The sequence below is a fragment of the Struthio camelus genome, chromosome 4 (assembly GCF_040807025.1).
Source record: "Struthio camelus isolate bStrCam1 chromosome 4, bStrCam1.hap1, whole genome shotgun sequence".
NCBI classification, from domain to species: Eukaryota; Metazoa; Chordata; class Aves; order Struthioniformes; family Struthionidae; genus Struthio; species Struthio camelus.
Window position 1 is genome coordinate 56,991,996 of NC_090945.1, and position 105,378 is coordinate 57,097,373.

Consider the following 105,378-nt stretch of genomic DNA (forward strand, 5'->3'; position numbering starts at 1 on the left):
TTCCGATCCCTTTGGGTTCACTTGCAACAGCTTCAACCCTCTGGAGACGTGGGATGGGGCCGGGGCGCCGGGGCAGGCGCGGGGGGATGGCAGCAGCCGCGGCCGCCGGCCGACCGGCCCCGGCGGGGAAGCGCGCCGGGGGGCGCAGAGGGGCGCAGGGTAGATCCTGCTTGAAAACGGCGCTTTCGAGGCGAGGGGGCTGCGCGCTGCGGCGCGGACACGGGCCCCGAGCTTTCCCGCGTGGCACCTTTCACTTGGGCTGCTTGTTATTCCGCTATCATACAGGCACAGGTGATCCCCCGGCAGCTGCCGAAGTGCGCGGTTTCGGTCCCGCGGGGCGGCGCGGCGGGGGCCCCGCGCCACCCCCGCGCCCGGCCGCCCCCGGCCGCCCCCGGCCCGCCTTTGCCCGCCGGCTCCGCCGCCCGCTGCCCAGCTCGCTACGGCGCTGGAGGCAAACCGCTCTCCCCTTCGGGATCTTGAGAGCTACCCCGATCCTTTCCGCGCAGCCTCGAAGGCTTTGAACAAACAAACGCTAAAGCTGCGCGTTTTGCTAGCTTTCTGCCCCCAAGCGCTGCGCGCCGTTAGCTTCAGGCCCCGGGCTCAGGGAGGGGACGTCTGCACGCCGTGGGGCATGGGGCTCTGCGGGGCTCGGGGGCAGTAGGGACCGGATTTGCCCCTTCGCAGCAATCTTGCCGCTGCGTGGGGCCCCACCAGCAAGCAGCGGGTGGGCAGGACCCCCGGCAGCGGGGGGGAGGGGGGGGGGACAGGCCCCGGCAAGGGAGCGGGGCCCGGCCGCGCTGCGCGGGGAGCGCGGAGCTGCCGCCGGGGCTGCGGGTGCCCCATCGGGGGCCGAGGGACAGGCAGCTGGGGCGGAGGGGGTGGCCAGAGCTCAGGCAGTGGGGAAACCCTGAAAAGCCCCGGGGCGGGGTTGGGGGGGGGGGTCTGGGCAGGAGGGCAGCGGCCGGGAGGGAGCGGTGCCTTCCACCGCGGGCCGGGTTCACCACTGCTATTGAGCAGCGCGGTCTGATCCACGATCACAGCGGGTTCAGACAGCGGATTTACTGCTGGGGAGATCCGCGTTATGGATCTGATGGACATGAGTACTGAGAACAGCAAGACTCTTCAAGGCAAGTTTTCCCCTCGTCCGTTTTTTTTTTGTTTGTTTTTAATTAGAAAGAGTTAAACTGAATTAAAGGAGGCAAATTAAATGTCTAAGGGGGGAAGCTACGTCGAAGGAGTACTAGGTTTGCTCATTTAAGCCCCGAAAGGTTACGAAAGGTCAGTACAGGCGTCGCTCAAGCACACATAACTCACATCCCTCGTGCAAATGCACAGTCTTTAATTGTACAGTCCGATACTTCTCGCCCACTGCCCTGTGGGACATGTGCCACTGCTCAGGGCCGGGGGTGTGCGGTGCTGGGGGGCTGCGGGCGCCGGCCCGGGCTGGCATCGGCGGCTCTCTCGTACCTGCGAGCCCCCAGGGACACACAGCGCCGGCCCCAGGGAAACGCCACCCCCGGGAACTGGCAGCTCCTCTGCTCTTCACTTATTTCAAGAAAATCGTTGGGGCAAATTCTCACAACCAGCCGCCATATGCTCCTCTTTTCCCGACTGCCCCCATTGGGACACATCTGGCAGAAATGCTGAACGCTGTAACTGCAGCTGGAGTAAGTCGGGACCGTGCCTCGATCACATCCCGTGCTAAAAATGGAAACAAAACTGGGAAATTATATTGAGCCCCACAACGTAAAGGGCACTGCCGGAATGGCAGTCTTAATCTTTCTAAGCCTTCATTCTCAGTTTCTAAAGAGAAGCTAATTTATCGCTCCCACGGGAGTGATGAAGATAAATTCAGTCATGTTTTCAGTGCTCTTAAACATCGTCGTGACAAGCACCAAAGCAAAACGAGAGGGTAGCATTTGTTTCTTATTCACTGCACTTGCAGCAAATAAAGCTTGGGATCACTCTGAAGCATAAAAAGAAACAGTTGTTATCTGAGTAGTGGCATATGTCACTCAGGCCCTTCTACCACCGCTATGACTTCTGCACCCTCAAGGTACAGAAGTCAAGGTCTACCTTGTGGTGGATACTGTCTTGTTTCCCCTCTTACAGTAAGCAGGCCATAGGGCAAAACACATCTTGTACTGATGATTATATGCGAGTTATCTGATTTCTGCCAAATCGATGACAGCTGAGGGCTCTCCCGTATCTTTCCCTTGGTGCAGTCTCCTCCAGCCAGCTTCTGCTTGGGGCAAAACGTAGAGGAGCTCATCATTTTTGAGATTTCCGTGGCATTCTCATTTTAGCTGGCTGGTTAACATTGACCACCAGCTTCAAAAGCTATGGTGAAATAAGGGGGGCAGACAGATAAGCAGTATGATCACACAATCCTTATTTCCTTAGAAAACCGAAGCTAAGAAGGAATATTAAATAGGTAGCTGAGCACTGCCTGTCTTGTGTACGGAATGAGGCAAGGATACTGGGTGTGGAGGGGGGGCGGGATAGAAAACTGTACCATAGGAAAAAAAAACTGCATCGAAATATCAGTGCACAAGGTAAATGAGTTAAATTTCCTTAGGAAGATTATTGCTTTTTTTTTTTTCCTTTTGTTTTCTAGCTGTGGAATGCTAGACTTCAAAACCCTCCAATACTTTTTCCGCAAGTAGGGACTCAGACAATTGCTGTCACACTAACCTGGACTCTCCAGAGCTAGGTCCAGGTCCTGAGTTTGTCCTAATCTTCTGCGATGCGTTGGGACAAATTGTGTCATTGTTTCTTTTTTGTGAAAGGGGAATGATGGAACTTCTTGTAACAGGAATACTTGGAAATAAAAAGAAATGTTGATGATGGTAATTATCTGAGTAGTATAGTATAGTTTATATAGTATATTTATATATTAACATGTTACTATCTCCTGTTAGCCATTGAAAGGTGCATGCAAACATTGATTAACACAAATAATAACAACTTATTTCATTTTCTGTCCTTTTTAAAGAAAGAGTGAAGAACTGCAATGAAGACATTGCTTATCATGTATTTCTAGAGAAGACAAATTCCAGAGGCGTGGGGAAGTACCCATATTTCCACCGAGCTGCATCTCTTCACAGTTACACTGAAAATAGCTGCATTCTATGAAGAAATATCTTTACAGTTTTAAGATACCTTTAAGTGGCACGTGTGACTCAATGTAAAGTTGTTTCTCCTTCAGCTGCAATATTACCCAGTCTTGGATTTTTAAGAGTATGGTTATTTTTTCTCCCTCAGCAAAGCTTTGCCTTCCCAGGGCCTTGCAGGCCAGTTGACTCCCTCCTTTTACACGATTTGGGTTACACTGCCCAGAAGGTGAGTAGGACTTTCTGCGGTGCTAACTCCTCCTGCTAGAGCTTCTTGGTAGGGAGAGACTGAGTGGGATTTTAGGAGCAAGCTAGACACAGGGGACCTGAAGAGCGGAACAACAGTTTCCAGAGTCCACCTCATCAGTTTTTAGGGTAATAAGAGCCAGCCCTCCCAGCCGGGCCCTTCGTGAAGTCCCCTGTGATGAAGCCACAAAGCCTTTGGCCCTCTCAGCCTGGTGAGTGAGGGGACAAACATTTGGGTAAGCAACCTCCACATCCCCTCTGCTGGAGTCTGTGTTGCTGGCCTCTATAGAGGCCCTCAGCTGAAGGAGCGGAGTAGCTGTAAAAAGGAAAAGTGATGTTTTGTCTTTGTTTTCCAAGTCTAGGTTAGAAGCTCCTCTTCCTCCTTGCTTTCCCCTTCTGCTGCACACAGAGGACATGGGCTGTCCACCAAACCCACAGTCCGTCGAGGCAGTGGGGCAGAGCCTGCACCAGGCCCTCTCCTTCCTACCCCAGACCTACCCATGCACCTGATCTCTCCTCCATGACATGACAATGTGTGGCTGTCCCGGGATTGCTCTGAATAGCTATTCTCGGCTATCATCCCTCTCCAGCATACTCTGTACTTATTCATGTTGCCTGAGCAAACAGCAGGCAGCCTTATTGCTCAGTTTCTGATTAGAAGCAGAGCAGGCAACTGAAAGCGGAGATATGCCTCTGAGCTGAAACTCCATAGTTAGGTGCGGGATCAAACACAAGAAATGTCGGGATTGTTTGAGGACGCCCTTTCCTAGGGAGTCTTGCAATAGTTTAGAGGCTGAAGTTAAAACTGCGGGTGGAGTTAGTGGGAATCCACCCAAGGAAAAAGCGTGAGTGGTAGATAACGCAGAGCATGTGAGGGGCTACTCCGTTCTGCTCATTTCCTGCCCTCCAGTACCTCAGGAACTAGGAAAAAAGTTATAGAAAGGCTCATTCGGGACGGACGTGTGGCTCCAGCCCCGTCCCGCTCCGCGCCGGCCCTCTGCGAGGAGCGCGGGCGGAGCGCGGGCTGCAGCGCGGGCGCGGGAGGGGCCCAGCCCGGCACTGCCCAGCGCGGGCTGCGGAGCGCTGCACCCCCTTCTCGGCCTGCCCCACAGAGCAGCTCTGCTCTCTGAAACTGGCCAAGACGCCTGAACAAAACCAACGCCGCAAAGACTGGATATGAGAAAAAAAAAAAAAACACCAAAGTTTTCCCTGCTTTCTGATTAACACCACCCCGCTCGGGCCGGGATAAAAGAAGCGCTTTCTTAGCTTAGCTATGAGCCGATGCGAGCGCGCAGCTCCCCTGGGCAGGAAAAGGGCCGGGCTGCGCGGACGCGGAGGGTCGGGGTGTTCCAGCCGCAGGATGGAGCGCAGCCCCGGGGACGGCGGGGGGCGCCGGGCCGGGGCAGCCGCCGGCCCCAGCGCAGCTCCGCAGCGAGCAGACGGGCGAAAGCTGCCAGACGCGCTGCGGCCGTGCGCTGTCTCCGGTTATAAAGTAACACAAAGCTGCTCAGAGAGCCGGGCTTAGAAAAGCTGCTTCATTTGCATTCTGCTGTGCGAGAGCAAGGTCCCTTCCCCCCCCACCCCTTCCCCTCTCCCATCCAGCCGAAGTCGTAGGGTAATAGAAAACATATTCAGGTTAGTAGCTGATGGCATTTATTTGTATTCTTTATAGAGTTCTGACACAAACCAATGTTTTCATCGTACAAAGGATTGCAAACAAACATACCCTTCCCCAGCCAGTCCACCTTCGCTGCTTGAACTAGGCTGGCACTTAGGAAAAAAAGAAGAAAAAAAATCTCGTCTGATCTCATTTATTTAAATAAATATAAATATAAATTTTATATAAAGCTATTCACAAAAATCCGACATCCCAAACCCAAACGACTGATCTTTAGTTATTTATTCTATTTTTTTTAAGAAGCCCTTCCAGGAAGTCCTCAGCCCTACAGGATTTTTTTGTTTGAGTTTCCTAACGTTTCGACTTTCGGTTCAAAATATTTTTTTTTTCCTTTAAACTGCCTTGGGGGAAAGGAGAGGGGAGGAACCCTGGGCCGTGCGAATCCAGTCCCGTGTTACATGTTAGGAAGAGCAGGTGCCTGCTCCTGGAGTTACATAAATAACTTTTTAGTTGAACTCTCACGACTAAAACATTTACATTCCAAAAATATATTTATCTGTATCTATTACTGTGACCGGATTAAAATTAACCTGCCGGCCGGCGAGCTCAGCCCCGTGCGCGGCCGCCCCGCGGGGCTGCGCCAGGTGCGCCGCGCTGCCGCCGCCGCGCCTGGGCCGGGAGCTCGCGGTGCCGCGGCCGGGCGGGCAGCCGGCCCGGGCTCCTATAGCGGCGAGATCTCTTTATCCTCGGTCGCCGATGAGGGCGATAAAGATTCTTCGTCCTCTGACCTGGGGTAATGCCCCTGGCTGGTGCTGCACTTGCAGCCCCCGTGCGAGTTTCGCTGGGTGCCTTTGCCTTCTTTCTTGTGTTTCACCCTTCTGTTTTGGAACCAGATTTTCACTTGCTTCTCGGACAGGTTCAGGTAGGTGGCTATCTCGATCCTCCGCAGTCGGGACAGGTACATGTTGGAGGAGAATTCTCTCTCCAGCTCCAAGAGCTGGGTGCTGGTGAAAGCTGTCCTCATCCTTTTCCCGTTTTGAAGTTGGCTGGAATCGGAGCCTCCTGAACGGGGCAGAAACAAGAATTTACGTGGGACGGGAGAAAAAAAGAAGGGGGGGGGGGAAGACAGCCCTGCGCTTGCCCGAAGTTTTGCATCCGACTGCCCAACCGCAGCCGGGCCACAGAGCCGCTCCCCTGGGGCAGCACGTTGCAAAATCTCCTTTGGGGACACCCTTCTCCCGCTGCCCTCCCCTCCTTGCCCTCCCCGGCCGGCCGCAGGGCTCCTACCCATGCCGAGGCAGTGAAACCTCCGGGGGTCGCTCACGCTGTAGGTCGTGGCGGCGCAGGTAGGTGCGTGGTGCGCCGGGTGCCCCAGGGCGGCGGCGGCGGGCACGGAGGCGGCGGGCGGCGGGTGCTGCGGCGGGTGGTGAGCGTGGCCCGCCCGCGGGCAGCACTGGGCCTCGCCGCCGCCGCCGGGGAACTGGCTCTTGAGCAGGGGGATGGCCCCGCCGCCGCCGCCGCCGCCGCCGCGGGAGGAGTGCAGGTGCGAGGTGACACAGAGCGGGCAGACGCAGAAGGCGCCGCTCTTGCGGGACGGGCAGCCCGGGCCCGATACCGACATGACGAGGGGGGACGGCATGCTGAGAGGGATGAAGAAGTCCTGGCCGTGGTGATGCTCAGGCAGGGACGGAGCTGGCCTCGAGGAGTCTTTGATGATTAAGGAGTCGACATAGAAAGACCGTGACATTTCGGAGGGCTGCTGAAGCCGGCGGCCGGCTCTCCCGAAAGTCTGCTTTTCCTTCTTGGCCAAGTTGCCACTGAAGTCCTGGCGAGGCGAGAAGGTGCTTATGTTTGAGAGCTGAACAAAAGGGTCCCTGGAGAGGGCTGGTCTTAAAGTCCCCCCGCCTGGATCCCCTGCGCCGGGGTTTTATATCAACTATTTAAACACGTGATTGCTGAAAGCCTCGCAGTTCTAAATCTCCTCGGCTTCCCAAGCCCGCAGGAGAGGCTGCCGAGGGAGGGCAAACCGGGGGGGGGGGCACAGAGTGTGCCTGCTCGCTCGCCGCCCGATGACTTCAGTCCTTCACCTCCGCCTCCGTCCCGGATAAATTATAGGAGCCGGGAAGCCGGGGTGGGGGCAGCTGCCCCGAGCTGCGGTGCAGCCCCGTCACATGTCAGGCACATCCCCCTGTCAACAAACCCGCCGGTTTAAAAATCGGCTTGAGGGAGTCTCTGCCCGGGGGGGGGGGGGGGAAGCTTCCCGGAGCACCACGATCCTTCCCCCCGCGGGGAGGGCAGCAGGTGATGTGCGGAAACACGCGGTCCTTGCCGCCTGCTCGGGCCAAGGAGCACCCACGGCGCTCTGACTGCCAGGGAGGCGCGGGACCAACACCCTTCCCCGGGTCTGGTCCGCTCACTGCACGCCGGGGCTCTGCCAGGAGGCCCTTTCCAGACCAGAGGAGCTAAGGTCATAAATGCAGACATAGATAGAAAATAGGGATCGTGTCTGTGTGCGCGCGCATATGTATGTACTACTTTTTTTTTTTTTTTGCCCTTTTCAACCCCCGTGAATCTTGCCAAATTGGCAATTACTTCAGCGGACAAAACCTTCAAATATCTGGACACTTCTCAGCCAAACGCTATCAAAACGGAAAACTTCCAAGTGAACTTCCCAGATCGCTTCAGGACTCCAGCGCGCAGAGCTAATGAAAGGCGAACATGTCAGAGAGGGATTCTTTGATCTCCACCAAGTTTGCTGAAGCAATCATTCAAAGTAAAATTGGATAAACAGCTAAATACGGTCGGTGGCTCCTGAGCATTTCAGATTGCATTAAAAAGCCAAGGTATTTGCAGCATATTACACGATTTTCCAATGACCTGTTTTATGGGAGTTTAAGAAGAGACTTATCGTTAATAGAACAGCGATCGCATTCTTGTTTGGCAAATGTGAAGCGGAGTTTAAAATGACCACGTATCCAATTCCACTTGACTCTGGAAAGGGAAGTGACAATTGTGCTCTAAAGCAGAAAATACAGAATACGCTTGATTACCAGAGACTGAGCAAAGGCTAGGAATCGAATCAACAGCCTTCACGTGTTTAAAAGCGGTCATCGCGCACAAGAGCCGGACCGGGACACGGACATCCTACAAGTCCCCAGGCACATCCGCTGTTTAAATCGCTGCTAAAACCTTGCAAAAAGTTGCTGCTTGCTCGGCCGCCTTCTAACCGAGACGGTACTTCCACTCATCCCCGCATCCCTCAACGGTGCGGCTCAAGCCCTACCGAAGAAAGGCCCCGCCCGGTCCTCGGCCGGGGCCGCCGTGCGGACAGGGCGCCCCAGGCAAGGGCCGGCCGGCCGGACCCCGCTCCCCCCGCGGCCGCGGCCGCGGCCGCCCCCGCTGCCTTTAGCAGACACAGCGAAACCGAGCTTTAAGGACACTCTGCGCTCGGCGAACTGAGGATTTATGGATGGCAATTAAAGTTTTATGAATTGCAGCTGAGGCTGGTTATGGAGCTATTTGAATGTGATTAGAATTCAATTAGAAAGTGTTTACCGGTCGGCGGGGCTCCGCAGAGTAAACAGACAGCTATTCCAGCAATGCGCTAATCCCACGTCTTGTGACAACAATTAGGGACTCGCAGGGTTTAGGCGGGTCAGCTCCGACCTCACCTTCTTTTCCCCAAACCGCTGCCGAGGATGGCGCGCTCCCCGAGGCCCCGAGGAGGTGGGCGCGGGCGGCGGCAGCGCAGGGCCCCGGCCCGCTCCCGCTCTCCGGGCAGCCCGGCGAGGCGCTAGGGACCGCTGCCCCCGCGATGCGAGGCTGCCAGGGAAGGGGCTCTGCCTCCTGAGCCTCTGGAGGGGCCAACGCGATTTTAATTACGGTCACAGCGGCCAGTTATGGGATTTTGCCCAGATCTCCCCATGTAACACCAGTTCTTATCTGGCGGAGATTTGGATTCATCTCTGTTTTTCCTTTTCTTGTCTCTCTCTCTCTTTTTTTTTTCTTTTTTTACGAGAGGCTACTGTGGAAAAGGGTGAACCGCCGCCTTCAGTGGAACGACCTCTGTCTGCAATGATAGAGCAGATCTGGGGAGGGGGCTGTCGTAAGGGAAGTCAGACAGAGTAAGAGTCAGATCAAAATTGCAATTTGTAATTGTTATAATAAACCATGTGCAGTGATAAAAAAGAGAAGAAAAAAATAGGAAAAGAAAAAGCCACCGCTGAAAGCAAGAGCAAGAAGTGATTTGAAAGCAAAGATATCCCAAACCAGGCGGAATGATGTAAGGCGTGCGCCCACATCACATCGGCCTCGTTACAATTTTATTTTTCAATAATTCTGTCCGATAAAATTTCATTGTCCATTAAGTAATCCCCGAAATGAGAGCTCTTATGAGCCTATAATGAGCTCTAATTGCTACGACTGGGAGAGCCACGTGGAAGGATTTAGAAGGTATTAAGCAGTTGGGTACAGAGCACAGGCTGTTACCTAGCCATTACTTTCATAATTCAAGGAGAAAATTAGTCCTTTTAAGGGAAAATCCTTTGATTCCCTTCATTCTGCTCGGGGTGACAGAGTATAGCTTTGTCTGCCTTTAGTTCAAGACAGTGTAACAAATGAGAATGTAACGAAATTGCCCCCTTTTGAAAGTGGAGCAGTTCAAAAAGAACATCAGAGCCGCTCCCCTGGTCTGCAAAGTGTAGGACTGGGTGCTGGTTCCTCTTTTCTTCCAGATGTCTCTAACACCTTTATGTAGAAGAGATTCACGGCTTAAATGACAAAAGCAACTCTTTCCCTTCCCTCCCCCACCCCCTTAGCTGCAAAAGAAAAAGAAACGCCCGCTCGGAGAAAGCGGCTGCTTTCAGACACACATCTCCGCCGATTTCACAGGAGGATCTGCCTCCGCGGAAAACGCCTCGTCTTAGGGGCGCATTTCGACAAGCAAAAATCTCCGCGGAGCGGCCGCGGCGCGCCCCCAGGCCCTACGCGCGCTGGGGACCTGCGGCGGCGCTGCGCGGGGCCGCCCCAGGCTGCGCCCGTCCCCGGGCGGGAGCGCAGTGCGTGTAGAAACGAGGGGCCGCTGGCTGTTGCGTTGTAATCGCATTTATTCACTAATCCAACATTGATTTCATATTAGTTTCCAAAGTAATCAGCGCTCTCGAAGCTGGGTTTTTTAAAGCGAGCGCAAGCAAAAGACAGGACTTGCCCCCAGCTCCCATTAATGAGGTCATTATAAAAGCGTGAACAAGTCTGTTAATGTTTTATTGAAAGCGCATCGTTAACTTGTATCCATCCTTTTCTGAAAGTGGCATTGTGATATTGCTGTCTGTGGCACATCTTACCCAATATAGCCCGAGTTTTCTCCATTATCTGTAACCAAGCAACACTTTCTGAATACCAAAAATTGAAAAGAACCGCTTAGTCTTCAAGAAAGTCCTCAATAATAGTGGAAAAGAACAAAGATCCAGGAGACAACAAAATGCCACAGGGGTGACTTTTCATGAGCAATTATCTCTCATTAATCAGAAGAACAGCTGCAATATTAATTTTCTCTCTTTCTTCCTCTCTTTTCACAGTCCCCAACATTTGAATAATCATAAATTTTGATTTCATGGAGTAGCAACATTGCTAGTGACTTTGAGACACAAGCTACCTACACAAGGCGCGCGCTTTGCAACTAGCTCTTATTTTAAGCCTGCCAAAGAATAAAGTGAGGAACAGAAAAGAGAGAAAAAGGTTGGGTTAGGTTGTTCCCCCCTGCTTCCCTCGAGCATGGATTAAACCAGGGGACTGTCCCCGCGGCAGCCCTTTCCCTCCACCCCTGCCTTTTTCGCTGATGGAAAGTAACAGGCGAATGTACCAAGTGTCTGCACTAGCTTAAAGCGTGGGAGTTTCAACAACCTCGCTGTCCATTTAACTTCCAAACATGAAGCCAAGCGTTGTAGATCTGTCCAAAGAGACAATCTTTGGGCGTAACATGCATTGTAAGACATCAAAAGGCCCTGGCGTTATATGCACTAAGAAGTGCATTCAGCAAGAAGGGTGCAATGCCTCTCTTTTCAGGGTCTCAGGCGCTGATTGTTTAACAAGCGATGTCGCCGCAGCAAGAAAACCGCGCTCCTCCAAAGATTAGGATGTAACACTAAAACTCGCCTTTTGGATTTCAAAGAATCTCATTAGGGGCAGGGGCTGGCGACCGCTACGCTGGAAAAGACGTGCATTAGGCATGGGAGAGGGCGAGCACAGTGCTGGCTACTTAGCTTCTCGCTGCCCAGGGCACAGGGCAAAACCGAGGCTTCTGCAGCGCCCAGGAGCTGGGACACAGCTTTGGGCTCGCAGCTTCTCCCCTGTCCCTTGCTGGGAAGTGAGACTCCACCACCCCTCCACCTCTCAGGGCACCCAAATTTCTCTCGGCGGCCCCGGCAGGGAGACACTTGTGGCTCCGCACAGGCCGGCTCGCAGGCAGACGCTTCTCCCCGGAGACCTGCTCGCAGCCAGGCAGCGACTAACGAGTTCACGCAAAGGATTTGCGGGCTGCCTGCATGCTAAGGGATGGGGGGGAGGTCTCGTAACCACCGCCCCGCAGATGCAGCGCCGGTCCACATTCCCCAATGCGCTTCCCTTTTTGGGGGGTGATTTCCTCCGCCTCCAGCCCGTTTCCCGGGCATGAATTACCTCAGGTCAATTTTGCACGGCATGATTCCTCCCCGGGAAGGAGCATGGCTGAGAGACCTGCAGAGCCACCGCACACTCCTCCCTCTCCTGTCCCTCTCCTGAGGAGAAAGGACGGGCGCCCGGCTCCCCTTCTCCGCAGCTGCCGAGCCCCTCTTGTCCCTTAAGCGCCCTTCCGCACCCTGCCCTGCTTGTGCCCCATCCCAAACGGGTGAGTAGTCGCGCAGTCCCTGCACTGGCGGAGCAGCAGGCGCAGCGCGCCTTCCCCTGCCGCGGGCAGCCCAGAGTGCCGGTAGCGGCGACGCAGGATCCTGCCGGAGCGCGGAGTGCTGCTTTCCTCTCCTCTCTTGCTGGGAGAGAAACCTGCCTCCTCTTTCACCCTCTCGTACCCCCGGGAGAAATCGCATTGCTCTTGCTGCACTTCTTGGGTGCTTGTCACCCAGATCTTTTTGTATCTGAATTGAATTAAACATCCATATGAGTCCTTTGAGATGGCTGCAATCACTCACATTTGAGTGACTGCTTCAAAACTGCCTCAGCAGCAGCCTTCAGTGTACTCTATTTCTTCATGGCCTTATTCTGTCTTAAATCGTCACCGTGCAGGCCTACTATGATAACTTAGATAACTTCTGTTTACTCTAACCTGACAATCAATGAACAACAGGCCTTATTCTGCTATTGCTTCTTACTGGGAGTAGGAATGTTCATTATTTGTTTTGCAAGGTTCTTGAAAGACTCAGATCTGTACTTAGATATGTGGGCCTAAATCCTTCTTCTCTTCCTCCTCAACTGTCTTGAAAAGAGTATTAGCTCATTGATGAATTCTCCTCAGTGTCTGGATGCAAAGGAAGCTTCTTTTTTGGACCTGCTCATGGTAGCGGAAAAGTCTACAATGGAGAGTCTGTACTGTCCTCCCGCAAGAGACACTGGGGAGGAGACAAATGAGGAAAAGTCTAGCGAGATTATTGGTCTCTGCAGTCTTGTCTGGTGCTTCTCTGAGCCTGGCTTTACCTGGAACTCTTTAGACATGGGGCAACACCACGCGAGACACAGCAGTCTGGGCCCTGCTTTCAGTAACGGCCTTTGTTCAGAGTTCCTGCAGCTAAAACCATTGGTCACTTGCAGATGACAAGTCTGAGGGAAAATTGTGCTGGCCTAACTTTAAAGGGAATAAAGTTAAACCTCTGCAACGGCATCAGTGGAGGTTAATAGCAGGAGATGAAGCTGAAACTCCAAACTCATTTGAGTCAGCATGGGTATTCAAAACGCTGTCTGTGGACTGTGGAACATGCCTGTCTTGAACAGTTTTGCTTTGCACATTGATGCGTCAGAAAGTAACATACGAGAGTGACGCTTTGTGGTAATTCAGGCAATGATCCAACAAAGGCCATGAGCTTCTGAGTGATACTGAGCATACAGCTATTTCATTTCCATCCTTGAAATTCCATCCTCATGCATCTCCATCCTTAGAAGTTGAGGTTAGGTTGAAGCAATCTGCTTGTCAGTGACCAAAAAGCAGAATTTGAATTTGCTTCCAGGGGAAATACTGCTTTCTTAGCCAGATTAACACGGATGCATTATGAGATAAACAGCTTGAGAGAAAAATAAGGTGGTCCTCAAACATATTTCATTAAAGAAATATATATTTCATTATAGGAGCTGTCTGAATTTTAGTCTGAATATTGTATGAATTTTGAGTTCACCTCGTCTAACCTAAACAAATAAAATGATTATCCTTTCTTTCCTTTTTTATGGATCAAATGCATGGATATAGGATAGTTCAAGAAGTGCAAAGTGATCAAGTAACTTCCTAAAGGACAGGTGACACCAGTCCTGTGAAGACCGGAAGTAGAGGGTAATACTGGACAGAGTTCCTCAAGGATTAATCCCAGAGGCAGTTGAATTACTTAATTTAATTTATTTTCTTAACTAATAAGACTACACTAGTCAGAGTAAAGAAGAAAAGTCAGTATCTGCAGAAACTGGAGATCCGTACTGGAAGAAGAGGATTCCTTGAAGAGAGGAGTAACAGAAGTGCAACGATAAAGCCAAGGCCATGCTCAATGGCTGAAAATGACATTCTGTCCGAGACCCCTGGACACATTAATCCATGTTTATGTAACATCAGTGTGACATGGGCAGGGGGGAGATCATTACTACCTTAGCGTGGAACAAGCAAGGTCATGCCACTAACAGGAAGGAAATACTAATGCTAACACTAGTTGGTGGGGAAAACTCATCTTGAACAGTGTACAGATTTGGATGTGCATAGTCAGAAAAGACTAAATTGGAACAGATCCAGAGAAGGGCATTTAGCATTTTGAGACGAACACGGACCCTCATGGGAAGAGAAGACTCAAAGGTTGGCTTATCTACTCTATCAAAATGAAGACTGGAGGAGACATGACTCTTCCAGTGAGAATGAAGAGCTGTTCCATCTAAAGAAGAGTATCAGCACAAGAACAAATGTATATGTCCTGACCACACATAAATTTAGTCCAGAAATTTGAAAAAGGCTTCCAAGTATCAGAGAAGTTCCAAAACTCATAGTGGGATTTACCAGCAGAAATAAGAAATGGAAGTATTTTTAAGATAATGCTTGATACGTTTCTGACCAGGGCTATACAACATAGTCCCTGAAATTACAGGACTTTTTCCTGGAGTTAAGATGTACCCCAACTGCTAACTATCCATTTTGACATAGACAGTACTGACTTACACATGAGTAAGTTACTGATTATTTGAGACAATGTATTTTGTAAGAAAGCTGCTGAATTGATATTCCTAGAAACCAAGGTCCGCAGAGCAGCTAGAATATGGGTAGAAGCGGCACTCTGGTGCATTTTCCCTGTCCTGTATCCCGTACCATCCCTGTTCACTGCCTGATTAATGTTCTGGGCATCGCCTCTTGTCCAAGAAAACTGATGCTTGTTTCCTTTTCCTTTTTTACCTTTCCTTTTCTTTTTCCATTCGCTGTTAAGACAATAGATGCAAGAAGCCGTTTGTGCTAAAATGGTGTCATTTTCAAATCTCAGATTATTTCCTAGAAATCAGTCTGATTTCGGTATGATCTGGAAACCTCTAAGAGAAAGAAACTTACCATCTCATTTCTCCAGCTCCCTTTCCACAGTATAGTCTTAGCTTTGTCCAAGCAGCTAGTATGTGAACACAAATCTGTAATACACGTGGCCGGAAGCAACCCTTTTAGAGTTTCATCCTTTTATATGTATTTGCAACCTTAATTTAAAATAAAGAGAAAAACACACAGGTATCAGGAAGCAAAATCTCTGTGAAATACAGGCCAGATGTAGTCAACTTCTTGCTTTGCTATAAAGAAAGTTAGTTCTTAAAGAAGTACACAATACCAGCACGTCAAAATGAAACCAAAATGTGATTTTATCAAAATGATATCAAAAAAGTTTTGCATAGCCTGCCTTTTATTATTTATAACTAATACACTTTCCAAACTTCTACCCCAAGTTTTGTTCTCTTAAAAAGAAAAAGAAACAAAATAATTCTTCAAATTTTATGATTTTGTGTAAGTATACTAGTTCACAGCTTATTTAGTATGCTATAGTGTTGAGCCTACACCGAGATCTATGGCAATCTAATGGAAAAAGAATGATAGTAGTCCAGAAGATCAATTTATCAGTGAGACCATTATTTTAGTGGACAGGAAAGAGATTAAAATGGTGGGAGGGGGGAGGCAGAAAACCCACTGGGAAGCTTCCAAAGAAGAAAGCAGTGCTGGAACATAAATCACGAGAAGATGTAACTAGGAGGGTATCAGTCATGTTTTTAAAATGAAAACAAAATACAGTTACCATTATAGATTGTCCAGATCAAAAATTTTCAGTCAAAGAAGATCCCAATGCATGAAGAAGAGCTCAGACTCAAATATCTGCAGTTTAGCATGCCAGGTCTTCTCTGCTACACTTCAGTTTAGCCAAAGAACAGAAGGAATATTAAGGCACCAGTATGCCCAGAATACAACTAATGCTACAATGCATAAGAGGTATGACCGTCTGCATCCTCTGGCATACTGAGGCACGGTCTTGTTACACTTCAGAAGAGGGAAAGGTTTGGGTAAAATACTATTCTTAGCTACACAGCTGTAAGTCAAGAGATACTCTGTAGCTATTTTGAATGATGCAGTGGGAGTAGAATTTGGCCTGATGTTTTCAAAGGTTAGTTAAATAAAATACGACCTTTTTCAGGCTAAGGGAACAAAAGAGGTCAGCTCATTCTCTAGAGCTACAAAAGGTCTTTCAAGGGTACCAGAGAAATAAAAATAAAAGCCATGATCACACCTCCTAGATGCACACATGGAAACAACACTTGTATGTCAAGGTATCACCCAATGGGAAAAATCCTGGGAGCTTTCCAATCAGTGACGGGTTTGCTAGTAATTCACCCACTGTGAGAAAGCTGTACAGATTCAAATGATCGATTTTGTCCAAGGTCCCAGAGAAAGATAGTGGTAGAACTGGGATTAGAACTAGTATCTCCTGTCTTTCAGTATTTTGCCCTAAGTAACAGCGCTTCATAAAAGATCTTTAAGAATGGCAAAGTGTCTGCCGAATATGATTGAAAGTACTTCAGCTGCTAGGGCAAAGGAAACCTAATGTAGCTTCCCCATTCCTTTGTGGGTAAGAGTTTATACAGGTTATTCTCCTGCTCTCAAGCAGATTCTGGTAGACGCTGTCTAATGTCAGGTACAAACAGATCAGTTACCTAAACTGATTTTATTCTCTGCTACAAGCTGGAACTGTTACTCCAGCCTCTTCAGTGACAGAAAATTCTACTCCAGTGTCTTACCAAGCAGAAACAAGATTTATAAATGTGATCACAAAGCACCTTTGAATCACGTGTGCAGTCCTTTGCTCTTTAGCTCTTTCACACATGCATCAAGAAACAGTAGCATTTATATGGTGCTGGGAAAACGCACAGATCTTCACTCTGCTACTTCAGGCCTGATGCTCAGGGCAGGACTGACAACAGCCAAAAATGAACTCAAAGAGAAAAAATGATCCTGAAGAGAGGCAATACCTTCCAATATCACTCTTGTTTTCAGAGAAAAGTAAATCTTTCTTCAGGTTGCAAATTACTTCCATCTCTCATACTTTGTCACAGATGTGATATCACAGATGTTGGAACTGTTAGTTGTTCTTTACTTTCCCGGAGGACCTCATACCCCAAAATGTAATATATTCTACCGTCGGAGGACCTCATACCCCAAAATGTAATATATTCTACCGTAAGTATTTTTGCCACACTTCAAACAGCTTCCCAGAACAGGAGCATCTACTTTTTTATGTTGTTAGACCAAGGACTAATCTAGCCTTGCATAAGCAGAGAGAAAGGTGCTTCCTTGGAAGCACAGGAGAGAAGTTTTTAATTTAAAGAGGTTCAGAAGGAAATAAAATTCCAAAATGTTTTTAAAGAGACTGGTGGTAGACATCTCTCTTTGCTTGTACACAATAGGTATGAATATGTTAACATACTCAAATATTAGTGAATGTTAAAGAATGCAGGGGAAATCTTAGTTGTTCATGTTTAGAGAATTTTAAATGAAAGCCCTTCCCTATTCTCTTTAGATCAACATTTGTCACAGTAATTAATGAGGAAGTAATTGTAATGTAATTTGTCAGAGTAATCTGACAGGCAAAGAATTATGTTCTCAATCCTAAAGGAATACATAGTTTTAGTTTTCTGACAGATTGGTTAGATGTGGGTGGCATAGTATAGGGTATTTGTCTCTAAGCAGGATAAAAACTTTGGCATTCTGTATATTCAAGCAAAGATGGACATATGCACTGTTCAATTCTCCTAAAATAACTTACATGAAGGCATTTTCTTATCTTAACAACAGACTGCTATATGTGATTTTTAACACTTTCTTCATATAAAAGTTACCTCAGTTATCTTCACTTTAACAGCAACCAATCTGCAGTTCAGGTGGAGTAGTTAAGTGGTTGTCAATAGTCATACAAGTCTCCCACTGTTTTTATGAGATGGTGAGTAAACAACTGAGGGATTCAGTCATGTTTACCAAGAGAAGAATACTGTCCTCAAAATAAATATAAAGGTTCAGGTGAGGCATCACAGGATGTAAAAACAGAGAAAAAAGGAAAAATAAATTCATTAAATTAAAACCCCTGTTGAAGTTCATAGGAGTGTGATTGTTCAACTCAATAGCAGCTAGACTAGCCCTGGATTTGTGTTTGGCTTTTTTGTCGGTTTGTTTGTATGCTCGTTTCTTTGTTTAGGATAGAAGTCCATTACAATTTTACCCAATTAAAAACATCTTACCTCCAGCAGGTACAACAGAGAATTCAGCCCACAGTATTCCTTAAGAGTTGTTTCCAGTACTTCCAACCAATACTTTTGGTGAACTTTTGAAAAAAGATTTGATGTTGCTTATTTCCCACTTTAAGAACACCTTAAAAAGCTAGAACTTGCTGTACTGGTTCATGTTTATATGACTCTCATGTTTGTTTTTAGTGTACTTTATACTTTGTACCTACAGCATGGAAATCCCCCCATCAATTTCAGTCCTACATCTGACTCACCTAGAATGACAAATGGATCACTTTTTGTGTGTTTCTGTTTAATAGATATGCCTGTAGAAAAAGAAAAGCAGTAAGGATTCTGTCATATCAATGAGAAGAGACGTTTAAGTGACCACACACATTTCTTATGTCAACCAGTCCTACTAAAGACAGTGTAATGCCTAAAAACATCCAAGAGTTTATTTTGGCTTTAGGTTATATGGAACACAAGTAGATTTTTAAGTCTAGCTTATTACAAATTCTTTTTTGGACTTAGGAGATTCTATTCTCAGAAATGTGTTGTCATGCGGTCCTTGAAAGAGTAGCATCATCCAGCTGCACCTGTTCACAGCTTTAACAGACTTTAAACTATGAGGAGCCTTTTCTTCATTGTATTTCAGTATCTGTTAAGGAAATTTTGAAAAGGAAGTATCTGCTTTACTTTTTATATGAGGCCTATACTTTTTGTCATTTACATATGGCTTATAAAGAGTCTCTTTCAGCAACACTATTTTCCATGTACAGATACCTTGTGAACTCATTAGCCTCACATAAAAGCAATATAGGAAGCTGAACCAAAAGGAAAGCAAAATAAATTACTTGACAGGAGGAAAGAAAAAGGAAAATAAAAACACATAGTCAAGTGGAACTGTTCATCGTATCTTTTTACTGTAAGAGTGCAATCCTACACAATAAGGACAATGACAACATTCTGACTGATTTTAGTGGATTTAAGTCTTCACAGTGAGAACATTTTCCCCTTTTCTGTTTACACAGAAAATTGTTGTTAGTTTACCTGTAGTTTCACAGAGATTTTGCAAAATATTCAGTTAATCTGCAGAGACACCACAACAAAACTAGTCAGAGTAACTAGTGCAATCCCCTGGTTCTAAGAGCAAGTTCTATTATATCTACTTCTGCCTTCCTGACTTTGCCTTTTCCACTCTCTATAACACCTTAACTGAAACCTCATTGTTATGTTTTTGCTTTGTTTTCTTTTGTTGAAAGTCAAGGGGAGAGGGTGACTGATACCATAGGCAGGACTATTTAAGTTATCAGTAGCACTTTAAACAGGCTTACAGAGAGCAATGGGACAACTAAGCAGGACAGAAGAGGCAGCCCTGAGATGACAGGCAGTGTGTCAAGGGAAGAGTCTTACATGAGAGGAGAACGAGGGGCAGAAAAAGCAAAGCATATCCTGATGTGAGCATCCTTGAAAGTTTGCTGGAGTCCTGTAGCTTTGTTAAATCCCTTTGCGGCACGAATGACTGTAAGTTGTAGTCCATTGTTCCTACGTTGCTTTCTCTGGCTTGCTTATCTGCCTTTCCTACCCTGCTTTCCCTCTTCTCTTGCTATTACCAAGCACACTGATTTTCCCTTCTACTGCCTCTCCTCTCTTAATTAATCAGGGAAAGAAAAAGAGACGCTGTTCCTGCCAGCTTTGCTTTGCTGCGTAGTGGTAGTAGGAGTTCAAAGAACAGGTTACCCCTGCACCAGCTGCTCGTTCATTGATGCTCTGTTGAGTGAAACAGTTTTCTTTAGAAGCCCAACAACATGCTAGTTAATAAAGGAAAAGACAGGGAGAAACAAGCCACAGAGTGTAGGAGGACTGAGGCGAGTGACAATGGAGAAGATGTTAGAGGAAAGCAAAGAAAAGAAGCAATGACTAATAAAGGGGAAATGAGCAAAGAAATGCACAAAAAAGAAAGAGAGGAAGGATATAGAAAGGAAAGGAAAAGAAACCAATCAGGCAGCAAAAGAGAAAGGGAAGTGGAATAAGGAGCCACAGAAAGAGAAACGCAATGATTTAAAGTCCCTTTCAGATTACTGTACACAGTCCTAACAGTGTAACTATTAGGACAGCCAGTACCTTAGTCAGTTGTGCACGGCACCAGTTCTCTCCTAGTGAACAGCTAGGCACAGAAGACAAATGGTTTGGGAAGGAGGTTCCTATCTGCAACAACAGCAAAGCACCCTTCAAGCTGGACTCTTATTTAGCTGTCAACAGAGTATACAGTCACGACAAGACTGGCGTTGCTTATGTTATTCCCAGAGAAAAGGACAATGCATTGTAAATAGGAGAGGGGTCTCAGCATTTGGGGTATATATCAAAAAGTCACAAGTGAATGCTGTGATGTGAAAGCCACATACAATTTGTTTTTGGGGTGGCTCAAGGCAAATGTCACTCAGGAGTGAGTGGCTGGTGGGGAGTACACTGCATGCCAATGAGATGTCAGCAGTGGAGGCAAGTGACTACTTGCATGACACTCAAGAGACAGATGAGAGACACCAATGGTAAGATTATCCTCATCTTCTGCAGTGTGAGGTGGGATACCAGCTGTACAAAATTGGTAGTTTATTTTGTACTGCTAAGGGTGATCCAATACTGGTAAGACCAGTATTGAAGGTGTTTGGCAAATGAGACACAGATTTTGGGAAAAGAAAGAGGGATCTCATGGTCAAAGCAGTTAATTTCTGCCAGAATAACGGGCTGCTAAGTGTGCCCATGTGAGATGATGAAAACGTTGCTCAAACTGAATTTTTCATAGGTGGTTGCTACCTTTTAGTGGTTGTCCCAGAGGTCTGACACGAAAAAGTACCACGCACTCGCAACTGCAATCAAAGTCAGTCACAGTGCTTTGAGCATATTGAGTGCTACAGAACACAAAGTATGTTGAAACATCCTGGGCATCTCAAACTTAGCACTTCAATGTCTTAGCTCTTCATCTGTCAAAATTTATCAAATACACAACAGCTGGAAATAGCAAACTATTGAACAGCTATTTGTTAGGCAAGTAATGTACGCCTTAGGCAATGAATTAACCAAGGGTCCTGGGACTGTCTTTTACCTCGTCTTAGCTCAAACGCATCTTAACCAAGCTTGTTATGCTGTGCAACGCTGGTATCTCAGACCTCAAACAAGATAGCTGAGCCTGTGCATCACTTCAAGGACTCAGATTATGCTCTCCAGATAAACCCACCCCTTCAGAGTTATTGCCAAGGTCAACACAGTGCTGCACAGCACTATGTAGTTCTAGCCTGAGAAATCACATGACAATGTCAAGAAAGAAAGACTGACATCTTGCTCTCCCAACAACTTCCTTTCACTAATGTATGAGATAGGAGTGGAAAGAGAAAGACAGGAAACATTTATTACAAGAATAGTAATAAAACTTTGGCGGCTACTAATGAAGCTGAATTGTTCTGAAAATCTGAAGTATTCATTTTACATAACAGGCCTTGGAATAATTTAGTATGCACCTAATTTACCTGCATGTGCATTTACAGTCCACTTGCCTCTCTGCATCTTCCAAAGTATGCAGAAGAAATCTTTGACCCTTCCTCAGTGGCTGTTCTCTGGAATACAGACCACTGCTAAGGCATATATAAGGAAGGGCAGAGACCCTACCTTGATGTACTTACAATCTAAATTAGTAAATAAATAATGCTAGGCCATTGTTTAAAGAAAGACGGGTGAGACAATGAGAAAAAGTGAGGAAGTAAAATATACAGATCTTAGGGAAGTGTAGCTGGGAAAGCAATTTCCGTGTATAGATTTGCTTCTAATATTTCTTACCACATATTTTTTTTATTTCCTGAAATAACCAAGCACAGCAAGAGTAATAGCATATATCTGAAACTGCTTTTACTGCAAGGGGATCCAGAAAGAGCAGGTTTTTTAATCCTTTGGTTTAAAAAACACAAGGCTATAAGGACCATTGCACATGACAAGATTAGGTTGCAGTGTGTTTATAAGAAAAGTTGCCCTTTTGTCTAAGAACAAGTAACCAGTCTATGGAGTCTTGAAAATTGCCATTTTTCTTGGAAGAAAAACTGAAATTTGAACCACGTACTTCTTTGATGCATGACTATTTATTTATACAGAATGCACATAAAAATCTGTCTTGGTGAACACAGAAGAAATTAAGTAGCAGGAGGTAGTTTCTTTGCTCATAATCACAAGCCCTTTTCTAGCTAGGTTTCTACCCAAAACCATCTCTCACTTTTTTCCTAGGGGTCCCAAAAGTGCTTCTGTGGGAAGTGGAAGTGTCTCACACACTTCTCAGTATGCTTCTGCAGTGCTGCTGCTTCTTGTCTATCACATATGCTCAAAAAATGTGCTGACAACTTTTCCCACGTAAGCACCTTCATCCACACTGCTCACATTTATCAAGCTACTAAACGAACTTGATTGTTTTTACAGTTATCCTGAATGAAGCACAGTTGTATATCCAAAAGTTTCAAGAGGCTTCAGCAACCAGCCCCACCATCATGTAATAAAATAATCAAGAATGACAGTGGAACTTGTGTCATGGCTGTACTTATCTTTTGGATAGTAGGCCTCAAGAAAAGAAAATACTTCCCAGGGATAAGCAGAAATGCATGAAGTATACCAGATGTAATCCATTTTAATGAAAGACAAGTAGCAATTAGCTTTTCTCCGTAAGACTAGCTTTAATGGCAACTTTTTGCTCAAAAGATATTATATTCATCTACAGGGATCCTTTGCTGCAATCTTTTTCTGTCCCTACCATCATGACGCCACTCACTTTCTACAATTCCGTCTTTTTGGGTAGACAAGATGTCTCTATTTTGTAATATAAAAAACACAGGGATGTATCACAACCTTTGTTTATACTTTATGAAGTAACAGTGGTTTCACCTCATGTTTCTTTCTGTATAGGCCAACATTAAGAGAAACTGGTATCAACGACCTCTGAGCAAAACTATCCCAGAGGAACAGCAACAGAGGACTCAGATATAGTTTACTTGAATTATACCAAGTTCATTTTCACTACGGTATGTGTTACAGCAGCACCTAGTCAAGACAGAAGTCCTAATTGTCTAGTCATCAAGTAATTACAGGGACCGTCCTGGATATCACAGAGTTTAAATATCATGCCATAGTTCACAGCTTCAGTCAAAATTTTGCTATTTCTTCTTTGGCCATCCTTTAGCAATTATACTTCTCTCGAGTTTGTACACACAAATGGAAAACAGAAAACATAAACCATTCCCAAAGAGCAGCCTTAGGCAGGACTCAAACCAACCAAAGCAAGTGCTGGTCCAATAGCTCTGATTATCTTGCTGCTAATGTGAATCTGTCATTTTAAATTAAACAAGTTACCAAATTTGTATGTAGAGCAAGTTAGCACAAGGAGGCAAAGCTTCACTGAAATCAGTGGGTTTGTCAGTATTAAATTTGGTCCATTTTCTCAATTTCAGGATGGTTAGGCAGAAGCAATGAGTCATCAGTCCCACAAACTCAAATTTCTATGTGAGACACACATGCGAGAACAGTAATTAGGCAAAAAATATGTAAGCATACTATTATGAAAGCAAACTATTACTCAGGGGAATTCAGGGTTATTCTGTAGAATTTCATTATTTAGGAGATGAAGGCTGTTAGAAGTAGGTCATGACACAGAAATACTTAGTTTTCCAGAGTGACAGTAAAAGATGCTGCTTTTTTTTCCTTTACGGCAAAGATAGAAGATTGTAGAATAGATAGTATACAAAGATAGTAGACTATCTCACAACAATACTGTTTCTACCCTGGTTTTACATAAAGCAGTAAGAACCGGGCCTTGACTCCATTACATATTTGTATAGACTTTATTCCTGAGAAATACACAACTAACTTCTGTATGAGTGATAGAGATTAAAAGGCAACATAGCCTTTCAGAGATTAAGCTGACGAGTGTATATACTCTAACAATATATGAAAAAAGAACTAAAGGTTACAGAGGAAAAAAAAGATCTAGTAGTGAATAATACGAGAAAGAAGCTATTAGAATAAAGACATACACAGTAAAATACTAAGAAAAGGGAAGTAGAATTCTCTTCAGAGTGCCATCAGGCAGACCTGAAAAAGTTTATTCATGCAAGCAACTAAACACTCATGCAAAGCAGGTCCAGCTCCAAACAGATTCCTGGAAAGTTTTCCATACCCCCATAATTGCAATATCAATACAAAACATCTAAATACTTCGGCAATTACATGATCCACCGGTTCACTCAAATAAAAAGACTATTCTCCCTTTTTTAAATGGTGTCCTGCTGCTGCTAAATCCCACATCAGCACTGCCTTCCTCGGTTGTCACAACAGCCAACCGCCTGTTGCTAAGGTGGTTAAGCTCTCACTCCTGTTTTCCAGCCTTTGCGTTAGCTTTCAGTTATGACAAATACCGGAACTACAGAGAGAAAACAAGAGTCTGGTTCTTTTTTAGGGTTTTTTGATTTGCTTTTACATTTATAGCCCTAAAAGGGGAATGACTGTTCCTTTGGAATTACACTGTTTGTCTGTTTTGCTCCCTGTGCAAATAAAGGTCTCAGTGGGGCGTTTTCCCTGGAAATCAGGAGAGGCTGCAGGTGGGCTGGCCGAGCCGGACACTGACAGCACCCAGGAACACACAAACGTTTGGCACCAGCCCTCACTCAGCTCAACCAGCCTTTGAGGACCACTTCCCTCACATCCCTGCAAGCTTAGCAGGACACCACAGAGGCCTCTCAGCGCCACTGTGCAACCCCCTCAGTTAAAAGCAGGCCCAACTCCCTCCAATTTCTTTTCACGGACGCCCCAGAAGAGCTACAAAGGAGGGGAAAGAATATACCCGGCGAAAACAATCCCCCCTCGCCCAAGAGGCATGTCTACGCGGCCACCAGAGCCGGAGACAGCGAGGACAGCGCCCACCCCACAGCCCAACCGCCAACGGTCCCCCAAGCGCCAACGGTCCGCTCAAGCGCCCGCGCCGCGCAGGCGCGCTGCCCGCGCGCTGCCCCGCGCGGCCGGGGGGCGTGGCGGGGGCGGGCGGCGGCGGCGGCCGGATGTTGTTGTTGTTGTTCCTGCCCCGCCCTCCCCTGCCCTCCCCTCCCCTCCCCCCGCGGAGGGTGACGGGCGCTTCCTCGCCCGCCGCCGCCGCTCGCCCTGCCGCGGCTCCCGCTCCGCCGCTCGCCCCCGGCCCCGGCGCGTCCCCGCCGGCCCCCTCCTTCCGGCCTCGGCGGCCGGCTCCGTCACGCCGCGCCGCGCTGCCCCGGCCCCTCTGCCTCTCCGCGGGCGCCCGGGCCCGGCCATGGCGGACTTCGACGAGATCTACGAGGAGGAGGAGGACGAGGAGCGGGCGCTGGAGGAGCAACTCCTGAAGTACTCGCCCGACCCGGTGGTGGTGCGCGGCTCCGGCCATGTCACCGTGTAAGGGCCGCGCCGGGGCCTGCGCGGCCGGGGCCGGGCGGCGGAGGAGGCCGGGGAAGGAGCGGGGGCGGGTGGCGAGCTGGGCCGCGGGCGGCGACCGGGGCAGCCGGAGCGCCGAGCTGACGCCGAAAAGTTGGGGCAAGTCGGGGAGGGGTGTTGGGGGTCGGGCCGGCCCTGCGCCCCCCTCGGCCCTTCTGCCCCGGTGCCCGCGTTGCCCCGCGCCGTGGGGCTGCGGGCGGGCTCTCCTCGGTGCCGCCCGGGGCTCGCTCTGGAGCGCAAACCTCCAGCGAGGTGATGAGGAAACAACGCTGGCTTGGGCTGTGACTAACAGAGGAATGTAAAGTATTTGCTCGAAATGATGAGCTGTCAGGAAGTAGAGTACATCGTGTGTGTGTGTTTATACATGTGAATATATATATATAATATATATAAATGGTATGTGTCTGTACATGACCGGCCTGTGCTGTCGCTTAGGGTTGTTTATATCTCAGTTACTCAGGCCCATTTAACATGTGGCAACTAATACAACTCTGAAGACTTTTTACAATAAAAAGGAGTGTGCGAGTTGAATAGGTACATCTAAAACGATGTTAAGATAAACGTTGTGTCAGTAAGTTTAACATGGGAGTTGCCTTGAGTTTTGGTTAGTGAACATTTGGTGTTTCCAAGGAGGTAGCAGCAAGGGACAAGTGAGTTAATGTAGTCTTTCTTGAGAACTTAATAAGTCAGGGTATTTTTCCTGCAGTCAGTTCTGTTGGGATCTCTGTACTTAAGTGTAGCAGTTGTCAGTTATGATGAACAGTTTCAGAGGCTAGAATATCAGCCTGGTGACACAAAGCACTCATGCAAGCTTCCTTTTTTATATTCACTGTAGAGCAGGATTCAACTTGTGACAAACAGACAAACACATAGAAGTTGAAGGTATCCTATTCTGTCCTCCGGATTCACATGAACTATACTGGTTGTGGGATACAGATCTGTTCAGAAATCTGAAGTTAAATTTAGACTAGGAACTTTCTAACCTTGCTAATTTAATATTTGGTTGGCATTATGAAATACCAGCTACCAGGCAGTACAGTTTATCTGGTTAAGAATAGGGAATAAGACATGGTATGATGCTGAGAGAGGTTTGGAGGGTTGGAAGGATGTTGAATGGAGAGGAACCTGCATAAAGTAACAGAAGCAGGTAGCTGAACTGTCAAACATAATGATTTTGTACTGTAGTTTATGGAGATCAGACGTTGCTACCATCCAGTAGCTGTTTGACTTCTTTGAAAGTAAACCTGTAGCCTTACTCAGTTTCTGCTGAGCGGATCAAAAACGTAGTTAGATAGTTGTCTTGTTGGCAATCAAATAAGTGTAAAGAACTGAAATGGAGGCAAACACTAATTTCTTCTCCAGTCCTTAGAGGTAACCCATGCGAGGCAAGATCAAGGCCCATTAGTGGAAGCACAAGGAAGCTTGCGTAGCCTATCCATGCCTAGTAAGGAGCTTGTAGTTGCTTCATTAATTATTCAGTAATGTTCATTTGGTTGTTACTTTTAAGATCTTCCTCAAAATATTAGTTCTTTAGCTTTTGGACAAGCAATGAAATATGAACATGTGCTTCCAAGATTGTGTATTTGATCTTCATCTACTCTATTGTGCCAGCCACTTTTACCTTTGCGAAGCTTCTGATTTTTTCGTCATTGGTTAAGTGGCTTATTAAATTTAGATCACTTTCAGAACACTCACTAGATGAATTTAAGGAATAGGTCAAATCCTATATATAGAATTAATTTGTCTTGCTTGGTGTAAAAACATGTATGCATTTTTTAAGGTCTTAAAAAATTATCAGTGGTAAAGTAAAGCAAATATCAAATCCAGTAACAATACCAGATCTCTCCCTGACTCTGCGGTTTAAAGAGCTGCTGACTGCCTCTGCTGCATATATATTTAAACATAAGCTGCTTCTTCATAATCTATTGTCATATCCTCTCTGATCTTGCACAGAAGTCATAATGTTGAGTTTGAAATGTGTCATTTCCTCAACTGCAGAAAAAGCGTTTACTGTTACTTGATTGCATCCAACAGACAGTGGAAGTGTGTGAGAGTCCTTTCTAAGCCTAGTAGTTAAAAGCAGTCAAGGGAATGCAGGTAAATACTATCCAAATAGAATATGTGAAGACCTCTTTCCAGGATGTGGGGCTATTTTTTGCGCTGAGAGCTAGATTCTTAAAGTCACTGTTTTAGAATTGTTTGGCATGTTCAAACTTCTTTTTTTTTTTTAAACACAGTTTTTCAAATATTCAGGTAAACAGTTTTCACACCAGCAGACTTTAGATAGCTTGGTACACAGGAATAATATTTGAAGTGGTCGCTGGTTACTTGAGGTTATCTCTTTTAATGGCAAGAACCTTAAAACTTGAGAAACTGTAAAACATTATTTACGTTCCTTAATTGAAAATCCAAGGTATTTTGGACTTATTTGTAAAAACATGTTTGTGCGGAAAGAGACATATGTGCTGGGTTTGAAATTGCTAATAGGATATTATGGTAGGCTGTGTGGTTGTATTTTCAGAGGCTGTTTTCCTGGGCTTTTCTGGTTTTGACCAGTTGAGGTGTGTCTTGTATATACCAGACTGTTAGGTACTAAAGTTGGGTTTATGAGTGTTTTGCGGTACCAGCGTGATGCAGAGCAGTCATGATGTACTAGTAAACACCCTTCTGTGCAGTTATCAGCTTAGTGCATTACGTGCAATGTAAAGTAACTGTTTGGAGGGAAAAAAAATCACAAAATACATGTTCACCCAAGACAGTTCCTTTATTATTAACTTAAGTCTGCTTATGTATTTTTGCAGCTTATGTTGAATCGAGGACATATGAGTGAAAACAGGACTGTGGAAGAGTTATGGATGGACAGTGTTAAGGATTGATGGAATATATATCTTTTCTAAGGGCTGTGAACATGCAGAACTAAAGGGCCAAGTTGAGAGCAATGGGAAAATGGTTTAGTCCCCATTAGATAGGACGAAGGGGAAGAGGATTGTTTGTGTGTCGGTTTTATGAGTTAGGAAGATCAAAGCTGCAGGCTGAGAAGAGGTTGCAGGTTGACTGATTCTATACTGTAATCTTCTATACTTCAAAGATTCCACTTCTCATCATTTCTCTCTCTCCACTGTATACAAGGGCAGGAACTCAGATGAACCTTTCAAGCAGAGACATGTTCAAGAAACACTTTTTCAGGTTCCAGGAAGGTTAAAGAAAGTACTCATGCATGAGGTGAGCATGGATCTGTTGAGGACGTAATGTCAAATGGGAAAGGCATAGGGCAGGCAGAAAAATGTATGTGTCGCTGAAGATGGAGGATTGTGCAATAGAAATCTAGCGCTAGATGAGGACAGCTGTCTGAGGAAATGCAGTTCTGAAGTGTCATTGGTATAATGTGCTTCATTGTAAGACCTTCTTTTTGCTGCTCTTTGCCACAGCTGTTGTTTCTATACAGTGAAGCTTTAGTAGTGTTATGTGGAATTTCTAATCTTTTAATTTCCAGATTACAGCATGCAGTCAAGAGTGATAAGGTTGGGATCACATCATTTGCTTACCAAAGCTTTTAATGTATGGAGTCATCCTTTTTCTCACTACCAGCTTTTTGGTAATGCAATGTAACATGGAAAGCTTGGAATGAAGTTAGTAGCTGAAAGAGTTGCCTGTGCTATTCCCATGGTGTATTAAACATTGCCACATGCCTCAGCTGCAGTGTTACTGTCATTTGCTTACAACTTTACTATAACTGTATTGGTCAAAAGTTTCCATGTTGGAGGTCCGTCTTAGTGTGTTTGTAAATTTCTACTAAAGCAATGCAACTATTTCCGAGCAGGAGACTGGGGGAAAAATTTATTTTTGTGCCCCCCTAAATCCAGCACTTTTTAATCTATTTTAAACCAATCTCTTAATAGTTTTAGTGAGTGCCCTCTGTTGTGGGATGTGATGATAAACAGTTAATCATTCACCTTATCCACTGCTTTTCTGAATCTTTGTACTTTGATCATATTCCCCCTCAGCCTTTTCTTCTCCAAGTTAGCATCAGTCTTGTTAGTCTCACAGGGCAGCTGCTTCAACCCCTTAGTATAGTAGTCTTCCTTCTCCCTGCCTTCTCTAACTCCACAAAGTCCTTCATGAGATACAGATGCCAGAACTGCATATGGTACTGAATATGTGAATGTAGCAGGGTTTTATGTAGAATCAAAATAATGCCCTCTGTGTTATTCTTAATCACCTTCTTAGGGGTGCCCAGAGTGGTGTTGTCATTTCTGGCTGCTGCTGCGTGTTGAGCTGATGTTTTAAGAGAAGCATCAATGGTGTTCTCCTGAGCTGTAGCTGCCAATCTAAGTTCAGCCTCATGTGAACATGGTTAAGATTAGCTTTCCAAACTTTCAGCACCTTTTGTTTATCTGTGGTGAAGCTTATCTGCCATCTTTTTGTCCACTTAATTTTGTGAGGTCCTTTCAGAGTCCCTCACCATCGGTATGGCAATTGACTGCCCAGCTGATTACTCAGAGTTCTCCATTGGCCTGCAGATCCTTCAGTCCACTAAGAAGAAAATTATCCGAAGAGTAGCTAGCTGTTCAATAAGCATATTGTCGAAATGAATTACTTCTTTACTGCCTTCAATTGTCAAGCCTCAAGTATACTTTTCTGCACACAGTTGAGTTGTATGTAATTGGTCTTGCTGCCAGTATTCAAGTATTCTTGAGCAATTTAACTTCTAATGTGGGATGTTTGTAGTATCTGATAAGACTGCTTTAGTTTATATTCAGACGGTTATTAACTACAACTTAAATTTTACACTAACAGCTATTTAGCATATTAGAGACCAGTCATAGAGTTTTATCAATGGATTTGTAGGATTGTATAGTCTGTATTAGAAGCTCTTCCCCAGACTGGATACCAGAAAATGTTCAGATTTGCTTTGAGCTTTAGCCGTTCATGAAGCCCACAAGACAGCTTTAAGATGCAAAACAAATTATTTTTTGAGATGAAACTCTCATCTTTGGATCTTCCGAAATTCAGACTAGGCGGTAATTCCAGATCCTTTCATGCTCCTTCATAACTTTGCATTCTTCATTAATCTGAGTTGAATAACAGTGGATGAGCTTTTCTTCAAGATCCATGTGCACTAGGGAGAAAAAAAATTCAAACTGCGTCATTAACTTACTTATTCCCCCCCTCCCCCAAGTACTTCTCTTCAGTTTTCATGCTTGCTATTATTGCTTATAAGGATTTTGAAGGTTTTAGAGAAGAGTTAGCAGTTTCAGCAGAACTTTAAAAAGAAACTATGGGCAGGCTGGTTTTTAACCTCTTTACTATGATAGAATTATCTCCCTCATTTTCATCTGTTAGGATAATCTTAAGGATTACTTTTAGCAAGGAACATTTCTTCTTGAAATTGATGTTACTTTTATATTAACCCTGACTGTATTATGAGGTGCTTTTAATTGGTGTTGTATGTTGGGTTCTTTTGTGTGATTTTTGGTATCTTCATTTTATTTTTGCAGATTTGGACTGAGTAACAAATTTGAAGCAGAATTTCCTTCATCTTTAACTGGAAAGGTGAGTATCTGTGAATAAGAACTTAGAATTTGAGTAAGATTTTGTTATAAAAGCAAGAGTTCTAGGTACAGTGCAGCTTCCATAAGAGTAATTAATAAATCACACTGCTGTGGTACTAGATTTTTTTTTCCTCCTCACAGGTTGCACCAGAAGAATTTAAAGCCAGCATCAGTAGAGTTAACAGCTGTCTTAAGAAGAACCTTCCAGTTAATGTGCGATGGCTACTTTGTGGATGCCTTTGCTGCTGCTGCACTTTAGGTTGTAGTATGTGGCCAGTTATCTGCCTCAGTAAAAGAGTAAGTTGAACTATTCTTATCACTTTTGATTTAAAAAAAAAAAAAAGTTAGAAACATATTGGTTTTATTCTCATATTGCTTTTTACCCACCTGTAAAAGCTGTATGATAGTACCTACCAGCTTGGTTTCATACTTTTTGCTATTTTGCTGTAAGTTGTTTATCATACTACTAAAAGTTACAACAGACACTAGTCAATCTTCAAGCTTACGACTCAATGCCTGGTAGTATAGCTAAATCTATCAGAGAGGACCATATGATGTATACCACTTGTACTTCATAAGTATACTGAAAGTTATTTCAATATTTTTTATTAACATCATCTGTGTAATACCCTGCTTGGGATCATCAGAATTTGGCAGTGATTGATTGGCAGTTTGTTGTGAGGAGCTAATGATTATGCTGTGGCCTTAATAGCCATAATTTTTGGCAAATAGCCAGGCAATTTTTTTGAAGATAGTAACTGGTTTATTTTGTTGGATTTTCCCTCGAACTTGCAGATGAATAAGATTTTGTACATTAACAGTTTGCAAGTAATGTTTTGTCTCTGTACACTAAGTGCCAAACTTGTTGTTCACAGTGGAAGCTCCTTGCATGTGCCTGTTTTTTCACCTCCTTTTCCTCGGTGCCAGTATTTAGGCTACCCTCCTATTTGTTCTATTTTTAGTGACATAAGTATCCTCTTTGCCTAGTTGCACTTAACTTCTTTGCAAGAAGTCTCTATGCTTCTACATCCTCTCCTGTATTGGTGCTGTTCATCTTTCCATTTCTTGGCAAGACTAGTGTGTATTCTTTCTTGTGCAGTACCTCTTAATACTACAAATTTATGTTCAGTACACTGAACCCCACCATGCTTTTCTTTAAGTCCTCATTTCACTTGATTAGAACATCAGGTGTTTTAAAGTTGGCAGTGATCATGTGTTTCTTGCAATCAGAGAGTAGTTTAAAATTTTCTTTGCGCATCTTTTTGATATTGGTCTGCAGTTCTGGGTTTCTGCTCAAATGCACATACACGCACAGGTGACGTTAAACTAGAAATTGGACAAGCTGTTTCCGTAGTCTTAAGTTGGTATTATCACATGCTGCAAAAGCAATGTAGATGCTTGAAGCCCACATGTACTGAAAAAAAAAATTAAATACTTAATCCCTTTGATTTTTTTTTGAGTGATTACTTGAGACTAGTTTTAATTGTATACAAAATAAGTTACAAAAATCTTCTTAATGCTGCTTTTAGTGTTGAAGTCCATGAAAAAAATATTATTGGCCTCAATGTGAAATACATGCAAAGGCTTTTGGGCTAGATTTTAGCTTTTTAAGCTGTCATGATCTAGTAGGTCTCCTGTAGAATTATCATATATCTCTATCCTGAAACTCTGTTACAGCAGATTAAAATTGGTTGATTACTGGTCACAGATAAGTCAGTGATCTGAATGGCTTGGAGGGAAGACTACCTTTTCCGTTCCAGGCCTAGCTCTGTTCATTAAAAACGCAAGGGAAGCTTGCATCGCTACTGTCCGTCTTTAACCTCTGAAGAGCATGCTACTAGCACTATTACTGTGTTACCCATTTTCCCACATAATGTGCTGTTGTAGCAGGAAATGGTAGCAGGATGTTACATGGTAATGTGAAATGATGTCCTCTGCTTTTGGCGGAGGCATGAGGCTGCAAGCCCACATCTTCTATCTGGTGCCTCTGAATCTAATACTACAAGTTACTATTAATCAACTTTTTAAAATACATTATTTAATTTACATCATGAAAAAGGCAACGGCTTTTAGCATGTAAGTCCAGAAACCAGACTTTGAAGCTGAGGAAAGAGGTTCTGCGTGGGAACTCAATGAAGCAACAGCTAGAGACACGCTTCAGTTGAGGTTTGCCTGGGGGAGGGAATTAAAGCTCTCTTCCATAAACATAAATATGGGAAAAATACATGGATGTTCTATTCAGAGCAGGCTGGAAAGAGGTTAGTGATTTAATTGTTGATGCAATATACCGATTGCATAAAGATAGAAAACGAATCTCTGAAGGAGAGTGAACAGCAGGAACAAGGATAGCAACTTGAGGCTGAAGTTCCTGAAGTCACCCTAGAAGTACTGCCCAGATTGTCAGTAAATCTGATTTTTGCTGTCAAAGCTGATGATGGGAGATGATTAAGCAATTTAACACCTTTTCCTGCACCTGAAATTGAGCAACTTAGCAGGCTCAAGCTTGACTGTCCTGCATCCTGAAACTGAGGATAGGATTCAGCTGCCTAAACGTAGTGTCTAGGGCCATTGTGGAGGCTGAGTTGCACATCCTAGGTCATCTGTTTGCCACACGAGAAGAGCAGAGATCTTTCATTGGTCCTGTCTCATATCCCCGTCTCTGGTCTGGTCTCTGACACCCTACAGCATTTCTGATGGCACTGGATGCCTGAGTTTAGGAAAGTCAACTCTTCCCTCTGACTAAAAATTACTTAATTCCATCTGGAGAGTTCAGGTGTTGTGGCACCATTATTTGCCCATATCAACACCGGGGCAAATAGAGGTCTGCTTAGAGGGCTGGTAGCCTTCTATTCCAGAATTTAGTGTTAGTTGGACATCTGAAGAGTATTATACAGATAAGAATAAATTAACTTGCTCTTAGGCAAACTGAAAACGGGTAAGAATGCTTGCCCAGATTGAAACTCTTAATCCTGAGTCTGGTTGGAGAAGACTTCAGCTTTTTTTTCTGTCTTAGTAGTTAAGCAGGACAGCTATGGAATATCTTCAGGGTTTTATTAGGAAGTTCTAGTGTAGGAAGCCAGCCGTAGGATTTGTAATGATTCTAGTCAGGACTACTATTCACAGAAAAGCAGTGAAAAGCTATTGTCACTCAAGTTGCTTAAATAGTTATATATGGGTTCAACTTTTTCTTTGTAGCCTCACATTAGGAAAACATAAAGTGACTTAAACCGTTTAAATCCTCCTCACCTGAAAGGGCACAAAACGTGTAATTCAAGATCTCACTACTGAATTATGTCCACAAGCTTGTAAGATTTTTCTCTTTTGTTCTGGAATTCCCCTCAGTTCATGTCAAAATGCTGTGACAAGTGCAAGAAACCATTTGTATCTGTTTATGGAAGTGGAGACAGCGACAGTCAGTGGGTGATGTGAGTTACCTTGGGCTGCTCAGCAAGCTGAGAGTGGTTGTGACCCTAACCTGGTTCATTTAGGTTCCAGTTCACGATCTGTCCAGTAGATTCCAGTAAAACTGACAGTTAAGCAGTTTCAAATTCTTGCACTAAAAAAATTTACATCCATGGAGTGTTTTGGCTTACTGCTGTGCCACAGTTTTTCTGATGCATAGCAAAGTAAGATATTCAATGAAAAGTAATCACTCCTTATATCTGAACTTCTATACTGCTAGTTTTTTATTTTTACTGTGTCTTGGAAGAAGGTTCTGATGATCAAATGATCTTCCATGCTTTGACTTCTTCAGACCTCCTTTCACAGACAAGACTCTCCAGCTATAAATGTAGTCACAAGAGCCAGTATGCAAAATTCAGATCTTGAGGAGACAGAGATCCAGGCTGACACGTGCCTGCTTCATCCCTTCAGCTTTTAGATTTAATGGATTCCTTTTCACTGGCACTCGGAACAATTTTTAGGGATAGTAGAATCTTTAGACGTAATCAGACCATCTGTTGAGAAAGTCAAAAGTGCAGCTTACTAGTCAGCCAGGAGACTCTGAGCAACAGTCTCTTAATGAATGAAACAAAAGTTACTTATCTTTTAGTATCTGCACTTCTTTGAGAAGTGTTGTTCAGACACACTTCACTACTTCAGCCCTGTCATAAAGTGATTGATTTCTAGCTACAGGATCATAAAAGACTGTACCAATTAGAGTCTGATTTTGAAAGCAGGATGAGAGTATGTCCACATGTAGAACTGGAATTTGTGTAGAACTTGTAATTGCACAAGAAAAATATACAATCTTTGCCTTTTTTGAATGTGCTCTGTTTGTGTTGTAGCCAAACCAGATAGATTATATTGTGGACAGTTCTCAAGTGCAAATTGTTTTCTACTGAAATAGAAGACTAACAAAGTTGTTTTGTTGAGTTGCATATACAGTGATCTAACAAGTGGGAGTGTTTCTCAGGATATAAGTTTTTGTTAAATGGAACAACAGTCTTAATTAAACACTCACTTTTAATGCAAAATAGTAATTTTTTCTCAGTCTGTTTTAATGGGACTAAGTCAATCTACTACACTTGTAAATTGGCATTGTACTTTGCAGCTCTTATTCAGAGAAACGTTTTTTTACCGTTCATGCAGACAAAATGAAAACTGCAGTTTCTAATTTTGTGACAATTAAATAATTCTCTTAATCTTTCTTTTTCTGTATTCTGTGTTTAGTGCCTTTCATAGTCTTCTTTTTTTTGCGTCTAATGTGGGAGAGCTATCACAAATGAGAACATATGATTTTTGAAATTACATACAAACTTCCAAAGATTATCCGTATAATGAGAATATATGCTTATTTTTTGTGCAGTGAAAAATAAGTAGTGATTTTCTTGCCTTAAAGCAAGTGCTTCAAACTAGAAATTTATTACATCACAGACATTTGTAAGCATAATTGTTAATTATATCACTTAATCCATTTCCATCCAATGGAAAAGCTTTTCCTTCCCTGTATTTTTCTTTTCAGTGCTTTGTTCAATGCTAGTTTTGTAAGTCTTTGTACAGTATTGTTTCCTTTCCTCTTTCTCACTGAGATATTTGAAAAAAGGCTTGTTACTCTTCACCAGAAAATAAATGTTTAATTTGATTCAGTATCTTATTGGCTCTCTCCTTTTATGTGATCTTGATTGGATTTCAATGGATAAAAGCTGCAGGAAAATTACAGGAAATATAGTTCCTCATTTGCAGATCTAGATCATCAATGATTCTCAGCGTTTCACTCATAGATTGTACTGTCCTTTCTGGGACAAGTTCCAGATTGTACAAATAAACACTAAGTCTTTAAGGTATTGTTCCTTAAATAAAAAGAATGACATAGTGAATTATAATTCAAAAAGCGCTACAGGCTGAGGTCCCCATTTGAAGCCATTTTTTCAAACGAATTAACACTCATTTTCTGTATTAACTAAATGCTGTAGTTCCCAGTGTGTAAATGGGATAAATAATTTCAACAGAAACAGTAGCAATGAAAGCAATGATAGAATTACACTACCTCTAGATCCCTAAAAAGCTTCTATTCTGCAAGTAAATTGCATGATTCATTAAGCATTTTTTTTTCAGAAGGTTCGTGGGCAATCTCTTAAAAGGAGTAGAATGAGATATTTAAGAGCTATCTGTACTAATGCTTTCAAGAGCTACTTGTTTGTTTGTGAATTCACGCAAAGCCATGAATGCTGCTTAAGCCTCATCATTAGCTGTCACTTGCATAGCAGTTTACATCTTCCAAGTGCTGTATAAACATAAGCTAATTACTGCTTTCCAAAGTATTGATTAAATTAAATGTGTAGTAGAAGAGCTGGAATGAAGTTTCTTTAAATGCAGTAGTCTTGCTTGTCTGTGGATGATACTGATATTGAAACACGTTAGCTCGGTTTATAGTATCTATTAATACATTTAATTTATTTTGAAAAGTGAAGGAAAAATATATTTTCTGCCCTCTCTATCTGCCTGAGACTTGGCCCTGGAGATGCTCTGATCGCATAATACTTTTCCAAACAATTGTTTGAAATAGTTACTTAAGACTGATAATGCTTTTATCTCTGCTCTGACAACTTATATGCTAATTTAATTTGGAAGACTCTTTAAAATTCTAAGATACGTATGTTTATCTTAACCAGAACAACATGTGATTCTACCTTGGTTTAGTCAGCCCAGTAAGACTTTTTTGAAGTAGAGTTTGTATATATCAAATATACATTCATTACCATTGTTGACAAATATACTAATAAATTAATATTACATCTCTGATCACCATAATATTAATCAAAATAAGTTTATGTATAGGATTAGCATTTTAATGTTACAAAGCCTCTACAGTGACGTGGCTACAGTGTATAAGGGGAGCCATAATAATGCAGTTTGGTTCTTTTCATGCTGTCCCATTTGACAAGTTTCAAATAAACATGAGCTACATGAAATTCACCTAGTGAATGTAGAACTATTCTGAAAAAAACATATTCAAAATGTTTTAGCTGGTTGTCATTTCAGAAATCAGATTAGGAACGGTCATTTTTAGGGTTCTTCATTCAGCTTGATTTTAGCAACTTGTAGATGATGCCGAAGAGGAAGAATATGCAAGCACTTTTGAGGAAAGAATTAGAATTCAAAATTATCTGAAATCCATATGATAAGCCAAGTACCAACCACTTTACTGAAGGATAACTTAATAGACTGCAGTATTGCAAAAAAAAGTGGACTGCTGACTGAGTATGAGGTAGTGACATTTCTCTGCCTCTCTCCTTGCTTCTCCTCAAAGTCAGTCTTGCTCTGGGATATATTCATGCTTTTTGTTTTACTTGGTCTTTTAAGCATACCAGAGTAAAATGTTGTTTTTCTCTGCTTGGCACCTCTCTACTTAAGTGGAGCACTACCAGTGACTTAAGCACTACATGTAAAGAAAGTAGCTAGTTATTCGAAATGGAAAATCCCAAAAGTAGGACAAGAAACTTGACCAGTGAGGAAAGAGTTAGGAGGAGGGGGGAAGCAGTTTATCTACGAAAGAGAAGACTAAAGAGATCGTAAGTCTTCTACCGTATAACATGTACCTATAAAGAAGAAAGTAACTGATTGCTTCTTGTTTCGTCCTCCATAAAAATTATTTTTGTTGAAATTTGGAACAATTAACTGAATATGGAACAATGATGATGATGGTGATGGAAATTTTTTTTTTAGGCTAACCAGATTTATTTTTTCCAAAGAGCAAATTGCCTGAAATATATATATATATAATGTACTATATATGATATATAAATAAATAATAAACCGATAATATAATAAAAATATTTTCCAAATAGGAAAAAACAGGTTCAGTCTACCTGTGATTCCGTAATTTCCTGCTTCAGTGTTAGACAGGCAAGGCACTGCAGAGGCTCTTGCTTTCAAAGGCATCATCCTCTTTGGCAGGCACACTGGTGAAATGCTGGACTTTGCAGAGGTTACTTTGCTTTGTTATTTTGTTGTTGTTTTGCTAAAGTTATTTTACTGTGTTGTGCTGTCTTTTAAGTCTTTCTGCCCATGTATATTCCCTTCCATTCTTGGCCCTGACTCCTGATAGCAAGAATCAAAGGCTTCTCGTATATTAATAAATTACACCTGGAAGCATTCCTAGGAATTGGAGCTTTATAATTTGTACTCTTAGAAAGGTCCCTGGCAGGCTTTTGGCCTGTCTTGTGTTACAATTCCTAGGCATTATCAGAATGCTCCAACCACTACGGGTGGTTTGGAGGTTAAGAAAACTTCCCGATATAGATGGAAGCTGTTCCCTGCCAGCTGGCTTCAAGTGAATGGGACTGTTTCTGGGCGCTGTTTCATTTCCTAGTGGAGATGTAACCTAAGATTCTTTAGTTTCTCCACCTGCAATGGGCCTTAAACTGTCTTACACAGCACACTACTGGATATTTTGCCAATAAGCAGCAGAGGCCCAACCAAACATCTCTGTAACCTTAAAAAGGAGATGAATTTCTTCCGTTTTCATGCACATTCATGTTCAAATTTGTAATTTCCCTCAGTGGATATGGTATGAGTTATTTGGTGGAGATTGAATCCTGTTCTTGTCTCTGATCAATTCTGTCTTCTGTGTTTATTTTCTGTGGCTCTTTCTGTGAGAATGTCCTTCAGCGGGAGGTGAATGCATTTGATTGTCATGCCCAGGTTCAGATAGTCTGTCTGGGGGAAAGGAGCTTCGTGGTATTTATTTCCTTACAATGACAGAGAATCAAAGCTGGAATTTTATCTTAGAATAAAGTGTTAAACATTTTTATTTACAAATTCAAGGCCAAGATAACAACGCTAATAATAATCATGATGCTTCAAGGATCAATTCAACATCTATCTGCCTTGCAAAATGCATTTTTCCACATCTCCATCAGGCCATCTCAAGGGAAGTATATTAATTTTGCCAAAATCAAGACCATTTTCAGTACCAGGCTTCTCCATTGTAAGAGGTTTCCACAAAGGTTGGCTGTAGACACTTAAGCTGACAGGAAGTAGCTAAATACTCTTGTTTGTAGGCTCAGCTTGTACAGGACGTTCCTCTAGTTAAAATATTCACTGGCCTTAGCATCTTGAGTCTGCTGGATAGTCAGAGTAAATTTATATAAGACTTTTGTAATTCAGCTTTTAGGAACTTCCCTGACAACTCCTCTCTCTGCCACACGTTTCTGTTGCAGGCCAAATTTTGGGTACTGACAGAGGTCTCAAAAGCAGTTCATTTCACTTCTGTTGATGTGAGCTGAATGATAACTTCTCATTCTGTGCCGTGACTTTGGACAATATTCATTCAGTATCCATCGTTAGCAGATTGGTGATAATATTGCAGCATATTCTCCAGTGTTTTCCTGGATAATGTATGCAAGATGTATTTTTCCATTTGCCTTCTCCATTTGCGTGGACGTCTGTCTAGACGTTAGTGCTTTCTTAAGCAGTCTTGAGAGCTTGGGAATCAAGCTTATCAGAGTCTCTGAGAAATGCATATTAGGTCTTTGGCTGAGATATTCAAAACCATTACATGCAGGTGATGTCCAATAATGCTGCTATCTTTATATCAGCAGACAATGTAATGGGAAGAATCCTCCCGGAAAGTAGTTGATCTGATCTGGTTCGTTAAGCTTTGGATTCATCTCTCCATGATGTACTTACTCCAGGTTCAGAACAGTAACAATACAAAGTAGGTCAGCTTATGGGTTGTATGAGGATGTGGGACAATATCCTCAGGGTTATGTTTCAAAACTGGAAATTTCCTGAGGTCAACCTGATATTGCCAGTTCCTTCTGGTCCAGAATTTTGGGGAATATATTTTTCTTTGCCTGATGAGGAAGTTTGGTTTGTGCTTTTATCTGGGCTCATTTTCTGCCCAGAATCATCTGTGAGGTAAGACAAGATGCGGCAATAAAAAACATGCTGGACAAGGCAGTTATTCTAGGTTCTTACGAAGAGCACCAGAATGCTACATTTATTTCCGTGTTTTCTTCAATTCAGTGTATGGGTTTCACTCACCTTCTTGCATGAATATTGCATAGTTCCTGGGATGAGTACGCATGCACTAGTCTTTAGTAAGAAGTTTCCTAAGTGCAATAAGAAGGATGAGGCAAGATGCATCTACATGGCTGAGCAGACCCCTTTTCAAACCACTATATGTGCTGAAGCAGATATTCAGCTATGTCAGGACTCTGAAATCAGCTCAGTTTTCACCTGCCTCATCTTTGCCCTTCACAAATACAGAATTCCTCGGTAAGATAGGAATCTTGCCAATTTACAGTTTCTGAAGGGTTTCATTTGTGATGCAGAGTTCAAGGTGAAGACTGTCAACACAATGGTAGTTGCCTGTATTTCAGTTATTCATGTTCCAATAACGACTCTTACATGTTCATGTCACCAATATTAGCCTTAAGATTGTATAGACATCTCTCTCAGTCCACACAGTATAAACTCTATAGAAAGCATATTTTAGTGCTAGAAGCAATTCTGTTTAGTGACACTGTCCTGCTCAGAATCCAGACCTTTTTCCTCTAAGCTCTGTCTACAGCCCGTTCACATATGTTTCTCACACAGATATAGTTCATCAGTAGATTTTGTTGAGCTCATGCAAACTATATACCCACACTATTAATTTAAGTGCATTTTTTTCAGACTCTCTCTGAAAGCATTTGGTTGTGAGAGACCATTTGGAGAATGTTCTGGCATGTTGAAAGTGAGCATACAGTTGTGTCACTCAGTTATCTATTAAGTTTATATTTCATTGTACTGATAGCTAAATTACTTGGGTACCTATTTTGTAGACAAGTATATATTTGTTTGGAGAAAAAATACAAAATTCCAGCTTCCTTCATTTCTTCCTTTAAGTGAGAGAAGATCACTCACTTCAGTGAGTTCAGAGTACTGAAAAGATCGTGAGGCTTGCTTTCATAGTGTTTAATACAAATACTGGCTATCTGAGGATCAACAAAAACCTGTTTAAATTTGTTTTGTTTTGAAATTTGAGCGTGAAGTGTATTTTTTCAGGGCAAGATTCAAAATTATTAATACTTGATTGTGGTAAAGGTGCCTATAAAATAATTTGAAAGTTTCCATATACTGTTTATTGGACTAGTGTTGCACTACAAGTTGACATCTGTTTTGGAGCTTTCGGATGGGAAGTCAAAGATCAGATGGATATAGAGAGATTCTTCTGTTGTTCCCAGAAGACTATGAAAAAAAATTGTTAGTGGAGAATCGCGTTACTACTGTTCATGTTGTTTTTCCGTTTAAAGAAAGACAAAGGGAAGTACTCAAATTAGCACTATTTTGAGTGTCATATAAGATCCTTTTTTTTTTTTTTGTTTAGTATCAGTATTCTACCAGTCATTCACTGACTTGCAGCAGGAGTTGAGGTGGCTCCAGCCCATTCGTTAGTACTGTTTTTGGTGTGGCATGTTGATTCCAGGTCACACATTGCAAGAAGGGACTCTGGCTGCACAGCCTCCCAGTCCAGCTCATAACTCCATCAGTAAATGCATCCTCACTTGAGTAGACACTGCGGAGACATAACAGAAAGATATTGCAGTTCATAGTGTAGATAACACTTTATTTGTGTATGATACTGCCTTGTTTGCACATGACAAGTTCATTTTAGTCTTCCTAATTCTTTTTTTTCGTGTTTGAGGACAAAACTTTAGTTTGCTTATTTGAGAGCAGTATGAATTGGTAAACGCATATTCAGAGTTGGGCTTTTTGGTAGCCCAGGGGGAATTTTTCAAAAGAAGCTGTCCGACATGAGCATCTGTTTAAAAAAAAAAAAAAAAAAAAGTTATTTTTCAGAAATATTTCATTAAACAATATATTTAGATAGTTCGTTGAAGAAGCTATCCACAGAATTTTGTCAAGTGGACATTAAATACAATCTGCATTTTTCACAGAGTATGTTACAAAACATACTTTTTTATTATTGGCATACTAAAAAGTCTACTAGAATTGCAGTTTTAGCTTTGGTCAAATATTGCTCTTTTTTTTTTAAGAAAAATTTTAAAAGCCTGGATAGTGTTAAATCTTCTTAATAAGCAAGTCTCTCTTCCACTTAATTTGTGCTTTTGTTGTGGCTAACAAATAATTTGGTGTATAGGTTTTTTTGTACACCATTGATAGAATATATAAGCTTGTCATCCTAGTGTGCTGGAAATGCTACACTCACATCAAGTGTTCCTTTCTGGTTTTGTATGTCCTCACCTGCTCCTCACTGTAAATCATTGAGATGTCAAGAGCAGTGATTAATTAAGCTGCACGTGCAAGTGCTTTTTTTCACCTGTCAAGTGGGAAGAAAACTTACTATAGTGAATTGTGAGATGCTGTTTAATTCATTTCTTTTTATCCCAAGCTGAGGTTTGCAGAAATATTTTACAGTCTAATTTTCATTAATGTTTTTGTATCTACAATGCGTCGTGGTTTGGAAATTGTAAATATCCTAACTCATGGTAAAGGAAGGACTGTATTGTAGGTTTGATACTCATAGTCTCAAAGTTGCGTGTGTTTTTATCTAATGCTAGTCAGAACTATACTAATTAGAAGGACTTTAAACTGGTTTATTATTTAAATAAACCAATGGATACTACATAACTACCTATCAATTTCTTATTTATGTGTATATGTTGTTTTTTATATATATATATATATATATATATAAAAATATACACACGCACACTTTTATTGGAATTTGAAAAGCTTAGATGTTTTTCACACTCTTTTGGGCAAACAATGAAATTGTATAGTGATCTTAATCTATTATTAAAAGGTCCTGGAAAGGAAGATTACAAGGTAGATTCAGGTTTTGAATCAGTTTTGCCATTGGTTTAGCAGCGGGTGGGCAGGCAGATGCCTGCTCAGAGTAGAACCTATTGCCATTTTTCACCATTGATAGAGTAGCCTTTCAGAGTCAATGAGCTCTGTCAATGTGAGCTTGTCAAGGCTACAACTTCATAGACCTGAGAGGCGGTTTGAGAGGTCAGCCCTTTTCAGGTTTGCTGTGATGCAAATGAACTTTAATGCTTAAACAACTATTGGAATTTTTATGTCTGCTCCTTGTTCTTTTTTCTTCACAAAGTCATTGACGAGACATTCAGTGCTTTTTAAATTGGAAGTTGCATTGTGCTAAAGACCTAGTACAGATTTACGGAGGGCTGAAAGCAGTTAGATCATGTTCTTTTCATGGTGCGATTAGAATCAAATCGATTTCCCTACAGCCTTCAGCATTCAGATGGCAATTTTAACAAAGCTTGGGGGCTAGACAAGGGACAAAACGACTGAACTGAATGTTAATTACACTCTGCAGCCTTATTTTCTTTTGATTTGGAGCTGACTGGCAACTAAATTAACAAAAGTGTGACCATAACTGCTGCCCTATTTTCATTTAAAAGGAGAGCAGACTCTAAAAGGCTATCTTTACAAAGAAACAAGTGAGGTCTACTGATTATTGTTAAAGGGCACTGTCTTTAAAAACATAATAATAACCCCCAAAATACTCAATTCCAAAAATTGATGCGATTAATTAGTCACTAGCACGTCTGATTCCACCCTCTGATTCCTGGACTTACGCCTTTTAAAATACAACATAATAAAAATTCGATGTAATGATTACTCACAGATAGCAATGATCTAATTTTTAGTCATGTGACCACAGTTCATGCTTAGACATCTTTCCGTGCAGACGCTTCAAGATTAAACGAGAGAGTAACTGGCATTTCAAAACCAAAATATTAGTATTTGATGGGACAGTAATAATTTGTTGTCTGATTTTTATTTTGCTCAGACATTCTTGCTTGTCATAATAGCGTTTATTTTGATTTGTTAACGTTCGCTTACAGTACTTGTATTTTGTAGTATTAACAGTGAGATGCTTTTTCATCCCTTCCCCTCACCCCTCTGTGCCTTGTAAGGAAGCTGCAGCTGCACTAAGTTGTATTTGATCGTTGTCATTTCTCCGTCCTTTTGCACCTGCAGCTCTCTTGGTCTCATCTTAACACCTGGCACCATGAATTATCCTCTTTTTCTTCATAGTCAGTAGCAAATCCCATTTAGAGCTAAGCAGTATATATTCTGGCAGTCAAATGACCATAAATGCCAGAATGTATTTCTCAAATGTAAATATAACTGAATAATTATACTGAAAACGCTCTGAGACTCTACAGCAAAGAATGTCCTTCTTTAATACCAACATGCATAGCCTTAAAAGGCTGTGAAGGAAAGATTTCAGAATTCTTCATCTGAAGTGTCAGGTCTGGCAAGCGTAGGCAGTTAAAACTTTAGAGCTTTAGAATCCTAAATATTAGATTTGCTCTTTATATAAATCATAACTTTTTTTTTTTATTTTAAATACTCATTTGTGCAAGTTACCCTAACTTTCTGCACTTCAATTTCCCTCTCTAAAATCTGGATATGTACGCAACAAAAAATTTCTTTTTTTGTTTGCTCAAACAGAGCATTATACATTTGTACTTGACCTACAGCACTGCAAAATGCAACGTTTGTTAGTTCAAATAGCAACCTTTTCAGAAGCAGTGTATTCAAACCACTGATATTAGGGAGCAGCGTTCCTACGTTTGTACTTAAATCACTTGAAAATCGCTGTAGCTGCTACAAAAGAGGAAAAGCATATACGTGAGCAGCTTTTTTCAAAAGCGGTTATATTTTTTTCCACACAATTTTGAAGATATTATTTGCATGTCATAAAGGGTTGTTTCGGTTCTAGTTACTATTTTAAGTTTTGATAGTACTACAGACCACCCTGTACTCAGTCACTGTCCTGTACTTCTCCTCTTTTCACACAAAAGCAGCTGCAAAACAAAGTTTTTCTAAAACCAGTCAAGAGTAAAATTCTTTCTCATTTGTCTTCCAGACACGAAGATCGATTGAGAAGTTATTAGAATGGGAAAACAATAGGTTATACCACAAGGTGAGTGCCGCAGGGAGCAGCTTCGTACTGTTGGAGTTTGAATTGCACAGTATGGAAACAGATGCTTTTGTTGAACGAAAAATATGAAAGGTGGACAAATGGGCCAGTCTGTGTGCTGCAATAAAATACAGCTCATTTTTCTTCTTTTTCTTTCCTCCTTGTCTAGCTGTGCTTGCATTGGAGACTAAGCAAAAGGAAATGTGAAACGAATAACATGATGGAATATGTAAGTTAAAGGGCTGTTTTGTGAGTTTCTCTATTAAATGATCATTTATTTTGCTTCTGATCTTATTCTTTTCATGATTATTAATCAGTAAAGGTGTCAGGAGCTTAATCGCCTGAGTGCAAGGATTTTCTACGGTTCACAGATGCATGGTTTCATGTGCAGGACTGATTTATAAAGTTATGAATGACTTGAAAACAAGGCTTCACTGTGTTCTGAAAAATAATAAATTAATTGCCAAGATAAAATAGCTTGAACATGTGTTGATGGAGTGTGAAATTTTAGATGCTGTATAAAGAATAACCACAACTTTGGTTACGCAGCAAGTCAGATATGGCTGTTTTATATAATGCTAATCAAGTCTAAAAGTATGGAAGAAGACCTTTCAACTAAGCTGCTGGAGCTTAAGAAACCTTTAGCCTTTTTAGATTTTAACTGCCCCTTGCCTCAACTATCTAGAAAGTATCTTTATCTCTAGCTGGTGTCACTAAAATATTTTTAAGTCAATCTCTGAAACAAATTAAAACTCCAATATTTAGCTGAGATTCCATAAGCCTTTCTTAGAAATATGCAGTGAGAAGTTGTGTGCAGTTTAAAATGAATGATATCCAATGAGGGTTTTCAGTTTGTTTAGCTGGCTACCTTCTTGCTCTTTTTTTTTTTGCTGTTTATATTTCCATTTTCAAAATCTCACGGAGGTAAGCAAAGGGTACTAAATAGGAGGAAATTAAGCTCCTAAATTATAAGGCACAGTAGAATATGCAGAATTTCTTTAAAACTCTAAGAAGCAAACAGGGAAGGGTTAACTTTTACAAAACAAAAACTAACCCTTGAGAAATATCTACTATATTATCTCTAACTTATTTATAATCTTTCATTATATGATATGTTGTCTATTCTTTGAAACAGTTTGGCTATCATAGCATATAAAAATTAAGAGTGATTAAGTGGTTGGAAGTTATCTTAAAATCATCTTTTTCTGTGTTAGCCTTTCCCTTTTTTCCTGTTTCTACACTAAGTCTTATTTCTATAAGAGATTTTTAAAATGCCCTTTTTACAGAATAGCTCTATTCATTTTCCTGTATAGGTAGACTTTTCATATTGCTATCTATTCTATAAATATGTTAATATAGAGGCATGATATATCACTATAAAAAGAATAAAGCAAATTTCAGTAAGTTAATTTAAGCTTGACCTAAATGAAAGTGTGTTTTTGTCTCACCAAAAATTTCTGTTTTTCCAGAGAACTTGGTTGCATCAAATCTTTTGCAGATTAAATTGAGGCAAAACATTAAAGTGCTAGTTTTCAAATACAATATGGAGTATGGCTCAGCTATACATTTAAAAATAAATGTTCATTGTTAAATAAGATTTTAAATCAGTTAAACTATTTACATTTATAATATGAAAGCGTGGTCATATAGTTTTACAGGACCAAGAACTAAGATTTTCTTTGATCTTTAATTTGCAAAGTATCTAATAAGTAATCTCTGACTATTTAATTTAATGAAATAATTTTTACAAAACTTTTCTGCACCATTTTCAGCTATCTAATTTGCTAGTCTTTTTAAAGCTACGTTTAATTTGTATTCACGGTTTAGTTAATAAAAACTCTTACCCTCTTTTTTTTTTTTTTTCAAAATGAGTGCTTTGAATTAAGTTCTTGTACCCGAAACTTGATGCTCTGCTCACTTAAAGTTCTGTATCCACCACAGTAGGTGCTAAACCATATACAGTATATTCTTACTCATTTGGCATAAGCACAGACTTCCAGCTTTACATCCTCCTCTCGCTTTGAAATCTGGCCTGCATACCAGAAGCACTGATAGCGTATGACGATCAACTCACGTCAGTGGCCAGCAGAGCACGAGGAGTTTGCAGTACTTCTGAAAATCAAGCCACTTCTGAATATGTCTAAAAATACAGACTTAAAAGCCTGATTTTGAGGTTCATTATTTCAAAGTGTTGTCTTCGGAGATCAACTCAGAGCCTTTTTTTTTCTTTTCTCATGATCAATATGCTGTCAGAGATAGAAGTATTTAGACTGTAAGCAACCAAGTTGTTTTCTCCTATCACCTTAATCTACCTGCTAAATTACACGAGTTACTTTGTTTTCTGTATTGTAGTCAGTAATCTGTACCTAATAAATTTTAACTTATGAAGCATTTTACAGTCAAAGCGTTTAGAAATTATGTTGTAACTTCTTAGAAAGGCCAGCTACTTTTACAAGTACATAAAATCCTTATTTATTTAATCAGATGCATTTCTTTTTGACAAATATGATTGTACTGCTATATTGGTAATTCTATGACTCTCTCTCTGAAGAAAGAAAAGTAAAATGAATGTTTTCTTTAAGCTATCTGTTAAAATACAAAGTAGGATAAAGCTTTAGGGTGTATTCTTCACTTTATCCTACAATGTGTAGATAGCTCATAAAATCAGGGTTTAAGTTAGAATCAGGTCCTAAAGAATATCGTAAGAAACATTTAGTCAAGCATCTTGTTAACTGCTTACCAGTCTTTCTGATACAAGAACTCTGCAATAGTTGAGATATACCTTTCTATATAAGTTTTGAACTATAAACATGATCTAGAATCCTCAGTTAAGTTAAAAAAAAAAAAAAAAAAGAAATAGGGGGAATTGCATGATGTGTTTGAAAATTAACTTTGAATATGTTTTGCCTTCTGGTTTCTTTTTTTTTTTTTTTAAATGAATACCTGTATCTCTGTTTTAAATTTTCCTTAATGAAATAAGTGAATTTTGGTAAAGATTATTTAGTTAGTAGCTTATTTCAGTTTATCTGAATATGTTAAGCATCCCTAGGCAAACTATCCTCTTTCCATTTGATTCTTTAAGAGTTTTGGTTTTCTGCCCAAAGTTAAGTTCTATCTAACATGATTTTCTAATTGTTTCCTACCTAAGGAAAGTACTGTGATACCTAATTGTCATCTATTTCTCTTCTGTAATTTGAGGTACTTCCAAAAAGACAAAAAAAAATAGCGAAAATGTGAATTGTCAGTGTGATAGACTTCAGATAATAGAATTTCTTCTGTTTTCCATTGAATATGTATTTGTTTTCTTTTTATACAGGTCATCCTTATAGAATTTTTACCAAAGACACCGATTTTTCGACCAGATTAGCGTTTGCTTTATTTAAAGAGACTTATCCAAGTACGTTGTCTTTCCAATGGTGCCTTGCTTGGTGCTCTCCTGGTGGTGACATAGCGTTGGTTCTACAGAATCTTGTGGTGTTTTCATTCTTTTTCATTTGTGTTTTTTTGTTTTGTTTTTTTGTTTTTAAAAAGAGCATGTTATAAGTGCGTTTGGTCAAACTTTGCAAAAGTCATTTCATGCAAATGTTAACTACTACTTAAGTTATTACTTTTACTTCTTTTGTTTGTTAATGTATCTTGATTTTCACAGTCTTTTATATGTGTGCGCGCGTGTGTGTGTACATATATATATTACTATAAATACACAGCTGAAAATGGTCTACAAGTGAGCAGGTATTTTTTTTACCCCCTAATGACACAACTGATTAATTGTACATTGTATAAGTCCTTTTAATTATTAATTTATGTTTTGAAGTAACTTCTATGATCTACCTAAATTTTTGTCAGTGACTTGTCAGCTGTAAATATTTTTATTTCTTTTTGGGATATTGGCTAGCCTCTTCCATCAAGAGGATGAGAGAAAGTTCTTTTTGAAGCTATGCTTTTTGGAACCCAAATGTCATTGCATTAGTAGAAATCTCTGTGCTTTTCATGAAGAAATCCTATCAGCTGGTTCTGAAAAAGTTCTAACTTAAAGGTAAATAAATGGAAAATAGAATTATTTTACTCAGACTAGAAGAATCACAGAGAGAAGAACTGCATGCATCTGATTAGTAGAGCTCAGGATCACAAAAATATATTAGTATTGCAGATTATAGTGTAGCTATTTTAATTCAGGCTAATGCCCTGTATCAGCTTTATTCTTACTGTTTACCAAATCCTGTACACGGGGTGCAGAAGTACTTGTTTCAGTGAATTTATTGTCCGAGAGGATCTTTCAGGGTTTTTTTTTTTGTTTTGTTCTTTTTTAAAGCCACATAAGCCGAAAAAAGTTGTTAGGGAAATCTTGAACGATACAGTTCCAGACGCAAATGGAGGTGCCATGTATCAAAAGTAATCAAAGCAGGGTACGCTGGACAGCAGTGTAAATTTGAACGTGTTGGATAAATATTTATTGCACCCTTTCTTCAGCTCATTTTGGTTTACAAAGCTTATTTTCTGCACAGGAATAAACATTTTTTTAAACGGGATATATGATATATACTTGGGTCAGGCCAGTTGTATATTATTTCTTCTACTTTTATCTTAGTTGTACAGATCTTCACACATTATAGTTTCTTTAATTGCTACTCAGTCATATTTTTAAGTTTGCTTTATGTCTCTGAAATTACTGTACATGAACAGTAGTGTAAGCTATGAATATGTTCCTTATACAGTTGTGGTAGCAAGCAATAATGTGAATATATGAAAAACAGATACTCTGCTTAATATTTGTATGAATGAAAAGTTGATACCACTACAAGAATAACCTTCTCTTTTTAATCTTTTAAATACAAGTTTTATTTCAAGGTAATATATTACAGGTACCTTGATGCTGTGAACTATTTTTCTATGTCTTCAAAATATTTATTCTATGTAAAATCTTCTCTAGTGAGTATCATATTCCTAAATGTTTGATAGTAGGAGCAGTCTAGAAAGTTTTAAGTTTTCTTAATCTAAACCCTCTGTATCTATTCCCCAAAGTCATTCTTTGCTCAGTTTTTTTCTGTGGGTTCCTGATGTTTACTTTGAAAATAGCTCAGCTATACTTTTTGTACAAGCGTACAATTGTGTTTCTTTGACTTGACTGAATATGTTTTTTCGTTTACCAGTATCAGTTTTGGACTCAGTCTCCTGAGTCTCACAACAGTTTCTTCCCTGGAATAACTGGTTATAATTTTTTTTTAATTAATTTCAGCCTCTTCTTTAGTACAAATCTGTATCTGCAGCACTTCTCCTTTCTCCCAGAAGTTATAATCTTTGGCTAATTTCAGCCTGTGAAGTGAGCCAGAAGGCTAAATTTGATGGCAGCTGAGGTGATGCAGGTTGGAGGCACAGGGAAGAGGTTGAAACTGAACAGAAATATTAACTGGTAATAATGTTGATGATCAGAGATAAATGTTGATTTCTTTAAGTGCCAGTTTTCAATAAAGTAAGTATTGAAGCACACTAAGCCTAGGTTTTATTATCAAAATTCACAGTTGACTATATAGATAGCTGTTTCATGGATGCATTTTTCCACTGACAGTTTATTAGTGTGGAGGGATATCTCAGATATGGCTTGTATGTACATAGCAGCACTGAGTTTAGCTACAGTATTTAGCTATGTATGTACATAGCAGCACTGAGCTAATCACCTTAGCTTATTAGCCAAGCTTGCCAGGCTAAGTTTTGTGACATTACAACTTCCTCGCCAGCAGTACTCAAACCTATCAACTTTAAAGCTAATTTGAGTGTGAGTGGTGAATAGAGTATGGCTTAAAGATTTGCAGGGTGTATTTCTTTAGTGAAACTTCCACATAATACTAGTGCTGTTTAAGATCTTGCCTACTTCAGGTGCATCTACTGTCATCCACTTGAGTTAGCAGCCATATCAGTATTTTAACTATGACTTACTCTCTAAGAATTCTGTTATAGGTGGCAAAAGTAGAGCTTTGAGCAAATGAAATGTTAAATCCCTTAGTAAGGAGGCCAGCCTAATTGCCTCTTAATGCATTACTGATATTTTAGTGCAACAGGAAACAGTGTCTCTGACTTAAAATAATACTAAGAAACTTGGGAAATTGGATTTATATATAGATGAATTTTGCTCACCAAAAATGCTACTTTCCTGACGAGGTAGTACACTCACATTGTATGAATGTTATACAATGTTTTTACACAAAAACTTTCTACTTATAATTAAAAAGATCGAAATTGAATGTAGCAAAAACTTTAAATCATCTATTTAATACTTGCAGCAGCCAGTGGGATTTTTTCTTTGATGTTTTTTCAGAAATGTCTAAATCTGATTATTTTATGTGCTAGTAAGAAGACATATCTTAACTTTTTTGTTTTGCCCAGTTGACAAAGTAAAAAGTTGCAATAGTTCAAGCAGGCCAGAAGCTATATTAGGACTTCCAGGAGGTAGGCTATTCTTTGCTAATTGTATTGGCCTAATCTATTCAGCTCCTCAGCAATTCCTGCAAATCTATTCCCATTTTTCTTGAATAGTGAAAGTTAGATAGTGATACTCTGATAAAGCTAATTATTGTGTGTGGATACAGTGGCCTTTAACTGGTCAGTCAGGATTTGTTTCTTACTGTAATATAAGCAAATAAAATTATTTTTAATCTTCTAATGATAGGTAGAAATAAGTCCTTGAGAGAGAAAGGCTTTCTGTCTGACTGTACATGAAAAGTTCTGTAGAGTTTATCTGTTGTTGAATAGCTGTGGTTTGACATTTACACTGCGATTAGCAAATTTCACCAGGGATTAAAATGTTTATGGAGAATAGGTTACATGAAATCAGTAAAAGTTTTGTAACAGCTTGGTAAGAGTCATTTTAATAAACTATATATAAGAGCAAAACCAAAAATGTCCATGGGCAATCAAAAATTTCCCATGATACTCAAACCATGTACAGTAGAGTCTAAGAACTTTTTACAGTAGTTGGATTGTAAATCATCATCTGTAAATATAATTTAACAAATTAATTTACTTTTTTGTAAATCTCAAGACCATGGTGTTTATTTGTAATACTCCAACTCTGAGGTATATGTTTAGGTAAGAGTCTGTAAAGTCATTCTTTCACCGTCAGGGTTACAGGGGAGACCGTTAAAATACAGTCAGTAACTGCTCAGAAACCAGAAGGCAAAGAAACAGAACCTGTATTTATTCCCCTTTTTCCCCCCTAGAGTCTTAATTTTAAATTGATCCTGCTGTTTTGGGAGCCCTAGCTTTCGGTTTCTGAGCAGCTGGCAGTAATGCAAATTGTTCACCGAAAAAACCCATTTAAATTCTGAACAGTTTAAAGAGATCACTTAAATTGAAGAGGAAAAAGACTTTTTAAGCAAAGATAATCCTTGTTTCTTTCAAGTTCTCCAAGCACTGCTGTTGAGTAATTAAAAGAAGGATCATGATGACCCCACATTAGGTCAAAATCCAGATGATTTTATGGAAAGGAAATGCTCAATTAGAGAGGTCTCAGAGACCCAAATGTCTTGGATTCACAGTTACGACTTAAGGGATAAGTAATGCTAGCTAGTTTTGTATTTGTGACTATAATCATTTATGCTGTTTGTCTGCAATCTTGCTTATGCAAAGAAAGCTTTTTAAAAAGAAGATCTATATTCACTACCACTAATTTGCTCAAATTTCTGTGATTCTTCTCCCTAAAGACACATTGCATTTCCATCCCTAACCGCAAAATGTGTGATGGTTATAATGCCTTTAATAGCCATACGTTAGGTAGAAGTATTAATTTCTCAGGGACTAGTAGGAAATATGAAAATTGAGTTAATGAGCTGAATGCCTATCTGCCATGAAAGCTTATTTTGCAAACTGCATCCTAGAAAGCTTCTGATTGTAATATGCATGACCATTTTGAATGTTATCAATATATAGGTATGAGAGCTCCTTTTACCCTATTATTAGGCCTGCTGAACATAAAAATATATTTTAGAATGGGTTAGAAAGCATAGATGAAGTCTTGCTGATTTGGATAGTGAGAGTGAGTGTTTCTAATGGTGCTTCCTTCTTCATTCCTGTATTTGTTCTTTTCTATAAAGTTCTCTCTACAGGCTGGATGAAAGAGGAGATTCTAGTAATGAGAAAACAGTATCATTCTTCCTGCTAGGGAAGTAGAAATGTTTCAAGGGGAGAAGTACTCCAGAAGCAAACACTTTTGCTGCTGAAAAGCTCATGCATTTGTTCTCCAGTAGCTATAGATAGCTGTTTGGGTTAATTTGTTTGGAATAGTGTTTTAAAGTTTATCATTTTATTTTAAAATCATCCTATTGCATATTGATGTTTCAGTCAGCATGGGGTGAATTAGAAACTTTTTTTGAAAATTTTAAAAAAGGAGTCCTTTCATGAAGCTTTATACGTTAATGTGTTTATCTCCACCACGTGACGTCTGGATAATACATATTTTACCAACTAAAATTTACTGTTTTTGTGGAAGATGTCCTTTTCAGAATTCTTCTGCTTCATTTAGATCATTAATATTTCATTAAGAATTATTTTCTTGAAAAAGATTCACAAATGCTTGACTCCTGGGAATAGAGCAGACTATTAGGAAAGATACATTGAGGCAAAGGATAAAACATAGGAAGTAGGAGAAGCAACCTCCAAAAGACTGAACTTGGGGATTAGGTAGAAAATTCTGAATGTGATGGAAGATAATTTTGAACTGTATGAAATGGTATTGAATGATGAAATTTAAGTAAAGGCTTGTGATCCATTTCAGTAATTATGTAGACTGTCTTAATTCCTGATACATTTTTGATTCTAACAAGTGTGTCATTCATTTCTTTTGTATGTACCCTAATTCATAGACAGTTCTGCAGTTATGCAGATTTTGAGGTAAGCTTCCCTCTTAACTGACCATCTTTTAGTTTAAAATATCTAGACCAAAAAGGAATTGCTGATGAGAGCTGCACAGCGAGTACAGAACAGTCTTTTTCTATGCTGGAGCCTGTAATGCATGGCTAATTGTTTCCAAAGAAAATTCTTGATTTGTCCAGACAGCTCCTGTCATGTGACAATATATCTAATACCCAAGGAATAGGATTCAGTTAGAATAACTTAAGTTCAGGTAAGTTAAATAGATTTTTTTTTAGCTAGCTGTAATTTTTTGTGGAGAAGGGAACTGTTGAAAAATGATCACTTTTGGAGGGCAGATCCTTGTGTTTTATAATGTTTATTGAAGTTTGTTTTATTTTTTTTCTCATTTGTAACTTCATCACTAAAAGTTACTTTGTTTCATATCAAAACTAGAGTTGGTAATTATTTAAAGATTTTTTCTATTACAGTGCTTTAGGTTTTGAGTCCATTTTCTAAACCGTGTTCAGAAATTAAAAAAAAAAAAAATCAGATATCCTGATGCAGTATAGCTAATATTTTAAGTGGCTCTGTGTTTTAACTGATTTCATTGTATCAATAGAAGAAATCTCACTTAAATCCTAAATGTTGATCTCTGATCTCCTGTGCTTGCAACAGGCTTTCTAACTTGTTAGAATATTCAGTGTGTGTACTTGTTCATGTTGTCAGTGAGCAGTTTGGTTCAGTAAGAGTTCAAGGAACATGGAGTAGTTACTGCTTTGAAAAGTGTGATTTAATTCTTGTTTCCATAAAAGACTGAATATGGCAATGAGAATACAAAATTAATTCCAAACATGAATTTAAAAAGGATGAATAACTACCAGTGCCTAAATGTTGTGTGCTAAATTAGCCCTATGTAATTCATGTTGCTTTAAAAGAATTTGCAGAAAACTGCATTGAACTGTGTGTGTTTGGGAAAAGCCTGTTAAAAATATAAAGCAGTAACCAAAAAGAAGTCTAAAAGGCATGTAGTCTTTCAAGTAAGCAAACTTTTAAAATAATATTCTGGACTATGCTAAAAATCCATTTGAAGCATAAAATACATAAGCAATAATTTACCCTAGAACTGGATGTTAAGGAAGCTGCTATTTGCATGTAGAGACTCCGTGGTAATTACGTTGATTGGGGATCTCCTCTCATAAGGAGTTTAGAAAGATGGGGTTGCTGTCATTTTCACTATTCTAACATTCCTCTTCATATATTTTAAGTCCGGGTGAGAGATTGAAAGCTTAGAGGCCAGTACTAGGTTCACAGGGCTTTGGGAGGAGAAGGATGGGAAGAAAAGGACTTTTTTTAAAGGCTGCACAATTGTAAATATGCATATTTAAGAGTATTTAACCACATCTTTTAAATTACTAAATTCTATTGTTGAATTATAGAATATTATTTAATACATCAGCATTTCTTTTTTTCCTGACCTGACCCAGAATTGGAATTCACTCCAATATAAAACTTTTTAAAAGCAGTTCTTAAGTTGTATGTATTACAAACTAATAAAATAATTGCAAACCTATCTACTAAGACTTACTGGTTTTCATCCATATGACATGTTAAAAAAAAAAAAAAATACAAAGGTCTCCTAACTTCCAGTTAATGCTTTTAATCTGATTGGAGGAGGGGGAGGAGGAAAAATTGGTTTGGGGTGATTTGGGTGACTGTGAGACTAGAGTTACCAAACTTAAGAGTCTTTGCATGAAATGTTTCAGACTAGCTTGTCAGTAGGTCTGCATTTGGAGTTCTTTAAGTTTGGAGTTCTTTAAGCTTTTTCAAACCATGATATCAGTAGCATTTATTACATATATTATTGTTATGATTAAATAATAACGTTACAGTTGTTGAAGCCGTTTCTACAGTTTTTTTACACCTTAGTGCTCTCGAACAATTAATATATGCTTTCCATCGAGCTAATGTAGACATCCTTTACTCACAAAGAAATCAGTTCCATTTGTGTAATTCAAGCATTTTTAAGACTGTCAGATACAAAATACTGGTTAACCTTAGGAGCAAAAGTAGTTGTACGCTCCTCAGTGCTCTAAGAAGGGCGTAGATTTTAATCAACCAGCTTCTTTTTTGTGTGTGAAACATTGTACAGCTCTTTGGTTACTTTAGTATAGAAAGCTTAACAGCATCTTTATAGGGTGTTTGTGTTTGTATAATATATATGTGTTTATGTGTATATAAAGAGATATATATGTATATATGCACACATACAGTGTCGGGGGGTGGGGGGGTGTCCCCAGAGGTACTGTGAAGCATTCAGGGTGTTGTAATTTCAGCTCGCAAAGCGGTATGATACAATGTTGCTGAGCAAAAAAGCACACGATAGATTTAATGTAGCCAATTGTGTACTTCTGAAAAAAAGAGTAACTGTTCAGTGTGAGTTAATTTTGGATTTTTTCAGCATCTCTCTTTTAGGCTTTGTGCCGCATTCTTCTGGACAAATGCGTATTCCATGTGGGTCACTGTTCTGCTAAATGCTCTCAGTTCTCCTTTTGCAATCAAGATTATGTTGCTAAGGAGATTTTGCTTTTATTGGTGCCATTGATTTGTGTTAATACGTTTTGAATACCTCTCGGTATTCTTCCGTAGACAAGGCCAAAAGAAAAACTTCCCTGAGTTTCCCGATTTACATTACAAATGGAGCGGTGGTGTAATGAAGCCGATGTAAAGTGGGCAGTTGAAAGGGAACTAAAGAAGGGCACTCAAGTGAGAAATGAAGAAATGTGCCGAGAGCGGTCTGCGGGCCGCCTTCGGCCCAGCTGCAGGAGCTGGCTCAGGCTGGAGGCAAGGGCAGCGGGAAGAGCGAGCGCCTCCATCCGCGGAGACCACCCACTCGCTGCGGCCCAGCTCCGCGGATTACCCTGCTGCTTCCGACGGGGCCACGGGCAGGCAGGGGGCAGCCACAAAGCCCGGGGGTGCCCTGAGGGCCCCCCTTCCTGCCCTGCCTCCAGGGGTGCCTCGGGCCCCCCTCCCCACCGCCCTGCTGCCAGCAGTGTCGCAGAGCTGCCCGAGCTTTGCCGGCAGCAGCGCCGCCCGCCGCTGCAGGTGGAGAGCTGCTGGCAGCCTCCAGGAAATGTGGCGGCTCTGCTTTTCTCTTCCTCTGTGCTAAGCAAACCCTTTTGATAAAACTCAGGGTAGCTGGCTATTTCTGCAGGGAAGAGGAAGGAGGCATTTCTTACTTATCACACTTCTCACTCTGGCCCAGTGCTGCAGCCAGAGGGACTTGGCTGCGGCCTCCCATGTGTCTTGGGCTGGGTGGGCAGACCTGGTCTGCCTGGCACGGCAGGGCCGGGAAGGTGCCCCACAGAGCCATCAAGGTTTGGGAGGGGAGCTCAGAGGCTGGAAACTGGTCTGTGGAGCTGCAAAACAACTTGGCTTCAGGCTCTCAGGCCTGCCACCAGGCCCCTGCACCACTCCTGGGGCTCTCCGGCCACCTTGCCTGTGTCCTCTGTGCAAGGCTCCTCGCCACCATGTCTCACCTTCCCATGGCTCTTGGCTGGGGCTCAAATGACGCACGGCTCGCTGTAGCAACGCTGCTGCTTCCAGGCTGCAGTGAGAGCTGGGCCCCAGCTGCTGCTGCTCCCCGTTGCCCTCAGCAAGGAGGTGGCGTGGCTGCCTAGGTGCTGCCTGGTGCCTCAAAGGTCCACCTGCACTTTAAAGACCCAGAAATGTTACATCTTACAATTAAGAAAGCCTGAAGCCATTTTACCTGCTTCTTCCCATCCCCCTGAGCCAGCTTCCCTCGTGTTCCTCATGGCTCCACCAAAGAGGAGCCCCAGGAGGATGTCAGTCCTGCTGCCCTGATGTGCACAGGCAAGGACCTCCCTCCGCTGCTCTCCCTCTTCTGCATGACGTGGTTGTGCTCCTGAAGGACTCAAAGACCTGGTAGTTTTTTGTATGAAAAGACTGTTTGGAGAAAATTCACACCAAAAATCCCAAGTGTTCCCATCCTCCAGCATTTGTCATCACGGGGATCTTCAGCCTGTGGTGATCCAAACTCCTACCTGCTGCTTGACCTCGGGACAGCACAGAGAAGGCTAGGCCTGTCTGTACAAACAAGGTAAAGGGGTCTTTGCTGAATTATGTCGGTATTTGTCAAAGCAACTTGGCGGTTGCACTGCAGACACACAGAGAGAGATACGGACTTCTGTCCCCAGGCATGGCAACTTTTACCTGATTGCAGAAGAAAACTTGGGTTTTTTGCCCCAAGAATGACAAGCTGCTTCAGCATTTCATTTTCTGTAGCATTGCTATCATGAATAAGTAGCAGCATTCTCATGAGGTGTTATTTCATTTTATAGGCATCTTGAGTCTTCACACATCATTATATAGTACCCTGGTACTATATAGAAAAGCATTATGAGCCTCACACCACTTGCTAGTGAGCAAGCAGAGAAAGTAACTGTCTAGTTTTAGGCACTTAATTTCGATTTTTGGTTTTCCCCTCACACAGGGCAGGTGACCCAAAGTCTCAATACAGTCTCACTTCTAATCCAAAGGAGCAAATATATTTGCGCATAGAAAGGGATGCTTATCTCTTGCATCAGGAATGGCAGGTTGCTTTGTTATACACTGTGAAAATGTCCCACTGCGTTTGTTTAAGCTCAGCTTGCTTTGATTTTTTTAATGCTGTTCTACACTGTTCAAGTCAGAGGTTTTCATTCGTAGACAACTGATTTGTATATAGTATAAATTTTCCTTCTTATGCTCATGGTTTCTGCAATGAGTAAGCTGCTGCCAGTAGGATGGGAATTCGGGTTTGTTGTATAAATAGTGGTAGTATAAAAGCTCAGTGTCTATACTCATTCTATATATAACCTTTTGGAGGACTGAGAGTATTAAGTGACTAATTTCTATTTGTGTGGCTTTGGAGATCTGGATCTTGGATACTCATTTAATGAAATAGAAAAATGCAAAGAAAGGCAAAGAAAAAGGGCTACAAAGATGATTATAGAGGGCTGGAGCATCTCTCCTATGAAGAAAGACTGCAAGAGCTGGGCCTGTTCAGCCTGGAGAAGAGAAGATTGAGAGGGGATCTCATCAACGTGTACAAGTATCTGAAGGGGGAGTGTCAAGAGGATGAGGCCAGCCTCTTCTCCGTGGTGCCCAGCGACAGGACAAGAGGCAACGGGCAGAAACTGAACCACAGGAAGTTCCACCTAAACCTGAGAAAGAACTTCTTCACTGTGAGGGTGACAGAGCATTGGAACAGGTTGCCCAGAGAGGTGGTGGAGTCTCCTTCCCTGGAGATATTCAAAACCCGTCTGGATGCGATGCTGGGAAATATGCTCTAGAGGACCCTGCTTGAGCAGGGGGGTTGGACTAGATGATCTCCAGAGGTCCCTTCCAACATAAACGATTCTGTGATTCTGTGAAAGGATAACTATTCTATCCAAATTCTGCCAATTTTAGCAGCAGCTCTTACTCAAACATTTGTGTTATTCTGTATTAATTTCCCAGTTCTAAAGGAAATCCTTTGTAGTATTTCAGAAATTTATGCGCAAATGCATTGTCTTTCAGATACTTTAGAGACATACCTTTTCCAGCACACTCTGGGCCTGTTTTTAGGTGAGATAATGAGTTCTGAGGTTAATGAGGATAAGGTCCAGAATTCCTAATGTATTGTCTGCCATTGAGTATACAGTAGAAATAAATTGAGAAGCAATGTTTTAAAATCCTCTTTCATGCAGGCATTTTGTTTAGCATTCAGAACACAACCACATTACATGATTAGCTGCTTTTAATGAGTGTCCACTAATCACTTAAATAAAAGTTTGTGGAAAACCTAAAAAGATTACTTTATATTTGCAGAGATAGTCTGTTTATATTGTTATACCTCAGCTAAGAGGATACTTGGCATGTAGGATGCATCTAAGAGAAAAATGTGGAAGGCCAAAGAAACCTTGAAGACAACTGGATCCAGCCCATTCTCCCTCTCCCCACAATGTGAGCTCTGATGACTTAGTATTTTAATTCATGTCAACCTTTACCATCAGTGCTCATGGGAACAATCATTAAACCAACACAAAAACATTTTAAATGGTTGGCAACCTACCAGATACTGAGCTAAGCATTCCCATGGTAGAGTGGACAGTTTCATAAGCCAACTCTGTGCTGGATTAAATACATTCTCTAATAGTACTGGCTTGAAAGCCTATTATTTTCATGCTAAACAATGCAATATGGTTTCAAAGTTTTTCTATTTTAAAATGTTTTTATATTTACTTCCCAACACTAGCATCCATATTATTTATGTGGATGTGGTTGAACTTTACTTTTTTTTTTTGCTACCAAAATTGTTTTTCTTTTTCCTTCTTTTTCCCCTTTTTTGGTTTCCTTGCTACTAAACCAAAACCATATTTTCTTTCTCTCAGATAATTCACATGATCAGACACAGCCCAAACCAACAACTGATTTCCTATGTAGCTTTAAAAATTGCTGGCTGAGTGAATTTTAAAATTAGACAACTTATATATATATTTTGCTTTCATATTATGTTACAGTTTTGCCTGGTAGGAGCTTGGTCACATCTCTAACTATCTAGGAGGTACTCTGTTGTCTTCATCACTGCAATATTTGCCTGCCAAGTAGGCTAAATAGTCTGATCTTTCTCATTCCTCGAAGGCCTTTTTCCCCCTCCCATCTTCTGTGTTTGCTGTTTGCTCAAATTGTTTAAACATGGAGCTCAATGACAGGCTATTAGTGCTGACTAGAGCCACACATAATGTGGCCACATGTTGTGTAAGCTTCACAACTTGTCTGCTAATTCGCCTCAGGCCTGACCTGAAATACCCTTGCTATTCTAGTTCTTAGCCCTTCCTGAGCAGAGACAGACACTCATGCTAACTTGTATGACACGTTGATGAAGTCTTTGATTTGGGGCCAAATCCTGCCTCGCTATTTACTAGCGATAGTGCAGTCAGTGAATCTGCCTGATAAGGAGAAGAGGGCAGAGCCCGCAGTGAGGTAAGGATGGGCACGAGGGCAGAGCTCTTCCCTTTCTCGGTGCTACCGGTCAGGAATGAAATGCCACAATTGCAGTGGCCCTTCCGTCAGACAGCAAGAGAGGCATTGCTCTCCTCTGCCCAAGGCTGCATGAACCCTCCTGGCAGCTCCTTAGTTTCCATAGAAAGTCCACACAGGCTCTAGGCTACAAGGCAGGAGGACAGCAGGGGAAGCTGAGGTGAGCGAGTGGAGAGCAGAGCGTTCGCTCTCCATTTCGTTGTTTTTCATCAGGATCTCTGATGCCACTGAGATGGATATAGATAGAAGGGAGTTTTGATCAACTTTAGCGGGCAGAAAAGAGGCAGCCCAGTTAGAAAGAAGAGAAGGATAAAGGTATAGGTAGTGAGGGGCTGTAGCTCAGAGAATTTACTCATAAGAAGAGATACGTATTGGAGAGAGGATAGATGGGACTGAGAATAGAGATCTGAGAGGTGGAAAGTTAAAAGATCAATTCAGATGCATGGAGTCCAAAAAAGAAATTAGGTAGAGGAATGGATTTCAGGGGATAGGTTAGGAAGAAGGGTACATGGTAGACTGAGCTATGGCTGTTTGGAGAATGGCAAAAAGTAGAAGAAACTTAGAAAGTCTGTGGAAGCCCCAATAAAAGTACATAAACAGTGTTAAAAAGACTATAAAACTGAGAAGAGACTACAAAGGGGAAAGAGGGAACAAGAAAATTTTGGGAGGATGGGATTTAGGAGAACATGGAAAAGTCAAATTTAATGGAGATCAGCAAATTAGGAACACAGGAAAACAAATAGCACAGAAAGAAGAAACAAACAAAAAAAAAGGCGGGGGGGGGGGGGGGGGAGGGAGGGAAGGAAATGCCAGACACCCAAAGGGAGGGGACTGAGTTGAAATGGGGAGAGGGGACAGATAGGTATGAAAACCTGGGGTGGGGGCAGGGGCATGGGAAAGGAGGTCATAGAAAAAAAGGCAAACAAAGCAGTGGGAACATATACAGTGTGTGTACATTCTCTTCAGGAATAGCTTTAAATCTTCCCAGATGCAAACAACTTTGGAAACAGCAAACCCATGACCACCAGTTCTACTTCAGTGCATCTGTCTTTTTTAAGAAGTTACATGAAGAACTGTTGCCTCATTTTATTTTTTTTTCTGCATCCTATCACCCTGAGATGTTTCACATATCCAGTGTCTTATCTCAGGGACCAAGACTGATATATGGTGTTTTGCTCTCTTTTCAGATCCTCGTCAAGCATTTCCTCATCTACCAACTGCATTCCCCAACATGGGGTGATGGAATAGCTATGGGAAGAGGAGCTGCAATTTTACTGTTATTAAACTGTTGAAAACTTCCTCCTTTGAATTATGTGGGTTTTTTTTTCCTGAGGATGGAGTATTTTCAAATGCACCATAATCATCTATATACTTCTAAATTTTTTTTTTCCTTTGATCCAGTTTATGACCTGTATTAAAAACGCAGGCTGCAAAATCTTCAGTTAGTTGCTATAATGTCCAGAAAGTCTCTGGCAAAGTCATCATCTGTTTCATGAAGGTGAAATCTGCTGCAGACAGATGAATAGAGTTTCTCTAGCTGAGTCATATAATTAGATGAACAGAATTTTCATGCAAATTCCTCCCCCAGGAATAATGAACAAATATACAGAATGTAATGTGCCATGCCAGACCACTGGCTAAGGACAGATGTTCAAAGGATCTGAAAAATGGAGGCCAGGCAGCTAAAACAATTGAAAGCTGATATAACCAAGCCTGTGACAAAAATTTTGTCTCACCTTGTAATTCATGTAGCCAGTGTGTGCTGTTCTAATTTATATAGTAAATAGGTGTTCTTATTTACATAGTAAAGCTTAAAAGTTCAAATTAGGACAGTAATTCTACTTTTCCTACATGCTGTACAAATATGCGCGTTCAAGATCAACCTATTTCAAAGAACTTGCAATGCAACTAGTTAAAGAAGAGAGACGAACAGAAAAGAAAAACTGAATACAAGCAAATATCTTACTAGTTTCCTTAGAAATAATAATACTTCTTCATAATTTCCTGCTTCTCATTTTCAACATGCTAAACTAGCCCTGCCTGTTACTGCTAATATATACTGCCCATTCTCTGTCGCTCCAAGAAGGAATTAGTTTTGATTGTTATTGCCTTTTTATTATTTTTCGTTTTTTTAATCAACAGTATTCTTCCTATTTCTTGTGTTGTTCTGTCCCCGCCCCCAAACCTTCTGAGAAGCAATTGTTTTTCTGAGGTCTGGTATGAATAAAAAGAAAGAGCAAAACCACCAAAGCTGAAAAAAACTTCAAGGCAATTTGTTTTTTTATCCCCCTGAAATACAGGGCACCTCACCCCTGAAAACTTTTGCTTCTCTCTAGCAGCATATAGATGTCTTGCTTTTCCCCATTCAGGTTGGCTGAATGTTAGAACTGATTTTCAAAGATTCCTTTTCTTTCACACTAGTGAGCAGAGAACTGACTCAGCATTCCAATAACAATGCATTTAGAGCAGGCATTACTTTTGAAAATGTTGATTCAACTCTGTGAGAGACCATGGCAACAAAGATAGGATGAAGACCTTTGAAGAAACCTTTGAATACTGTTTAGAAGAAGGAGAATGCATAGGAAAACAGAGGGAAAGAGAGTAGGATTCATTTGCTTCTTAGTGATGCTACCATTTTAAGGGGCAGTACTAATTCCTATAATAGATTTCACTCCTGAGCAAAGAATGCTACCGAAAAGCCTCAAATGAGTGCCACTTCCCATTGAGATAATGTCTAGGCTTGTAGTGAGTTTTTTCTTTTCTATGTTTGTTTTGACAAGTAGATTCTTTTGCTTTATCTCTCTTAAACAAGAGAAGTTTTAAGGCTTAAAGATTTGAGCCCTCTGAGAAATCAAAACTTCAGTCTTTGAGATTGTGCTAAGTATATTTACTCAAGATTTATGACAAATCCCACAGAAGTAAGGAGAATGCTTAATACAATTCAAATAGGCTGGAACTTACCATCTAAATAAGGACTAATCTACTGCCTGCCTGTGCTTTCCTAGGAAGAGACACCACCGCTCTCAGGGTAAAACAAAAGAGGACCTTAGGGAAATAGAAAGTCTGAAAATCCTCGTAGTCTATTCATGGGTTATCTCCTTTTAACAGAAATTTCTAAAGTTATGCCCGCTCATGGCAAATGCAGTTTTCAGGTTTTGAAAGTTTTGTTCTTTTTATGATTTTCAGTCTGTGCTAAGAAAATCCTCTAGTACTTTATCTTGCTCCAGCTATAAACATGTAAGAATTTTGATCAAAGGAGACTATTTTAACAGCTGTCTTTCAATGCAGCATGTGCAGCTTTCTTGTCAGCTTCAACTCTTAAAGTTTGAAGAAAACAGAAGTCTTTGCAAGGTCTTTGCATGTCTGAGGTGCCAACAACATTGAATATATTGCCTTTCCTTGGTGCTTTTTGGGATCTCAGAGTCGTGGTCAGGCAATAAAAAAGCACTGCAGCAGGAACCCTTAATTTACTTCAAAGGGATAAGAATGATTGCTTTGGCGGAACTTTTTAGTATTTGTAACCTGCCTTATCCAGCTATTTGTCACTAGAAATAGAATTTTATTTTCTTGGACAAATATAGTCTGGGATCAGTTACAGGAGAAAAGGATTGTTGCTCTTTTTGCCAAAAGAGAGAAGAGGGACTCCCCTCCCGTTACCTTTTCACAGCCGGGGAAATGAATTATGCTGGACAATGAGGAGCAGAAGCAGCAGGTGGTGACTGCCACTAATCAGGAAGTTAAGTAATAGCTGCACTTGAGCACTTTCTAAAGGATTACTGTTTATGGGAAGATTTGTCCCCTGTCTGGGCATCACTGGAGGGAACGCGGAGAGAGAAAGATGAAAAGCAGCCTATGAGTTACAGATTTTCCCCAGGTCCGTGAATACCCACCCTGTTTACGGCCCTCCCTCCCTTTACTGCCCCAGACTGCTTGAATTACTCCAATAGGCAACTGGTAAACCCATAAGAATAGTGCCTTTACGTAAGGTAGTCCCTGTTCCTGCTTCCCCGCATAGATAAAGGTCAGCTTTTGCCTAGACGCACAGGCATGTGCCCACCTGATCTGGTGCTTAGCTGACCAAAGGGACCGTTAATTCTTCTGGGGTACGGTTATAAATCTAAGTCCTCTGCCTCTTATAACACTTCCTGGCAGGGAAGAAAAGGAAACTATTTTTACTATTTTTAGATTGAGAGTTTCTTATGTATTATATTGACAGATGCCAGTGTAGAGGCCTAGGTTTGCTAGAGAGATGTGTCCATACGTCCCAAGCCCTTCTTCGTAAGATTCCTCGGTGGTGCTCCCCCAACATAAAAAGGCCTATCGCACTTGTCACCAAATCTCATAGGCTTTGCTGTTAAAAACAGGAATCCCATAGGTCCCAGTTTGAGTTACATTGTATGAACCTTTAATTTTTCTGTCTTTTACAGTTTGCTCTGATCTTGAGTCAACAAACAATGATATGTCATCCAGAAGAAATAGAGCTAGAGTAGATCAAATTCCATACGCAAATCCAAGCCTCAGAACTGTAGTAATGCTCATGAACCTCATTAACATCTCACAGGTTTCCCTTGGGACTCAGTGGGGAACGAGGAGCCTGGGTGCTTTGCTGAGCCAGGACCCAGCAGGCTGTCCTGCTAAATTCATTGCTTCTTGTGCAGGAGGGTAAGTGATAGAAGAGAAGCAAAGTGATATAGCATTGCCCTACATCTTGCCAAAGACAGGCTAGCTTGCACTTATGTCGTATGCCTTCTTGATTTTATCCCCAGCTCAAAGCTGCCTCAATAGTGTTTAGTGATGGGTTTTTTTGGTTTGACTTGAAGTATTTTTTTAGACTGTGCTGAATGGAGCTGACATTTTTGAATTCTTCAATTGATACAGAATATGCCAAGTGCTCATGTTATGAACTGCAGTTTCCCAAGTCATACCTCTGGGCTGAAGTCTTTATACAAATTAGGTATGCCCCTTGGTCCTTGCTGTACTACCAGCGTATCCGTCCCCGGAAGCTATGGTAGAAAAGAATTTACTGAAGATCACAAAATACTGGGCCCTCCAAATGTGCCACAACTCCTCCAGGACAAAATCTTCCTTTGAATACTGCTTGCTCCAGCCATTTCAGTACTACTGTTTGCTTTCTTATGTGTTGACATGGCGGCTTAACTTCCTTGGAACATTTTTGTCTGAAAGATCATTATTTTCCTTTCCAAGCATCCCATGAACAGACCAATTGTACTTCATCAATTTTAAATTTTGACTGTCTGCCAATTGCTTTCAAATCTAAAACCAATCAAAATTTAAGAAGATTCAGAAAACAGTGAAAGAGGAGCATATCCACTTCAAAAAGGTTACCCAACTGTTTGTTGTTGTTGTTTCATTTTTGTCTCAAACCTTATAATGATGGCTTTCAGCATCTTGGCTCTGTTTATAAGTCCTTGTTTAAAACTCAACTCTATGCCTATCCTTCCCTAGGGTACAGGCACACAAGTGGGCTGCTGTGCAGTTAATCTTTCGCATTTGATTCTGTGCTGACTCCAGATTCCGGTTGTATCAACCGTTGCCAAGAGAGATGCCTTCTGTATTTATGTGTAGGGAATTTATTCTCATAGTTGCTGGTTATCATAAAAAAAAAAAGACTTAAGAATATTATAGAATGTTCGCTGCATTTTTATAGGCTTCTAATTGTCCTTGTTTTAACAGACTACAGATGGGCCTATTAGTTGGTAACAAATATTTTATGAGTCAGACTCCAACCTAGATGCATGTCAGGAAACTAATAAATGTTTATATATATAATAACTAAGGCTTAATGCTACCTACCTTCTTAGGACTAAAATCATTCATCAGCTCTGACATCAATGTGGTCTCACAAAGAGGAATTTGCTAAAGTTTTCATCTGAAAACTAGGAACTTCAGCAAAAATCATAAGAAACAGTGTAAAATCCTACTACCATATCTCAGTTTTCAGGCTGTGCTCCTTCAGTGACTGCAAGAACCCAAAACTAGATCCAGATCTTCTGAACGGGTCCAGGCAAGGCCGCTTCCATGCATGAACAGACCTGCTGGCTGCTGTGGTCTTCAGGAAAGGTAACCTGTAGGAGGTGGGGTCAGACAGCTTCCCATTTACAGTGGTGCCCCAATTTCTCTGCTGTCCGATACTGGCATCCTACAGAGAATTTGAAAAATCAGTGCCTCACTGCAATGATTTGTAGTTTGTTTTCATTACCTGAACTAAGGTATGACAATGTTTCATATGAAAAATGTTACATATAAGATAATTTGATTTTTTTCGAAGCTTCTTAGTCTTTGTAATTGCAAAGACTTTGTTAAATATCAGTGTTTTTCATTTGAGATTGAGAACTTTAGAAACATTGTTTTCTGAAGATTTAAAGAGATACTTTCCTCTTCCGATCAACATGAGGAAAGATTTGGAAGGTATTTTGGACACAGAGGAAAAAAAAGCAGTAAAATGGAGTTGCTGCTTTTGTAAATGTAAGATAGGCTTTTGCCATATTCTTCACATCGAATAAAGAAGTTTGGCAACAGGCAGAAGACTAATATTTTTAGCAGTTTAATAATTAACAGTACTAATAACAAATGCTGCTGCCAAGGTGACAACACACATTGCGGGGTCCCATTTTGGGGCTGTAGGCAGCAAAAAGGTGCTGAGACAACTGAATTCACTCTGTGCTCCATGTGCTTGGTTAGAGGTAAGGCAAAAGGACAGCTAGGACGGGTTCTCAGCTCTAAGAAATCAGGTTGCCTATGCATGCTGAGAGAGTGGAATCATAGTGGAGAACTACTTTTCAGAAATTAGCTTAAGCCAAAAGGCTGCACTTACGTCCTTTGGAGGAGGAAAGAAAAGCTGAATCTCACCTCTTTTCTTTTGCCAAACTTTGAACGAAAATTATTGCCCACACCAGGTGCCAGTGTCTAGACGACCAGCCCAGGCTGTGAATCTCAGCCTGAGAGAGAGCAGACAAACTCACAGCCACAAGGAAGAGCCTGTGTCTGACGGAGGACTGAAGTCTCAGCCATGCTCCTCTCTGCGGTATTCCCGGTGTGTTGTCTCTGGTTTCTCTCCAGACTGCAGGCTGGCTGTTCCATTCGCGTGCTCCTAACTCTCCCTTTACAATGTGCTACGTTATCTTTTGAGGAACTATGGTGCCTAACTCAGGAATTTAATGCTGGAAAGCATAAGCTAAAAGTTATGAGTAGCAATGCAGGATATAACCTTTGTGGTTCTGGCCCTAAGCTGAAGTAGATGTACTGCGACCATACATGGTTTATTTTCCTAGGAAGCCAGACTCACTCTCCTTTTCTTTGTGATGACAATGCTTAAAAGAGAAATCATGGAAGAGTACAAATACTTTAAAAAGTGAAGGGTATGCAGCTTTAGTTATAGTTTCGTTTGCAGTAGAATACATGAAATATGAATAATCTCAGAGTATCTTCTAAATGTACTATTTCTATTTACATATTTAGACTGATAGCTTCTGGGACTCTGTTTTGAAGTGCTAAGGTGAAACAATGACTGAAGTTGTAAAGCGTTTAAGATAGTAATTTATATAGTTTTAAAAACTGCCCAAAAGCAGGCAATTTTTTTTTTCATAGAATTAATGGACCGCTCTTGGGTGTAAAGACGACTCGTTTTCTCTTCATAAAGCACTGTCTGAAGTCACGAGGTTTTATATAGAAAAGCCAAATTGCTGGGTGAACAGAAAGGCTGGGCTTTTTTTCTTTGTAAGAATCAGTTTTAGCCTGCCTCCAACAGAAAACTAGCAGATTGTTTGGGCTCTTGTTCACTTATTTCACTGCTGGGGTTCTACGTTCTGACCCTCTTGGGAGGGCTCTCTCATTTGCTTTCCTATTGATCTCACTTAGGCTGTTGATAGCATCTTTAGGAAGGTCTCATTCAGCACAGTAACATGATTTAAAGAGCTAGCTGCAAAGTAGCAGTTCCAGTAAAAATTAGATATGAATCTCTAATGTTCCAAGGAATATAGAGTTCTTGTCTAGTTGTGTTGCTAAGTCAATTAATAAGATAAGACTTAACTTCTAAGTTCTAAATGCAGGACTACTTTCAATTAATATTCAACATAGCCTTATTAAAGGATATTTTGCAGTACTATTTGGGAAAGACCAACATCTACCCTCTAAAGTAACTTGATGAAAATACTATTAGTAACTACATGAAAAATCTTAGTTGCTTTTACTTTTGTGGAAAGTACAAAATATACTTTTAGATGTGGTTTAGATATTTCTGACATATCTGATGGTGATGCACAGTACGGTGGAGGGCAAGCTCTCATTAATATCCACATAGTAAGAAAAAATGTGCAAATCCTACACCTACAACCTTAATTGAAGTTAAAGGTTACTAGCCAGGATGGACCACCAGTATCATCTAAAGAAGAAAAAAGAAACAAATGTTTAAGCCATTCAGCATCCCACCCACTCTTCCACTCATTAGTTCCACTCAGCCTGTACTAACACTGCAGTTCAGCATCGGTAGTATGCTGTGACCATCTGGCTTCCCCCAGAAAGACATGTGGGCAGCTTATCTTCAAAGATGAATACCGGCTTTTTGCAACAGCACTAACAGCTGTATCAAACCGAAGAACGGAAAATAAATCTCCTAAGTTCATCTTCTCCCATAAAGGACTGAATGACCTGGGTTTGACAGTACTGTTTTAAACGAAGACACTTGGTCAGACTTACATGTACTTTCCCATTTCTTTGTAAAATGTGCTAAAACAGCTGACTATAGTTAAAAAGTATCAATTAAGGAGTGCATCTGTTGGATAAACTAGCAAAAGTATTTATTTCCTTGACTAGTGGAAATGAAGAATACTCTATGGAAATAAAAAGTGGTAAAGTTACCCGTAACAGTTCATACGATCTTCAGCTTTCTCTTCCTAGTAAGCATTACATACTTACCGTGAGATATTTGAAACCGTCTTTGGAGATGACTCCTTTAAGTCTTGTAAGTGTACCTCTAAAACATTTAAGAAAATAGTTTTGGAGAGGGGTAGATTTTTTTCAAACCAAGACCATATATCCTGTCCAGCAATGAGAGAGGCATTGCAATTGCTTCCTAGATTACTCCGCGTCCTCACTTCCCACTTACCTGTTGTGAAACTAATGTATTCCAGAAAGGATAGAGTTACTTGAGCATCTGAATTCCTACAGGGAGCATGAGGGAGAAGTACTATTTAATTATGTTGACTCTACAAACAATGCAAAACCAAGTACACGGAGGAAGGACTTATATATTGGGAAATCTACTGCTTCATTTGTCACCCTAAGAATGAATCGTGTGAATCATGCATGCAAATTGAGATTTGCTTCTTTCAGTCTTGGCCATGGTGCTTTCCCCCCATTCATTTTATGGGAAACAGGAAATGACTTGTGCTCTCCCTTAAGAGAGCACCTTCATGTCATCTGCTTTGTTAGATGATTCCATAAGATTAATTCCCCTTATGGAAAGGTATTCAAAATGAAGATGCTAAATTTGTACTTAATCACTACTAAAGAATAAGAGTCTTGCAGAATTTTGCACAAATTTTTCATGAAATAAAAGAAAAAACACTTTTCACTTTTTAAGGTGAATCTCACTATTATTTATATATATACACAACTGTGGTATCATATTTTCTTAAATGGATTGTAATACTGCATGCTTGCAGTATTTTCACTATTACCCGGTCAGCCACCATACAGAAACGTACATTTGCATGTGCACTATGTGCAAATGATATTTCCAATGACAAAGTTGCAATTAGGTTCGTTACACAGGTAAGGTCACTCCCTACACAAACCAAGGGAAAGAAAAGGAAGAAGTTAAGATGAACACCCATAACGCTTTGCTGAGCCATTTCTTTCATCTTAACCCATTCCCTTCCTTCTAAGCTCCATTATTAGCAATACACACGACAACTGCAGATATATGACTGTGTGCTGGGAAGATAAAGAGCAGGTAGAAAAAATTTCCTCTGATCTTTTCTTATCCCCCCCATCTGCAGGGTTTCCTGGAAGAACAGATGGAATAAACAAAGTATGCGGACCCACCTCCAGACTGGCTTTCCCTAGTCGTGACTATCACCAGCCTCTTACTGGTACTGCCCAAACAAAGAAACCACACTTAGCTCACGTGTCCAAACCCAATATCTTCTACTGTGACAACACACTCTTTTATAGGGGCAAATTTTCCCCAGTCCTTAACTAACTAACCGCAGGATCTTTTAGACAGATTTTCCAACTGTCACACTGACAGTTTTTTAGCTCTACACCTTTCTCCAACATTGCTTATCCTTCTCCCACACCCCAAAAGCACTTAATTATATAAAATCCAAAGACTCTCCCACTCCTGGTTTGCTTTCTAAAGATTAATAGAGAAGTAAAGCCAGCTGGTTCTTGTTCTTGAGGTAATTGCAGGCATTTCTACAGCTGCTTCAGGGATGGGCTGAGTCCTTAAATAGCTGGTGGTAGGGTTTTTTCTTTTTTCTCCTGTGCTCAGTTTCAGACCTTCTGTGCTGATATCTCCTGGCAAAGTAACAAGTATCTTACTGATATTAGCAATGTTAAAGTACCTTGGTCCTAAGTAGTGCCTCTTTTTCAGAAAGTAGGAAGGGATTCTTCACATCTGCAGTACAAGCTGAAAGTACAGTTAACGACAGGGTATTACATTGAGGTGTATATGCTAGCTTGTAGTCAGACACATGTGGCATGTTTATTTAGGATTTCATCTTGCTGAATGCTTTTATTTCTTCAGCTTATTCTAGCATGCTTTTAGTTATAACGTAGAAAAAAAGAGAAGAGGCAACTGAACCTCAGTTATCTGAATAACACTGCATGAATTTGTGCCTGCTGATCAATATATTTTATATGGTTTAAATTATGTAGATTCTGAGTTGAAAGAGCTGCATTAAATCTGCAAAGCAGTCAAAAGGCTGACTTAAAATTGCCTATATGGCCATAATCTGGCTTCCAAGTGTGTATTTGTTGTGGTATTCTTTAGTGATCTGTGATTGCATACTGTTTATTTTCTACTTCACCCTTACTCAGAACATTAAAAAAGCCAATACCCTACTTTAAGCTGTTTAGTGAGGAATCTTCTTTCATGTCAGTACTTCAGAGCAGAGACAAAATCCAGTGTTCCATAAAACACTCAATAGTTTTGATTATAAGACTATCTTTTCTCTTGCTCTTACCTCGTTTACAACAGCCTCTTTCAGTCCTGATGCACTGTTAGAAAGTGCATCCCATGCACTGGAGGGAGGCCAGGATCCTGTGGACTAAAGTCAAGACTGAAAATATAGATTGAATGCAACTGGCACATTAAAGCTTCTAAATGACTTGGTATCAGAAATGGTTTGGGTTCTGCTGGTTTAGGACATGGACAAATCCACCGTATGGCTCTCTGCCTTCACTGGGCAGAAATCTTAGCTGGGACGTGGAATGCTGCAGGATTGGCCGTGTGAAGAAGCTTTACTTACCCAGGAATATGTGTACTTCTGCAGCTGCAACCCATCTTCGTGTGTTCAGGTTAGTAAAAATAAAGATAGGTTAACCCCTTTTTGCAGATGCACTCCTTGAGTCATGCAGTTGTTGGGTAATACCTAGTGGATGTGAAGAATCTTTGGTGCCTATTTTATTTTTCATCTCCAGGCTAGATCCACAAGCCCCCCAGTGATTTGGTCAGGGGTTGGTTGTAGATACCTATGGCTCAGTTCTGGAATAGCAGGTGATGGGTGCCAGTTATTCCTTGGGATACAGTACAAGGCAGATTTTTCTTCTGCTGTTTTGCTGATGCTTTCAGGGACATCTAAGATATCAGAGCAGACAGTTGGTCTGTTTTTGAATAGTTTGTTGAAAAATATGCAACTGCTCCCTTTTGGAGGAGCACTGATATTTAACAGACTTGGAAGAAATTGTAATTCACTTTTGCATCAGTGCTGTCATGCTCAGATTAGGGATATTTCTGGTGAAATGTGTTTATCTGCCTCTTTGTGTTTGTAAGGATTAACTCTTGAATGTTGAAAATAGTCTTTATTGGTGCACCTGTGAGGTATTACAGGTGGAAGAATATGTAGTTTTATGTTTAGAGAATTTGCTTGAATCTCTCCAACTTTCCTGTGTTCTAACTTTCATCTCTAATAGAGAAAAAGGTAAGGAGACTGATCTAGCCCGGGCAAGAAAACGCCAGCGTATGTATGTGAGGTATGGCTAGCTTGGAACGGGTATGGGAGAGTACAGCTGGACCTGGAAACAGGGGAGGCTTCAGTCCCTCATTCTCACCTGACACAGAAATTGGAGGCAGCTGCTGAAAGTGCTGACTGCCAGCTCCCCATCTGCAGCTGCAGGGAGAGACTCCTGTTTGAGCCTCAACTTGTAGTATGTCACGCCAAGGCTCGTGGAGACGAGAGCCTTGTACCCGTTCTCTGGTTGCAATCAAGTTGCTTTGGGGAAGCTCAACTGCCCGAGTCCTTCCTGAAGCCTGGATTGCAGGGAGGTCTCTGTGCAAGAGTCAAAGGCAAAGCTTTAGGGGTCTGGAGAGGGTAATTAGGGTGTCGTAACAGTCTGCATCCATAAAAGTGCAAGGCCAGCCCTGTTCTAGGATTAAACCAGGTCTGCCTGCTTCTAGGGTGGGAGGGAAAGGGGAGGACTACAAAAAGCAATGTTCCTGGAGTTCACTGCTCTGACCCAGGGGAGATTTAGCTATCAGCTATGTAACTTTGAAATGCGTTTTTTTTTTTTTTTCTTTTAAACTGTAGTATTTAACCATCCTGAAGAGCATGGAATTTGGGTGAATACAGGAAAGCTAGGCGTACCCTGAGACCTGGCTTTGGTTTGAAGGCGGTTACTGTATACCAAAATAAAGAGCTGCAAAGGGCAGTTTTGTGGGAGAATCATGTTTTGTTTCAATCACAAATATAAAGGATGAAAGGAATTCTGAAAGGTGTCTTAAAGACCAAGTTGCCTCCTTTTGTGTATTAACTAAAAGGTGTTTCATATACTGAGTTCTTATGACGTTGACAGTGTAGAGACGGTCACAGGTTCAAAATCCCATAACAGATTCAGTTGACTCCTAATTCTATCTATCTGAAAATTTATGATTAATAGTAGAGTGCAACTAGTTTATTAAGAAATTCTGACAGGGGAGGAAGGATTTTTTTTTCCTCTGAAGTGTCAAAAATCTTCCCCCCGCCACCTCCCTTCAATATCTGTTTGTATAGGTTTGTCTGTGTTGGAAAGGAGAAGGGCAAGGTGCATTCCCAAGTGAAAGGAGTTGGTATAGGAAGTTGCATATAGCTTGCTTATCTTAATTACTGAATATTATGAAAAATACTTGTATTGACTTTAGGTCATTACTGTCACTTTTCTATGTATAGACTCATCTTGTCTTAGAAAATAATCTTTTCTGCAAATTCCTTTGTATTAAATGGCTTGTGACTTTTTAATTTTTTTCTCTTTTCTAAAATAGAGCAAAAAATGGGTGTTGAACTCCTGGTATTTGCTGCACTGACTTATTGATGCCTTTTCTACGGGAGTCTTTTTCAGGGGCAACACTGAAAAGTAAGCTGAAGCACTTCTGGAAATGATAGCAACTGTCTAGTTTTGTGCAGTGATCCAGCAATGGTCTAACTAGCAGTGTGACTAGGTACCCTACCCTCCTGGGACAGTATGTTAAAAGGGGGTATGTTACTGCATGGTTTTAGCACGATGTCTTTTCCACTTCATCCCTAGAGGTGTGTTTTGTTTCCCTCAGTAATTGTGAATGTAATCTGGTAGCATCTTTAGTCACTGCGTGTGAACACATTGCTTTTCAATAATTTGTGCGATGCTTAAAGGGGTAAAGGAAACAGTTCTTCAGTAGGTAAATAAACGTTTTCTATGAAAGAAATCTATGAAACACTTTCATCTCTGGGTCATTTAAATACAACAGCCTGGTCATTTGCGTATTTAGAGTTGGTATGAACTAATGGTAATTTCACTGCAATACACATGTAACTAGGTGACCACATAATTCAGTGTCCAAGTTTCTCTTTTGACTGGCTATTTATAAATATTTTAGATAATTTAGTGTCCTAAGAGTTCTTATTCAAAGTAAGTTTTAACGATCTTCTCTTACATCTTTTGTTACTTTGCCTTACGAACGTCAAGATTGCGAAAGTAGTCTTACAGAAATAGCCTTACCTATAAGCAAAGGGTAAAGTAATCCACAGGTATATCTTGTCTACCTTATTGCTTAGTGTCCGTGTGTCTGCATGAACGACTATTCTTGAAGTAAAAGGCTTCCTTTCTCCAGACAAATGCCTCTGTATAGGTTAAGCAGATTCACCAGAGAAATGGGAATTAGTCTCCAATATCAAAACATGAGCAGTTGTGCTCTCAGCCACAGTGTGCACCTGACTAGTGAGTAACTCTTAAATAAATCCCTACTAGGGAATATTACAAACAAAGGCCTTTAAAACAAATAAACAAAATCCTCCAAAGTACAAATGTATTCAAATTCTCCTATTTTTGAAATAAAGTACTCCCATGTGTGTCAAGAGAACTCTTTCTAGGCGGACCTCCTGAAGTTGTTCCAGTATAAGTCACTTCCAACTTCTATAATAAATTAAAAGTCTCATCTGCTAGTATATGTCCAAACTGAGCCAATATTGCATATTCAGGACCGCTTTAAAAAAGTTACTTGAGCAAAGAGCGACAAAAGCCGTAACAATGGGGATGAAATAGCTATTAGAGAAACAGATGTTTGCTGCCTAGTAGCACGGAGTGAGTTAGTATGTTGGAAAGCCTGCTAAAGTCGATGGAAGGACATCCAGGATTGCAGTTGCTGTGATATTTCTCCCTAAGTGACTATAGGAAAGACGGACTTTTAGCAGCTTGAGAAGAGAACCAGCATCTATCGTAGCTGCAATTACAAAAGCAGAACGAGGGAGGAGACGAGAGGATCACCAGATCAGGAAATGGCAATAAGCGATTCCAAACAGACAAAGATTTTGGTTTCGGTGTCAATCCTCAGAGGTGCCCGTGTCACCAGATCATGGCACGGGCTATAGGGCTGATGTTGCGGCCTCAGACGCCTCCACCAAGGTGTAGCGGTGCTGGGCCGCAGCAATGAGGAGTGCTACAAACGGATGTCGCCTGCAGCCACAGAGTCTCAGCTCCTGGGACTTCGCTCACCTTACCACAGGCTGGTCTGGGTGCCTCTCCATGGCCACAGGCATGCCGAGAGTCCTTGAACACCCAGACTGAGAAACAGTGTAAGAAACTAAGAGTTGGGGGTGGGAGGGAAGTGAAAAGCCATCTGTGTTTCCCCAAAATGCAGGGTAGCTGTGGTCTCTCCTCTGGCTCCATGTTTCTTTCTGCACAGCGTCCCCCCTTTCTAGGCTGTTTTCCCCCAGGTTACTTCTGTTCTCAGGCCACCATTAACATCCCACTGGCAGGATGTGACAACTCTCCTCTGAAATGCTCCCTGCTCAGGGTTTCTGTGGCACAAGTACCTGTATGACGAAAGCTGGGGAGCCCCAGTAGGGCCCCAGCCCCTGCCCAGGCCTGCTGTGGAAGGAAGGCATTAGCAGGCTTTTTCTGGAGAACTAAGTAAAGCACTGGCAGCTGCTGTAACAGCATTGTCTCAGATTTCCTGTAAAAGCTTTCTATTTCAGCTTACTAGATAGACTATGAGTGCGGGAAACGTAGGTTCAGACCCCTTCTGTGTGGAGCACAGATTGAAATCTGCATATCCCGCTCATATAGGGTGGGCTGTAGGTGCCTGCTAGAATGAAAAGTAATGGGGAGTAACTACTTAGCATTACTTTTTCCACAAAAGTCTTACATTTTTTATACAGCATTCAGGCAACTACTATTTTCATCAATTTGAGGCAACTTCTGGTTTTAAGAGCTGAAAAATGGGTACATGGGAAAACCGTACACTTTAGCTAACGTTACCTTGAAACCAAGTCCTGCTTAGGAGTAAGAATAGTATCTTTTCATTTTATCTGCAGACACTGAGATGCATTTGCTATAGTCGTGCTACACTACATAAGGAAGAAGAGGTTACAGTTGGAAAGTTGCTTAGCAGGACTAAGATACTCGGAAACCTATTTTTAGACTCGGATTTTCTGGGTTTTTCACTATTTTGTCTGGGTAAGAAAAGTGGAAATGAATTGAACACTAGGGATTCCTGAAGAGAGGAAGCTGCTTATAACATGCTAATGGAACTGATGAAGTTTCAGGAATCACTACTAATCATTCTACTTGTTTGAGTTTCCAGGGGAAGCCAATACAGGCAAATGCATTTTTAATGGACTGCAGCTCTCCACTACTGTTCCCCACTGTGCGTGCATGGCCTCAAGACCTCCCTCCCCAGTAACAGGGAGGTTAGTTCCCTCTGAGTTAACATGATCCTGGTGTTGCACAGATCAACTCTTGGGCAGATTTCTCTTTCCAGCTATCATAAAAAAAAAAAATAGGTGGGAGTGCATGAGGCATCTTTCAGGGTATGGCCGAAAAAAAGCAGGGTAGGTGGGATGGTAAGAAAATGCAGTTTTTTATTTCTACCCCTGGCTTCCCAGTAGAGTAGTGAGCAACTGGTGCTGGTAGACAGTGGTTCATAATCTATGACAGCAATATCAAACTTAAAATAATACAAATATAACAAAATTTTCTTATAGCTGACTAATACTTAAAGAAAAATAGTAAGGGAAAGAATATTGGCTATTGTTGCTGGTTTCTGTTTCCAAACTTTGGGACGTTACTGCGATTGCACAGCCTCTTTTTGTTCTCAGAATGCTCCTTTTTGGACAGCTCTGTGAGCTGTTGTGGTAGATCTGTCACAGAATCTGTTTTCTGCTTTAGGCATCCTCAAGTCAGTGACTGAATGGACATTGGTGGCTTCTGTTGGGGAAACAAAAAGGTCTCTGTTGTGTTTGATTGAAATGCGTTGTCCTTCTCCTACAAGCTTATCCTCATGGGTCACCGTGATGTATGACATCAGTACAGAGCATAGAGCTGTAACCTTGACAGGTTGGTGGCTGCTAGGTTTTGAAACCTACCCTTTCCTCAACCGCAGTCAGGGTCACTGGTGTTGTCCCTAGGTATTCCCTGCTCCTGTTTCCTAGGGTGCAACAGCTCTTCTTCAGTAACTTCAGCGCTCATTATTGTCTTTTGATTCCTGAAACATCTTAAAGCCTTTGTCGCTTCCATCCATAAGCCTGCTCAAAAAGGTAATCCTAAAATACAGATTCCTAGCATTCTTGGATATTTGTTCTTCATCTTCCAGGATCCCTTTATTGAATTCTTAAATTTTCCAATAACTCTTCTACTATGCCGAGGGAAACAGGTTAGCAAGTACAAACATACCTAAAGGAAAAACACCCAGACTGAACTCTCCTGGCCTATCTGAACTCCCAGTGCATGCTCTGATGCTTGTACGTTACTTCTCAGTGAGCTGTGAAACAGCCCTGTTAAAAACTCATTATTAGTGAGCGGGATGTGTATCTTCCGTTCTGAACAGTATAAAAGAAAATTTAGGCCGTCAATATGATTATCCATGTACTTATGCAGCGACAAGGATACAAACCTGACTCCACTGAAAACCAGTGATAGCACACCCTGCAGTAGGCATGAAGGTCCCAGTCTCCGAGGTCTGGGACGTGCCTGGCACCCGGCTCTGCTCCATTTGGTTGCAACTGCCCTGTTCCCACCCCATGTGGACTGGGGTGCAGGGGCGAAAGAGGTGTTGCAGGGCACTGCCGCAGCAGGGCGTGCGTCTTGACCCAAGCGCAGAAAAACACTTCCAGCAGTTCCAGCAAAGGTCTGTGAAGAAAAAATTTGGTGAAGGGGCTGTCTAGCAGGAATTTTGTGTGGAGAACATAAGTCCATGTTCCCTGTATGGTATATAGTATTAAAATTTCCTTCACTGCTACCTTTCTAAAAGTAATCTGCATTAAGTAGTATCTCCAGAGCCATCAGGTTTCCGGTTATTTAAAATTGTATTGATCCTGCATAATCTAGGAACAATTTAAACACACAACTGAGAGCATTACAGTTATGACAGTTACATAAGCCCTTCAACAGATTACTGCAATTAAATGAAAACTACTACCACTTAATCTAGTCTTGAAGCTGTAAAAGTGTTCCAATACTTATCATAATTACAGTGACATTAAGTCATTTCTGTTTGTTTTTGTTTCTTTGTAAATGAGATTTAAGTAAAGTATCCTACGAAGACGACACATCTAACTGCAGGACTACCAGGTGCACGAATTCTATTTGTGTGCTAATCCCTTGCTGGCTCTTTACTGTTTGGCAGCTCAGCATTTCCTGGGGTGCACTGTAATAACAGGCAGCTGTCCTGTTAGCTCTGCTGAAAAATGAGATAATATGGCAGACAATGTCTGCTTTCTTAGATCTGTTTTTTTCCCCCCTCCCAGTTCTCTAGGTTGATTCAAGTAACTGCTTTATAAGAAACTTTTGGCTTATGTTATTTGTGTAGAACCAGGATGGAATTTGGGGCGGGGGGGGGGGGAACCCTACAGGTTATCTATTGTGGAAGAGAGCTTGTCCAGAATAAGAACTTGTAAAATGTCAGTAATGTATTGCAGTGGAAGTGTGGCAGTGAAATTGCTGGAGATCGTCTGCTTGTTCTGACAGAATTGAAGTTTTCTCACTGATGCATCTGTGAGAAGGTTTTGTGTGATAACGAGCAGGTTTTCCTGTTTTCTGACTTTGCGTCTCTGTCTCAAACTTCTTGTCACCCAGAAAAATGAAGAGCGCATCTAATGAAGTGTTGAGTTTTCTACGTGCCATCTGGCTTAGTATCTTGCTGGTCTCTTTGATATCTCCTCTAAGGAACTGAATACCCTCAGCAGGCCCTGGGAGAACTGAGGGTTTTTTTGCCTTAAAGGAATTTAGCACTAGTGTCCACAGTGGTACAGAGCCCTCTGCACTGAGTCATATTTTGACTGCCATCACTCTAGTTTGAATTCCCCCCTTATTCAAACTAAGCCAGGGGAAGCAGGAGGTGTCCAAGGTTAATTAGAGCACAATTTAATGCTTTGGTATGTCTAGATATTAAGTATTATGATGAAAGATTATTTTAAAAGATCAAGTACTCTGAAATTAGTCATCTTTAATTTGATGTTGCAGGGGATCAGTCCTATGACTTATAAATTTTAACTAGCTAATTCTGGTTACAAAATCTCTTCTCAAATACATGCTTTCATTAGAAGTCAGTTTTGCAGCTCTTTTCTAAATTTTTCCTATTTCTATTATAATATTTAACTTCTGAAAAGAAGTTAAAATGTTATTCCAAGAGAAAGTGTATCGTTGACTCCCTCAATGGCAGTGTAATATATTAGGGGTTTACACTTTTTTCTGCCCTAACATTTTGTTCATTCTTTACCCCCTGCTGCACACTGCAATACAGTGCATGTTATATGGTTCCAGAGAAGCAGTTTTTTTCCATGGCACTTCTTAACTGTATCTGTTTTCATCCACTATTTTGATGACATAAGCAAAAGTCTTACAAGCAAAGGCAGTATGATTTCTTCGCAAAACATATGTTTCCACACCCCAGTTCATCTAGATATTATAAATCTCTCTAAATTTAATTTTATTGTATTTTTTCTTGCACTGAAGTGAGGCATTATCCCCTAGGTGACTTTTTTCAAAATCGTATCCACTTCATCTAGTCTCCAGGCCTGCAGTGCAATAACTGACTTTTTTAAGGACTGCATGCAGCTAAACTACTGCTCTAAGTACCCTTGGAGCATAGGGATGGAAACCATCTGGTAAACTGTTGCTCAGTGTTTATCTGAATATCATTGCTTCTGATGCCTGCACTTTCTGTCAACTTACTGCTCTTTTCTAAATGTGTTATGTAGGATAGGTGTGCCCTATCATCATAAGCTACAGCTGTGTGATACCTGAGGCCTGTAAAGCATTGCTGTTAGCTTTATAGCTCTTCAATAGCAAAGCAATTCTCTCCTTTGGAAGTGCAAGCTTATCTTAATACTGTATTAACTTATCTTTCATTAACAGGGACTTGATTGTGTCCTGAAAAGTTAAGAAAAGATTAAACAATATGGAGTTGCTTCATTCAAACGCTTAAGACTTTCTCCTATCTTTACTTTGTTTTTTCCAATGTTAGTTAACTAACACTGTAAGGTTAAAAAAAATGTATCTTGTATGTGTAAATTCTCTCTGAATTGCATTAACTTCTTTCTTTTTTCCAAAGAGGAAAATCCATATAGCTGTGAGCAGGATACTTTTCGGAAATGGTGTGTGTTTGGGGGTGGAGGACGGGGGGAGGTTAAGTCAGATCTGACGAACTGGTGGAGTAGGGAAGCACGGCTGATTGCCAGCTACTGAAGTCCTTGGAGCTGATTTAATCCTGATGTCAGGCACTCTCTCAAGTGTGGGCAAACAGCCCATAATATAAACTCTAGGGATTAAACTGAAATTGGTGGTCACTTCCATGTCTTGCGGCATGGAAGCAAACTTGTGGTTACAGCTTCTATCAAGGGATTAGGAAGGTCTAAAGTTGAAAGCAATGATCTTCTAGGAAAAATAACAAGCATGTTCTTAGCATAAAACATGTTAGCTGCTCTGCTGAAGACTGGCAGTGTATATGTATAATCACCTTATAATGGGTCAGACCCTTGGGTGGTATAACTTGACTCTCAACTTCAATGCAGCAACACCAATTTATACCACCTGAAGGCATGGCCCATTGCCTATTGCTAAATGTAGGCCCAGGGGCGGGGAGCTTAATCTTTCTACTACCACTGTAGCACGTTACCCTCTCAACCTGTATTCTTATCTGATCATAGGCTGAAAGACAGCATGGTCCTTTTCCAGACAGGACAGGGAAAAATCGCCAATTGGAGCTCACTGGTTCCCAGAGAGCATGGCTGGGAGAAGCAAAGATCTTGCCACCCCTGCAGCCAGGGATGTATCTTCTCCTTCCATCACTCGGACAACCTTTGAATTCTGCTTGTATCTCTGCCTGTGACTTAAAAGTAAAGTCGGAACTGCCACTTAGCTTGTTTCCATTTTGGCTTGACAAGTTCCTAGGGGAGCTGAAATACAGCTTCAGAAGAAATGTAGCTGGAGCTGCCTGGTCTCTGGTGTCTGTACAAAGCCAGGCAAGGAGATTCTGGGTAGCTCAAACTTGCACGCTTATCTTAAGTCAGTAGAAACCTTTCTTAATAATATGGGCTACAACCTCTTTGAGCTTTGGTTTTGCTCCTTGGTGAGATGGAGTTCTGGTTCTCATTCTCCAATTTAAAGTTCCAGGAGACCTAAAGGTGAAATTTGTGAAGTCATTATCGGCTCCGCTGCTTTTGGAGCGGGGGGAACAAGCAAGGGGCAGCTCACATGGAGCTTTCAGGCACTTCTCAGCAGAGGGACTGACCGCAGTGGTGACAGTGAGTTTGAGACTGAGGAATACAGAAGAGGATTTCCTTTAGCTTTTAATTTTTAAAAAAATTATTTTATTTTTACAAAGGGAAGTAACTCACGCAAGAGAGATGGCTTTTATTATTACCATGTATCATATTGGCTACTTGCACACAGATGCTGAATGAAAATTCACCTTGTTAAAGGGTTTTCAGTATCTTCTCACATTACCCAGCAAAGCTGCATGTGCTCTGAACAAACTAAAAGGTACGTTTTGGGGCTCTTATGAAACAAACATGTTTGAACTTGTTTGCGTGACTTCCAGTCTTCAGCTGTATTGGACCAACTAACAGAGAATCAGTAGTAAAGGTAGAAAGTTTTTATGGAAAGGACCAGATCTGTAGCGGGAAGATAACATCCAACTGTGTGTATCATGATATAAATGGAAAGGTTAGATCCAGTGAAACTTTAACGCGCTAAAATGCGTGGATCTTATTTCAAACAACCCAGTCAAACTTCCTTAGAAGCAATTTTGTCTTCTAGCCACAGCTTTTTCCAGACTATCCCTTTTTAACCTGGAGTGTGCAATACTATATTTTCTCAGTGCTCTTTCAATACTGTATTTCCTCAGTGTCTTTTCCCCAAAGGAAATGCAAATGTTTTGACATTAGCTGAGTCTCACAGCTATAAAAGAAGGCTGAGATAAAAATAAAATGACTTCATCAACCACAAAGGTGCGTTATAAAAGAGAGCTTTCTATCACATATCAAAATATTGCATGAATGCTGTGGGCAGGATTTAGAAGATGCAAGTAAAACCGCTAACATAAATTTCTTTTGCCAAAGCATATTCTGTAAGTTGAAATTCAGCCAAACAATAATCCAGCCCAGAGCAATAGTGAACAGTGCCACAGAGCCTCCAGCAAACACAGGGTTAAGTTTTTTCAGTCCAAGGACGGCACCTGCGATGACAGTGTCATCTGCCATCGCACTGGGTTACTTGGCACTGGTGCAGAGGAAGGGATGCTTATCTGGAAGTTGTTCTTAGCAGTGCCCACAAGTCTCCTGAGGGTACTGACTCCAGCAGCACCCTGTTTACTTTGCAGGTGCTGAGATTATTACCTCAACAACGCTCACGTTCTGGCTGGCAGCACTTGCTGGTGGTCTCTCTTGAACTGGCTTGTCTCCTTGTTTCCAGCTGTTGACTGCATTAGAGCTGATTGGAAATTTATGGATGCTTTCCAAATATTACTTATCCATGTAAGGTACTGTTCTGGTTGCCAAAAAGATGAACTGGGATCATGAATAAATGGAGATATGGCCTGTGCAAATGGGATGGAAGACTTCCACAAACCAGGGCTTTTATTAAGACATCATCTGCACAATATAAAATGTTGGGGAATACCCATATCGTAGTATAAACTGCGATAGTAAGGTACTGTGCTGAAGAGATGCTGATAGATATTGTGTATTATTTGCTGGCCAGCCACTGCTGTTTGATGTTACTGGTTCTCATTTGTTTTTATGATCTGCTCTACGGACTATCCAGTTCCAAGGATTTTATTTAGACAGCAGAGCTGCTCAGAAGTTGTCTTGACCAAAAATGATACTTTTATCAATACACTTTCCCAAATATCATGAGAAGCCAAAATTCTTTACATAAATAAAAACACTTGTATTTTTAATGGAGCTTTTATGAAGCCTGAAGACTTTGACACACAGTGGAAACTGCAAAATAATCCTGTACTTTCATTCAGACTCACTTAAACAAAAGTCCCTAGTTCTTTCAGGTTCTGTATGGGTTTTGAGGAGAATTCAAAACAAATCCTTTCTGTCTAACAGGTTTGGGGGTCCCTTGTCCCAGGCTTTATATTTCTGCTTGTTAAATATCTGAGTCTGGGAGAAGACATGTTGGCTTTGAAGGAAGGACATAGAGAATTAACTGATGAGAACAGAGCTGAGCTCAGGGTGGTGTCAACAATTCACTTAACCCATTGGAGGTGAGCACCTAGAAAATAGAAGCTGTCACGCTCTAATCTTCAAAATCTTCAGAGCATCACCTTTGTGAACACCGCTTCATGCTGTTTGTTCATCTAGAATTGCTTCGTGGCTGGGAGCATCCAGCCCACTCAGACTGAAGTGGACGGTCAACTCCTGCTGCTAGAGTTGAGTCCTGCACGTTCCCGTTCACTTAAGCATCTAACCAGTTTGCGAGTCAGCTGGGACTCGGGGTGAGGGACCCTGGCTGTGCGCTCTGCGAGCTCTAGGATGGCACTATTCTCTAGTGCAGACTGCATTGCTCCAAGTAAAACTTAGGACAGAAAATAAAAATATGTAGGGGACAGCACTCTAGGCTATTGCATGCTGAAGGGAAATGGAAAAAATAACAAAACCGTTGTAGCGATAGCACTATAAGTTGTGTAAATTGCATACGTGGATACTCTTTTTTGCAGAACTGAAAGACTGCAGTTGTTGGTTTGAACCTTAAACCACTGGCACCAGGTCCTCCAATGGAGCTATCTGTCAATTTTCTTCCACTGTAAGGATGGCAAATTTCATTATCAAACCAAACAGGCTGCAATGAGTAGGGGAATAACTAGGGGACTTAGCTGATCACTTATCTTTCATTTTGTTGAATATTCAGAATAGGTGAAGTATAGTGGAGAATTCCCCAGCAAGTTCCTATGTCCTTCCTCGCAGCTCGCTCTGGGATTTGTCCTGGAAATTATAGGATTCAGGAACTCAAAAGAGCCCTGACATTAATTGACTATTGAGCAGTTGCCTTTGGAGCATAGTCTTTTGATAGCGGAGGCAATATATGCTTTTTCAAATTCTGATGTCAGCTCCAGGTGGGGTGGGCCCTGTACAGCTCTTCAGGAAGGTGGCCTTGTTCGTTTCAAGCACTGCATAATTACTATATTTAAACTGCTGCTTTCCAGTTAGTGAAAGCCAAAAATAACACTTTACTGAATGAAGTTGTTGGAGAGATGTTCCACATAAGTAACTGCTTGGTTGCAATCCTCCTGGTATGCCTCTTCAATTGATTCTGTTTCTGCCTCAGAAGCAGCATGAAACTGCAGAGCCAAACTGCCTGCGTGGCTCCAGATACCAGACATCTATATGTATTCAGCACTGAGACCTCTATGCTGGCTGATAACAATTTAAAAATGTCGGTTACAGTATGTCATGCGAGAATTGTGGTCTTCTAGTTCGACTCCTAGTCCTACAGCCCTGCATCTTCCAGTAAGAGTAACAGTGCAGCATAAGAGAAACTGGAAAATATACACCTGTGCAGATTAATACTTTCCTGGATCACTCAGCACTTAACTTTACAAATGCAGAACTACATGGGATATAGTGATTTAAGGTAGCCAAAGATATTTGTCCCCCTCTTAAGTCATTGAACCGAGAACCAACAAGCTAGACTTATGTAATACCCCTTTGATACTGCCAAATTTTCAAAATAGTTAAAGTGTGTTTTGCGTAAACCCAGGGTACTTAAAAGCAAGCTAACTAAGCTATTTTGTCTGAACTTTCCTTTGCAGATAAGGCCTGTGATTTCTCATTGCAGCCTCTCAAAACCAACTGTGTTCAAATGCATGCATCACAACCCATTTGAACTCGAGCTCCAATCTCAGGCTCCAGATGATGTAGATGGAGCTGTATGTGGAGAACTGATAAGATATACCCGTCTCTTGTCTCTCTGCTTTTTGTCTGAGTACATGTGGTAAAGATTGCTTGTAAGGCTATGGAGAGAGTTTGATATTCCCAGATAGATCACAGCAAGAGTAGAAGGGGGTTGAAGTATATCCTGTCAATTCAGCACTACTGCTGAAGTAAGAAGGCCCCCAAGAGCTCCTAAATAGGGCACCTCACTTTATAAAGGTCTAGACCCAGCACCAGCGTAGGAGGCTTGTAGACTTCCCCCAAGGTGGAAAAAAATCCAGGAAGTTTTTACAACCTAGGGCTAATGTTTGATGTGAGTGTCTCACATAGCTGTAATATTGCTGTGCCTCACAATTGTCTGAGAGGACCAATGAGTCAATTGAGGAGTACAAAAATAGCATGTATGGCTTTAGATTACATCACCCCACTAACAGTGCGAAAGTTTAGATCTAAATCTGAATGTAGGAGTCTTCGCGTCTCTGTTGCTTTTGTTATCAAGTTGGCTGAATTGCCCCCAGTGTAACTGCCATATATTGTATGCGTGTGTACATATATGTCACTGAGGAGAAAGTGAAAAGTGAACTGTATTTCTATCTCAATTAATTTTGCTAGTGTGGCTGATATAACCCCCTGAAATTCAAAATATAAGGAATGGTTGAGATTGTATCAGCATCTCAAGTAATAGGTGATGTTGTTGCTGTAATGCGATCTGACTATTGGAATCAACTCTCAAAACAGTACTGAAATAATTATTGAATAATATCTATCCCCCAGTGATTAATTCATTTTCAGTTGATACAAGTCCTTGTGAAGTATAATGAAAAATACAGTGCCATGCATAGTAAACTGGCCTCTGTTTTCTTTGACAGCGTGCCAGTTTCTCAGCTGCAGCACTACTCTACTATTCATCTCCATAAAGGGCTCTTTCAAAAGCGTTATTAAACAGCAGGAAGGAATAGTGTATGACAGCTTCATTAGTCACTAGGAGCTAAACCTGGCCAGTTTCTGCTGGGAATTATTAGCACATTCCAAAAGATCCCTGGGTTGACAGCATCCAAAAAATTTTTCTATTCCTAAACTTCTGGAGCGCAGCCAAATCTCAATTTGAAAATTCTAGAGTGATAGTAGTGCTATCGGGTCCTCTCTGGGCTAGGTCAGGCTCCGCTTGCAAGCGGAACATGACCTTCCCAGTCGAAGAGGTCTGGAAATATTTGCAGTAGATTGTTTGATTTCCAAAAACACAGGTGCAGGTAGCTTTTCATACCAGTGCAGAATATGGCATTGTTGAAACTGTGAGTGTCCCAGCACCACTACTGCGGCGGGCAAGCTCCTAGGTACCAGATACAGAACTTTAAGCTTTTTTGTACATTTGTGTAGCATTCACAAAATGTGTTCAACAGACTAAGTGGTCTGAACTGATAGATTCTTATGATCTCACTGAGACCAGTAAATGTAAAGTTTTGAGCTAACAGTCATTCAAGAACTATGTTGCTAGTCCCAGATCAAATGTGTTTGAAGTGAAGTACTTCTGAACCTTGCTCAACAAGAGCCTAAGCTACAGGATAAACGTCTTACGAATTGCGGAATCTAGTTCTTACAGAAAACTGTTGCACGATTTATTGCTCTTTTGAAAATAGCACAGGCTGTTTGTAAAGTGAATTAACTGCATAAACAAAGTAAAATGAACAAAGCCTGTGAAAATCCTGCTGTAGCAGGAACCCTTTAGCTAGTTTTGATTCCAAGAAAACACCACCTAAAAGCTAGTTCTTAGGTTCTGAGGCTTCAGTGAACAGTGAAGTCCAGGGAATTGATGGAACTCATATTAAAAACACAGTGTACAAAGAAGTACTTTACAGTCCAGCTGTTTTCCATTTCCTGTATATTTGCAAAAAATGAAATTATCCCTTAATACATAGTTATTTATGCTTTTCTACCCAAATGGAGCCTTCTGTGAATATTTTGCAGGTAACGCCATTCATAATTAACAACAAGCCAAAAAATGCCTGGTGCTTGAGAGATGACTTAATATATGCTTGCAAGCTTAGCCAAGGCCCTTGTGTGACTAAGCCAAGTGCACGGAGAGGAGATTGTGTAAGAGCATGCCTCTGCATGCTTTTGGAAATCCTGACTGTTACTATCTCTAGCTGTGACCCACCCGCATGGACTGTGTACTGGGCTTGAACCCAAGCAACGGGCTCTTCCCAGAGTCCCTGGCAGCTCCAGCTCTGACTGAGCTCCCCTTGCAGTGTACAGTGGCCCACTGTCTTTGCACAGTTACATAAACTTCAGCTTTGGTATCTCCTGTTATGAGTAACAGCTGAGATGCTTCGAAGCGGAGATCACAGGAGGAAATTTGCTCCTGATCTTCTTTGCTGGAGTAGCTGGTGTGAGGGTCAGTGTTCCCGCAATGCGTGGGGGCCCCTCCTCTTTTGTGCTATCACAATGACAGCCTAGAAGTTGATGTGCATTGTCCCACAAGTCTTGTAAGGGATTTACTGGTAACAATAGCAGCAAAGCCGCAACTGAAAAGCTATGTGCTTAATCTACAAGATTAACACAAACAAGATGTCCTTGAGCAGGATAGGTTTACAGCAGTCTAGCAGAAGTCATTTGCTCCAAGTGCAGAAAACAAAAACTTTAGAGCCTGTGCCCAGGGAGACGGCAGCAGAGCAGACCCCCAGGATGACTGTCAGCAATGGACTGCTGGCTCTCCCTGCTGCTAATATAAGCGAACGGCTCTCCTTTTTGGTGGTCTGTGAGGTTTCTTTTTTGCCTTTGTGTTGGGGGGTTTTGTTTGTTCTGACTAGGATGGGGAAGTAGTCCTTGCCTGACCTGTTTGGAGCTCTTCATAACCCAGGCTGCGGGTTCCACCTTTGCTGAGGACAAGACAGTAGTTTCTTAGCACCCTCTTCTCAGTAGGAGGCTCCCACTCTTCACTTGGCTCTGCTCAAGTACCCTGCAAGGCAGGCGAGGGAGCCTGAGGAAGCAAGCGTTGCCCAGATGAGAGGAAGGGAGGAAAGGGGTGCGAACATGTGGTGAAAGCTCCCTGAGCTGGATTATGGCTCTACAATGTATGTTCTCATTCTCTGCAAATGGGAACCATCACTGCAAGTAGTGTTTGGTGCAGTTTGTTCTGTCAGCTAGTGCTCTGAGGTGGTGAAGAGCAGCTATTGGACACAGGCTGTAAGATGCTGCACCCGCTCACACTCACTCACTCTGAATTCATTCATCTCCTTTCTGGCTTCCCCCAGTGCGTGGAAGCCCATCCCTGCTGAAAGATAGGATTTGCTGTCTGTGGAAATCATAATGATCTGCTATTGAACTGCAGAGGGCTGGAGGAAAAAAGGGCGATACTCACTTCTGAATGACAGCCAATTAACTCCACCTTCCCCTGCAACTTCCACCTCCACTTTGATATTCCAGCAAGAGCAACACATTTCTTCCCACATCGTGTATTTATTTCTCCCCTTGAGACTCTCTAGTTCATTTTTCCACTAGACTTTTATTTGTATACCTATTTTATTTGCTTTTGTCCATTTGTTCTTGCTGTTGGGTCTAACTGAAAGGCCTTTCTAAATATAACAGGGAGCCAAGAAAGGGAAGAAAGTCTGATATTTTTGTATAGTTTCCAAACCTACCATTTACAGTGAGCTCCTCTGAAAAGTGGTTTCAAAGTATTAGACCCTTTTCTAATCCTACCAGATAGAGATATCATCTCTTTTTGATAGTCACTGAATGTCTGTAGATTCAGATAATTGTATTGATTTACACTTTTAAGTCTGTCTATGTGTCCAAGAAGACTGAAAACTCACTATTTATGAAAAAAATTTAAAGATTTCTTTTCAGGTAAGGGGAAACCCTTACATGCTCAAACTAAACAAATTCATGGTATCCAGAAACAATTATATTACCAGAAGACCGTATGAAGTATTAATTATGCAATCGTTATTCACCAGTTGGAAGAACTTTGCTTATTAAGAAAGACAATTATGCAAAGGAAAATCATATGTGCCCAAAACTTAGAAAACTTAGTCATATCCCAGAAGTTTTAGTGCATGCAGTGTCTACGTTCCACAGCTTTGCAGGTGTGATGGCTAAATTAAGTTGTGCAGCCCTCCCCTGGAATGGTGCCCAAGAAAAAATCTGCACTTGGAGATTTGAAACTGAAGTGCTTTGAATAATTTTAAGAGGAGATTGGTGGAAGTCTGGAGGATAGTGAAAGAGGTAAGGCAGAAAGAGAGGAGGATGCTGCTATCTGAAAAGGATTTGGAAAGGAAGAGAGCACTGAGTTAGAAAAGTTAAGGAGGGCATCTCTGGAAAAAAAGGAAAGACACAGGAGTCTATATTAACAGGTAACTTTGAGGTTAGGGAAAAGGTTATTTGCTTTTGTAATTAAAAAAAAAAAGATTGTTTATTTCATATGACTGTGAGTAAAGGCACATGGAGCAGTGGCTGGTCAAGAAGGCAGTGGGCTTCTGCTAAGTTTTACATCTTTCTGTTTAGGAAACTCCTTGTCTGTTACAGAGATCAGCAGAAGCTGTAGGATCTTTTGAAAATGCTTCCGGACTTTGATACTGTAGACACAATTTGATTGTGTTGTATAGAGAAATAGAGTACAAAGCACTTCTGTTGGCTTTCCTCATCATTTACATTGTGTTCCCCTTTCATTTACACCTGTCTGTCCAACACAGCAATTACCATCTACTTGCATCATTTGAGTCTCAAGCAATAGTAATGTAAAATTGTGCTTGTGAAGACGTGCTGACCTTGTAGAGTTGTCAAAATATTTCACTGGCAAGACCTCAGTTGTTGTAAATTCAGTTCTCTTAGACTTGAGTAGGAAGACCATGCATAAGATAATTTTTCTGCCACCACCCTATGCAAGAAACAACGTTAGAAACCCTGGCCCATAAGGATCCTACTTCGTTTCAGACACTTGTCAATATAGCTTCTAGGCTGTGCTTATGAATGTAAAAAGTACTAATCCTATGAAGGATTTCTCCCACTGTCTCTGAAAGTTCATAGGTTGATTTTTTGAAGAATAATTGTAGAATCGTTGTAGAATAATTGTAGAATTGCAATTCTACAATTATTGTAGAATAATTTCTGATGAAAACTTTACCTACAAAATGACGGCAACTGTCTGTCTGTCTTGATTTAATAATGTAGAGAGCATCACCTGTCATGATGGACCACTGTCTGAGGTGCTAGAAATGCCTCTACACTATTGTATAATTACAGCTATGAGCAGTTTCAGAGCATACTGGTTGCTAAAATAAGCATGCTGACACCAAAAAACAGACCTCCCAAGATCTCTCATCCCCTCACTTTTTTTTTTTTTTTTTTAATATACAGTCAGCATTTACATATCTGCGAGCATTTCATCAAGGCTGCAGATTCACTATGCTAGGTGTGATTTGGACATGCTTGCCTCCTAGTTAGCCAGTCTCTGTTGCATCCGCATCTCACAGCTAGAAATCCTGGTGAAATATCTAAGTAGTTCTGCTTGGGGCCAGCCTACATCCAGCAGGAGCAGGCCTAGACTAGGGCTTGTAAAACTGCCTGGGCAGGAGAAGAGTCTTGTGGAGCCGCTTAAATGTTTCTGTGACTCTCTCCACTGCCCATATTGCGTAGATATTTTCCAGTATGTGGAGTAGAAAAGCCTCTGCTCTGCTGAGTAACAGAGTTTATTATTTCTGAATAATTTCCTCTCCATCAATTGGAAAGTCATCCAAGTATGCATCTATCCATTTCGAGAAGGCTTAGGAAGAGATTAAGGCCAGTGCAGTAGTGTTCAACTACTAGTGGAAAAAGTGAAAACTCAAGCCCTGAGCACCAAAGACTTTGTTGTGCTTCTATTAAGTTCTCTTAGTTTTTCGCACAATGTTTCTGAGTGGAGAATGATGAAGATGTAAGCCAAAGTGCAGGTCCAGTAGGCATATATGAGAACAAACTTTCCAAGGCAGTAATGTCTTCTTATGCCAAAATGATCTTTCAAATGAGCTTCAATAGCCACTGTGCGAGTGGATGCCAGCCATCTGCTCCTCAGTTGGCAAATGCTGACCATTCATTCAGGAGCTGAATGTTGCTGCCAGGTGGCTAAGCTCTTCCCCTGGCAAAAGGTACTGATGTACAGTTTGATTTTAAACAATCTGAAAAATAACAGGAACTACAAAACCGACATACAGTGGAGCTCCAGTTCCCTTCCTTGGCCCAGTTCCTAGCATCAGGCATTATATTGCAACAAAAAGGTCATCTTAATAGTAGTGTTCAAAAACTACTCCACTTGACACTTTTTCAAAGGTTGTCTAACAGGTAGTTCATGACTGCTATGGCTACGTTTGCATCAGACCAAACCAAGAGACCATACTCTCCATGAAATGGGAACAAGCTGCTCATTTCACAAGAGATATTTTGAGGTTTGGGTTTTTTTTTTTTTTTTTGATTGGACAGTGAGGTGCACTGCAAACATCTCCATCTGTGGACCTGGGGCAGCTAGGTGTAGCTCCACCCCAGCAGGAGATGCTACACTTCTCATTGCAACCTTGGCTGTCAGAAGGACTTCCTGCACTCCACATCATTAGCCCAATGTATCGAATTACTAAAATGCATATGATTATATGTAAGCCTTTTAACCTTTTTTTAACAAAAACCCATACACCTTTGTCTCTATCTCCCTACCCCTATGCTTTTTATTTTTGATATTTATTGCACAGTTTGAGTATTTACTTTAAAGAAAATGTAATTCAATGTCTCCCCAAAGATTTGCTGTTCCCCATAAACATTGCCTAGAAACATCTGCTTCTCTCATATGGATCTCATAATTTGTGCTTTGGATTTCATCCAGAGCTGTGTGGAAAAGTGATGCCTTCCAGAGACAGAAACCTGATTATGAGAAACCTCATGGACAATAGTGAGTGCCTTTGTAACTGATTTTGAAGAGAGAGAAAAAGAGATGGGAGAAGCGTTTTTTATGAAATGTTTCTTGCAGAGACTTGCCACATGCTTTTTATGGACCATGCTGCCTCTGCCTGCCTAAATCTCTGCCTCTCTGAGTTTTTGACCCTTTGTAACCGATTCTGACACAGAGAAAGATGTCTCTCAGTGATGACTGTTCTTGAAGTTTCACCAAAGTAGGTGACTGGAAAAAGGAAAGGGCCTTTCTCTCTGAGTGTCTTCTTTGTGGCATTGTGTTGTTAGACATCAGAAAGTCTATGTAGCAGAGAGAATTTATGGATAAAGTGAGAATTAAACAAGCTTTAACGAGTCACAGCATACAAATCTGCAGGACATGAGGCTTTTTCAGTTTTAGCGTGGAAAGAAACAATTGGAAATAAAGCGCAAACAGCCTGAGGAACAAGCCTTGCTAAGTCCTGCGCAAACCCACGTGCTAGTGCCCTACTGGGTGCTGCACAGCCAGCAAGAGATACAACTGAGGCTTTTTCTCTTCATCTCCATCCACCCTTCTCACAGCTGTGGAAGACAATCCCATGCAGAGCAGTGGTCCAAGGAGGAGGTGGAAGATTGCTGTGCTTTTTCATCTGCCTTCCCTTTTACCAGCTGATAGTGCTGGGACAGCCAGGAAGGAAGGGTGATGTGCTCTGCTCTTGCTGATGGCCCAGATTTACAGGATCTCTTCTAATGCCAAGGGTAGGACTCTGTACTTTTTGAGGCATGGTCTTTCTGACAGTCTGTGGTGAAGAGTAACAGCTTAGGTTAAAATAAATCAAATGGGGAAGGAGAGGGAATAAGAAGGGCAGATGATGGTGAAGATAGGAACTTCTCAGAGAAGACAGGAATACAAGTTCCTTTTAGATGTTTGGTGTACAGGTCCTGTATACCTAACAATTTATCTTTTTCAGCACAGTTTGAAGTCGAGTTGAGCTAATGGAGCACCTGTCCATGAACGCAGAGTTCAGACATCTCTTCAGCCTGAAAAGACAGCAGTCCCCCACCTCCTCTTTCTCCCTCGTCCACAAGACAGTCCTGTTAACACTAGGTACTGTGCTAGTCTGAATGGGGCCATTATATCCTGTTCTTATTAAAATATGCACATCAAAAAGTTTGAGAGTAACTGGGCCAAATTTGTAGTTAGTCAAGTATTTTATTGGCTTCCACTCTGTATTTAGCTTTGCTCTGTGCTTGTTGTGGAGCTCTGGATAAATAACTGATCTGCGCTTTATTGTATTGACCTTCTAAACGTGTCGCAAGACTTAATAGTTGCTGGTTAGTTCTGTGGGAGCAGGAACTTTACTTATGTTTCATGTGGTGCCAAATCCTTTGACAAACATTAAGAAATGGTCTGAGATTACCATTGTCTCTACACAGGAAAGGTTTTACCTCTGTTCAGAGTAGCGCTGTCATTCCACCAGGCTGTACGTTAGCTTGTGACATCCTACACTTCTTGGCTTTTGGTAGCTGTCCACACCCTTCCCTTGTGTTTGTTGTAATCTGTTACATATGCCGGTTTGTTTTTGTACGTGTCCTGACCTCAAATAGGAACAGGAAAATCTCTCTTTGGGAATAGTCATCATAAGGTACGTATCCTTTATATCAGTGCTCAGGTTCTTTGGTTGTTTGGTTTGGGCTCGCCACCCCTGTATGTCCATTTTGGTCTTCCCAGCCCTTTGGATATTTCTTCTTGTATTTTGCCCAAACCTGCTCTTAGGGATAGGTTTGTGTCATGAGCAGTGCATTTTGGATATTCCCACATGCTGGCGCTTCCAAGTAACACAGGTCTTTAATAAATATGTCTATGTAAATTGTCCATATACAGTAGCTGGGTTTGAAGCCTTAGTGCAGCGCAAACCTGGACCGTTGTAAATGCAACAGCTGCATGTTGGTCAGGTAAAAGCAAATAGCCTCATTCCTTCTCTGTCTTAAAACATGTAATTTCCTCATGGTGCCTTATTTCTAATCCTTCACTTTCTGTGCCCTCCCTTACCTCTGTCGAAGCCTCTATCTTCTCCTCCCTGCCCTGCATGGGCCCTAAAGCAAAAGAGTCATTACTCTGAATGGCTTACTGTTAAAATAAATGCTATTCTCTTGCTCCATTTCTTGGTCTATCCTCCAAGCCCCCCATGAGGAGTCTGCCTGAGTATCGGCCACCTATCAGACCCCAGTTGAACAACATAACAGAGAAAACATAAGCAGTAATGTGTTGTTCTGGGATATTCTGGCTCAGGTTTTGCTCCGCTGAGAACAGAGCTGCCAAGTTCCAGTCAGAGAGTGGAGAGAGGTCAGTATTTATGGGGTCTGAGGAATATCTTATGTCTTAAGAAGAAAAATAGAGTAAATTATTGTCACCAACCCACTTCTGCTGCACAAAATCATGAAAAGTATCACTAATGCTTGATTCCAGTAAAGATCTGGTGTGTTTACAACATAGCCCTCAACTTTTTTCGTTTCTGCGGAAGGGGTGTCTGCTGTTTTTTATAGCTGAACATTCACCAAATGGTGCATGTAGAAAAGAAAGAGCAAAGCGAAACAAAACAGGAATATGAGTACAGCTTACAGCCTGTCTTCAAAATACAACCATCACTGGGGTAAAAGCACTTGCTGGAACATCACCCATCTCTGGGTGTGGTTGTTTTGGAGGAGGGAATTTAAGTGCCTCATTGACTGGATGAGGCAACAGCTATAGTTTGCCTGAAATCTAAACGGCTCTTTTAAATTAATGTCCTCTCTCAGACCTTAGAGCTGCCATCCATCTCTGTTAAGTAAATATGTCTAAACTTAAAACTTAGCCCAAAGATTACACTTAAAAGGCCTCTTGGGTATAGTGAATGTCAGGTAAATGCTTACCTATTTTGATGGGTTGGGACTGCACCTCCTTCTCTTCAAGAGCCTGCTCCTTTCTTCCCAGAAACCCAAGCCAAAGTCTGTCAGCAAAGGTGTGGGAGGGAGCAGGCTCTGCATTTGCAGCCCGACACTGTGCCAGCCAGTGGTGATGCATCCGGCGAGCACTGTGGGCCGGATTGCGGAAAATCCGATGTGTCATCGGCTGCGTGGCCACGGAGCTCCTGCACATCCTTCCCGGCATGTGTCTGCTCCCTCGCTCGGCTGCCCTGCCTGCTGCTCAGTCCTCACAGGGCTTTAGTCACTGCGCTGTTAGCTCCATTCTGTATTATTATTATTATTTCCAGAACTGAAGAGGTACCAGGTAGGAAATGAGGGAAATTGCTGCTCGTGGGCTGCCCTCTTTGGGTAGCAGCTGTGTTGTTGTGCCTTCTCCTACTCGGGCAGCAGAAACTGCCAGGAGAAGTTGCGTCTCCAAGGTCTGGCATGGCAGTGGCTCTGAGTGCTGCCTGACCTCACCCAGCTTCCCCGGGGATCCTGCTCCCCTCGGCATTGCTGGACCCCGTGCCTCCGCTGTGGCACAGTATCCAGGAACGGGATATGCGTGTGGGAATTATCCCCCTGCAGAGTGTGTGCACGCTCGTACGGTCTGCTTTAGACGCAGGAGCAAAAATGTTATATAGGGCAGATGACTCCCTGGAAACGGGACTGCTGAAGTGCCATGTACATAGCAGATCAAGCTGCACAATTCCTGCAATTTGACCTTTTTTTGTGTAACATACCCTCTGCTCTGAGCCTAGGCATGATAAAGATGAGATAACGTGATCACCAGTAATACAATGAAACTGGCATATTTTTACCTTTTAGTTGGGAAATTCAGAGGTGATTAGGGAAGAGCACAGCTCTATATGTGTCTTCGTCTTTGGTGATAAACAAAGCCCTATAAAGGATGCAGATTTTTACCAGTCTCTACACTTCAGAAAAAGAAAGGAAAGAAACCATCCTGCTCAGGAGGAAAAGGTGACTTCTTAAAGATTCACTGTTCCCTTACAAGATAGAGCAAGGGGAGCTTGTTTGCTTGCTTTTGTTTTGTTTTTTGGTAACAGCATTGCTCAATATCTAATCTTCTGCAGAACACATAACTTCTGTTTCCTGTGTTATGAAATCCTGGAAACAGCCCTGGACTTTAAGGAAACCAAGCTTGCTTCTGGAGAGAAGATGCAGCAAAAGAGCTCCCTCTCTTGTCCATTGCACGCTTTGGCCAGTTTTCCTAAGTGTAAGAGGAGCGGTTAAAACCACGGTGAAACTGGCATTAAATTACATTGGATTGAGGGTTTAGCTGAAGTATTCTGCTCTATATCAACTCAATTCAAATGTTCAGAAAACTTTGAGTAGCAAGCATTGGCATTTAACAGCCGGCTGAAAAGAATCCAAGTGTTTTTGATAAAGTACTAAAATATTACTTCCGAAATAAGTACTTAAAAACACAGTGGGAGATATAGTCTTTCATGATATCTATAAAATATTAAGTAAAATATGGTTTTGATTATATTTTTCTCATCAGCTCTCATTACCAGCAAGAGTGAATTACCGAGTAAAAATAGAAATCTCTTTAATCTTCACTCTCAGAATCAGATTGATTCGGCTCAATCTATTTGTGATGCAGCTCCGGGGAAAAGATGTTTAAACAGGAGCTATTGAGCCCCATCTATTTCTAACTGTTAATTACAGTGTAAAACTAGAAACAATTTGTAAGGCGTCACCTTTTCAAGACAGCTTTAACAATCTTGCATATATTAAATACGGCTTTTGGGGCACAATTGTAAGAAGAGTTAGATGTGCAGCATTAAAGGCTCACTGAATTTGTGCCCTGTCTTGTGAAGTCTAGTTACCACATTTGTGTGCCTCCCTTTCCAGTCAGAAGCGTGCATTTAATAGGGAAATGGCTACACTGAGAGGGCAGTTAATGATGCAAAGTTTACCTCTAAACTGTAAATGTTCATTGTGTTCAAGGTATGCTTTCTCTTATGAAGCACATTCTCACCCTAGCTTTAACGCCATGACTACTTGCATCACTAGTTTTATGACTTTAGTTAATCTTTTTCTACGGAAGGTAGATCATTTTCCTAGAGCCTCCTATCTGAAAGCTTTGCCGAAAACGTTTCTTTAGTCATAGGAGTAACCAAGTGTTTTCTTGCTGGCTGTTCAGCTGACATGACAAAGCAATTGCAGCCTTGTAATTTCTGCCCTACAAGAAGACAGTAACCAAGCAGCATATAAATCTATCTCCATTTTTTTCTTTAAAATTCCCGGCAGTACTGCCCTAAAATTCCTATAGCTTTCCCCTGATTTCTCTCCTCTCAAGGACAGACAGATGTTTGTGAAGACATTTAGCAGCTATAGATTGGACTGAAATCTGCCAATCTTATCAAGGGTGGGGATGCCGACTTTGCAGAAGAAGCTGAATGACTGTGAACACCATTAAATGGATCCCTAGTACTTAAGATAAATGATGCTGCTTTAAAACAGTGGGAAGAAAGGTCTTCAAAGTCTGAGACGGGGATTAATTAAAGAAGGAAAACAGATCTTCCACTCAGCTTGGTTTCTTGCTTTTCTTAAAGAAACATTTCACTTAAATGAAAAGCTCTCATTTCATTAACTTATTTGAAAACACTATTTCAGCAATTTCAGATTTCTCACTACTTCGGTAAGATCAGATGTGACAGATTTTTGTTTTTCTGTGTATTATGTATTTCATTCATCCTTTTATATAGTCACAGATTTTTAGGATGGTACTTCTACAGTGCTTTTAAATTACAGGGTCAGTTCTACCACCTTGGTTTTAAGTGTTACGCAAGATGTTCTGTTCAGAGATACACGAGTAGAATTTCCCAGATTCTGTGTACGTTAAGAGAAGAAATCTTCCTTTAGCAAACAGTATGCAGAAGTAGCAAAATGCTGGTCTTTCCTAGTTGTCTGTCTTTCACATGAAAAAAAAAAAAAAAGAAGGAAAATGCTCCAGCCTTGCAATGAAAACGGTGGAAACTTCTTGCTATGCTTATTGTCACAAGTTCTTGAATGTTTAATTTGATCTTTTCTCTTTAAGGCCTTACAGCTTTCTTGTGTTTCTGAAGTGGGTCATAATCCAACGGAGATAAACAGCAAGACAAAAAATAAATAAATTGCAGAGAACAGCCTAGTCATTTTAACGGCGTTAGGTCCGCCGAGGCGGAGGAAGCAAAACGAGCTGAGCTAGAGCATATTCCCCATCCCCTCGGGCCCCTGACAGCCTGTGCCGGAGGTGCTTCGGGCAGGCGAGCAGGCGGGGGGAAGCTTTCCGCCGCTGCTCCTCGGCCCGCGCCTCCCTCGGCGGCCGGCGCGGCGCACGCCTGCCCCCGGCGCAGCCCGCGGCGCGGCCCCCGCAGGGCACGGCCGCCCCCGGGCACGGCCAGCGGCACCGCCGAAGGAGGCTTTCCGCCAGCCAACCCCCTTTCTGCCCCTTTTACTTCGGCAAACACCGAATCCGTTTTGAAAGCGACACCTAGCCTAAGTTAGCCTTGCCAGACCGTGGGCTACTGTTTTGTATAGGCTTTAAGACTCTGGTGTCCTGCTGATAAAACAAGTAAAAAATAATAGCAAAACTAAAACAGATGCTCGTATTATTTAAAAAAAAAAAAAAAGGCCTGTTTAGTTGACCTTCGCACAGAAACCCAGAATCTGTCACACTTAACTACTCAGTCTTTGCTGGCATCAGAATACTTTTGGTGGTATTGTACTCTGGCCTCCCAAAATTTTCTTTTTTTTTTTGTATAAATCTCCATGAGCTCCTATGTAAATAAATAAGAAGTACAAGGCTGCCCTGTCTCTGCAAAGCAGAGTGTGCAGTGATGCTGTGCGTGAGGCGAAGTTGCTGGTTATCGAACACCTCTCTGAACAGCTAGCAGACAGCTGCCCCATCTGACAAAACAGATTTTCCAGCCTGACTTTGAACTTAATGTCAACGGACAGAAAAGTATGGGAAAACGGTTATGTGCGGTGGAGACCCCCAGCCCCAGACAGGCCCTGCCTCGTGTTTTCCTCAGCACCTCACCAATCATGGTTACCAACAGGGAAATTTTCCCAAAGTGTTGTGCAGGTTTCAAAGCATTATGATGTTGACATTCAGCTTAGTGCTTTTCAGTTTTTTCCATCTTTGCTAGCTCTTAAACAATCTGAAGAGAAATTCAGAAGTAAACAAACAGCAGGGCAGTCTGGTTGAGACTGTTGGGGTTTGTGCTAATTGTAAGTTAGCGGGAAAACACCTCAGACAGTCATATTTTTTGTTTTGTTTTATTTTATTTTATTTTATTTTTTGAGATCTAAAGAATGCCAGCTGGCAACTTGAAAGGCTATAATCCATAAAATAAAACACAGGAGAAGTGAAGCAGAATGAGCGGTATCTGATGAAAAGTCCCTTAACACCCAGAACACACAATAACGGATGCAGCCCATGGGTGAATTCCAGTTTGCAGGGCCACATGCTTTACGAGTGATGTTGATAGGTTCTTCTCGTCTTTGTTTGTCATCATTCCTATCCCTCATTTCACTGTTCGACAAGAAAAAAACTCTGAATTGTCAGTGTCCCCTTCTGAGCTGCTACCGTTGGTGATTGCATTTGTTGTCTCTTCCTGCCTGGAGCTTTAAGCCTGCGATTCTCTGAGCTTTCTTGTTTTGTTTTAAAGATGAGCAAGAGATTTATTTTACATGTGCAGTTGTCTCTTTATAACTGGTTAGCAAGCTTGTCACCTGCTGCCAACATTTGAAGACAGGAGCTTGGAAAAGATGGCACAATAAAGTGTACAAGCCCATAAAACCACACTTAATGATTTGTCATGCTTTTCAGCATCCTGTTAAAATGAGCCCCGTTTTCATCCACAGGCTGAGGGCTGCTCCCATTTCCTGCGTGCATTTCCACAACAACGTTGCATTCGTTCCACGTAAAAACCTGGTGCCAGCACTATTAGTCGCCAGCCTCCTAGCACATCCCATGGCAGAGAGCTCTGCTATTTCCGGGTGTCTTCCCCTACAGCACAGGCAGGGGGGAGCAAATGCGCTACCATGATTTGTCTGCTCCCCTGGGGTGTGAGAGCAGAAACCGGACTGGCAGGACTCTGATGTGGCTGGATCTGCTAAATACCAAATTCTCTGCCACCTCACGGGGAAGTTTTATTGACAATGAAGTCCTTCTTCCAAAGGAAAAAGGTCAAGGGTGGTGCAGAAGTCCCATGTGAGCTGTGGGGAGAGTGAGCAGCTGTTCCCAGGCTCGCTTTGCCGGTGGCGAAGGGTGCTGCTTCCCAGCCCTGCCATGCTGGGAAGGCTGCGGAGCCTGCTGGGGGAATGATGGCCCTCGGCTCCTTGCTCCCCTTTGAGCCTTTTCCCTGCTGCTTCTCTATGAGTTGACCTTAGAGGAGGGCTGGGGGTGTCCCTTGCACAGGGGTACCCTGGTGGTGTCGGGCTCTGAACAGCCCCCTGCCCTGTGAGGGAGGTCACGGGGCTGGCAGGACCCCTGCGGCAGCCGCAGCCCCCAAGGGCCTGGCAAGAGGGAGGGCAGCCAGTGCAAGGGTGCTGGGTTGGTTCATTGGTGACTGCATGGTCAGAGGTACCTCCAAGTGGCGTAAATAGACCTTTTCTCCCTTTGGGTTTTCCAATGTGCAAGCACCACCTTGGGACGTGGTAGGGGATATTCCTCTACCTATTCCTTCAGGCTTCACAAATTTCGAGGCTTGATGAGTTTTTCACATTATTTTGTATTGTAAGTGTTGCAGATATGGGGATGTGGACCTGTGCTGCGTCTCAGCCACAAGCAATTTATTGTTCTAATGCATGAACAGGAAACTGAGACCTGGTGCTTTTTCCATTCAAGAGGGCCAGGTCTTAGGAGCTACTTTTTGCCCTTTTCCTTTGTTTCCCCTGCCAAAATTTCTGCATGTGGCTTGTTATAGAGCACAGGAGGTTCTGCCTTTTGATAATGTAAAGCTCAATATATCAAAGGCAAGGAAATATAAACTTGTTGGAGCACAGAGAAATTTGATGTAATGCCTCTAGTAAGGAGAAGGAAAACAGCCTTCCTGTGGAAATAGCATGGCCCAGAAGCATTGGGACGGTATTGTTCTCAACCCACGGTGACCAGCTAGCAGGAAAAAGAGGATGCAAGGAGCTTTTTGTGCTCAGGCAAAAAAGCTGGGCAGGATAACAGCACTCGTAATGGATCTGTAAGGCTTCAGCTGAAAGCAGCATCTGGAGCTCGTAAGGAGGTGGAGGACAGGCAAGGGGAGGCTATGACTGTGGTCTTGCGACTCAAAGTGGCAGAGCTGCTCTTGTGCAGTCGGGTGGTGGGAAAGGACAAGGCGAAGCCATTTGATAGGATGGCCGGGCCCTATTCTCCTCAAGTTTTGTTCAGATTTCTAGGTCGCTTCTCAGCACAAGAGGCCCAAAAGGAGGAGGACATTTTGCATGCTTGAAATACAGCTGTAAGTGGCTGTCAGATACGAGACTGCCCCGTGCAAGGAAGAGCTGTGCTCCTGGGGCAGTCCTGCAGAGGGGTAGGGTCTCTTTCTCTCCTTGTACAGAGCGCTGTCGTAAAGGCAACAGAATGAATGACTCAGGAGATGTATTTAATGCTGTTTTGTCCGAAGTTTCTCTTAATTCTGAATTCAAAGTATTTTCTCTGTTAAGGTATGCCCTACATGACATTATCTCACTCTTGAAGGGAAAGCAGTCTAGATGCTACAGCTGCCTAGCACAGAGGATGAATTACAGCCTACCATTCTTACACCACTGCAAAACTTCCACATTCACAAAGCGTACTAGTTTTGTGAAATAAGGAAGGGGGCAGCTGTCATTCTCTGTAGCATCACCTGACTTTCTAATATTGTAGTTCGGATACTTTTATAACGTCAGGAGCGTCACACTTCAGGGAGGCATGGCAAATGGGCTGCTGTATGAGCCTGGCAGGAAAAGACTGATAGCTAGATAAGTTGCTTTGACACTTCTGTGAGTCTCATCTCCCATGTGCTTTTAGGCATACAGAATGTATAATTCACCTTATTATATAACAGCTCAACGGATCTGCACTTCTGTGCCTCCTCTTTCTGGAGCAGCTTTGAATAACAAGCCTCTGATATTAACCTAGTTTATGACCACGCCTGAGCCAGCTCCTGGGGCTGGTTCATTGCAAAGCACAGAGAAGGGGAGGTGTGGTCTGGAGGTAGCAGTTGAAAGCACAGAAGGAAAGCTGTTAAAATGGGAGAGATTGCCTTTAAGAAAATGACCATAAAAATACCTGGAGAAACTGGGATGCCTTTCCTGGAAAACATGGACGTGATTTTTGCTGGCCTTGCTGAGGTCCCATTGCATAAGAAGAAAGTGGTAAAGAAACCTAACTTACGTTTTTATATCAAACAAAAATGCCTTTCTTTCTCAATAACATACAAAAGGTGATTTGTTTGTTCGCATGAGGCAAACGGATCCTTCTGTGGGAGTACAAAACGGCAGAGTTTACAGCTATACAAACAGAGTGCACCCTTGCAACTGCCTGGCATGCGCTGGCCTGCAAATGCCAGCATGTGCAGCGGGGCTGCTCAGTTTGGGGGTGCGGAGAAATGGAGCCTTCAAAGTTACTTTTTTGAGAATTGCTCTCTCTATTCACTGTTAGCTAACTTCTTAATAAAGCCTTGTGCTCGGATACAAGGACGCTGGATGTGTGGGCATGGGAAGGGCATGTATATATGCTCTGTATACAAACTACTTATTGCAGCTCTTTATGTATCACACGATACGTACAAAAAATGTGCCAATATGACGCTGTTCAATATGAATGCTGAGTAAAAAAAGTAATCCCCTTTCAATCTGTTAGCATTAGCTCCTGTGTGTCCTTTGCTAGTAGTTCTCCCAGCACATGATGCTGCTGGGGTAAACGTACGTTTTGTTTGACAGAGGGAGACGTCAGACCTGAGTGCGGTGGGATCGGCCAGCGAAGAGGTGCCAGACCTGCCTTCGCTCAGTCAGAGGACTCTGGCCAACCTTTCCTCTCCACAAATTTTGTTGGTCTCAGATCAGAACTAAGCAGGGACCAATGCTAAGTACATCTTTTCATATGGCTAAAGTTTTAAGACATGTTGGCTTGTAGCAAATAGGGACTTTTACTGCTGTTTAGGAAGAGCAACAATATTTCACAGCAGCAATGATGCCTTCCAAAAACGGGGGTGAGGCCCAGGCCCCCCACTCAGCTCAACCAGGCAATTGAGTTGCAGGCAGCCTCCAGTCTGTCTCCTGAGAGACAACGCCGTCTTACATACCCAACGGGTGCAACTCCCCTAGTCTGATGGCCAAAGTATGGACAACTCCCACATCCAAGTAGACATGGGAACCAGAGATAATGTGTTGCTCAATGCATGTTGTCTACTCTTGCGCTCAAGTATTTCTGTTCTTACCTCTTATCCTCTAGTCTTGCTTTCTTTTCTTGGTCAGGCCCCTGGACGTCGCTTTGGTATCCCCACTTTGGGATACCATCTGGCATCTCAACCTCTGCCTTTCCAGTTAGATAAGTGTGCCCTTCCTTTGAGTTGTCCAGTTTCTGACCATAACACCTCTCTTAGCTCCCACCCTCTTCTGCCTTGGCTCTTGTCTTTATTCAACCACCCGCATCCCAGCTACCCTTCCCATCACTGGAATTTGCTTTGGCCAACACTGCTGTAGGTAGACGCCCAGGGGGTGCGGCTGAGTGCAAGAGGCTACTGGAATATGGCAAAACAAAGGGTCGACACATTGCTAAATGTTACTGCAAAGAGGGACTCCCGGTGGTGAGTGAAGTGGCCTGGAACGGCCTCAGCCCCAGGGCTCGGCAGTTTCTTTTTCTCTGCCATGTTGATTTAACTTTGTAAGAAGCCCATCTTGGCCACATCTGAGCATCCCTGCAGAGTTGTCTCTTTGTTAACTGTCTTATCAATTAAAGCTTTGCTGTAATCCAAAGGACCTTTCTACTTACTTTTCCTGGCATGCCTTTAGTTAGAAATGATTCTTACCCATTTTAACCCGCTACTTCTCCTGCTACAGAAGGTATTTGAAGTTTTTTTGTCCCTGTTCAGAGCCTTCTTTTTTCAGTTTACCAATCCCAAGGTAGGAAGAGGAACAGCTTCCTTGCGTTCCCTCAAAG

General features: G+C 41.7%; 2 protein-coding genes across 7 annotated transcripts; one reads left to right on the forward strand and one right to left on the reverse strand.

Moving 5' to 3' along the window:
• Nucleotides 1-1,321: 1,321 nt before the first annotated feature.
• On the reverse strand, nt 1,322-18,080 carry GSX2 (GS homeobox 2). 5 transcript variants are annotated; one of them, XR_011140724.1, is made up of 4 exons: nt 17,962-18,066; nt 14,750-14,886; nt 2,695-2,820; nt 1,322-1,701 (listed from the first exon to the last, which is right to left on the reverse strand). XR_011140724.1 is itself a non-coding variant. In XM_068940995.1 (4 exons), exons 2-4 carry the CDS (start codon nt 14,750-14,752, stop codon nt 5,699-5,701), a joined length of 882 nt encoding a protein of 293 aa, XP_068797096.1. In that variant the 5' UTR covers nt 14,753-14,886; nt 17,962-18,066; the 3' UTR covers nt 5,680-5,698. The 5 variants fall into 5 exon arrangements, 3 of the variants coding, with proteins under 3 accessions (XP_068797096.1, XP_068797095.1, XP_068797097.1); XM_068940995.1 differs by lacking the exons at nt 1,322-1,701; nt 2,695-2,820 and adding exons at nt 5,680-6,039; nt 6,265-6,802; XM_068940994.1 differs by lacking the exons at nt 1,322-1,701; nt 2,695-2,820; nt 17,962-18,066 and adding exons at nt 5,680-6,039; nt 6,265-6,802; nt 17,566-17,848.
• Nucleotides 18,081-25,084: 7,004 nt separating this feature from the next.
• CHIC2 (cysteine rich hydrophobic domain 2) lies at nt 25,085-62,615 on the forward strand. Of its 2 annotated transcripts, XR_011141062.1 has the most exons (7): nt 25,085-25,392; nt 30,930-30,984; nt 31,125-31,280; nt 45,340-45,396; nt 45,563-45,622; nt 48,710-60,841; nt 62,505-62,615. XR_011141062.1 is itself a non-coding variant. In XM_068942877.1 (6 exons), exons 1-6 carry the CDS (start codon nt 25,274-25,276, stop codon nt 48,758-48,760), a joined length of 498 nt encoding a protein of 165 aa, XP_068798978.1. In that variant the 5' UTR covers nt 25,162-25,273; the 3' UTR covers nt 48,761-55,807. The 2 variants fall into 2 exon arrangements, 1 of the variants encoding a protein (XP_068798978.1); XM_068942877.1 differs by lacking the exon at nt 62,505-62,615 and having other exon boundaries at nt 25,162-25,392; nt 48,710-55,807.
• The last annotated feature ends 42,763 nt before the right edge of the window (nt 62,616-105,378 follow it).

What these genes read in the sequence shown, in the direction of transcription:
- GSX2 (XM_068940995.1), bottom strand. An exon ending in GTTTCACTGCCTCGGCATGG is followed by an intron (nt 6,040 to 6,264) that starts GTAGGAGCCCTG and finishes TGCCCCGTTCAG; the next exon opens with GAGGCTCCGATTCCAGCCAA.
- CHIC2 (XM_068942877.1), top strand. Translation starts at nt 25,274, where the DNA reads ATGGCGGACTTCGACGAGATCTACGAGGAGGAGGAGGACGAGGAGCGG. An exon ending in TTATCTGCCTCAGTAAAAGA is followed by an intron (nt 31,281 to 45,339) that starts GTAAGTTGAACT and finishes TTTGTCTTCCAG; the next exon opens with ACACGAAGATCGATTGAGAA. An exon ending in ACAATAGGTTATACCACAAG is followed by an intron (nt 45,397 to 45,562) that starts GTGAGTGCCGCA and finishes CTCCTTGTCTAG; the next exon opens with CTGTGCTTGCATTGGAGACT.